The 143,382-nt window shown below is 41.6% G+C and overlaps 3 protein-coding genes and 2 long non-coding RNA genes across 10 annotated transcripts; 1 reads left to right on the forward strand and 4 right to left on the reverse strand.

Annotated features, from left to right (window-relative positions):
• Positions 1–20,644: 20,644 nt before the first annotated feature.
• Positions 20,645–25,592, reverse strand: LOC137482903 (uncharacterized). Its single transcript, XR_011004261.1, has 2 exons — positions 22,774–25,592; positions 20,645–20,835 (listed from the first exon to the last, which is right to left on the reverse strand). It is a non-coding gene; the product is annotated as an uncharacterized lncRNA (long non-coding RNA).
• Positions 25,593–28,069: 2,477 nt separating this feature from the next.
• Positions 28,070–83,255, forward strand: ZNRF2 (zinc and ring finger 2). Of its 2 annotated transcripts, XM_068205789.1 has the most exons (5): positions 28,141–29,209; positions 60,902–60,997; positions 80,780–80,885; positions 81,578–81,655; positions 82,775–83,255. In XM_068205789.1, exons 1-4 carry the CDS (start codon positions 28,744–28,746, stop codon positions 81,633–81,635), a joined length of 726 nt encoding a protein of 241 aa, XP_068061890.1. In that variant the 5' UTR covers positions 28,141–28,743; the 3' UTR covers positions 81,636–81,655; positions 82,775–83,255. The 2 variants fall into 2 exon arrangements, with proteins under 2 accessions (XP_068061880.1, XP_068061890.1); XM_068205779.1 differs by lacking the exons at positions 81,578–81,655; positions 82,775–83,255 and having other exon boundaries at positions 28,070–29,209; positions 60,902–61,008; positions 80,780–80,883.
• Positions 82,773–89,472, reverse strand: LOC137483039 (uncharacterized). Its single transcript, XR_011004327.1, has 2 exons — positions 88,872–89,472; positions 82,773–88,725 (listed from the first exon to the last, which is right to left on the reverse strand). It is a non-coding gene; the product is annotated as an uncharacterized lncRNA (long non-coding RNA).
• Positions 89,473–96,545: 7,073 nt separating this feature from the next.
• Positions 96,546–116,601, reverse strand: NOD1 (nucleotide binding oligomerization domain containing 1). Of its 5 annotated transcripts, XM_068205550.1 has the most exons (12): positions 115,103–116,260; positions 113,082–113,256; positions 110,075–111,878; positions 107,934–108,017; positions 106,829–106,912; positions 105,195–105,278; positions 103,491–103,574; positions 101,351–101,434; positions 100,646–100,729; positions 98,516–98,599; positions 97,033–97,135; positions 96,546–96,996 (listed from the first exon to the last, which is right to left on the reverse strand). In XM_068205550.1, the coding sequence occupies exons 1-11, from the start codon at positions 115,316–115,318 to the stop codon at positions 97,063–97,065; spliced, it is 2,856 nt and encodes a 951-aa protein (XP_068061651.1). In that variant the 5' UTR covers positions 115,319–116,260; the 3' UTR covers positions 96,546–96,996; positions 97,033–97,062. The 5 variants fall into 5 exon arrangements, 2 of the variants coding, with proteins under 2 accessions (XP_068061651.1, XP_068061656.1); XM_068205555.1 differs by lacking the exon at positions 103,491–103,574 and having other exon boundaries at positions 115,103–116,276; XR_011004266.1 differs by lacking the exons at positions 96,546–96,996; positions 97,033–97,135 and having other exon boundaries at positions 98,534–98,599; positions 100,646–100,894; positions 115,103–116,282.
• Positions 116,602–122,614: 6,013 nt separating this feature from the next.
• On the reverse strand, positions 122,615–132,789 carry GGCT (gamma-glutamylcyclotransferase). Its single transcript, XM_068205582.1, has 4 exons — positions 132,568–132,789; positions 129,241–129,386; positions 125,997–126,132; positions 122,615–124,104 (listed from the first exon to the last, which is right to left on the reverse strand). The coding sequence occupies exons 1-4, from the start codon at positions 132,688–132,690 to the stop codon at positions 123,955–123,957; spliced, it is 555 nt and encodes a 184-aa protein (XP_068061683.1). The 5' UTR covers positions 132,691–132,789; the 3' UTR covers positions 122,615–123,954.
• Between the last annotated feature and the right edge of the window lie 10,593 nt (positions 132,790–143,382).

Genomic DNA, 143,382 nt, shown 5'->3' on the forward strand with positions numbered 1-143,382 from the left:
AGGGACTTCAGAGATGCTGGGAGAAATAGGTTAAGATACACATTAATGGAAGGTACAGGCTGTTTGAAATTTCCTTTCAGCCTGACTAAAGTATGTCCTGCCAGACTGGTACTTTGATGGACCAAGGGACAGAATTAAGGTTGTAACACTGACAATTCTAGTGTTCAGTCCATACCATTATCTCAATGTTAGGTGGGATGCTTCTGTGAAACACAGCTCTTCTGTTAGGTTTCTGTAAGGTTTTCCTTTGAAGTAGAACCACGCTCTTAGCAGAAGTTCAACATACCCAGGATTTTACCTTCTGAAGTTCCTTCTGGACCTTCAAGGAAGCTTCAAGCTGTTGAGTCAACTGGAATGTTCCTACTTCCTGAGGTATCTCTGACTTATGTCCATGATGAGAGATGGCTTCGCAGAGACTCTTGTTTTGGCACTTAAATACTGCTGATTGTAGTGCTGACAGACTGGCTCTATCATAGTGTGATGATATCCTAATTGTCTTGTGGGATTTAGAGTTTTTAAGGGCTCAGTGCTTATATCCTCTGTGGAGGTCTCTTTGGAGATCAGGTTTACCAGTATCAGGTCTCCTTTCAAGTGCAAAGTACAAAAAATGAGCTACTGTGCAGCAGTGTAAGAGAACATCTTTTCCCATTGTTTTCCCTTTGATTAAGAGAAAAAGGAATCCATGGCTGAACTTCTGTCACTTGTCAGATGTCCTTTTGGCTACCCTGCTAAACTGCACAGAACACCGTCATTTGATTTGCTTTCTCTTTTTTTTTTCCTTTTTTTTTTTCTCCTTTTTTTTTTTCAGTCATAGTGGCCTAATAGTGAGAGGAAATATTTGAACCCTGTTGTTCAGCAGATTTCTGGACGTTCTAACAAATGCTTCATGAAAAGTCATATTGATATGGTGAGGTATAATCAAGTGGTCTTAATGTCACTCTAATATTTCAGATTTCTGCAAGTCTGTTGAAAGTGTATCCTTCTGCAAACAAGCTCAGAATCCCTTCAACCAATATTACAGCTTTTTGAGTCAGTAGACACAGCTTCTAACATACATGAAATCTAAGCTTGGCTCCTACTTCTCCTTTTATTTTCTTTTTTTTTTTTTCCAAATCTCCTTATTTGTTTTCACTGCCACATTTAATGCATTGAATGTCCTGAATATCCTTAACAGAGTAAATGTGCTAAAGGTCTTGTATTCTTGAAGCATACTGTCACAAAGTGGTTTTCCTTGGAATATAAACGACACCTTCTTGTCAGTTAAATTTGTCTTCTTTACACCAATAAATATTCTAATGAGATCATTTGTGCCAAGAGCATTTTCTGTCCTCCAGTGTTAATCCCCTTGCAGGTCTCCTCAGGTCCTAGGAGTAATCAGGCCCATCATTGTTGATAATCAGTCACAGCTCCCCTGACAAACATGAGCCCTGCTGGTACTTGGTCCACAAACCAATGCCAGGCTAATGAGGCAGCATGAGCAGGGCTTTTTTTATTTGATTGAACTTCGGGAATGCAAATTCCCTTCTCACCCTCCTTAAGCAATTTGGTTTTTGACAGATGTGGCAGAGAAACTCTGGAGAGATACATCTCTCTTTAAAACAGAACTTTTACTTTATCATGAACATTTACCTAAAAGAATGCCCAGTTTTTGTGCTGCAAAGTGTAGTCATAAAAATGGACAGTCCATGCTGGGACAAGAGACCCAGTCGCACTGTACACAGAAAAGGGATTTAAGACATAAGTGCGGCATGAAGGAGCCAACCATCTGACCAGGAATTATATAGAGAGTTTCCAGCAGATGTTCATTTCCCAGAGTTAACAGAAAACCTTGGGAAGCAGAAGATTATGTAGTTAGGCCTTGAAGCCCTATTGTCTAAGAAAAAAAAAAAAAAAAAAAAAAAAAGAGCTTTTCCTACAGCTTCACTCCAGGTCCCTAACTCAGTAGGAACAGAACCCAGTTTTTATTTAGTGCAGGGCCTTATGTCTGGTATACAAATTTATACATCTTATTTTGCAAACCTACAGTCACAGAGATTAACAAAGCCCAGAGGTGACAAAAGTATGTAAATTAAACTCTTCCTCAGCAGCCACTAACTCTACTGCTTTCCAAATGAAAAGCAAAAAAAGTATATACTTGACTATGTTTATGTACAAGAAGAGGTCCTATGTCTGCAAAATGTCCATTTACATAACAGCCCTTTTTCTGAGAACTCATATAAGGAAACTACTAAAATAAATCACAAAGTAAATTAATAAGTCAGAGATCTCATTCGTATGAATCCACTTCATAAAATACGTGTATGTGTGAAATGGAAGTCAACTGGCCATAAAACAAAGCAAAAAAAACATGAGCTCACTGTGGAAGGAAGGCTATTTTTAGTCAAATTTTAAAGAAATGCATTCAATTCAAGGCTTCATATCATGCTCTATTAAATTATAAGAGTGAAAACAGGTTCTGATTTTAGAAGAGATAGCACAGCAAGACACAACGTGTCAGAAATGTAATTGTGTACTGTGTGCTGATGTTCTGCTTGTCTTCAATTTGTTGGAGCTGACCAACCAGGGACAATTATCATAGCCAGGAGAATTTTAACCCTCAAGAGTCCAATTCCACAGCTCTTATATACAGCAGCAATATTCCCCCCACCTTGTGTAATCAATAGAGAAATTATTTAAGAATTCACAGGAAGTAAATCCCCCAAAGTACAGTTTTAGTCACTGGAGAAGAGTGGGCTGGAGAAGACAGCTATCTTTGAAAATTAGGCCATAAAGATTAAACTCACAAATAATATTGGCAACTAAATATATATTGCAAATCTAACTCCAAGTGCTGGTAACACCCATCCCTGTCTTACCATGTTCCAGCAGAGTTTGACTTGTCCCTGAGACACTCATGACTTCTCTTGTGGCACAGCAACCTCTTCTAGTCCCAGTCCCACACAGTTCTTTTCATGTCATGGTTGCCAAAATCTGACATACTGGCAGCAGAGGCAAAGAAATGCATGTTTAAATAAGAAATTAAAATTATTCTGGGGTTAAAATGCTATGTCCAACACAAGGTTTGACAGCCCTGGTCATTCGAAGGAGAGAAAGGAAAGACAGGTTTTGACTTCTGTAATCCGAAATGGCCAATCTTAGGCTTCTTACAACGTGATTGGAGAAAGGCAATGCCCAACAAACGGAGGCTGCAATGCCAAATGAGGGGTTACAGTGACCAAGCTGGATGCAATCTGTGGTGATCAAGTCCAAAGTACTAATAAAATCTTATCATGTAGGAGAACATAAATTTTACCCAAATTTAGTCTTCTAGATACACAAACCTTGACACAGAGTTTATTTCTATAGCCTGTGGAGACCCGTCCACCACTGGGGGCAATTATCACATCCTAAAAAAGGAGTGTAAGCTTCGTGGGCTAAAAGGCTTTTGGAAGATACCTATCATCGACCGTTGACCAAGTGGAGGATGCCAACCCTTTCCTCCTTAGTCTCAGGACTGGTTTTCATTCAGAAGAGTACCTTTCTGACTATATTTATAATTCCAGCCTCTACCACAAAATATATGTACATGTAGAGAAAAGAGAGTTCATTGCAAAAGAGGCTTCCTTGCCCAGAGCTTTTCAAAATCACTTGAACCACTGTTTCTTCTCAAACTTCCCAGTTTTGATGAGGTCCCCAGGTACCTCTGAACTGAGGAAGGAGCAGCCTGTTCAAGACTGTTCTTCCCTACAGACTCTGAAAAAGGACTTCTACAGTGACAGAAAAGGGACTTACTGAAACCTTGAGGCCTTCTGTCTTTCTCTCGAGGTTCCTTCTGGTGCAGCATGCACAGGCAGGTGACAGGAGGTTCAGGCTACACCTTGCCATCAAAGGCTCTTCTCTGTTCTCTCCAAGGTTAATAACTGTTTGTGCCCACAAGCTGTACTGCTTTAGCCATTCCAGCACAAACACAAACAGGCATAGCTAACCTGAAAAGAACATTTAGGACATACATCTATACTGCCCTAAAAAGTACAGGAAAAATACCTAAAATTGCTTTTGAAGTTATTCCTGTGTTTCTTTTCACTGCTAAGTCAGAGAAACAATTCACTGGTTGCCTATTGACAGCAATAAGTGACTTTTCATTGGAAAATAGATGCTCCTGGTGACTTCTGAGGGTGTTGCAGAAAAGTGTTGGAAAACTAATAGGTCCTTAATATTTGTGTTCTTATGGTTATAATCATGGTGAGGAGGACCAGAGAGAGGCCCTCACTATGACAAAAAACTCAGCAACTGTTCCACATTGTTCATAAATTAGGGCATCTTGTATCTAGAAAGGAGTTGAATAATGGGCTCATTAAGCTTTAATTAATAATGCTTTGCTCCTGTACTGCAGTGGTCAGGAATGGAATGATTCTGGAAAAGTCAGCCAGAAGAGCTAGCATGTGGTTCCAAAGTACTCCTATTTACCAAGACAACTATTCTGAATACGTAACAAATCCAAAGGCAACAGGAAAAATGGGAAAAGAAGGAAAAGAACTGAGCATTTAACTTGATAAACATCTCAGGAGGCCTGCCTGAGATTAGTTTGCCATGGAATTAGTTAGCCCATAGAATACATGGGCTGCTTGGCAGTCTACTTACGTCATTCCTTGCTTTTTTTCTAGGCTTTTCCTCTTAACCCATAATATGACAGGGTCATATTTATTTGGTGTTGCCCACACAACTAAAGGTCATTTGATGGTGGGTAAAAGATAGAGAGAAAATCTCAATAAATGTCATTGGCAATTTGAGGGAGGGAATAACAAGAGTGACTCATTTTGAGAACACTGAGCTTTCTGAGCCAAGGTGTCCATTTACCTGGAGGTCTGGTGTAGCTCATCTTTGCTCCAGAGTTTTGTCTGTGGTGGGTTCTGGCTTGCAGAGGTCTGGGAAAATAAGTTGGAGGGAAAAACAAATCAGGTGGTTTTCCTCTCTTGCATCCACACTGCCAAAGGAAAAGATAAGCAAAACCTGCAAAAACTCTCAGGAGACCTGTTTCCCTTCAAATTTCTCTGTGCTTAGCACTGGTGTTTTTCTGCAAGTTGTCTGTTGCATATGAGTAGGTCATTTCATCACAAGCATGTGTTTTACAAGCCATAAAATAAAATTTTGAGCTCCCTCGAAGTTCTTGCTTGTCAAAAGCTTTGCTTTTCCTTTAAAATTGGATCACGTGCTTTGAATGCAGAGTGCCCCATGTCTGGCTTCACTACTCCATTAGACACAGAGAGGGCAGATCGAGGGACATAATGGGGCAACAGATTGGCCAGCGTGTGAGCAGGTCTGTAATTGCCTGTTCCTGGCTCCCCTGGAAACAATGGAGAAGCAGAAGCAGCTGGTGTGCAGAGGAGATGAGGCGTGGGAGCGCTGCCTGCCCAAGCACCCCTGGCCCTGCCAGTCCTGGGCTGTCCTGCCAGTCCTGGTGAGGGCAGGCCAGCTCAGAGGGCTGCTTTGGGGCTCTAGTCTGCTTCTGTCTGGCTACCGTTTGTTACCATTGCCCAGCACAGGCATCTTGCTCCAATCTGCTGCACTTCTCCATGTGCTGGTTCTGACAGGGGCAGCAATGATGCTGAGAGGGTTGGGTGCTGGACAACCTTGGAAAATTAATTTGGCCCTTAGTGTGTTACCAGAGGAAAAACAGACAGCACAGAAAGCACAGAAGTGTGGCTTAAAGAAAAAGACTTGATAAAGACATGTCTTTCTCCATGTCCCCAGCTGGATTTGCTGAGTTCATTGATTTGAATGGAGTTATTCCAGCCTACCTAGCTGAGGTTACAGCCCATTAGATGATGTACTACCATGTAAAATTCCAGTGAGTGGTACAATTTATTTTCTCATTTGTTGGTTCTGCCATCTAGCATGGCTTTCTTATATCCTTCTCCATTCACTATCCTCTGAAAATATATTTTGTGTTCTCTACAGACTATTACTTTTCCCTTGCCAAATATTAGCTTCATGACCGAACACTTCTGATTCCTTTTGAAATCACTTCACATCACTTTTTTTCCCCTGACAATACCCTCAGGTGTCTATTATGATGTTGGATTGTGTTGCCAGGTGAACTATGAGTTAAAAGAATACAGCTCCAGTTTGGCAAACATTTGTACAGCTTCACAGCTTTAATGGATCCTGGTGACTATAAATAATAAAGGGAAACTAAATAATACACTACTTTTGTAAGTCACATGTAGGTTGGCTCCATTTCCTGAGAGAAGAAGGTTTGCCTCCATTTTAGGACAGACAGATCCTGATGGCACAGGATCATCCTGTGGTGGATGAAAAGTCATGGATGTCACATACACCAGAATGACACATTTAAACGGTAAACTCTTTGTGATTGATAGAGAACATGTTCTCCTAAAAAGGCTTGTGCTCACCTGCTGAGGGGTGGGATTTGGAATTTTCCTGCAAATATTCCCACATTTAATTTCTTCTGACTGCATAGCTACAAGAGGTTGTTCTAAGCATGAAAAAGTGCTGCTGAGGTCTTCTCTCTTTGAGACACACCTGAATAAATGCAAACACAGGTACTGATTGGTACCTGTCAGCTGATGCCTAGCAAACAGGAAAGGTGGGAAGCAGAAGCATCAGGGTGAAGCCTCACAGTCCTGTTCTGACAGAAGAGTCAAGGCACAGCATAGGAGGTTACTTTGAGCCCTCAGTTCTCATTGAAGTGGGAAGTACTCACCAATTCTTGGGTGGTCCTCAGAATGTTTCAAGGCCAGGTCTTTTTTTTTTTTTTAGGACATTATGTATGGGTTGAACCACTTAGAAAGGATAAACAGCAATTTAAAAATAAATTTTAAAATTTATATATAATATTCAGGGGAGGTGACCTCTAAGAGCAAATAAAGCAGAACTTCTTCTGCCCTGGAGGGTGTCCTTTGGTTGAGTCTGTGTTTGTGAAATGATTGGAGAAAATGAGATATATTTTAAAAGACCAGGAGCAGCAAGAACCAAACACAATAGAAAATATTTAAACACAAAGTCAGGGTGGCAGAAGGGCTGTGCACAGAGAGAGAGAGCTCTTCTGCATTTCACTGCTGCTTCTTTCACATTTGCAAATACACCACTGAGAGATTAACTGAATTAAGTAAAAGCAAGGATGGAATGCAAAAACGAAACTGTGATTCCCTAATAACTGACTGGCAAGCTGGTGTACTGGACCAGTGAATGCCATGAATCATTTGCAGACCGAGATCAGAGAATAAAGGGGACATAGTCCACTTAGCTAGGCATTTGTGCAGGGCTTTGACTAACTGAAGTATTCAGAATATTGTTGTTTTTTCTTTTCTCACTTACAACTTCCTTTCACCTCTGTTCCTTCCATATTCAGCCATGTACTTGTTAGTCTACCTTGCCTAGTTCTTACTTTGTTTCAGCATGTTAATGAATGGAGAAGCTGAATTTCAGTTTGTTTCAGTTGTTTTTTACCAAGAGGAAATCACACCTAAGGATTTCTATCATATTTTGTTCCATTTCTTCCAAGTGCTAAACCTTTTATTGGGTGAAATAGAAAAAAAATCTCATATTGGGAAAAATAAGCATTGACTGGTGCTGTGCCTGATACTATTTCGTATTTTGCCTCCATCTGTAGCATCTTGTAATTGGAAGACCTATGGAACTTGCTATCAAATTATTCTGGTGTATATGGAGTTCATATCCAAACAGTCAGATATAGGCATCCCATAAACATAAATCAAATAAATCTGTAGAGCAGGAGAAATTTGTCTTATCAAGATATCCAGAGCTGTCTGAGACCTCTCCTAAAATCAAAGTGTGATGCATAGCAAACAGCTTGGAGGAAGAGTAGCAATCAATACATCAGAGACAAGAAATGGAAAACAGGGCTGTAAATTTAAGCATCCCTAATGCCACAATGCTTCTGAAGCAAGTTTGACATGCCTGTCATGCTTTTACACAAGATGCAGCTAAGTCATGCCTGAGATTTTCAAAATCCCCACTTGAATCTGCAGTTCTGTCAGAGTCTAAGCTGACCAAGGTTGCTGTTACCTCTTGACTACCTGCCCCTCTGCCCCATGACACTGCTGACTGGATTTTTCATCTCTCCCTCACACTAGCAAGAACCGTACCTAATCCTGCAGTGAGTTTCTTTTCCCCTCTGCACACCTCATGAAATGAGTTGCTCGTTTCTCCCCCTTAACTGGATCTCTGTATGATCATGAGAAGAGAAGAGAAGAGAAGAGAAGAGAAGAGAAGAGAAGAGAAGAGAAGAGAAGAGAAGAGAAGAGAAGAGAAAACAAATGGAGAGAGCATGTAATGAAAGGAGGCAGGTAACCCCACTTTAGATCATATACTAAAGTGCTGTGGAATTGCACTTTAAGAACACAACCCCACTCCCAGTCATGCATATATGTATATGTGGATGTTCCAAAAGGACTGCACATTCACTTTGCTGCATTGGCATATGTTTACTTTGATACAGGATTCTTGAAACACTGGGTCACCTTGATTCATGAGTTAACCATAGAGAACCACCATATTCTTTGGCATTTATTCTTCCATTAAAGTACAAAAATTGCTCTTATCTATCATGGTTGTTCAGGAAATATTCCTAGTAGGTCCAAACTGTGCAGTGTTTCCTTTCTTCAGTCCAAAAATAGTCTGAAATTATACTGATGAGATATAAACGCTGCCCAATTTGCTTGTTTCTATTCAGGCTTTGACTCAAAACCTTATTGACAACATTATAAATGTCAACATTTGATACATAATACATGAATACATTTTAGCAGATGGAGAGGAATAGAAATGAAGCCAAGATGCAGTTGAGGCTAGGCTTGGAATTGCTGGAAGGAGAAGGATGAAGAAAGGAGATATGCCAAGAAGGAAGCAGAGCAGAAAGAGAGAAAGGAAGATGGGAAGGAAGGGAAGAAAAATCATTCCTAGTGAGTTTCGCTGAATCAGATACTGAAAGAGTGAAGGGATAATAAACAATCCATTACCTTCTGCAGCAAAAGGTGAGGCTTTGCCTTTGTTCATTCTGTGAAGCTCTCTTTGAGACAAGCAGGAGCTGTGCTATGGACAGAAGGCAATATGCTTGTCTATACTCATACCATAGCCCATTCTCTGTGTCTTGGGGTGGAGTTTGTTCTCTTCCACAGGATGAACAGGGTACCCCCCCTTGGTCAGAGACAGCTCAGCTGAAACAGCCTGTTAACCACCAATTTTAGATTAGCAAGAGTAACCCATTGCCTAGAACCAATAGCTTATACCAATATTACAAACTGCACTAAGCTTCTGGAATGGTTCTGCCATAACTAAAAATTATGATCATTCTAGATTAAACAGATACAGAGTGCTACCATTCATCACTCAGTCTGTAAAAAAATTCAAACTATTTTAAAAGGCTAATTGCTGTGCAGCAGAAACACATGGCATAGGGATGAGCTGCCTGTGAAACAGTCGTTGCAATCTGCCAATGCTAACTATACTTTTAGGGGTTAACAAAAAGATGCCAGAGGACAAGATGAGAAGCAAGATGAAAGTAAAAGGTAAACTTATGATTTTGCATTCTGGGGACCGGGTTACCAATAACTATTATCGCTACCTGTGCATGAAACAAGCACAGAATGTGATTTTCAGAAACCCCTTTACATTTTCTAAAAAGGAGCTCTGTGAACCTTTCTTCTTTTCTTCTTTTTCCTATGTTGTTTCTGTACTAAATATTCACACTTCTTTTCTTGAAAAGACAGCTGATTTGTCTCAAAGTGTCTGCATTTAAAATATAAGTGTTATTTCTGATATTCACTATTCCCATGCTTTTCTTTCTCAAAATTTAAAAGAACAGTAACAATGCAATACTAAGAGGAAATTTCCCTAGGAAAACAAGGAATCTCTTCTATTTTAGATCCTTGGTAGCTCCCTTTTCATAGACCTGATTAGTTTGTCTGCTTTCGGTCTCAGAATTGCTTTCCAGCCTTCAGCAAGTGCAGTGCACAAGTAAAAGTCTGACAAACTTGATTTATGTTAAGAAATAATTTTTCCGTTGTCATAGAAACCACTGCCAGATGATCCAGGCATGAGTAAAAAGTAACAATGAAAAGCGAGTTGCTGGTTTCACCAATGAAATTCCCTTCTTTGTTGATGTCCCATCAGTAATTTCCTTGCCCTCTAAGGCAAAAAGGGCAAAAAGATGGTATCCAGAAGGTTGGCTGAGAGGAAAAATTTACCTAGATGGAGATTCATTGTCATGAGACCGGTACATGCCTCAGCCCAGAGGGTGTGCAGCCAGCCCAACTTCTCCTGCATAGCTGCAGCAGGGGAATGTTCTTTCCAATAGGGAGCAAAGCCAGACTAGAAATCCCTCAAGCCTGTTATAAAGACGTCCATGCCATGGTGGAAAGAAGCAGAATAATTTCCTTCTCTTATGCCATGGGTTTGCTTCCATCAGCAGGAATGAATCATATCCACATTTTAATGTTTGCACGGCTCTTGGCTCCGTGCTATGCATAACCAATTTCTGCTTCAATAAGAGGAAGCATTCACCTGGACAGCAACAAATACAAGGGAGTAAAAGCATCAATGAATGCTGAGCATCATGACATGTTCACGTAGAAGCCTCTGCACCCAGCCCAGCACTGCCTGCCCACGAGCTCTGTGACACAGCACAGGCAACTACACCCTGCCCAAGAGAAATGATCATTCATTGCCATTTTTGCACAATAAGAGCACAGGATTGTACTCTGTACTACACCACCCACCCTCCACTCAGGCTCCACCATCATTCATTGACATGTTAGGGGTGTTTATTCCCAAGATTTACAAGGGCAATGAGCACTGCTAGTACTTGCCACTACAGCTGTCAGACTGACTTGACATTATTTCCCAAGGGAAATCTGTTTCTGCATCTGCTACTGTTGGTTCAGTTTACAACAGGCTTTCAGCTAAAGGGCTGTTGCTGTGGATCCCTGGCCTCACAAAAAGGCAGAAGGACAAAAGTATTACTGCAAAAAAAAAAAAAAAATCAGAAAGCCTGCAACATTTTGTGCAGCCTTTGAGTTCCTGTAAGTAGAAAAGACAGAGGATTTCAGTCCAGAACACTCCACTGCTGAAATTAGTACTGGGAACAGTCCAAAAAGAGGAGGACATGGATAGATTGTAACTTTTTTTTGCCTCTCATGCTGAGTAGTTGCAGTATGTCAATAATTAGAAAAGAGTTTCATGAACCAATATTGCCTCTTTTTCAGCTGGTACTCTGTCCAGACAGTATTGTTTCCCCCCTATTATTTATCATTTGAAAATATCTGCCAGACAATCTCTCAAAGTCCTTTCTGAGATGAAACTTACTGGTATTAATTTTTCAAGTGTAAGAAACAGAGGCAGGTCTAGCATTGGTTCTGATTCCTGATAAAGTAGAAGCAGCTTTTAGCACTGGGTGTGCCATAGATTATGAAAAGGGAATTCTGAATTGATATTTTCCAATGTTCTCTGTAAAATGCATTCTTGTAGGCTTTCCATGCACCATTCTTTTTTTTTAATAAAGAAAAAAATACAGACTACAAGGGGCAGGAAGACAGATGAAATAAATTTGCCTGATCTTATAAGTGGATATTAATGGACATTTTTGACAGGGTTCACTGAACTTAGTTATAAGAATCTGAATAGAAAGCTTCATTTGCTCTTGGTCATTTGCTCATTGCAAATGACCATTTGCAATTTGGTCATTTGCTTCGTTTCTTGAGAGACACAAAAGTGCATGGAGGATGGAAAATAAAAAAAAATCAGTTATTGTCATGATTATTGTTGCCCGATTATAAGAAATCTGCCACTTCTCCCGTATGTGCATATGTACATGTCTCTTTTTATGTTCACTGCCTGTCCACAGCTTGTCTCACACATGCATTTCGTTATGTCTCATTATCACATTTCCTTTCCATGCTCTTTACAGTGCAAAACAAGGTGTGTATTTGGTTATGAAAATGCTAGAGGGGGTTGAGGGCAGTTTTGCATGGGACATGCTGTATTACCATGTCAATCACTGCTCCTTCTCTTTCTTAGTCTTTGCAGATGAATCCTGGATGAGCCTCAGCTAGGGTGCTTCTGGCACTGGGGAAGCTGAGATTTAGAGAGCAGGTTCGCAGCCCAGGTCCCCTGGCATGTGAGTCACACACTGTTATCAAACTTGCACTGAGGGGCCTGAAGGTCTCCTCCCACCATGCTGAACACCAAATTTAGAGCTCAGCATAATTTATAGGTTGCTGGGGGAAGATGGTCTTTCCCTGTTGAACTCTTTCACTCTCGGCTTACATATAATCCTTTTTTTTTTTTTTTTTTTTTTTTCCGGAGGGAGGGCTGTTGCCTGTTAACCAGCCTAGCTACCAAAAGGGGAGCAGGGGAAGGTTAATACAGGCTTTTGCTCCAGCATTATGCTATCCACTGGTGCTGGCTGGATATGCCATTCCTACTGTCATCCAGGCTCCTGCTGCAGTTTGTCCCCTGTGAATGTGAGTACTGATGAACCTTCTGCTGCTGCTGATGTGCTTCCCCTTTCTCTTGGATGTGAGCTGCGTGTTCAGCAGAGGATGCCATTACACATCAGGACCCAAAGTCTCTTGGAGGAAGCTTTCTTTTCTTGGAGGCAGCAGGGCATGCAGAGGGACCATAGTGAGAAAGGATGGAGCACCTACCCCACGGGAGGGGTGTAGGAATGGGTGGAGGCAGAACTGCAAAACAAAACCCATTCAACTGGAATAGCAAAGGCTGCTGAGCAACGGTGGTTGCTGTGACCTGAGCTGTGGGCATCGTGCTCAACTGCATGACCTACACTCCCCAGAAGAAAGTGATCCCTGAAAACGAGTGCTTAAGCCACCTGTGTGCTCAGAAGGCACAGCCTGGACTGCTGCATCCTGGGGCAGCTGTAGATCCAGCACATTCATCAGCTCTTGGTAGAGACTCTTATGGCGAGATGGGACAGTAGAGTGGTTGTGGAGATGTGGAAGAGGAGAATGTCTGCAGTAATAGAAGAGTAGCAGAGCAGGCAGGCTGGTGGGAGAGAAGGTGTTGCATTTGCTGGGATATGGATATAAAACGCACAGCTGCCAAATCAAACCGTTCCCCTTGTTTGTTTTTCTTTCTTTCTTTTTTTTTTAATTTTTATTTTTATTTAACGAATAACCAGTGACTTAAAGACAAAGAAAGATAATAGTATGCCTGCCTTTATATTCCAGAGCGTCCCCCTTCTCCCTGCTGTTTGGCATCGTGCCCATTTCCAGCAGGCACTTTCAGATGCAGATTTCTCTCTGAATAGGTACGGCGGGGCTCTTTGTCCTCATCTCCCCTACCTTCATTAGCGGCTCTGCTGCTGTTGGGGGCCTTGCTCAGCTATCAGAGGCTCCAGGGCCGGGCAAGGAGCAGAGCAGAAAAGGCCCCCTTCACACTGATTCATTTCCACACAAATAGAGGAACACCCCAGCTATGCAGAGGGCGGTATCTTTCTAAAACATGCGTAAATAGCACACAAAACAATGATTACACAGCGCTTAAGCACCAGTTAAAATTCATCCTGGGTAGGCTGGATAACGCATATCCATGGAGGATAAAATGGATTCGCTTTGGATCTGCAAATGGCTCATAGATGTCTCTTGAGATAGGGGCACTGCCTGGGGCATGGTGGACGTATGTGGCTAGTAACCTATTAGCAGGGCAGCAAGCCGTGACAAGAAGACTGATGAGGAGAGGAGATGATCCCCGGTGTGTCCGGTGCCCTGGTTTAGGCTAAATGTTGAAAGATGAGACATCTCTGTACGAGACATCTGCGCACGTGTGGCTCAGAGGCCAGTCATCCCACATAAACGGTGTTTGGAGCTTTGTGTCAAGCAAGAAGACTCCCAATTATCAAAATTTGCTTTGGGTAGGAAGGGAAAATGCTGGGTAACTCATGTGTTCAAGAACTGAAAACCAAACCTGGTTTTAAAGTGCTTTTGGTGAAATATAATCTGACCTCGTGCTTAGTGAAAACAGTATGTAAGAAACACTGTGAAAAGTCTATTTTATAGGAATATATTAATTCTGTAGCTTTATTGATATGTGAATAGTAACAGCATATAGAAAAAAAGTATTGACTGGTAAGAACACACTCCTGGATGAACATGAGCTGGGATGTCACACATTCAAGACAAGGAATTGTAAGGAAGAAAGAGATTGATTTCCTCAGGCCATTTGGGATATGTTCCCTCTCTGCTGGAAGTTACACACTTCTCCATCAAGACTGCTAATCTCTACATTTCCTGAAGTTACTTAAACTTACACTTCTGAAGTTGTAAATATCGGGGTCATGTTTGGGAGGAAATAAAAAGTGAAAACAGATCTGACAGCAAAGAGAGGTCAGGCCACAAATGGGGTTAATTAAAGAGCTGTCCATAGTCCAGAAACTGGGGAGCTCCTTGCCTGGGCTGTTTAATCCAGCTTTTCTGGACAGGGGCTTTCAGGAGGAAGAAGATATTGAGGCAAAGCCTATGACCCTCCAACTGCCCTTACAGGTTTGCAGAAAACAGATCAGAGTGGGAAGAACCACTCTGTGCCTTTGGGGTCAAACCCCTCATACAGCTAAAGGACGATCACAGCCAGATGTTGATAAGTTAGCATTGTCAGGAGAAATGGTGTCATCTCTCTGTGGACATCTTGTCAGTGCTGAGGGCCCAACCACTCCAGAGGGTGGTTGGACACTGGAAACAGACCCCCCGGAGCAGTGGTCATGTCCCCAGGTCTGCCAGAGATCAAGGAGTGTTTGAACAATGCTCTCAGGGACATGGTGGAATTGCTAGTGTGTCCTGTGTGGGGACAGGAGTTGGACTTGATCCTCGTGGGTCCCTTCCAACTCTGCATATTTTGTGATTCTGTGATCCCTGAGGATTCACTCAGGGCCCTAGCTGGATGCTATGCCCAAATATGACAACAAATACACACCAGCTCATCCAAGTGTTTCCTTTGCACTGCACTAGGCTGGCTTATGACCCTCAATCCCTCTGCTGTCAACAGTCACAGTGGCATCATGGGGAGTGCCATTTTGCAAGAAAACCATTTGAAGTGAAGGTTTTCCAGTCATGGCCTGAGATTCATTGGAAACAAATGACAGAACAGTTTGGGTTAGTATAAGGCTGAGAAGTGTGGGATATACCCAGAGCAGCTCTGACACCATGATAACCAAATGATAACCAAAATGCTTGTGCAGTTCTTCCACCTCTGTTTTCCTGCCCTCCTCTCTCACTAGGCACTAGGATGGAGATGGGTGATGGCAGGTGAATGCAGCCCTGCAGCGTGGCTGCACAGGCTCTGGCTGGGTCTGCTGCTCACTTGAATTAGATCTAGAGTGGAGACAGATCCTGAGGGGCTAGAGCTGAACAATGTGGCCTGGGAAAACCTGGTTCATCAATTCCAACTCTTTTCTTGCCACTATCAGAAGTTTTTCATGAAGCATTTTATAATGTCTATCTAACACCAATAGCCACACAGCAGGCTGGATTTGTAACCATATAATTACATTTTCCAAAATAATATATTCTTGCCCTCTAAAGACCTGAACAGGTAGGTAATAAGCACTTTTTTATCAAGTATTCTAGAAGGCCTTCAAAAGCACAGTCTGCTGTGGAGAAGAGGAATGAATCACCCTTTCTATAACCTCTTTGATTTATGGAGGGGAAAAAACCCTTACAATACACCATGTTTCTTTGAAAACCAGCATAAGGCAATATTGTCTACATAAATCTACTTTGTGTCTTTTCAGGTTCTCACTTTTCAAGCGTATTTGCTGGTATGTGAAACACATGTGAGCCTCTCAGTACCAGCTATGCTTTCAGATCTTTATTAACCAATAGAACTGGGAGACAGGCATATCCCCAGTCTGGGAGAGGAGGATAGGGAAAAGATCTTCTGAGCTCATGAAAAACGAAATTTGGAATCTCATTCAGGATTTCTTGCAAATGTTGATCAATTGACCTGCACCCGGGATGTGAGCCAGGCTGTAGTCTCATTAAGAGATTCCAGATTAATTATATTCCTCTCAAAGAGGCGTCTTAGTGAGATTTTTCTGCGAAGACTATTGATGTAATTTGAGTTATGTTTAATTCTGGTAAATGTAAGGGCGGGTTTTTTAGCATGTGTGTTACAGAAAGAGGTGAAGAAGTATGTCAGGCTAGTTTAACCACAACTTCAGCACCAGTCTGGTTAAATCTGTTTCTAAATCAATCTAGCTCTGCTACCTCTGTGACCAAACCACACACAGGAAGGCCTTAAAAAATGAAGTGATAAACCACCAAGGAACAGCAGTTTTTAATGAAAACAACAGGGATGATAATTAAACTTCCACCAGTGGTCTGAATTGGCAGTCAGCTCAGTTAGTGAACTAATAAAGAGACAGACCAAATCCTTTACGGCCTGCCTGTGGGACAGATCAGCCTTGACAAATGTTTCACCCTACCTCTCTAAAATGGGCTGAAACACTACTCAGGCAATAGGCAAAGCTGTTTCCATTTGGTATCCTCCTTCTTTCTCATGAGTTTTCACCTACTGTTTATTAAGGAGCTGCTCTATATAGACCTGCCCACCCCATTTGCCTCTGGACTCCCAGCTAATTCTTGTCTCATTACTTCTGTTTTGATGCCCAGAAGACTTTTTAATAAGAATTAATTTCCTATTTCAGAAAGCCCTAATATGCACCATACAGCAATATTAGCAAAACCCAGTAGGTTCTGTACCATCTGATATCTGGGATTTTGTGATTAATTGTGCAGCACTGACAGTAAATACATTTGGTTTATGTCAGCTGCTGACCAGAAAAAAAAAAATCTATTTTCCTCTAGTACAGGTCATATCTATAAATCACCAGGTGAATTCAGAGGTGGCTTCTCAGGCTGCTACAATCTCTACATGACAATGTATTTCTCTGACTTATTTTTTCAGAGATATCCTGCTGTATACGAACTCACAAGGTATTTTTTCAGAAATATTTATTGCATGTTCTGTGCTCCATGGCTCTCCTTAACAGGTGAGCATTAGTGAAATGTTTTTTTTTTTGTGACTGGCATTTGCATAACTTGGATACCATGAGTTCTCTAAAAGTTCTGTTTCCAAAGCTCTTCTTATCATAAAGATATAGTATAAAATGTATTGACCTGTGCTTATTAACATGCTTTTACTTACTGTTTGAGCTTCTTGCAATTTGTAATGTGTTTTATCCTGACAAAATGATAAAGAGGTCAGGAGTAGAAAGGGAGGAACAGAATCAGCTAGAGACTAGACTGACTTATAAATTGCCCAAATAATTAAGGCAGATAGCTGAAAAACAAGGACAAGTTTTCTTCTGACCTGTGCTGCTGCTCTTCAAGCATTGTACCCTCATTTCTTTTGTTCCTTTTCTTCTGGGAAAATATACTGTCTTTCCAGTTTTCTTCAACTTGGAAAATATCCTTCATGTAAATAATTTTTGATTTAACAACATATTTTTAATAATTTTTAGCATACTTATCCTTTAGCTCATCCTTATTCAGTTTGACTTTTTCTCTTCCCTTTCCAAGATGCCCTTCATAATAATGGAATTGCATTAACATTTCTCCTTCAGCCTCCACTGCAAATAGGGACCTGAACCAAAGCCCTGGTTTGAACACTATTAGTAGAGGCACATCAGTTCAGGTGGGTTACAGCTGTTGAAACCTGCTCTGTAATATTGTCAGAGCAAACTATCAGATCATCAAATATGATTTGAAATGAAATCTGAAGTCTGAAAGAATTCTGGAAATAACCATTTTCAGATAAAGGCAAGAAGAATTACTTCAATTATAATGAAGGAGCTAAAAAAAATCCTCCTCAGCTTCCTCAGTTCTGGGGGGTTTACTATGTATTTGTGTATTTTCTAAAGCATTCTTTTCCTCTGTTGTCCCTGTCTAACACACCACACTGCATAAGTGTCATTGTGCAGTTACATTTTTCTTTGTTGCTGAGGACAGCCAGCTTGAATTAGAAGCTGTTCATCGCCAAATTCTGAAGAATCGGGATATTAACTTGTATGTGGCAATGGATTTAAGCAGGGCTGTCCCACCCCTTCTCCCAGCCTCGCAGGGAAGGGTGTTGATGGGTCACACAGCTGCTCCTGAACTGCCACTGTTCCTGACTGACATATTTTTTGCTTTACTCTAACACGTCAAGCTGTCTGTATCCTTCTGTCAGCTCCAGGCAAGGATGCCAGCCTCTAAGATAAGGGCAGCATGATGAGGCAAGGTTGGTACTTGTGTCAGCCACCCCAGCTTGATGTACTGCTGCATGGGTCTGCACACTGCCAAAACTCTGTCATTCCTGTCTTCTGGGCAGCTACTGCTTGTAAAACCAATCTACTACTTTACAAAAGTTATTATTTCACCCCAGACTGGGGACTTGTTGAAGTCCTGAGTCACTGGGAGGCCCCATGGAGGCTTTCTCACCTGGGTTGTGGGTGTAGCCCCAGCTCAGGCTGTCTGTATGAACAGGAGTGTTCCCTTCACTTAACCCCACTCCTAAGCAGAAGGCAAAGGATCGAGTAGGGGATTTAATGGTAAGCACTGAATACTAAATTAATATCATTCAACCTAACTCACTGCCTCCCCCCAAACATTTGAAATTCAAACAGATCATGCTCTGCACAAAGCAAGCCAGTGCTCTTAGTAGGGAATGTATCTGTTATTGCCTAGTACCGCACTGAAAAAACATTGATTTCCACACACTCTGAATGTTCCTAAAGCCTTAGGAACTAATGTCAGCTGACTGTGTTTGTACTGGATGCTCAATCAGTGCACCAAATATGCTCTGCAAACTAGTCACCTTTAAAATGATAGTGTCACCTTCTTGAATGAATTACTGCCACCAGATTTCATGGGTCTCCTTTGGGTTTTCTTGGGAGAAAAAAGGGAAAGGATGAATATGAACATGACCTGATGACAGTAATGTTGAAGTGATTTAATTCCATGTTATTAATATATATTTGGAATTTTTCCCCATGTTTTTAAATTTCCTCAGGGACATTTACTGCATTCCTTTCTTGGCATTTCTTTCAGTCTTGCATTCTCTTTCCCTTTTTTCTTTCCTCTTTCCATTGTCCCCTTCCTCTCCTTTCCCTTTACCTCTTCCTGTTTCTGTTCTTTTTCCTTCTTTTTCTTTTCTACTCTAGTCTACTATACATTCTTGGCTTTACTATTCTATAGTTTTTATTTCAAGAAAATTCTAGACATGTGATACAGTTTTGCATGTTTTTGCCCCTCATAATAATTATGGGTCAATTTTCGCACCCTATAAATTTGGATGGATAAATTTGGTGCAATTCTACTGATATTATGGGAATTTTAACTGACATTGGACTCTAACCTGACATTTTAATGATTGATTTGCATGGTCTCAGCTGCAAGACAATTTGTCTTAAGCCCCCATTAAATCAGAAAATGACTGTTTCTGACTGAATATGCCAATCATTCTAGCTTATCTAGTGAGAGATGCCACATGCTTTCTCCTGCTTTAGCCTTATTTTTTGACAGCTACTTAAGCTATTTACTGTCTAATTGGGTCTGCCAATCCTCCGTGCACATCCCAACCTATCCAGCCCAGGCACAAAAGTCTGAAAACATTTCTAAAATCTGCATACTGTTGTTGATTACAAGATATGGGGGCAAAAAAAAATGCAGCCTACATGTGACAACATGCTTACTTCTGTATCATTACTTCCCAGAAAAAAAAAAAATTGCAAAAACTGACACATAAAATTATGTCTGAGCACCTGGGCTGATTCTGATTATAAGGGGAGGAAGGGTACTATGTACAGGACAAAAACCACATTTTCTTCTGGGGCTTTCACACTGGCAAGGCAGTAAGGGCTAAATCCTGCCTGTGAAGGAGGAGGAGGAGGAAAGAGTTGCTCCGCAGGCAGTACCAGGAGATGCAGCTTGCTGATGTGCCTCAGTGTGTGTCTGAAGGAACGGGATGCCCTCACACACAGCAACCGCTGGCAGGGTAGGCTCTGCTTTGCCTCCATGCAGAGAAACAAGAACTCCCCTGTGCTGGGTCCCACTGTGTAATCCTGCTCATCAACACCAGGATTCTCTCCATGAAGGATACATCTGCCAACCTCACAGCTGTGGCTTGCCAAACAGCACACCAGCATTTGGACTACAGTTTCTCTGTGGGGTTGGCAGAGCTCTGACATCCACCAGGACCTGATCCAATGCTCATGGGATTTAATGGGGAAAAAAAGTCCATTCATCTCGGTGGCTTTGGATCTGTCCTTTTGCTCGTCTCCTTTGATGATTTATACAACACTGACATGCATATTTCACTTCTGAAGCATACAGAGCACATGGTTTTAATCTCACCATTTCCCTGGTGACAGGGAAGGAGCTGTGTTGGCAGCTAAGACACTGAAAAACATTCATTATTCTGTATATTATTATTACTTTTCACTTCCCCACGGAAGGTAAAAATTACAATTTAAAAAATCACAAATATTTTGTTTTACAATCTTTGCTTGTCCACAAAGGCACAATCAAATATTGTAAAGTGCAAATTTTTGTGTGTGTGTAAAAATGATGAGAATGTTTTGTACTGAAATATTAGGTAAGAGAACATCAAGAACTAAAAACCACTGAAAAAGAAAAAAAAGCTCCTCTTCCCTAGAAACAGCTTAGAGAGGGAATCTTTCCAAAGTACCAGGAAATTTTCTTCTCAGGTTGGAAGGCGAGAACATTTCAATCTTCTAAAGTCTTTGTAACATCAAGATCACTGGGCCACTGGCAGCAGTTCTCTATTAGCTATGTTGATCTGCACCAATTCCTACAGTAGCAGTGGCTACAAAACAAACTTAAAGTAAGTCACAACTCAAGATAACTCATGACCTCAAGAGCAGTTTCAGGAGCAGTCAGAGTAGCTATGTTGTCTGTCAGACCCTGTATCCTGTGCATTTCTCCAAGGGATCCCCCCTCAGCACCCAAGTTCATGGAGACAGAGCAGCTCCTGCCCACAGAACAGACCCATGAACAGCCAGGTATTTTCATAAAGCAGGAAGGCTGCTTTGCTATAGTTTTAGATTTTTCATTCCTAACCCAACACCTTTTTCCTTCTTTGTTTCCTCACTGGCTAGTGCAATTTTTTCAGCACTAGATGTCAGTGTGGACTTGCAATACCAGACTGCTCCGTAAGTTTTCTTTAACAGAGAAAGAATTGCTATCCAGAATGAATCCAAGCCTCTCCAGCCTCATTATATGCTTTCTACAAAACAGATCTTTTTTTGCTGTTTAAACTCCACGTGGAAAGCATAGAACTGCTTTCTGTCCTTGATTGGGATTAATATGGCTGTCAAAGGACCCTATCTAGTGATCATATCATGACTGAGTGAAAGAGGAGTTACCATGAGTCCAGAGGAAAAAGCTTTGTTTAGAAAATAATAAAGAATGGTCCTGAATTGTCTTGATAATTTGTGACCTTGCTAAGAAAGCATTGCACATGTGGTCCATGGGAATGGTTAATCCTGCAACTAAGAGTACTTATCTCAAAAAGAACCTACTGACAAGACTGAGTCTTTGCTTTCCTACTTCCTAGAAAGATACTGCATCATCTGGGAGTGTTTTGCTACACTAGGCAGTTACAAGGACTATTCTAACTTGCACTTAATTTACTATTTGCCTGGCATTTTCTGAATATTGAACTGAAACCAGCTTGGGGCAGAACAACCAGCCAGGAAGTATATGTTTGCTTTCTCAAGTGATGAAATGACTGGTTTTTACCACTCTTCAGAAAACATTTTGCTTCTTTAAGAAATTTAAGTCCCTCATTCCCTATGTTGCTATGGGAAGGCTGAGGAAGATGGATGAACCCTGACTCACCTCATTTTGCAAGCAGCAATCTATAGAACAAGACACAGCTCCTCTTGCTCCTGGAGAAGTACAAACTGGGGAAAGGCAAAGCAGAGAGAGGAGGAAGTGGGTTCACAATTCTGATTTCTCATCTCTTACATTCATGGGTTTTGGCTTCTGTTGAGTGGATCTGAGCCAACACGACAGATGGAGCCTTTTACACCACCCTCATGCTTGGTTTCCAGCAGGCATGATGCACAGAAGCCGAGGCAGAAAACGTTTCTGGCAGAGCGTGGAGCTCTCTGACATCCTCCTGACCCGGTACTGCTGTAGCTGTGATCTAGGCCTTCAGAAAAATCCAGTTACATGCCTTTGTGTTCTTCACTAAGCATTAGCTAATGAAGTATTATCCTGATACATGCATTAGTGTGCCTAGCTTTTATTGTACTTTATGGTTGTTACTGTCCCTTTGACTCCTGCTGCACAAAGTCACTGTGACACGTGTGACTGCCCAAGCAGCTGTGCTTGACATTCCTATGTGTTTTTTGTTTCTCATTATTAGACTTATCAGTAACAGACTGCAAGTAGGGGGCTGTAGAATATCAATTAAAAATTCATATAAAATATTAGCAAATACTGTGCAAAAATAAGGACAATGGCATTTTTTCTTCTGGGCTCTGAGAAGTTAAGGTAATATTTGGTAGGTAATAGAAAACCTGAGAGAATACAGATTGTACTTGGCAAATCTAATGTCACGTGGCTCTACCACCTGCTCTCATTCCTACATTTTTCGCTGTTATTTTTCTGTAGTACTGCTTTCCACATACTTACCTCTTTCTGTAGATGTCTGGCACTCAAAGAATTAGTATCAATAATGAAAGATGTATCCTGTAAAAGTGCTTTGCCTGCAATCAGCTTCTGAAGACTGATTTACCTGCGTAATTCTCACTGTGTCATGACTTGAAGTGTCTGCCTTATTATTAACTATCACGAACTGCTCTAGGTAAAGCTCTCTGTTAAGCCAGCTGCCTTTTTAGGTGCGGAAGGATTTTGTGGTCCTACCCTGCACTGAAAAACAAATTAGTGTAATTCAGGGATATACCTCGAAAGACTACCATTATTTCCCCCTGCCCAAGTAAAGGGAGTTGAAGGTGATCAATTGTCCTCCCCCAACTCTCAAATGCACACTCAGCTGGCATTGCTGGGTACTGACACAAGATCTGAAAACAAGAGAGAGTAAACATGCTTCCCATCTGTTAGTTTGTCCTCCACCCCCTCTTGGAAGTCACAGAAACAGAAAAATGAGCTGGATGGCACCTTTATATATCAGCTTGTATACCCCAGACTCACATACCCACAGATGTGTGTATCATGCCTTGCCCAGATGAACACGCATTGACGTCACTTCATTAATGAAATGGTGCAGATTTCTCCAGTGCAGAATTGGGCATAGCCTAAGCAGCTATTTGTCTTCACTTGCTTCTTGAGCATGTAATAAAAATGAGGGTTGGGGGCGGGGCTGTAACTGCATGAAGGTTCAGGAAACTACACAGAGAGGTGATTAATGCAAAGCTGATAACAACAAAACCCCCACCAACAAGTAAAACTAATACAGCATATGGAAGAACCAGTTAACAGTACTGGCCTGATCACGTAGCAAAAAGGCAAATTCATATGAATAGCATTTGGTATTGCCTCTGGTTACCTACATAGGTACTCAACAGCTATGATAATACAATTGTGAGTGCAGGACAGCATAGAAATTATTTGGGTGAATACCCTTTTCTATGACAAATCTTGGACTGAAGTATATTTCTTAAAGTACTACTTTACAGCATGTGGTAATGAAGTGCACAGCACAAATTGCCATTTTGTCAAGTATGTTATTTCCAAGTATTTCTTCATGTACAAAATGGTCAATCAATAAGTCCAGTCAAAATGTCAGTTTATTTTCAAGATTAAGTTATCTTCTTTGTGAGCATCTGTTTTCTTTACAGGCAACTCTAGAGTACAAAATACAGCACATTGTTTGCAGTGTGATAGAAACTTCAGAAAAGCATAAACTTCAAACAAAAGATAGAAGGCTTTAAACAGAATTTTTATAAAGCAAGGGTGAACCTCTTTACCCTTGTGAGCATTACCACACATTTACAAAACAATTTTAGATATCAAACCTTGAGTTTGACAAGCAGCTTGGTTTTTTTATTCCATGAAGATTGATCTCAACATGTTGCAGGATTGTTTTTCATGTGTCAGTGCAAGCATGTGCCCTAATCTTCATATGATTAACATCAATATGTGCAAATAGTTATTTAATGCAAATAAAAATCTAAATCTGGATAATGGGGTCTCCTGCATCTATCAAAACTCCAGACAGCAGCTGGAGCATCACTGACACCAAAATCTATCTAAAGGGATTCCTACAATAGCTTTATGTATTGTTTGTAGTCACACTGAGAGGGATCATATATGACCTATTTCCCTCAGTGTATAGATGTGAACATAAAACAGCCTTATCTGCTGGATGGCCTACTCTAGACATAGATATAAGGCATGTGCATTTTACATGTCTTATTTCAGGGGTATAAAACAGCTCTGTTTTGCTTTCCCTATGAGCAACTAAACACATCAGAATTCTCTATTTTCAGTTATCTGTGCAGAAGTGGTGTGCAGAGCTATTTCTTTCAGACAGATGAAATACACAGTAATGTAAAAACTGCACTGACCTCTTCCAGTCACAATGTGCAGTTCTAGCCTGGTACCTGCTCACAAAATCTAGTTGGCTAAACCTTTTTAGAAGGTTTTAGAAGCCCACACTTTTTATTATAAAATTAAGCAGTATGTTACAAGGGTATCCCATTACTTTTCAAATACTTCTCCTTCAGAAAAAAAGTGTCTGGTTCTGAATAGAATGAAACTCTGGCTGGCTTTATTAGTTCAGGGTCAGATGCTTCTGTCAGTAATGAAACCTTGCTTACATCCTTGTTTCAGTGTCCCTTTAAAAGCCATCAAAGAAGGGGGCAGCAGGGGAGAGGGGAAATTATCTGTCTTCATAGCTCTCTGTCAAGCAAAATGCAGGCCCCTGTTCCATTTATCAGCACACATTTTCCAAAATGTGCAATATTATGAATTTACACCTAATTTTGTATGCTTAGGGCACACCTGTCACCTGGTATGTTCAAGGAAACCAGTCAAGAATCAAGTTCATTATTTTCATGTGCTGATAGACAAGGTGGTGCAACCAGAACTGAACAGGAGGTATGCAGCTTGTAACAAAGAACAGCGAGTATATTTGCCTGTCTAAACCAGTTTTTTCCCACTATCCTGGACAAGGAACAAGTAGTGCTTATTTAAGTATGACTACAATTCCCTAGATATGTTTCTATGGGAACAAAAGCAGCATTCACCCATATACACCTATAGAAGTTAATTTTTATATAAATATCTGCTTTTCCACTGAGTTCTTGAAATCTGTAGCAGCAAGATATTCTACTTTCTCTCTTCAATGCTTCTTCTCATCTCTGGTGACTTTCTTTTGTAACTTACAAAGTTTTTATGCAAACTACTTCTGGAGTGTAGTAATGAACAAATTGGGTGGAGGTTACAGTGCCAGATACTTGTCTCTAAAAACTAGACAGCTAATAGACATTTGTTAGAAAAAATGTTAGCTTGAAAATCTAACTGTACTGTTGCTTATATAAAGCAAATTTTCATATCTAGAAGAGTTTCTATTCATTTTTCAGAGAAGACCAGGAAGAATTGAGGGGAGAAAGCTGGCTCAGAGGCGTGGCATGCTTTTTTTCCTGAAGATGTGTGATGTGTTATTTGAGAAATGTGTCTTGTTTAGACTCACACTTGATAGTGAGATAGTGAGAGAGCAGCAAATATGTCCTAGATGCAAAACAAAAACTGAAGCCTACAAAAAAAAAAAAAAAAAAAAAAAAAAAAAAAAAAAAAAAAAGGTGGGGGGGGAAGGGAATACAGGCTGTCCTGTTGTTGTGATTTATTTTCTGTGAAATATCCTATGCTGTTAAATGTAACTTTCTGACTGTAAGACTGAGTAACTGGATGTCTTTTTTGTAGGGCTTTTTTTTCCACCATAGGCTTCATAATTTAATCCTAAATTGAATAAAATAGTATTCACAGTCAAATATGATCTGTATTTAATACCTGCTCAATTCTTAAATCCACTGTAAAAAAATACAGAAAGTGCTGTGATACTGTGTAGCAGTGTACTATTTTCAAAATGCTGTTTATTCTAGCAGCTGAACAGCTCTACTAATACTCAGTAGTGGAAATTTTAAAAACGACATAAAACTCTGAGCATGCTCCCTCTAACCCTGCTCCAATAGGGCTCAACATGCCACAGGCATTCTGTGAGCAGCAGAAATTATGAGTCATGTTTGCAACATCCTTTGCCCAAGCAGATTCCTGGAATCTAGCAGGATAGGAATTCCTATGGTAGCTTTCCTTTCTGTGGGAACATTAGAATCTCTGTCTTCTACATAACCACTTATTTTCTATCCTGTTAATGCCTCTGAGAGATTTGGCTGAAGCTGGAGAAGCATTTAAAAAGTAACCAGTGGTGGCAGAGCAGACAGCATATCCACACTGATTTTCTTTCTGCAGGGAATTGAACTAGAAAGTGCTCATGATTGATCTGCTTTGGAGTATCTACCACTGCCAGCAGAGACTGCAGCTTATAATTCACAAGTGGGGATGACATAGCTTGGGACGGCAGATTATCGACCCCAGCTGTCCGCCCAACACCCAGTACACAAAAGACTCTTCATGAGACAGCTGTGGAATCACTGCCTCTTGCTGAAACGGGCAAACACTTTACACCAGCATTCTCTAAATGGGGTTCACAGTATGCACAGAATGTGTCAGCTATCCAGAAAAGTGGTGTTGGAATGAAGAGTTATGGCTAGTACCCTCTTGTGTCACCCCCAACGATGGTACCTCTTCTTGCAGACCCAGCTGTGAGCTGCAGTGATGCCAGAATGTAATGCCACAAGCAGTTGTAAGAGACACAGCACAGGAGCAAAAGGAGGTGGAACAGAAGGCCTTTCACATCTGAGAAGGAGCATCAAAGATTGCACAGTGTAAATGGCAAAGTGTAAATGTAGTGCTCCATAATGCTTTTTATTTTAATTAAGGTTTGGATCAGTTTTATGGTATTAATTATAACATAGCTTGGATATACTGTGCCACTGTGACACAGGAAGGAATGTAGCTGGAATCTCTGCTGAGACAGTATGATGGAGAGTCCTGATGCACTGCTTCATGGTGAGTCTATTTTAGAGCAGGCAAAAATCCATAAAACAAGCAGTTTTCCTCAGATGACCGACTGTAGGGATCATGTTTATATAAATTCAATGTATGTGACAGTCTCAAACAATACACAAACCAGTTTTTTGTTTCTGAATGTTTTATCATGATCAAACTGAGCCTGCTATCCACACGGGTATATTACACACTGGGAGAAAATTTACAGCTTAGTTAATCCTCGTGTAAAAAAACGTGACTTTGAGTGAGAGACTGAGGTATACAGGATTTTCCTGTATCACCTGTGAACCAAAGATGTCAGATTTTCGTCCTTCTAGTCCTGCTTCCTGATAGTTCTGTATGTCTCCTGGTACATCCAGGTTCTCGGAGAACAGAGACTCTCAGAAAACCGTCAGGGTTGGAAGTCGGCGACCCGGGAGAGCCCCCAAATGGGGCAAGCGGCCCTTTCCCCCACTGCCCCGCCGAGCCGCGGCCCAGGCGGGCGGCCGGGAGCCGCCCCAAGCGCCGAGGTCGGGCATCCGGGCGTTTGCTGGAGCCGCAGTGGCGGAGAAGCGAGCGGCGGCGCGGCAGGAGGGCACAGGAGGGCACCGCCGCTCCGCCACCCCGGCCCTGCCCGCCCCGCCGAGCCGCCCCCGCTCCTCTCCTTCACCTGCCGGGGCTCGAACGGAGCCCGGACACGGGGGCCGCCGCCGGCCGTCTCCAAGCACGGCCGCTCGCCTTCCACCGGCGGCGGTCTGGCTCTTCTCTGCTGCCCCGGGGGGAGGGCAGCCCACGGGACACGCCGGCGGGCGAGGGGACAGCGAGTTCCCCTCGTGTGTGTGTGTGCGTGCGTGTGTCCCGCCGGCGGCCCCGTCGCGGGAACTCTCCCTCCTGCCGAGGCGAGCGGGGCCGGAGGCCACGCGGGCCTCACCTGGCGCTGTCCCGCACCTTGCGGGAGGAGCGGCCGGCGCGGGAGGCGGGGCGGGGCGGGCCCGGCCCGTTGCGCCGCCGCCGCCGCCGCCGGGGGCCGGTCTCCCGCTGGGCGCGGGGGGGGGAGAGCCGAGGCGGCGGCCCCCGCCCGCCGTAACCGCTCCCCATCCCGCCCGCTGGTGCCGCCCCCAGCATGGCGACACGGCAGAGGAGCGGCTGCGCCGGGGCGACCGCCCCCTCCCGCCTCCTCGGCACGGGCACGGCGCGCCGCGGGTGAGCGAGCGGCCTCGGCGGCGCTGCTGCCGCCGGTGCCCCGCACAGGGCTCAGCGGCGGCGGACGAGGAGGAGGATGGCGGTGGCTGTCGCGGCGGCGGCGGGCGCAGCAGTACCAGCGGCGGCGGGGCCGAGCGGCCGCGCGGCGGGAGCCAGCACCGTCCCGAGCAGCTCATGGTGGCGCCCCAGACCCGCCAGCAGTGGCCGTGCCGGGGCCGCCAGCTGAGCCGGATCCCGGCGGGCGGCTCTCCCCTCTTCACACCGACCCACCGAGCGACCCGTCCCCCTCCCCCGACGCTCCCTCTCCCCCCTCCCCGGCGCGACCCGCGCCTCGGATCGCCCCCGCCGGGGCCGGACTGCCGCCACCCTCGGGCGCCGCGGGGAAGGCGGCGGCGGCGAAGGGCACCGGGCAGCGCCCGGCGGCGGCGGGACCATGGGTGCGAAGCAGAGCAGCCCCACCGCCGCCAATGGCCGCACCCGGGCGTACTCGGGCGGGGATCTGCCTTCCTCCAGCAGCAGCAGCAGCGGCGGCGCTAACGGGACCGGCGGGCGCTCGGCAGGCGGCGGCGGGCGCTACGCGCACCTGGCGGCGGCGCCTCACGCCGCTCCCGGCGGCGCGGCGGCCGGAGGAGCGGCGGCGGCGGGGAGTGCCGCGGGGTCGGCACCCCGGAGCAGGTCCTTAGGGGGGGCCACGGCCTCTGGAGCCCGGGCGGCGCAGTCCGCCTTCAACATCCCCCACAGCAGCGGCCCCTACGGCTCGCAGGACTCGGTCAGCAGCACCCCGGAGGAGGGCGGCCGGGAGCGGCCCGCCGGGGGCGGCGGCGGCGGCGGCTCCTCCGGCGGGCCCCGGCTAGTGATCGGCTCGCTGCCCGCGCACCTCTCGCCGCACCTGTTCGGAGGTAAGGGGCACCGGCGGGGCGAGAGGGTTTCGCTGCCTCTCCCGGCGCTGCGGGGCCGGGGTTGCGGGCGGTGGGATGATGTGTGGAGGGTCTTTCCCCGGCTCCGAGGTGGTACGGGTAATGAATCATCACTCCGAGGAGAGCTGCGGCTCCTCCAGGCTGGCGTCCGGGTTTGGAGACGGGGCTCTCGGTGCGGCGTCTCCTATTGTCTGTAAGGAGAGCTGTGGAAGGGGAGGTTAAAAATGAAACGAGCCCAGCGGCAGGGAGGAAGCGGAGCTTCTCCGGCCGGCGTCTTTAGACTCTAATAGCTGTAATCAGTGCCTGTGTAAATACTCTTGCCTACTACTTACATAATTAGAATTTAATTGGATCATGTGTCTCCGCCGTTTATTCTAAAATCGGACCAAACCCCTCTTTAGGCACTGATTAATGTGTGGCTGATGCTTGTTCCTCTTTCTTAGTTCTCGGGTTCTCTGTTCAGAAAGTCGATACAGAAAAACAGAAGTTAAAGTAAGTTTCTTTGTTAATGCACCCTCTGAGAGGTGAGCAGAGCCGGATAGCTGTCCGTGCCGCTCGAGTACAGGCTTGCAGCACCGGCACCCTGTAGCCTTGCGGACGGGCACATGTGCTCTTGAGGCAGGAGGAACACTCGGCTAGACTCTAAAATAACCAGGAAGCTGAGGCCCTTTGAGAAGCACATTAAACGTGGAGCACGCTGTAGTTTTTTTGTCTGTCTTGCGCTGCCGAGATTAATTGGGCTGTAATAGGACGAGCGTTTTGCTGGTTGTATTTTTTACCTTGAAGTTGGAAATCATCTTGTTAGTTGTCAGCTGCGTTCAAAGTTGCTGGCTCCTTTAAACACTGCTCATTCTAAAGGCTGTTCGGATAGGTCAAACAATGCGCAAGTTTTATTTTTTAATGCATGTGTTCTTCAACTGACATTTTTAATACACACAAATATATTTATATATATAAGTATATACACCTATATAAACTTAATTCCCCAAAGCTTTTTTTTCGGGGGGGAAACAAGAGGCTACTGTGAAATTTCTATGTGTCTTTATTCTTATTAATCCATTTGTGAATACTATTTGTAGCAGGTTGGCTTTCTCATTTTCTGTAATTCACCCGGTTTTTAGCCACAGCAGAGCTGTCTGCAGCCTGACCCTAGCAGGGTACACGAGGTTTCTGTCACATGGCCTGCTGCCTCTGGCGTGGTGACCTCAAGACAAGACATAGCTGTTACTTCCTGTATCTAAAACTGCTTCGTCCCAGCGGTTCAACATTAACAGAAAGCTGTCAAACTCTAGTATAATAAAATAATATTTAACTCTAAGAAAGAAATAATAACTATTCTCGTAGTACCAAGCTGGTTGACAGGAGTGCTTTGTTGCAAGGATGCTCATTACACCATCAAAGTACCTTGAGGGGGAAGAAGGTGCATGTGTGTCTTCTAGTGATGAAAGGATGTGCTATCATGGAGTATTGTACAGCTCGTGCTAAGCATGAGGGGGTCCTTAGAATGTGTAGCCAATTATTGCTCAGAGGTGAAACGTTTTTTTCCCCCTCTGTGCTTAAACACTGTACTATAACTTGCTTTGGTGCTAGGAGGGAGTGGATTAAATATAAACGAAGTGATGAGGATTAATAACCTAGGAAGCTGTATTCAGATGCAGGAGGGTCTCTTCAGAATAACTCTGAATTTGATATTTTCTATGGCATGTAATCATTTTTTGATTGCTGTACTGTGTTGTATTTTGTCCTTGGAGTGATGCAAAACTTGTTGCTTTTACTGGTGCAGGAGGAGTGCCAGGAGGGGCACTGTCTTCGTTTACTCACAAATAAATAAGGACTGCTATATGTCAGGAGTATAACTGGCAAATTTCAAGACACAGTAAGATTTTTAGTGAAGAATTAAACACATTCATGGCTATCTTGTAACCACATAAGCACAGTGTGGTCTTCATCTTAGCGGGATGAATAACTGCTTAATCATAACACTACAACACCTGTGAAGAAGGCCTCACTTGAAGCATTATTCTTTCTTTCAATTTAAATATTTTGTGATGCTGATGGTACATTACTCCACATCCCACTAAGTGTTGCCATCGTTTTCCAGTTGCATGCTTTTTATTTTCTTGATTCCTTGTAATAATTACATGCTTGGAAAAAGTAGCCCAACTGGAGATCATTAATAGCATCAGCATTCTGAAAAATGACTTGAAGCATTGTTTTTGTCCTGATAGTAACTAGCTCAAGCTTGTCTAGGTGTGGTATCTGGCATTTATCTTGCGTATCTTGAGCATGCTTGAAGTCCCCTCCCTTGTTTTGTAACTTGCAAATTAGCTGAATTATTTCTTTTTATCCTGAAAACTGCCAAAATTAATTGTGAGGATTAGCATAGCAATTCTGTGAAAATTAAAAACAAAAAAAGAACAAGAATACCTTCTGTAAGTTGAACCAAATTCCAGCTCTTTATGTTTTTAGGTATACTGCTTGGCTTCGTCAGTCAGTGCCACGTGGGTGTTGCATTTGTTAAATTACTGTCATTAATTTGCCATTAGTGAATTACACTCTATTGTCACTTTTACTGAGCTGTTTTGTATGCTGAAATAATGTATAAATATTAGCCCTCTCGTGTAACATGCTTAAATCTATTCTAAACATGTTAATACACCATTTGAATGAGAATATAAAACTTATGTTAATGTATTGGCAAGTATGTTCAGTTATTGAAGCTATGTTCCTTTAGTAGGAATTGTAGTACTAACAGCCTTTCCTGACTGTGAAGGTCTTGTGTTCCCATCTGACCTCAGGCCAAGGCACTTTTATGAACAATATACAGTGGAGTAAATACTGCTGTGTAGCTTGGTGTCATCTCAGGGGGAGTTCAGTTCACTCAATAATCAGGGCCTTGGTCTCACAAAAAATATATGTGTGTTTAACTTTGTGCTGTGAGCATGCCTGAAGTAGGCTTAAGGCCTTAAGTAGAACAAGACCCAAATTCCATTAGATCTTATGGCACTCCCAGAGAGGCCAAACCTGTGCGTGACATTCAAGAGCTTTCTTGCAACACAGTGCCAAGTTCCAGCTTCCTTTGAGGTGATAACACTTATCTGGAATTTTGACCGGTAGTTTCCCTGCTCTGTCCCTCAGTGAATGGGACTTCCCCTCTCCTCCAGCCCCAAAATAAATATTCCTACCTTCTGTTATGTGTAGCAGAGTTGGCCCTGAGGACCATGGGGCCAGATTCACATTAGTTTTTCCACTGTGTTTTTAGAGATTACATATTTGTCAGCACTGCAGCAAAGCTACCTCAGTAGTTACAATGTAGCTTGTTTTTGTCAGTGATGCAATTGGTTCAGCTAAAAATGGACTTTTGGGATGGCCTTTACTTTGAATAACTGCTGATGTGTTATATCCATCACTTAAAGTGTTGACAGCTCCTTAGAATCCTCTTCATGTTTATGTTCCTGTTTCTGGGTGGTCATGACTGGGAGCATTCTTGGCAAAAACACCTAGTCTAAGTGTCCTTCTGGTGTTCAAATTTGGGATTGTTGTTGTAAGACAACAATGCCTTTAAACCCTTTTTTCTTTTGTTCTTTTTTGTCATTAATAGTCTCTTAGGGAGTAATATATAAAAATTCAGCTGAAGATAGCAGAAACTCAAACATACTGAGTTTTAAAAATTTTCACATCAGTTCTTTAAAGGTGACTGAGCAGAAACTGTACAGGTATTATACAGAATCTCAGTTTGTGTTGTATATGGCCATATACAATTTTATATGATGTTTTTACAGATAGATTTTTAAATATATAGTGTTGTCAGATACAGTTGTTAACAGCCTTCATGCCTATGTCAAGATTAGGAGTAATGATTTGGAAATAAGGTTGCATCTGTTCAACTTTATTAGGAGAAGGAAGTTTGTTACATTCTTCTTAAGCCAAATAATGATCAGACTTCTTTTATTAAGTACTTTACAGTGCAGGATTTATCACCAGCTACTGAATGTTCATAAAACAGTATGGGTAGAACCTTGTAGGTATATTATAGTAGCATCTGTTTGTGATAATAGTTAGTACAAGTAATGAATGAGTTCTTCATTAGATAAATGAATGTTTATGAAAGCCGCAGGTTATAGAGGGTGGTTGGATTGTGGGAAGATGATAACAGTAGAAGAATTATGTGAATTCTCAGAAGAGTTTTTTAGATGTCTCTCAAACTGCCTAGAAGGCCACATCTTGTTTTGTTTCCCATCAGATCTGTTTAGTTATATGATACATTTGGATGTATTTTTGAGGTTCAACTGTCTTTTAGTCACTTCCTAGCACTTCTCTTCCAGTATGACACAAGTACTATTGTTTTGAGAAATTGTGAAACTCTGAAACACTTCAGACTTAATGCTGCTCCCATTTTGCCAGCCAAAGGGGCACTCTGAGGTCTTTGCCCCCTGAACTGGGAGAAAGGTTGGGAGGTGTGCCTTGTAATGGGACTGTTGGGCTGGTGGGGGCAAGGAATAGATATGTTCAGCTATATCACTGAGTTGACTCCGAAGTGAGAGACGAGAGTCACTCTTGCAGTCTCTGAAGATATGGGGGATTTTGTGAATACGTTAGCATCCCCTTCCCCAAAACACAGATTGAAAAATCTATTGTGCTAGGAGAGCAGTCCAAGGATAAATCTATTGATAATGAGCTTTAGAAGGTCTGTTCTGACTGATGAGTTTGAGGAATCCAGTCCCTTTGCAGAGTCTCACTGTTCCGGTGTTTAGCTGGGCTGCTCTGTTCCTGTGTACATTCAGTGGGCCATATACAGTTCCTGGTTTGGCAGCAAAGGTGTAAACCCTCCTGAGTTAGGGACAAGAAAAAGTAGCAAAAAGTCTAACACCACCAGCCACCTGCTCCAGCTCAGTCAAGAGAGTGCTTATAGTCTCAAATGTTAAGTATTTGGACAAGTGAGCTAAAAGAACTACTGTTTGAGTCTTCTGATGGCACTCATGAAGTCCCTGGGAGTAATCTTTCATTTCCTTCAGTTGGAGACTGGTCCCTGTGATGATGAGTAGCTTGGGGCAGTGAAGTAAAGGCTGAGGTGAATAGGGGATCTTTGAAAGGCTTTTATTTTATTTTTTTTTTTAAGTTTTTTTTTTCTTTTTTTTTTTCTTTTCTTTGTTCCCCTCTTCCTGCTTGGTCAACAAAAGGGTTTAGGAGAAGCTAAGTAATAAAAAATGGCAGCACTGCATTTGTGGGAGAAATGTAAATAGTTAACCGTCTGAAGGAAAGGAAACAGCCTAATTGTAATGGCATATATAAATATTTCTTTTGGCTATCAAGGTAGTGATAATACCTGATTGAACCTTTGCAGTGCCAGTTCAAACAAAGGCTTTCCTCTTATTTAATGTCTTCTGGATACCTATGCAACCCTGATATTCTGGCAGTGTCTCTCCTCATGTTCTGTCATATAATTGCAGACTAGTCTCCAACAACCTCCCAAGTAATTTCTTTGTCTCATAAAGAAAGCCTTTTGTTGCTGCTAGTAATTCAAAACTATTTTTAAAACACATTGCCTATGCCTCTGTTTGGGTAGTTCTGCTCCCCTGTTCTTGCCAGCTTCTCGTGGAAAACTTCATCATTAAAATGTTCTTGAATGGCTCTTTCAGCCTTGCAGGAAACTTTTAAGTTTTGAATAAAGTTGTGAAAATTTTTGGGTAGGTTTTCCTTGCTATTTGCGTGCAACCAATTTTATGTTACTTTCAAGATTTTTCTGCAGTGTGTCTACTGCCCATTAATGGCTTAATTCGTTTCAGGAGAGGTGTATGGTCATTTCGACCAATTGTGTTCATCTACTGTGGTAATGGAGCATGTTGTTCTTGCAGATGTTTAACCTGTGAAAAGAAAGTGAGAAATCATTGAGTGCTCTGAGTTTCTATTTTGGAGCATCTTTAAGACATGCAACTTTCCAATCAAAAGAAAACAATTAGTGTAAAACCACAACTACCTGAGTAAAACCAAAAATGCGTATTTTAAGCATCTAGGAAAGTGGTTTTTGTTGTCTGTTATCTGGATAGATATTTCATAAACAACTGCCTATGTTCCCAAGACCACCTTTCCTTTGTAAATGATCATCGTGACTTTCCTGAGGATATCTCAGTGTGCATCCAGAGGCTTTTGACCTCTGTTTGGTAGGCTTCAAATTTCTGGTGCTTACAAAAATGGGAGGGTAAGCCATAGAACAAATGAGGCTGGTTCTCCCTTTCACTCAGGACATGCTTCTATTTTCTGCATGGAAATTGAATAGTATTGACCTGGAGAGATCAGGAAGGAAAATCTCATAGGGCTCGAGGTGTCTGTCTGCCTGCCAAACAGAACACATGAGAGAGTTGTGTGGGATTTGACTGTTATCACCGTTGTCTTCAGGAGCTGACCTAGCTGGGTGTTTTCTTGCTAGTCTGCTGTGTCTCAAAATCAGACCACCACAGCCTGTGCACAGTCCCCAAAGGGTGGGTGTGCTGCATACCATCAGGGATATTTTTAGTAGATTCTGTTTGCTGACTGACTTAGTGTGCTATAAATACAGAGTTCTCAACTGGCATGCACTTTCCATGTCTTCTAGTAACTTATAATAAATTCACCTAAGAATAATGGCAAGGAGAAGCAAGCTGTTACAATTTGTTTGGCTTTCCATACAAAGTGTCATTTATATAAAGCAATTATTTAGTAACATTTTAACTGTAAATGGCTTTTAAAACTAGTGGTATTCCAAAACACTTCCTAGTTGGGCTCCCATAATTAGTCCTTATGTCAGATTGATTTATACTGCATTTTCATTATGATTTTAAAAGTTGAAGGTGGAGTTTATAGATATGGGAGGTTACTTGAGCATCTGGAATATTGTCAATATTCGTAAACTACAGTTTTTTTATACCAATAAATAGTCCATAAGTGTTATTCTCTGGTAAAAAAAAATGAAGCTTAGTTAATACTCTCCTGGATTTTTTTATCCCTGAAGTATAGGTATCCCTGAAGTATACTTCAACTTCTTGAGTTGAAGTATAGTTAAGACACTTATAGGACTCCGTGCAGAAAGGGGAGGATCCCATGTCTTATTAAAATACAGATGCATTTGTCTTTGAGTGTTGACTTTGACACAGAATTGAAGGATGGGTTCTTCCTGACTTGTACTGAGTATAACCTAAATGCAGTTGTTCTGTACTGCTAAAATAACAACTGTCATAGCATACACTAACAGATGTGAAGTTTTCCATATGCAGCAAAAGCAAAATCTGCTCAGAGATGCTTTCTGCAGATTGCCTGAATGCATAAGCAGTATTTTGAGAATCTTAATTATTTTTATAATGAAATCTGGGCCAATCTGGTGATTGTCTTCCAGAAAACTTATAAACTAGATTGTCATCTTTTCAAGAAACTTAGATTGTTCCCTGGAAATCATGTTACTTTGAATCCTGATTTCCTGCAGCTATCAGAAGTTTTACTTATTGTAGAATGAAGAATAACACTTCTTTATTCTTCAGCGTGAATATGGATAAAAGTTCCAGTTTGGGGAAATAGAATCTTGCTTCTCTTAAGAAAATGCTGTGGCCCTTACCAAGTAGAGCACCATCAATTAAGCAAATGTCAGAGAGATAATGGCGGACAATCTCCAGATCATAAAGAACAATGACAATTATAAAATGTGGCTCTCTGTGGTCATTTAACTGCTTTGCTTTCACTATGAGGCAGTTCTCTTTCTTCTCGGTGTCTTTGCTGCATCAGCAAGGATGACTGAAATAGCCTAAGATGCTTGACTTGAGAATTTGCTGCCATTTTCTTGTGTGTTGTTGTCCTTTGGGAAGAATGAGTTTAAAATCACACACCTGTGTTCTGAATATTGGAAGGCATAGTTTGCATGTGTATGAGTGGCTCAGGGCTCCTATAATATCTTACACTGGATAATAATAATTCATCTTCAGAGCTGATTGTGATGAAGTTTTCTGAAAGGTGATATGGCCGGATTCAGGTGTGAAGTGCCCAAATACAGGGTTACCTGTGCAACTTTCCTTCTGATTTTTCAATGCTGTGATCTTTTCAAACTCAATTGTAAATTAGAGCTGGTTTTTTTCACTCTTTTATAGTTGTTAGAGGCAGTCAGATCAGTTTGGATAGATACTAGTTTTATTTTTATATTGGAAGTATTGCTCAATGAATGGCAAATAGATTGGTTGCCTGAGTACAAAGCAGAGCAAAGATAACCTGTTTTTAATCAAACCTCTAGCAATCTATTACAAATTACAATTCCAAAATAATAAAACATAATTGTAAAACTATTTATATATATTTTAAAGTGCTGTGTAAAGAAGTAAAATACTGGGTTTGCCCATGCAGTAGTGCCATAAAGCTGTTGCTGGCTGAAGAGAAATGATCTACTAAAACAGCGCATGAATGAAACCAGCATGAAATTCACATATGGAAAAGGGCTGCATGCTATGAAAGAAACATCCTTTGAATATCTAATTCAGCTGTCCTAACATTTGCATACTAGATATCTAATAATAAGATGCCAGATGACAAGTGTAGAAGCATTGCCTTGCTTTTTAAGGACTGAAATACAGTTAAAATGAATTCAAGAGTAATGCATGTTTGCTATAGCTTGGCTGTTAGATTAGTTTATATCCCAATGTGTCATATCTACAAATTTGTGTGTTTTGTAAGTGATAACATTTTCAAAGACATGTGCTACTAAGCTTCTTCATAACCATGGATGTGAAAAAAAGTGTTGAAAATATTATTGAAATAAAATACAGTACTGAAATAGCTTCTGCTTTGGAGGAAATACAGATGCCATTGCTAGAATAATAAACTGTACCAAAATAAACTGGTTTTCATGCACTTGATAAGATTGAGATCCAGTGACAGCATAAAACTAGGGAGTGGAGGAAATGTTCCTTGGAAATACGGGACTAGTTTTGCTGCAAACAAAGGGATAAGAAGGCTAATGCAAATAATGTGTTTTACATAGTGCAAGGGTGGGAATGGATGACGTGTTCAGCCCAGGTTATTCTCTTTGTGTCTCCGCTTGGCCTCTCCAGTCATAAAGCACACAGTTGTCTTCAGCTGATGAAGTCAGAGGAAATTAATTTGATGAAATTCAAATGATGAACACATTTGGAGCTGGAGGGCAAAAGTTCCTCCTAGTGGGCTGGACTGGTACATGTGATTTCTCTAGAGGTGTGCAGGCAACCAACCTTTTACATACATTTAATGATTGCACATTTTGCTTTAAAGCTTTGTTTAGAAGAAATGTTTAAAAGCATAGTAAGCGTGAATGATGTAATTTTTTGACATTAAACTGTTTAATGTGTTGGGGGAATCCATTAATTTGTGAAAAGTGAGCTCTCTGAAGAGAGCTTGGACTGACAGCAGTGTTGAGATTGTTCCTACCCACACAGATTTATGTGGTCATGGAATCTGAGGTCATGGAGTGGTTGTCAAAAGCATTCTAATTTTTAAATTCTAGCCATTGTGGATTCCCTTTTAGGGATTGGCTAGCCAATGAGCAAGTTGCAGAGAAAGACTGCCATGTTACAACAAATATAAGGCAAGGCGTACTTAGCATTGATAAAACTATTCAGAGTATAATTTTTGCCAGGAGTTGTAAGAAATAGCAGAAATTAATGTTCATTATTCTAAAAGCAAGGACCACAACAAAGGTCCTTGAAATCTTTTGCTCTGATGCTCAAATAAACAAGTTAAAAGGGCAAATATTTAACAAGTTTTTAAAAGAATTATTTAGCCAGTGGTCAAAACTACAGCTTGCCGATACTCTTGTATTTTCAAAAGTGCTGTAAAATACTGGTTATAAGACGCACCTCTAGGGACTCCTGTTTTTCATCATTGTTCTATCATGCATTTGCACTATCTCTTGGCTGTTAAATAGCTGTGTCCCATGACAGCCTAAAAGTTTGTTAGCTGTAGCATGCAAGCATTCTTTGAAATATGTTTTAAAATAAACGTTTGTATTCAACATGTTGCTGACCCAGCACTATTCACAAAGATACAGAATTTAAATGAGTGGAAAATGTAAGCACCCCAGGAAATGCTAACCTCAAAAGAAATCATCTGGCAAGGATGCCAGACTTGTAAGCAAGAGAGAAGGAAAGGTCTGTATGGAATGGTGGTGTTCGTTGCATTCTTACTTAGAGGGAATTGGGATGCAGGATATGAGTACTGATACAATTGTTTTCTAATCTCTTAAACTATGGTCCTGTGACACTAAAGCTCTGTGTCACTTATTGAGAGCCTCTCCTTTCTTCTTCCTTTTTCCTGCCCTTTTGCTGTTTTCTGTGTGGATGAGTCATCTTACTTGCAACACCTTTATTAGTAACTGTAGTGCTATTGAAAACAAAAATAAATATGCAGAAATACTGACTTAGGTGGATCTTAAAAATACTCACATTTAAAAAGGAGATCAGTGTTTAAGTTTAGGACTTGTTTCTTTGTTTTTCTTAAAAGACATAATTTAAGGTATTATATGTAATTTAGATTTTAACTTTAATATCCTAGTTTTATTTTGCAATTGTATATCAGTACTATTATTGGAGGAATAACACTGAAGAGAAACCTATTGAAATAGATAATTAGTTCTGTATCAAAGAGAAGAGGCCATTTTGATTAAATTATTTATTTTAGGGTATCTATTCATATCTATTTTCTAGGATTCAAATTTTTCTAACTTATATTTCCCAAAACTTGAAAATTGTGATGTAAATTTTGCTTTTTGTTGGCAGTGTTTTGAAGCACATATGAGTTAAAACTGATTAAACTTGCTCCCTCAAAGAGCTAACCATGTAAATAGGCTGTACATCTAGCACAAGGCACTATAGCCTGGAATTTAAATGTCAGCATATTAAATTCTAATCCTATTGGTTTTCTGTTTATGCCTTAAGGATTTGTAAATTTATGAAATTACACACTTGTGATTTGATTTCAGACATGTGAAATTTCAGATAGAAATAGGAAAGGAAGAAAAGCCTCAAGATAGGACCTTATTTTTCTTTTATTTTCCCTCCTGGAGTTTCTCTCTGACATAATAAGCCTCATGCTCCTTCAGGCAATGATGATAAATGTACTAGGTACAATGTATTTAAGCTATTGCTACAGCTAAAACACTTTGAGGACAGTTTTACTCCACTCAGTGAGTCTTGCTCCTGCAGAATTTCTTGTTTGCTCACAAATCTACCTTGAAGGGCATAATCCCATTTGTCAGGAATTGTCATCTATGACTGACAAGGATTTCTTCCTCTGCTGAAGGGGAAGGAGCTCTTTCTGCAGTCTCAGTATTCATGCTTTTAAATTGTTAGATCTGTAGGCCTCCGCAGAAACTCATAAATTGTAAGTAAATTTTAATGGTGCTTTCCTAACCCTGGAAGTCAGTGAATACTATGGCAATTGAACCCTCTAACTGAGGATTACAAATATCACCACAAGTACTTGTACACAGAGAGGGAAGTATAGAGGAAAGATACTTTGCCAGCTATTTCAGTCAGCTATTGTTGTAAGCCATACTTAAACATTGCTTTTTCCTTTCTCACAGAGTGTTTTGGAAAATAATTCATTATTTTAAAATTTTCATTATTATATTTAGGTTATGCATACAATGACTTTTCTCCGAAAACTTTTTGAAAAAGGGCTTGTAAGAACAGATTTAATTCTAATGAGTGATGTGTGGGCAAAAGTCTCTCTGATGTTCATAGTACATGAAGAGTCCTTGGGGTTCCTACCAGCACTGGAATATGGGATCAGCTGGGTTTAGTCCATTCCGAGCAGATGATGTTTATTCTTTCTTAATTTCTTAGTGGAAAACCCTCTAATTTCTCTGGTATTTTATTTTTACAACTAATTTTACCATTGGAAAAATTCCTAATAAGCAAATTACTCATACTGTTTTGCAACTGATTTCCCATTTTGAATGCAGAAATTTGCAATTGATGCATTTTTTTTTAAACAGGTAGTTCTTTTCTCATTACAATCATGAAGGGCTCTTTTTTTCCTTTCTAATTGCACTTGGCTCTTGCTAGCTTTTAGCTACAATTTCAATGATGCATATAGCCTTGAAATGTAGCTGAAAGGACATTTACTGCACTTAGTACCTCTCGATTTTTATAGCCTCTTACTTTGAATTAGGCTTGTAGAAAGCTCTAATTTGCTACATGTGTCTGACACATAAGGACCAGGGTGGTAATGAAGAAGACAACATTTAACAATAAAGTAACTGTCTTTAAAAACATAGGTTGTTTGTTTCTGTCAGTGGCTGCCTGCCTAGTGAGATTTGGGAGGATAGATTGATAAGAGAGTTCATTGAAATCAGGCTTGTGTATAGAGTTGTCTGGTGTTACTGTTGGTGTTACCTAGTAAACTTGAAACTGCTTCTTGTATAAACAAGAGAGCCAGCAGCAATTATTCTTTAAAACTAGAAGCAGCTGTTTGGGCTGTAAAAAACTGTTTCCATAACACAGACCAAAGTACCATTGTGACTGTTTATACAAATTGGCACTCGTGCTGTATAAATAGAGGAGAATTTCAGGGTTTTTCTTACAGTTGCATGTACCTCATCATCATGGTACACAAACGGAAGTTTTTCTCTTTGTGCCTTTAAGCCATGAATCTCGGCTTAAGGTTGAGAGTAAAAACGTAAAGGGCTTGATCCTGGCCTGGCTGCAGAAGACAGACCTCATGTATTAATATATTCGTGTCATTCTTGTGGTATTTGGCTAACTGCACTTAATATCAGGATTAACAAAAGGCTGGCAATCAAGGATAAATTGTTTGGGGTTAGTAGCCGCTCTGTGGAGGCCAGGGAGAGCAGAAGCCGGCGTTCCTGGCGAGTCCCTCCCCGGGCAGAACCTGTTCAGCACCCGCGCCCTGGACAGCTCAGGCGGAGCCTCGTCCCCGCCGGCCGCTCCCCCAGGTGCTCCGGCCCTGGGGGCTTCTCCAGCCCGCAGGTGAAGCACAGCACAGGAACTGTACGTGCCACTCCAGCCCAAAGCTGCCGGGCTGGACCCCTTCATCCTATTGAAAAGACCGAGAATTCGTGATAGACCCTCATTTGCCCCAGTGCCCCGTGGTGCAGAAAGCAGCTTTGACAGCCTCCAGTGTACCCCCAGGTACACTTCCCTGGAAGGCTCTTAGTCATTCTTTACAAGTTTGACTCACAGGTCAGCTGTTATTTTCCTCCTCTCCCTTCCTCCTCTCCCTTCCTCCTCTCCCTTCCTCCTCTCCCTTCCTCCTCTCCCTTCCTCCTCTCCCTTCCTCCTCTCCCTTCCTCCTCTCCCTTCCTCCTCTCCCTTCCTCCTCTCCCTTCTTTTTCTTCCTTCCTCCTCTCCCTTCCTCCTCTCCCTTCTTTTTCTTCCTTTCTTTTCCTCCCTTCCTCCCTTCCTCTTTTTCTTCTGTTCTTTCTGTCTTCCTTTTTCTTTCTGTCTTCCTTTTTCTTTCTGTCTTCCTTTTTCTTTCTGTCTTCCTTTTTCTTTCTGTCTTCCATTCTTTCTGTCACCCTTTCGCCCTTTCTTTTTCTCCCTTTCTTGCTTCCTTTCTTGCTTCCTTTCTTGCTTCCTTTCTTGCTTCCTTTCTTGCTTCCTTTCTTGCTTCCTTTCTTGCTTCCTTCCTTGCTTCCTTCCTTGCTTCCTTCCTTGCTTCCTTCCTTGCTTCCTTCCTTGCTTCCTTCCTTGCTTCCTTCCTTGCTTCCTTCCTTGCTTCCTTCCTTGCTTCCTTCCTTGCTTCCTTCCTTGCTTCCTTCCTTGCTTCCTTCCTTGCTTCCTTCCTTGCTTCCTTCCTTGCTTCCTTCCTTGCTTCCTTCCTTGCTTCCTTCCTTGCTTCCTTCCTTGCTTCCTTCCTTGCTTCCTTCCTTGCTTCCTTCCTTGCTTCCTTCCTTGCTTCCTTCCTTGCTTCCTTCCTTGCTTCCTTCCTTGCTTCCTTCCTTGCTTCCTTCCTTGCTTCCTTCCTTGCTTCCTTCCTTGCTTCCTTCCTTGCTTCCTTCCTTGCTTCCTTCCTTGCTTCCTTCCTTGCTTCCTTCCTTGCTTCCTTTCTTGCTTCCTTTCTTGCTTCCTTCCGAACTTCCTTCCGAACTTCCTTCCGAACTTCCTTCCGAACTTCCTTCCGAACTTCCTTCCGAACTTCCTTCCGAACTTCCTTCCGAACTTCCTTCCGAACTTCCTTCATTTTTCTTCCTTTTTCTTTCTTGCTTCCTTTCTTTCTGTCTTCCTTTCTTTGTCTTTCTTTCTTGCTCTCTCTCTCTTTCTTTCTCTCTCTTTCTCCTTCTTTCTTTCTCTCTCTTTCTCCTTCTTTCTTTCTCTCTCTTTCTCCTTCTTTCTCTCTCCTCGCTCTTCCTCTCGCTCTTCCTCTCGCTCTTCCTCTCGCTCTTCCTCTCTCGCTCTTCCTCTCTCGCTCTTCCTCTCTCGCTCTTCCTCTCTCGCTCTTCCTCTCTCGCTCTTCCTCTCTCGCTCTTCCTCTCTCGCTCTTCCTCTCTCGCTCTTCCTCTCTCGCTCTTCCTCTCTCGCTCTTCCTCTCTCGCTCTTCCTCTCTCGCTCTTCCTCTCTCGCTCTTCCTCTCTCGCTCTTCCTCTCTCGCTCTTCCTCTCTCGCTCTTCCTTTCTCGCTCTTCCATCCTTCCTTCCTTTCCAGAAGTTTATCTACTTGTTCACTTTTATCTTAGAAAATAAGTTTCTTGTCACACCTTTCCAAAACATTGGTAAATCATCAGCTTCCTTGTTCTTAGTTTCACCTCTGTTGTTTGTTTTTCACGTCGTTTAAGGACTTTCTGGACCTAGTTCTCATCTTCTGCTGAAAGTTTTAGGATTGTGGTTTCAACTGGACTTCCCTGCTTGGTTCCTCACAGTATGTGGAAGTAGAAAAGAAAAGGCAAATTATGCAGATCCTTGCTGTTCTCACACTGTTTGATGCTCTGCGACACCAATGTTTTAAAAAGAGAGAATTAAAGTATTTGACCTTAAATGTTTAAAAACCTGGAGAAACCTCTTTGAGTTTCTCAGAGTTAGTATTTGAGTTAGTATTAGAAAGATGCCCTGAGCATTAGGAGGCTCACTGAAAGATTAACCTTTAGAAATAATATTAGTTTTTCTTGACAAGAAGATAAAATCTACAAGGTGGTATTCTGAAATATTTACTTCTGAAAAGGGATAGGTTTGTATCCAGTAATGCTGAGGTAACAAGACAAGATCAATCTTGTGTTTGGAAGAAAAAGAACAAAACGTGAATAATTAATTTCACTTAATGGCTTTCACAGCCAAGATGGAAAACACAGTAATACTTTGATTCCTATGTGAAAACAAGTTTTGTAAATACTTTAGTGACCTTTTTTCTTTTTTTTCTTTCTTTTTACGACCCTGCAGCAGGGAGCTGTGTGGTCTGAATATTTTTTTTATTATTGTTAAGTGCAGTTTATTTAAGAGAGTATGTGCTTTTGTCCCCTACTTGCTGTCATCTTTTTAGCAGTGTCTTGCAGGATTTGCCTTTGGGGTGGAAATCTTAAGTAAAATTGAATTCCTTTTTATGCTGAAGACTTTTTGGTATGCTACTATATAATTACAGCAGGTTCTATAAGAACATTGGCAGCTTTATTCAGATTGCTACTAAACAAATAAAAAAGGAACTCACATGCATTTATTGTACTCCCTACTGGAAGAGATAAAATGAATTTCAGGAAGAAAAGAAAATAAACTGGTTTTGTTATTTCAATTGTTGGAGTGTATTTTCTAAATGAAAAATATAAACCCATCACTAAACAAAATTAATACTATAGTTTTCTTAGTGTCTTGGAAAAGATGTGTTTCCAAATCACTTGTCCCTAAGTTATAGGTAACTTTGCTTTGTTTAGGTTGGGTTAAGGTTAGGTTGTTTAGGTTGGACCCCTGCCATGTATCTGGGAACTGTGGCAAGTTGTTGCATGATTTCCAGGGCTGCATTCTACCTTTCAATGTTATTTTTTCCCCCTCCTCTCAATCCTGCTTCATTTGAGACATGATATATAACATAATTTTATTTATAAGTCCTGGGGTTTTATTGAAGTCACATTCTGGATTTTATTTCCCTGGTATTCTGATTTCTTAGGTTTGGTATAAGAACAGTTTTTTCCCTGAATAGTTACAGAAGCATACAGAGATTGGACAGTGCATGAAATGCTATTTATATTTGCTTGGTTGGGGATGGAACCCACCATGTACATTTACATTAAATAAATTTCAAACCTTTTTTAGCAGATTAGCCTGTGCAAGACAAGACAAGAGCTAGTAGATCTATAAGGGTTTTTCTTTCCTTGATTAATATTCAGTTTCTTTCTGTAAAACTGTCCCTGAGGGAATAGGAGTTGATAATGCAAGTTGTCATAACTGGCACTTTAGAAGATGTTCCTGTATCTTTTGTTGAATTGGTTGTGTACAAGCCATTTGTCTATGAAAAATAAGGCAGCTTTGTAGCTGTCCATATTAATACATTTGAGCTCAGGATTTTTGTCTAAATTGGTTTTAAAGACTCTGATTTGTGTACGCATGTTCTTGCCAGAATGCTAATAGATTAGAATACTGTATTATTCTTTTAATATTTGGAATGGATTCCAGAAGGCTTGCTGCTTTATTTTGTGGATAACACTGCCCTCAACTTCATGACAAACCAGGATAGGCCAAGAACAACAATAAGGTACTACAGGAGTTATAATCCCTCCTGTGTTGTGGGTTAGTAACACAGTGAATTGACACACATTTTGGTTTTTTTTGAGCCTAGATCACCTGTTTTTTCACTGTATGGCTCTAGAGTAACTAGGTGACAGTATAACAAGATCAGTCTGTCTCAAGATTTAGTGCAACCCATATGAATTGTATTGCAGGTAGACACCTGGTAAAAGAATTTTTATTTTTCTTCTGGAAGTTATTGTGTAGATGTTCAGTGCTGTGAACATCCTTCCTTAATTAAGATTTTCATTTGCAATGTTGTTTTGAATATCTCTGATATCAATACATATTGTCCTATTTACACAATAGTGAAGTAGAACAATTTTCTTGGTTTTGACTTCTACCCAAAAATGTATTCTCATGTATAAAATAATTCTATTTCCATATATATGACATAACCCTTCCAACTGCATCAATGTTTTCCTCCTAGGCCAGTTTCTGGACAATTCTGTGTTTTAACTAAGCACCAGTTTTATAACAGGAGAAGAATTTCAGTCCATCCTACTATGTTCTGGGCAAAGTACCTTACAGAGTGTACCAGGCTGAAGTCTTCTCTTCACAGAACAAGTTCAGCATTCACTCATTTTGCAAAGTGGAGCTGAAAAAACTCCCTGAAGGATTAGAGAGATGTTAGTTTTCTGTGGCATGCCCGCTGCCCTGCAGAGATACCTTCCACATCAGAAACTGCTGTTGTTGGTTGCAGGATTAATAGAAAAAGTGGTACAATGTCTGCTCAGTTCTGGAAAGAAGAGACATAATTTTAATGTTTTAAATGGCGTTTGCACTGCCCAAAGCCAGGAATCATATGGAGTATTGCTTCATTTCAAGGGAAAATTCCAATAAAAATAGGTTTCTCTTAGTGGCAGATCTTAGTTTACTGATCTCTTGATTTGATACAACTTCTGTAAAGGACAGGTATGGCAAGACCTCCTCTAGAGAGAAGAGGTGCTTTTGTGGTGACTGGCAGGAATGCCAGCTTCCCTTAGGAGCTTTTATTAAGTGTTCCCAAAAATGGTAGTTAAAGGCAAGTTTTAAAAAAAGTTACTTGATAAACCCACAAAGCCTGGAGGCAGAGACTGTCCTTTACATGCCTATGACTTACTTCTCAGAAGTCTTAAATATAGATAGAATTTGCTATGGAAGAACTGGAACAAGTCTGTCTTTTCACCAGAGCTCATAACTTACACCTGGCTTAATCTCACTATTCTGTGTGTGGCTGTACTGTGAAATTTATCACAGCTGCTCTTACACTCACCTGTGTGTAGTGGACTTACTTACCTTCTGAGTGCTTCTTCCACAATGAAAGGAGTAGATTTAAACTTGTGTCCATGTGGGAAACAGCTGTTTTGACCTCTCCTAAAATCCAGAATAAGAAAGCCTTTTAGAAAACTGGTAACAGTTTAAGTGTGAGAGATTAATACTTCAAGACTATAATGGGGATTTTATTTCATAAGACATTGAAAGTATATCTCCTGTCTACTTAAACAGAAGTATTTTTGAGGTACTAATGCTCCTCTTTGATAAAGGAGAAGATTGAATTTGAAAAAGAAAAGTGCCTATAAATTATGTTAAGTGTTAGAATTAACAATGTGACAATTCAGTGCCTGAATGCTCAACAGGGTGAAATCTTTCTTGCTTGGGCAATGGTTTGATTAAGTAAAAGTGCCTTTTGAGAACTATTGTGTCCTTCACAGACTATTTTGGAAAGTTACAATTTCAACCTAGAATGAAAGGCTACTATGGGAAAACAGATACAAATCTGTGTTTCTAATTATTTTGACATTGGGGTAGTAGTTGTCCTAAGTAGTCTGCCTCAGGGCTTTAGATGTCTAATGTGTGAGAGGCACTAAAAATAATTTATGAGTGCCTCTCTGAAGAGAATTAAATCCCAGGTGTTGGGTTATTTGATGTGTATTTTGGAAGGGTTTTTTTTTCTGCAATTAGTTGTTTGCTGGTAAAGTATGTGTACAGCACATTTTGGGCACATCTTTCATTAGCTTGTCTCTTCTAGCATGGGGGGTGTTTTAGCTGTTTGTTTGGAGTTATGTCATGGAAGAGTTTCTTTGGATGCCCCTTATTGGTCTTTGCCCTCTAGCTTCTGTTTGATCTTCTCAGTCTCCAAGTTGGCTAATACAGCAGAGAAGGAAGGTAAAGGGATGAATGTGTAAATAAGTTGGGTGGATTGCAGGCTCAAACTTAGGCATTTTTTATGCTGCCATCAAGAACTGTTCTAAAGAGCTTTTTAGTTCTTTCAAAACATGATTTTTTTTCTAATGAGCATTTTATTATTTATGTTTAAACTACACAGTCACTGGAGTTAGGGACCTGTGGTAGAGCCTTGCTAACTCATTAGGTAAGATGCTGGTTAAGTAGGCAGTGCTACACAAAAAGGCAGAGTAGATTTATTTATGTCACTGATTTACTTTTTTCTCTGACCCTTGTCTCAATGTCATTGTGGGCAAATAGGCATTTTTATATAAGGTGACAGCCAGAGACTTAGGAAACTTGTTTGACTTTCTGTGTAAGGTAGGGCTAGTTTCTTGCTGCCTTTCTCAAGTATGTAATGGAGACATTGCTCCCATTGTAACCATTGCTTGTTCTTGTCTATTTTGGAGTGCAAGCTCTTTGGAGGAGGGACTAATACATATATGTGAACAAACATATTTTTACCATTGGCATTCCCTGATTCTGATCTAATACGGACACTCTTGAAACAGGAATACTGACTGCTCCTTAGTTAGGATTGCTCCATAGTTGCTTGCAAAAAAAAAAAACCCAAAACAACAAAACAAAACCCACAAACATCAACAACCTTTCTTATTAAAGTGTAATTCATTACCATGTTGCAGTTTCACGCTATCTCAGTTTTCAAACTCAAGACAGTGTCTCCTTTTTTTTTTTTTTTTTAATGAGTATTGCTTATGTCTATCAAAGGACAGGCCATGATTTTCTTTGAACAGTGAGGAAAAAAACCATCCCTCTTAAGTAGGTGTAGGTTCTTTTACCTTCAGTAGCCTTATGGATGAGTAAAGCAATGAAAACATATAACACCCTATGTGAAAGGTGTAATTAGATAACTAAAAAGATTTGAGTTACTGTGTGGTTTTTACAAGCTGTTGAAAAGTCAAACTGTCATTCAATCTATTTTTTTCCAACTGCAGAGCCCTGTTAAAATTCATTTAGAGTCTGTGCTCTGTGTGTGTATGCATGCATATGTGCATCTTATTAGCATGATCTGGTTAATGTAAACAAGATGTTTCTCTTCTACACGCAGATGTTTAAAATGGGTAATTAATCAACTTTCTCAACAGTTTGACTGATAGACCAATGCAGCAGTTGTAAGCAGCAAAAAAAAAGAGGAAATGCTCAATAGCATTCACTACCAGGGATATTTAAAATATGAGTGATATAGAAAATATGAACAGTTTGTTCAAATGGTGTTGTCTTAGCCATGAAGAAGCAAGAATTGCATTTTCTGCCTTAGTTACTGTGGTAGCAGTGGTGTAACATATCATTTGAAAGTTTGGTTGGTTTGGGATTTATGGATGTTGTTAAAGATATTGCAGAATATGTTATGGGTGCTGTGTACTCTTAGAGGTGAAAGACTAAATATAGACAAATCTCTTACTGATATGTTTAAAGCATGAAACTCAATACCTTCACTTTTTACTGACAATAAATAGTTTGGGGGGTATATCTTTTTTACTTCATTTCTGTCTTTTTCTGAACTATTAATGCATTTTCTTTACTGTTCCTCTTATTAGGCATTTTGGATGCTTTCTTCATAATGGTATATTCCCAAATGCTCTTAAAAGGTTCTGTCTTAGACATAAGAACTTTTGGAAAACTAGCGGTTGCATTACATAGATGTGTGTTATTGAAACTTCAGCAACACATTTTCCCAAAACACGTTTTCCCAAAATTTGTATGCTGCTCATGTTAAACACTTAAATTATGTTAATGCGGAGGAATTTAATGGTCTCATTCCAGTGTACACTTCTGAAATTAACATGTTTTGTAACCAACCCTTGGACATCTCTATATTTTGTAATATTATCTTTAATTACCTTAAACGTCTGGCTTTTTATGATCCAACACCCTAGTCTGGCCAATAGTCCATACATTAAGGTAAATATTCTCCAAGTTGGAAGAATAGATGGGTCAATGTAGAGTGAACTTCTCTTAGCTAAATTTTCCATTTATAAACAAAAGGCTGTTATGATAAGCAGAGACTGTCCATGCTTTTAAATAAAGAGTCAATCCTTAAAGAAAATTCCTTTGTTTTGAGAATGAATGGTATTTTTAAGCAGACTTTTCTAAAACGTTCTATTCTTATTCATGAGCCATATTCCTACTCTGGAAAAAAATCAAGCCAAACGAACAAAAACCACAAATAACCATCCGCAAAACCCCCAAACAACCTCCCCCCAACAAATTCAAATAACCAGCCAACCAGCCCTACTTATTAAATTCTCACCAATTTCAAGTGAATGAAAGTAAATGAGTGCATTGGTTAGATATTTCCCTGCTGAATTGATCAGTTATGAAATCTATGGAGGACTGCTTTGTGGAGAGATAAAGGGGGAAAATACAGAGTATAATAATACAGGAAAATCTGCTATTGTGCTTAAGTAATAAAAATCATTGTTGTGTGATAAAAAAATAGATGAAAAGCACAAGAAAATAAGTATGCTTTGAAACATTTGTTTTTGACTTTTTTGAAACTGTAATAGGTAAAATTTTCCTGTTATACTGAGTAATAAATGTAATAATAAGTACTTTTGGTATATAATTTAATGTTGCTGTCAAAAAATGAATCATTATTCTCTAGAATTAACACATAAACTTCTGGGGACATCCCACAAATAACTTAACATTTTACTTACATATATTCTTCCCAGATGTAATCTTTTTATTTTGTACTCTGACTTTCTCGTCATTGATTCATTTTCCCCTTTTTTTTTTGTTTTTGTCACTGCTACCTCTATTTCTGCAGGAACAAGTAGGTTATTGGTAAGTATTTCGACCAAATCAGACTTTACAAAGTTTTGCCTTAGTGAGGACAATTTTTTTTTTTTTTTTTTTTTACCCTCACTTACTTTGGTAAAAACTTTGTAGACAACAGACTAATTGTCTGTAAATGCTGTGCTTTGTCAGGTCTCCATTATCGCCTTGTTTGTGTAGTAGAATAATAGTTCTCAGATTTTCCAAGAGACTGTCTTCTGCATGCTTTCAAGCAGCATCATTATCTGTGCTGTCTTCTAAGATGCTGCCTTCTCCTGGGGCTTGCTCCTTTGTTCCTGTCTGCTGCGTTACAAGTGCAGTGTTTACTTTGTCTCTCCCATTTCTTTTTTCGTGAGACCTCGTATGCATTTCGGCCAGTTTGCTCAGAAGACTTCTCTTCGTCCAACAAGATGCTCTGTTTCACGTGTTCAGTTTAGTCATCCTTGTCAACCATTATTCAGCCATTTTTGCATCATACCTCTTCCCTTTTAGCTATCATTAAATATATTCTCAGCATGGTATAGCCACCCTCTCCTCTCTTGTTATTGTGCTTCATGTAATTTTGATCAGATTTGTTGCTCTGTACAGCACTAGTTTTGAAGGTATTTACACCTGTGCATTTTGAAAACCTAGGGCTTGATTCTGCTCATCTTGGAGCAGCTCTTCCTACACTCTCTTTTCAATGATGTGATTTCTAATGGAAAATTTTCTTTAACCCTGGTATGTTTTTGAATGTAGTGACTTTATTGACAATGTGAAGTAGGGCAGGGGAGTGTAGACAAACTGGTTCCCTGCACTTAAAAATTTGTAGTTGTCCTGCCAAATTACTCAGTTGCTCAAGAAGTGCCTTCTGACAACAGAACACAGTTGTCCTGTCTGTCTTCCTCCACTTATATTGTGAAATTATGAGTGGAAAGACCTTTTTTGGGTGTTTGAGAAAAATGTTGCTCCAGACAGTAAGAGAAAATTGAGGGAGTAGCAAAATTCAAGAAGAAAGAAAGAAACAAATGTATGGGCTCAGGAGAGACTGGGAACGAGAGAGAATTATTCCTCTTTGAACTGAGGTTGGTGAGTTAGGAAGAAAAAAGCAATGGGCATATGAGGTATCTCTGAAGTAAGAGTTTTCAAGCATTTCATTTGCTTAAAAGTTTTCAGAATTCCAAGCTGGCCTGCAGTGAGTTATTTGTCGTCATAACCGAGCTAGTTAGGCAGGTTGATCTCGTCTGCTGAGTGTAAATAAAATACATTTGTGCCCTGAACCACTGACTGTGCTTTCTGGCTACTTGCATTCTGAAGAAGGCAGTCAGTTGGGCTCAAAAATGTGTCCACCCTGGCTGAACTTCATATTCAGACAACATCTCAGCTCTACAAGGTTTCACCTGAGTGGCAAGTGGCTCCACTTGTGTACAAAAGCCTCTGAAATGGTGATAGGGTTAGTTTCTTCCCATACTCCTTATGTTACCCTGCTGGTAAGGCTAGAGGGGGACCTTGCCCTTGTCTCTGCTTGCCAAAGATCTGATGATGGAGAGACATGAGAGAGAAGAAAAGTGTCTTTCCTTTCTTGTCCTTGAGTCAGATTTTTGGAAGCGAGTCATCACACCTACATGAAAAAGAGAAGTGTGTTTCCTTAGGTTCTCTCCCCTTCCCCCTCCCTTGGGAAAATACAATGGAAGTGAAAGATACTCTCTGGGCAAAGTCTCATTGTTAAGGGGAGTTTTTGGTTGCTAGTTGAAAATGTGCTTCTCAAGCATTGTAAGCCAAAAGCTAAAATCTTCTGGGTTTAGGGTGTGGGTGGAGCGTTTTTTATATGAAAACTGAGGCTTGCTCCCAACCGAAGTTTATATTCACACTTGTCAGTCTTCAGCAACTTCAGATCCATTGAGAAACTTGTGGAGTGGATCTGTGATGGGAAGGGTGTGACGTGTCTGAAATGCAAGTAATGAAGTAGTAAGTTAAAGAGTGAATTAATGGCTTACAAGTCACTTGAAGAACTGTTCCTGTTTATGTGCTTGTCAGTTTGAAAGTGTAGGTACTCTAGGACTTTGGATGACAGAGACTTGAGCAGTCTCTCATTTAGCTTGACTACAGATCCCGATGGATGATGGGACTGAGGGGATAACTGACCCTGCAAAACAGGTGGAGCTAAAAAGGTCTTTCCTTCTCCCTTTGGTGCTTGCATTGATCTGAAATGTCACTCTTAAAAGGCTGTTCCTCTAATAACAGCTGCTCTTATTGTCCTATTTAAAGTTAATATCAGTCTTTCCACAGGTCTTTCCTGCCTGTAATTTCATCTTCTGGTTTGCAAGATATATTAAAATCGGGCTTTTTTTTCTCTCTTAATGGTTGTGTTCATTCAGTTTCTAAAACTGTGCAGCTGTCAATTATAATCATCATCACATGATACTTTTACATTGATATTAGACACCTGAAGTTGTGTAGTTGATAAAGGCTTTGTTTATGAGTCAGAAAAGCCTGTTCAATTTCTCTTCTTCATGCTGTACTGCATTATTTTTCAGTGATTGCTACTGAAGATCTAACTTTCCTACTTACCAAGATGAAGGGAGCTGAAGAAGTTATGTAACAAGTTTCTGTCTTTCATAAGGTTTTGCTTAGGAGCTGAAGTATTATCCAAACATATATTTTCTAATTATTCTGTGGACTCCTTAACTAAAATAGTTCAGGTTTTTTATCCCCCACTTTACATATCCCCCCTTTTCCTCTGAGTTGTGTGGGACATTTAAATCAGAAAATACAAGAGAAAATCCCTTGTTTCCCTCAAGGAATTCACAAGTTTGTTTACTTCAGTATTATGGCACAAAAGTGGGGAAGAAAACCCCACTAGATTATGAACCTGAAATCAGTAAGTGCTTATTTGTTTTTACTGTGGCTCCTTTTTCTAAAAAAGACAGAGCCTAGAATGTTTGTACTGTGTTCCTTATTTCTGTTTGATTTCATATTCGGTCCCAAAGTGAAGGGAGCATTTCTTTATTTCTTTTCATCTCCAGAAGTCTTTCCAGGTGGTGCTGTGTTCTCCTGGCTTAGACAATTGACAACAGAAGGAAGGATGAAAGGTAGAGAACTAGATGTGATTTTTCATTGAGACATTTTCTTCCTTAACAAAAGACTTATGTCCATGAAATGGCAAACTTTCTCTGAGTAGCCATTGGTGTTGCCAGCTACAGCACCTAGAAATTTTCCTGTAGAAGGTTCCCTGGGAATTGGTAATGCTCTTTTTTTCTTTCGCTTTCTAACAGAAAGACTTTAAAAAAATGTTAGTTTTTTGTTCTTGAATTTAGTGTGAAATAATTTTCATATTCTCATTGATGGCTAAAGTAAACTTGCCAGGCAAGATGTTAGCTTGTGTAAAAACTATATGCTTTAGTGTACAAAGCTTTGTGGGTTTGAGCTTGCAGAATTACTCATTCTCTTTTTCCATTTCAGCTGTCTGAGGAGAAGAGAGAATTCTGTGACCATATAACTCTGATAGACCATGTGGCCTTTACTGGACAGCTTTTCTTATTTTTTTTTTAACCTTCAAGTTTTACAAATTAGTTTACAGAGGAAGGGAGTAATTTAATTTTATCTTGACCAGGACTGTTACTTCACTGAGAAGCTGAATTATTTCCATTTATTTTTCTGCTGTTCTTAAAACTTTACTTCATAGTCTCTACACAATTGAACAGAAAATGAAGAAGTGAAAGAAACGAGGCATTATGCTTTGACTTTAAAATATTTATGCTATTTTGATGTATATTATTATAAGCCAACTTAGAGAATTTGGTCTAGGTGAAAAAGTAGGTGGATGCTGAAGTACTTGGGGAAAAAATTCCTACAGCTCCTTTAGGAAAGCAATTAAAATCAAATATCACAATGGTCTGCTTTGGGTTCTTTTTCAGTCATCTTCTTTTTTGGAGGCTGGGCACTTGAAAAAACCAAATAAAATGCTAAACTTATAAGCACTATGGAGGGCAAAATTTGCATTCATAATTTTTTTAACAAGTTAAAGAGTGCCAATAATGGATTAAAAAGAGACAGATAAGATTTAATAAATGTGAGCAGAAATATAACACTAAAAATGGACCTGGCTAGCAACAGTTCTGCTGAAGATTTAGGGGTTGTTGTAAGACATAGGAGAAATAAGCCAATCACCTGTTGGTTTGTTTAAAATGTACCTGCCTATATATACACCCATAAAAGAGATATTGCTGTGTATAGATGGATCTATATATACTAACACCTAGTGTATTGGAACACTGTAATAGATAAGTATTAATTTCTGCTCAGGACTTGTGAAGTCTTAGCCTGAAATCTCTGCCCAGTTCTTGGCAATGCACCATGGTAAGATTGGAGAGAGGCCAGAGGACAAGAAGAGCAATAAAAGATTTAGACATCAGGAAAGGTGTGAGGAAAGGTCAGTGTACCCTGTTTGTTTTCAGACTAGGGGAAAAAGATAAAGGGTGCACACTTCCCAGTGTCTACATGTGTTTTATTCTGAGCAGAGTTACTGACTGTTCTCCATGTCTACTGAACACATAAGAAGTAACCAACTTTTTTTTGTGTTGCATTGTTTCCTTTTTAGTATCATTATACAGACTTTCTTTGTGTGATAGTGATTTTGCATACCACCCTCATACCATCAAATTTACAGGGTGCTGTGTTTCTAGATTGTCTGTACTTCTTTTTGATGTACCAAAGAACATGTGTGAATATGTAAGTAACATTTGTCAGGCTTCTTATTCTCAAATATACCTTAGAAAAAGTGTGTGGATGCAAGGATTTCTCTTACGACTTCTTTAAATGCAAAACAAGGTAGATTTATCCATCTTATTTGAAAACACAAGGATACAAAGACTTAAAATAGTAATATGCTGCGTACTTTAAAAGAGCAGCTGCTCCCATTCTACTTTTAGTTTGGCAGTGTTCCAGTTGATGTTTTCTGCTGAAAAGTTACTCTGATCAGGCTGATTCAGTCTTTTGTGTTGATGCAGGTTTTATTTGTGCTTATTTCTTTCTACAACTGTTTAATATTGACTGAAAGGATCATCTACTCTTCTGTGCAAGTCTAACATGTTTCTTTATGTGCAATTCTGTGACACTCTGCACTGTGTTCTCTGGGAGCTCTTAGCAGGTTTTTTTTTTACACCACAAAGTAGATATTCCAGACTCAGTGCCCGCATGATTTTGTAAAAATCTTAGTAGTCTGGGAGTTTGTTTTTCATTGGATGTTTATGTTTGCTCTGCTGTGCCCTGAAGTGCAAGTTAAGCAGTCTGATGCTTGCAAAGCAAGGCAAACACAGCAAGGCATCACTATGAGGTTGAAATTGGTGCTGATAGAATGAGTGGCCACCTATCAACCTGTCCCTGTGGGTAGGTCCCAAGTCTGCCAGAGAGGAAAAGTGTGAGTTTGGTAGATGGATGTGAGAGAACATGGGATTTCTTGGCCAACTGGAGGTTCACTTGCAAAAGATGGCAGAGCTTGAAGAAAGCGATACAGTCAAGAGCAAATGAGACATAATTCACCTCTAAGTCCTGATACTTAAGCAGGTTTAATTATTTCAGATTTTCTGTGTCACCTTGGGATTTTCTAGTAGCTGTACTGCAACTTTCTGTTCTGTCTCCATTTCTTGTAATTGTAACTTTTTTCTCAGGATTTTGGTTTTGTTTTAAGTAATGTGTTACTTTCAGTATTGTAGTCAGGGTTGTGAAACTAGATGATGGGAGCTTGTAAGAATTTGGCTCCCTGCCCTCCTAAGGATGCAGTTGTAGAAGTGCTTGGTTTTGGTGCTCAATTCTTTAGGGCTGTACTTCTGTATGTAGGGAATGGGATGAGAGGTGGTCCTTCAGTCGATTTAGGGTGTGTCACAGCCTGAGTTCTCTACTATGGGAGAAGGAAGGACTTTACAGTGATGTGCTGACAGTGACAATGCTAATACAAAGATGATAGTTGTCATCTGGGACAAAAATAAGGGATGCTGTGAAATCAACACCTTCCTAAGAGCTGGATTTTTACCTAGAACTGTATATTATCTGTTGTGTTCCCCTTGTAAAGAGAGTGAGAAAGTAGTTGATTGAGTTTCATAAGTTTTTGGAAGACTCTTCATGTGATGCTGCCTCATCTGATAACTGCTTCCACTTTTTTTGTCCAAATGTCTGTGAATTATCTACAAAACCCAGTAAAACAAGTCATGTAGAGAGCAAGTTATTTCTGACCTGTTGCTGATTGTTAAAGTTATGTGAAATTCTCTTTAAGTTATTGGAATTGTTCCTTGAGAAGATGGTAAAAACAAACATAGGCTATAAATGTTGTTAGCCTGCTGGGCAGGGGTACAATAGAGTCTTTGTTCCTACCCAGTACTTAATTGTAAACTGGGTCATGAAACTATTGCCTTCTGATTTGAGGAAAGGTAGGAAAATATGAGCTTTTTAAAGGACCTTCAACTGGCTTGTGGACAGTGTAGATTGTTTGCTTATTTATATTTTTCAAATACAATTAGAATAAAGTAAGTATTTTGTCTATAGTCAAAATAATTGCTCTTTAGGGTTACTAAAAAGAGTTGGAAATGGTAATTTCCTTCACACTAAACTTGCGCTATGCATCTCTTGGGGAAGATGGCTAAATCCAGGAGCTGGATTGCAGTGGAACATTGTGAAGGAATGAGAAATCGGATTCCACTTGTATTTAAAGAATGATTCAGCAAGTGTTGTGAGCCCAAGGCTCTTCTTCTGCTACTATGCTAGTCTCTGGCATACAGCTGATTGTGGTCACTGGAAAAACATATTTTCCACAAACACACTTTTTACTTCTGCCAGCTGAGTTGTTCCTTAAATCTTTGTTAAGTGTGATGTCCTCTGTTCTTTGGGTTCTTCAGTTCTGCACACTGAGTAAAGCTACAGCAGTCAGGTATCCCAGACCTGCTGTGTCAGGAGGATGTTTGTAGGTATTTAACTATTTCCTTCACCTCTCCCCTGACACAGGACAAGCCACAAAATGTATTGTTAAAATATTTATTATATTTCTAGAACACAGATTATTTACTAGATTTAAGGTAGGTGCATAGTGGTAAAAGCATATTCATCTGAACACTCTAGGTGGATAACCTGAAAGATTTTTCACAGCTGTCTATCTTCAAGCATGGTTTTAAGTAAAAGCAGTATTATTATTAAATTATCATTATTATTCACTCAAGTGCTCCCCAATATTTTATTTGGATTAAAATATTTCCTCCAAGGATTCCTGGGATATGGACCCTCCCTGTCTCTCCCAATTACATGTGCTCATGACTCTAGGGAATAAGCTAGAAGAGTTCTGTCCAGAAAGCAGAGAGAGAACTTGCTAATGACTGTCTCAGTGTTAACTAGACATGAACATAAAAGTTAACTTGCTGTAATGTAAACACCCCCTTCTGTCACAGCAGGACTCGGTCTGAAGCATATAAGGAAGTTACAGACTTTTTCACATCAAACTGTGTTGTCAATTATGCCTTATAGAAGCATATTAATGAGAATAATGCATGTGTCTTAAGTCTAGTCAAAACCTAGTAATCAGCAGCAGTAGGGTGATAAAGATTGAAAGAAAATTTACCCTGAGTCAGTTTTTGAAGAAACCTGTAACAGAACGGTAATGGGTGGTGTGTTTGGGTGTTTGGAGGACTGAGATACTAATTTTGATTTTAGTCATGTTCAGGTGTAGCCTGCTGTCTTGGTTTAGGGCAAATTTGGGAGAAAACCTCTAAAGGGGTTCCTCTAGAAAGCAGATTCAAGCGGCCCCTCCCCCAACTGGTTCAGGAAAATATTTCCTTGGAGAAAAGTGGAAAAAACCTGTTTATTAGCAGGCAAAGCATTCACCAGCACAAAAAATGAATACTAAACAACAAAACCTCTCACTGCTCTGAAGAGGTGATAAATTCAGAAAGTCCTCTTTGTGGGCTGTAGCTCGGCTCACTCAGTCTGTTATCAGTCCCTCCGGCGCTGGAATGCAGCTCCTGAGCCTGGTGGGCCACAGGTGTGAGCGAGCTTCTGGCATTTTTCTGGGTTCTTCAGTGTAGAGCAGGTTTGAACAGTTCCAAGAAAAAGAAAAACCACAGTCTAGGGAACTTCTCTGCCTCAGCTATCTAAAAGCAAAGGAGAGTTCTCTCTTGCTATCCATTCTGCAGACAACACAGTCCAGGAGCAGGAATGTGCAGGAGTGAGTACAGTTCTGGAAACAAACTCCACACTTCTTCTCCCTCTTTGCTCTCAGAACCAGTCTTAAAGGTGCAAAACTTATTTCTGGGCTAAACAGATGAATGGGTATACAATTCAGCATCATAAAGTCACCCCAGGACACCTGTGTGAAGGAGGCTACACAGTGGCTGAAAGGTCACTGATAAAGCTTTCGACAAGTAAATTAATGCTTCCAGCTAGTTTTTTCCAAAAGACATATTTGGCTGTGCTATGCTTATTGATCTGTTGTTTGTAAAAATGTGGGTTGGGGAAGGAGTAATAAAATCAAGGAGAGAAGAGCAATGTTTAAAGTGAAATGTAAGGTTGACACAATGAAGAAATAGATATGACTAAAATTGGAAGAAGCAGAACTGTACTTTATCTCAGGAAGTGGTTTCCAGCGCATGTTCAGCTGCTGCCCTGAGTTCCTTATGGTTGTTACTACCTCTTTGACTTGCTTCCTATGAGCTGCCCATAAGAAATGCATCATTTTCTTGATAAAGGAAGTGCAGTACTTGTTTCAATTGCTATTGTTTCGGGTTAGTTGCTTGATCTACATCTGGATAATAATTAACAGTAAAGATGAAAATTCTCAGGCATCAGTTATTTGAAAGTGCAGCATCAAGTTGCTTGTCATCCTTGACTGACTCGGTTTATTGTGGACTCCCAAGGTTAGAAGTATAAAAGCAAGAGGCAACAAACTAAAACATGTGGGAGCAGGCCCAGATTGGAATGCTGGTGGAAGGTGCAGTGACCTTTTATACAGGCCTGCATCATTACTCTTCACAGCATCAGAGAAAAAGTCGTGCCTTTGTGCTGAGGGTGGATGTAGATTAGATATTTTTGCTGAATGTTGTCCTGTTGGACAATCTGCCTGTAGGTGAACTCGTTAAGGACTACTATGCATCAAGATCCCTGTTGGGTTTTTTTTGTCTCTCACTTGTGTTAATTATTCAGCAGATCAAAATCAGTCAGGCTCTTCTGTGGATTGTAAAAGTTGTCCAGCTAATCTTGTCCTTTAACTGGAAGGTTGCTGTCTTTGGCAATGACATAAATTAAGGTATTAAGCACTTTTGTCATAGGCTGTTATGCAGTTGCATCACAATCCGGACTGTCTTAATTATTCTTTACCCCTTGTTGCCTGAGGCGGTGACCTCAAAAGCTAAACAAGGTCGTGTTTGGCTAGGATGAGAGCAGTACATTTCAGTGCTACAGGAAGTATTAGTGATTCAATAGGTGAGGCAACACCCCTGAGTTAATATTTTCCCAGGGCCCCAGACTGGTAAAAGATGCTGCAGCTTGTATGACAAGATGTAAAACCAAGATCCTTGGTTAAAGTTTCAGTACAATTCCTGGTAAAAATGAACATGTTAATTCAGGATTACTGCACAAGTTCAAATTCTAATGGCTCTGCCCTCTACACATTTGTAATTTCTGTTTTAGTAAAGTCATATTATCCTCTTGCTCCTGCCCTAAACTGTTTTTAAGTTGTTGAGAAAGTTTATGTTCCAGAGGTGCTGACAATGTTTGCAATTGTCAACAGAATGGTTTCCAGAAACAATGGTCCATTTTGAGATCTTTTGAAAGAACAAAATGAAAGATTTATGAAAGAAATGTCAGGTCAAAACTGAATAGCCTCCAGGATTTCTTTTTTCTTTATTTTTATATGTGCAGAATAGCTTTTTGGTTTGAATATATATATATTTGCTACATGGTTGAGTGTGCTCACACTTACATATTTTTATTTTCCATAGGATTCAAGTGCCCTGTATGTTCAAAATTTGTATCTTCTGACGAAATGGATTTACATCTTGTGATGTGTTTGACAAAACCAAGGATAACCTACAATGGTAAGAAAGAAGTAAGCTGATAATTACTTATTCATTTTAAACATCAGTGTGATAATAATCCTTTACTTAATAAGATATTCTGGTAACTAGTTTGGTGGACTCATAAATTACAGGTTTGTTTTTTTTTTTTTGCTTGTAGATTGTTTTCTAATTACTTCCTAAGAACTTGCTCTTTATATACTGCATGGCAATATAGTTTGGTCTGTGTCCTGCAAACATAAAATTACTCTTATTTGAATGTGTTTATTTCATTTTTTGACCACTGTGTGTTTATTGTCCAGTTGAGATGTGTGTCGTTTACACATCCTTTCATCTAATGACATCAAGCAGTGAGGGTGGGTCGATCGAGTCTCCTGGGGACTTTATTAAGGACTGTTAGTTGACATGCTGTGCATTTGCACATTATTCAAGAAAAATACACTTTCTGGGAGGAACTAAAGAACTTCTCCTTTTTCACTTGATTCCATATGTGATACTTCATAAAGACTGGTTATATGTTTTTGTTATTTTAATCAAACTGGCCAATATTAAATGAATCACCTGTAGCAGCACTGTTTTTTCCCCCAGCTACTAAGCTCTCCTTCTAGGCAAGCTTTAATGCAAGGCAAACAGGACTTGTGCCACTGGGATCAAACCTTTCTATCACAATATATATCTATTCTATATATGACACTCAGTTCTATGGCAAGCACAAAAAAAAAGGTTTGTGGAAACAAGAAATTAGAAAGTCTTACTGAAATTTTAGTGCCTGCTTTGGCAGAAAATCTTACAGTGCATCTTCAATGAGATTATTGTTCACCAGTCATCAGATGTCAGAATAGAATGCAGTTAGAAAGAAATTGCTAAGGGGAGCGGGAGCTGGACTTTTTTGCAGGTGAAGAGCAAGAAGCTGAAAGTTGTTGTTCACAAGTTACATCAGGGAAAAATCTGATTCAGTGTTAAGTAGAAATGTGACATAATGAGGGGGAGGTCAAGGCACTCGAAGAGGTTGTGCAACCGCCTTCCTTGAACAATTTAGTCTAACTTGGTCATGGTTTGAGTGAGGGGCTGGACCAGAAGACCACCAGAGGTCCCTTCCAACATAAGTATTTACTACATAAATAACCTGCAGTGTCATGGGCCCTTTGACCCTTCAGGCACTTTGCTGTTAGGGTATTCTACTCTGGACCGTTTTATTGAAACAAGTCTTAAAGAATGGTTGGGCCCATCTTATTTTTTGGATAGCATAATGCTATCCAATACTACTGGCTCATAATTGCAAAAATAATTTAAAATCATATGCTTAGAGTTGTGTAATCCATTTGAAAGCACAGTACTTAGGAAGAGTAAATATTTATTTTTTCTTCCTGGTGTTACCACACATATATTTGAGAAGGTTGACTTCATCTAGTAAAGAGGGCTTTTTTTCTCTTTATTTTTCCTTCTTAAATTCAGGTCTGAGCATTTTCCAAGATAAGGGAAACTGTGTACTGAGGGATGTTGGACGTTGGAGAGAAGAGAAGCACACTAGTCACCCCAGTCAAGGCAGGAAAATGCACTTGGGATCAGTTAGGGTGGAGCAGAAGGAGGCAGACTGACAGAGAGCAAGCTCTGGCAGTAATCCGTCTGATAGGGTGTGCTCAAATTTGACTGACTTTTCCCCTGCTGCTTCCTACATGTACATATGAGTGCACTCAGCTGACTAAGATTTTGTTTGAAGATATGGCAATTACATAATGTAACCTCTCAGTATCATTTATGATGTTTGAATCACAGTGGTGCCATATGCAGACTCCTTTTTCCTTTTTGCATTGTTTCAGCTTACACAGTGCTGGTTGGAGCTCTTTTGGGCCATCTTGTTACCTTTACACAGTTTTTTTTAAGTCAACAAAGCAGAAGTAAAACCTGTGAGTGGCAGCTGAAGCCACTGGATAATCTGCAGCATGACAAAAGCGGTTGTGGGCAGTGCAATATGAGTTAACAGCAGCATGTCATCTCTTGGTTTAGGAGTGTGTCTGCTGTACCGTGAGCCTCAGAAACTGATTCTAGGAAATGGTTATGTAAGTGTGAAATAAGGAAACTATCAAATTAGGTAGGCTGGTTTGAGAGAGATACTTAGAAGTATGGTCTCATTTTCATAAACACTTCAGAGAAGTGTGCATTGATCCTTGTAGCTCTAGTTGGTTAGCTCCTGGAGTCACGGACTAGATCTTAAATTATAGCCTGTAGCTGGCTATTTAAATTACTGCAGCATGAAGAATTTGAGAATATGGCTACTGAGTTGTGTAGTGCTCAGTTGTGGTCCCTTTAATGAGGCTATTGAAAAAAATTAATAGATTGGTAACTTAATGCTGCCATGACTTCAGGCCCAGGCCTGCATATGAATGTCTATATGCATGCATTTCTTTCTTGCCTATTTTGCTGTTTGTCATCATGAGATAGTGATGAATCGACCTTTTAGCCATAGGCCAAAGGCATCTCAAGTTTTGTTTGAGAGAAGAAAAGATGCTGCTGTCAACTTTTGATACCTGCTTCCAAAATGGAAGGCATCTCTTTATGCTTTACTTTCTCATTGCTGTCTTGGCCTCATGCCATATATAGTAGAATAGAGCCAACCAAGCATCATTTGCTCGTGTTGGTCACTGATATTTCCCAGTCCTATTATCACTAGAAGGGAAAATATTTTTTTTCTTCATTTTTTTCTCCTCACCTTCTTTTGTCTCTGAGTTTTGTGTTGCAAGTAGTTGAAGGGAGCCTTAGACTTTGCAGGTGCAGAAATATGTAGAGATTGAGCAGTTGGATTGAACTGTGCTTATGTCTAGTTCTGTTCTAGATATCTTTCCTCATGGTACTGTAAATGTATTAGTTGTTCATTCTAAGAAACACCAGGGAGCAAATAGTATGTATTTTGTCATTCTGAGAAGACAAACCTTTCTTTTTAAATATGAGTCTGAGGCATACAGTCTCCCCCAGAAAAGTGGGGGAGACTGCTTGGCTGTGATTTGAAGTTTAAATAAATTAATGAGTCCTCCTGGCCAATCTCTAATTGCTTTCTGAGCTACCTTTGTGCATTGAATTTGGCAGTTGAAAGGGTCAGTGAACTGCAAACTCGGGCAGCTGTCTGATTTACATGTGTTTTCTGAAAGAGTGGTCACAAAATTGTTTCAGCTCTATGCTGGAAATTGTGCTGATTTTCATATAAATATATCAGTACATTTTATTAGCCTTATTCTTTCAAAATCATGTGACTTGCCTGCAACAGAGATCTCATTGCTGTCTCAATTAGGCATTTTAAAAGAGCTCTTTCTTTTTTTCTGTGGAACTTTGTTCCACATTCCTTAAACTACTTGTGATATTCACACATGAACAAATATCTAGGCATTTTTATACAAAAGCTGGTTAAATGAATGGTATTGTGCAAAAAGCATCATGCTGTTTGGTGATGTTGTCTTTAAAAACCTTTACTAGTAATTAGCAAATGCTGTTACTTGCTGAGTTGTTGAGGAGCCAGAGTAGGTCCCATGCACTGGTTAACCACAGGTTGCCAAAAGCCAGTTTTTGAAGAAAGTGGGTTACTTGCTAGTTGACAGGTTTTTTTTTTTTTTTTTAAAAAAGACTGCTAAAATATTGTGTAGCCATCCTTTGAGCTTTTCCAGAGTGTTAAATGAGGCCCCTTGCACCATCTTGTTCAAATTTGTCATGGTGACAAGCATCGAGCCCACTTAGAGATTGCTCTGTGAACGGTGTTGCTTAAATTGTAGCCCTGTGTTTTGGTCAGGTACGGGCATTTATGTGAATTTCCTCAGTGCTTTGGAAGCCACTTACCTTAAACTCCTTGCTGATGATTACAGGTGCCTGGTAAAGTTTAGATTTTGAATATAATTATTGCTTATTTTGTGTTGTTGCAATATTGATTCAGCTTTTTTCACTGGAAGATGTTTTATAAAAAATTGAGGAGACACAGGAGAGACTTGTAGCTTTAGATGCTTTGCAACAAACATACCCAATAACTTCTGATGAAATCCTGCACTTGGTTCTGAAATAATTCTGGTTTTCATTTTTAAATTCTGTTGTTTGTTTCTCAGCACACTTTGTAAGACTCCATTAGTTTTATTATTATCAGAGGGCCCCTCAGAGGACAGGGATAGCAGCCTGGCACCTGGCCAGATGGGGCAGCCAGTGACCCTGGAGGGCTGGGGAGAGCCAGTCAGCTCACCAGACTGGTTGGCTGGCCTGGCGAGCCAGCCTGTCCTCTTTCAAAAGTTTTGATTGAATTAGCACATTCCTGTGGAATATTTTGGGTTTCATCAAGTCAGCACTTTCTGGTGGAATGGTGTTCTACTGGAAACTTTCTAAGCCGATCTCCTCCAAGCTGCTCGCTCAGGGCTGGTTTTGCTTTGACATCAGTGCTGCTCTTGCTCAGACTACTCTGCATTTAATTCACATGTGGCAGTGGGTCTGACTGTTGGCCAGCATATTTACTCAGGTTCATTTTAAGGGGAAAAACCTTCACTAGTGTAATTCAGAGAGGAACAATGTTGAGATATCCAGTGCATGAACTGCTGAAGGTTTTTTTCCTTACTTAAAGTAAGGACTTGGTAATTTTTTTATTTAAGTTACAATAAGTGAATTTTTAGACCTATCATATTAAAAACAGCAGGAGATCAGACAACACAGATAGCAGGGATTACAGATATGATTTTATATTAAGAGTGTATCCAGTTTCTTTGAAATGGAGAATTACTATGTGGATAACTGTTATAGACAAAATATTAAAAAATAAGGTATGTGTACCAGAAGGAAAAACAGGAGTGGAACTCATTGTGCTCTTCTTGTCTGGCAATGTACTTTGTGTTCTGGGGTGTTTGCATCACCAGGCACAAATAGTGGAATGTTCCCATGCCGTCTAACCAAATTCACAGGATCACAGGATATTCTGAGTTGGAAGGCACACACGAGGATTGTTGAGTCCAATTCCTAAGTGCATAAAACACACAGGGATAGAACCCACAACCTTGGTGTTATTAGCACCATCTTCTGACCACCTGAGCTGATCTCAAATTGACTTGGACCACAACAGTGCAATTGATTCAGATGAGCAAGGATGCAAAGCAGGGTTTTGTTTTGATTTAAACACACTGGTTTTTGTTCTAAATTGGTTTGAGGTGTTGCATCAACTTTTGTCTTGAGAGGAAAGCATTTCTTGCTGGTACTGCCATATGCTGAGGCCTGCATGTGAGCAAGTGTCAGAGTCTTGAGCTGGAGTCTGTGTAAGCAGTAATCCTTCTGTAGGAGTTGTCAGCATTGAAATTATGGCCATAACATGCATTTTGATCGAGAGCAGAGACTTAAATACTGGCATGAGTCACCTAAAAGATTAAATAAAAATATTTTTGAAACATTCTTTGTGAATGGGGCTGACCTAACTTTTAATAACACGAGTTACAACCTTTGTTGATTGCTGCCCATTTCAGCGTCTTTGGGGCAAGATACTTATGCCAGAACTTGTTGAGTTCATATTGCACAGTAGAAGGAAAGAAAAACAGGGCACCTTAACCTAATGTTTGAAGCACCAAAATGCCTGATTCTGGTAGTTTTGCCCACTGCAGCAACTTGATTTGCTTGGTCACTTCTGTGCACCAAGGAAGAGTATTCAGCAGGGCTGACGCTCTCAACTGTTTTGACTGATGGACGCAAAACTTCAGGAATGAAAAGAATTATTAACTTCAAGTTAATTTCTCTGCCAGAGTTCCTGAGATCATAGGAAGATCATAGGAAGATCATAGGAAGATCATAGGAAGATCATAGGAAGATTTGCAAGGTGAAAGACCTTGCAAAAGGGCATCTTGCCAGTCTGCCTGGAAAAGCTTGAGCCTTCTTCTTTGTCCTCATCCTTTAATAGGACTAGACTTCTAGCAGAGCAGTACTAAATAATGCTAAGGCAGATCAGTTCTTATATTCCACTTTATCCAAGGTGTAAAATTCTCCATAGAATTTCTTGATACTGTAATTTTAAAAGTTTAACAAGATACCTGGCTAAAAGTTTCTGGTTTTTTATTCTGCCCTAGGTGGTTCTGTGCTCTGTCCTCAGGGCTGCTGGGGAGGCAGAAGAGCATACTTTAAAAGGTAGTTTAACAGAACACATAAAAGACACTTCTCCTCTGCTTGCAGTTAAAATAGTAGTATTTACTCTTTTTTTTTTGATCTTGTGTTCTCATGAACATTCTTTAGAGTATGTAGGAGGTTCATTCAGATTCCCTAATGCTTTAAAACTGTTTTCTTCAGTAGTTCCTGAAAATATAAATAACTATTGAACTTCGAGATTTTGCTTAATGCGGTGACAGTAGAACATCATTATAGTAAATAAAATTTTCCTCTCAGACATTTGCATAGATGTTCTTCTGTGAATTAATAAAATACTGGCCCAGACTTCTCATAACTTGTCTTGCAAATCACTGTTAAATTTGAGGAAGGAAATGCTATTTTAGTAAGAGAAATTGTGTTTAAAGTAATGTTTGATTAAAATATATCGACTGGTTTGTACTTTCTCCCTTTAAGAATTGTTGATAATGTTTGAAGAGCAAACTTTTACTGATGTTCACCAGTCTAGGCCAAAGATACCTACTTGTCCAAACCAGACTGCCAAGAAGAGCAGTGGCAAACGTAATTTCTTCCTCCCTTTGTTCAGTAAAGCTGTATTTCCTTCCTGCCATCCCAAACCTCTCCTTCAACCGTTTTTGGTACCTCACAGAAGAGCATCACTGCAAAAGCAGCCTGTTACATTTCAAGTTTGTTGGGATGGGAGGTCGTTCATCTTGAAGAGTAATGCTGATAAATGTCACTAAATAAGACCACACTGTAGTTCAACTTGTGCAACCTGTGTCTGCCTCCTAAAGGGAGAAGGTAGGACCTGCTTCAGTGACCCCATTTCAGCCTCAGTCACTGGATGAACTGGGTCAGTCTCTTACAGTGTGGAGTTGCAGCACTTTTAGAAGCTTCAGTCTCTTATCTTTCCTCCACACCCACAAACTGTCAGCCCTTTGCTACGGAGCCAGAAAAGTAAGCTGTGTGTTTGTATTGGTGTGGCTGTGAAGAAAGCTCATCAAATGGGAACACAGTGTAACTGACAGGGAAGTACTTTGAATGTCTGGAGCAGCAATTCCCAGAACTGCAGACTGTCCCATTTATCTCTGCAAGATATACTCACGGAGATGTAGTGGTGGTGGTTGAAGTATCAATATTGCTTATTGCTTTACTTTTCATGCAAGGGAAATGTGGGATATAGATTTGTAAAGAAGCTATAACAGCTCACTTTCATGGTTCAGATTGGAAATGCTCAGTAGATGATGCTGGATTTTCTTTCTACTATAATGAACTGAAGTTAACATACTTGGATCCTGCTGAGAAGGACACACGGCAGAGATCACACCTATTAATAGCTTAAATTTTTCTATGATTTGTTATGCATGTGACTTACTCTTTTAACAAACCTTTGGGGAGAAGTATTTTCTGCATACTTTCCCTTCAGCCAGGCCTAAATCTTTTAGACTGAACTTCTTCTGACAAAGCCATGGCAAAATAGCTTCAATGTCACCTCATACTTAATTCAGTTCTTGAGAGCAGGACAACATTTTTTTCTCAATGCACTGGAATTGCCTTTATTTAAATGCATACCTGTGCCATGGGAACATTTTGTATGCAGCACTGGATAAATACAGTAAAGCTTTTGACAGCTATAGAAGAAGCCTGCTTGTTTCTGAAAGAAGCAGAGAAAATGGGACCATTCATGTGCTGAATAGCTCAAGTTATTTCTTTTACTTATATGCCACTCCTTAACCTCAGATACCGCTGTTGCCTTGCTGTCGCACTGACAGCGCTGCTGAGGTCAAATGACAATTCTTGTCCTAGAAAATGACAGCTACACCTGTGAACCAGTGCCGCAAGGAACGTCTGCGGGTGACACGAGGAGGGGACCCGATACCTGCGCTGCTGCGCGTAGTTGTGCCTCTCTTACATAATGGCAGTGCAGGGCTGCCTGCAGCAGAGAGCCCGGGGACAGCTCTGTCCCTCGCCGCGCTGTGACTCCACATCATGTGATGCGGGCAGACAGGAGCTACCTTCCATGCCTTGCACTTAATCAGTCTTAGCTCGGAGAGGTCATTCAGAGGATGTCATAAATCGCGTCTGCAACTGCTGCAGTCTTGTGACTGCTGGGAACTTAGCTCCAGGGGAAATAATGTTCCTAGTTTTGCTAGTTTTCTGTGGTAATTCTGCAGTCTTTAAATCCGATACCTCTAAAACCTTAAGATTTTACTCATTTGCTAGCAGCAGTCTACCCTTCTTTTTTTGTTTCTTAGTTGCCCTGTGGAGACAAAACCTTGAAAATATCCCTTTTCTAATCCTAGGAAATGGATTTCATTTGCTGGATTGTGAGATAATATTATATATTGAAATAGTATTATGAAATAGTACTACTTGAAATCATTAGGTCTTAAAAAATAAATACCAGAGTACATCTCACTGAGATTGAGTGATCTGTGTAGGAATTTCATGGTATTTCTTTCCCTAAATTTCTCACTGTTTTGCAGGAACTAATACAGATTATTTGCAGATCAGGACTTTCTCCCTTTTTTTTTTTTTTTTTTTTTTTCTCTAAAGAAGTATAAAAGAATAAGAGCTATTCCCTCTGGCTCAGAAACTGCCCTAAGGGCAGATCAATTTGAAACTACTGCCTGCAATGTAATTTGTAATTTTTTTTTTTCTTCAGATTAAAATCTTGCTTTAAAACCTGCTGCCCTTTGATTACTTAAATAGTCCTATGCTTCTGAGCTTAAGACTCAGCCCTTCAATGCACAAAAGAAGTCAGTCCAGCTTTTGTAGGGATTCCAGTGATAAAACAAGCCAAACCCTTCAGAGGCTAGCTGGGTGAAAATACTGCCAGTGTGATAGAGTACTCTCACTTCTAAACTGGAGATTCTTATCACTGCTTACATAGGGGAGAGATTACCAGTTTCTAGTATTTTTAACAAAATCCAGTGATTTTGGAACAGGATGTAAAACATGTACTGACATAGGTGCAAAATACTGGACTTGCCTATTCTGTCCTCCCTGGGGGAACCTCTTTGCTCCCCAAAGTTTGTGTAACTTTGTCTCACGTGGCTACAGATTTGCTCAGATACAGAAATAACCCCAAGTTCTAACACACAGCTGAAACATGAGAAACTTCACTGGTGTTTAGTGCTGAATTATATTAACACTCATTAAACCCTGTTAAAACTTCCTAATAAAAACATCAACTTCCATTTTAACCCTACACTAACAGCTATCTGTAATTCGAAGCCTTATCAGATTTTCATCATTTTGGCCATGTTCCTCATGCCCTTCCTCCTTGTGTGAAGCTTAATTAGGTACTATTCCTGTGTATTATTAGGTATTTGATAGTCCCTGTGTAGCTAAGGAAGAATGTAGTATTCTCTGTTAATTTTTAGCCCATAAATAATGTTTATTTGTTTGGAATGAAGATGTGGAGAAAGGAATAGTTTGGTTAACACTTACTTTTTTTCTTCTCCCAGTTCCAAGGAAGTCTGTTTTAATCTATGGCTTTATTAGCTGAAATTATGTCATAATGGTGTTCAATAGTTTTGGTAGCCTCTTAATTGAAAAAAACAAGGAGAAACATAGAACTTTAATACTGCTGTAGAAATACACTGCCAGATTATGGGCATGTAACTTGGAACAAATACTGGAGAAGTGTCTTTGAGGACATTTGGTTTTTTAAACACATCTTCCATGTTAACCTTTTTGTGTTATTGTTCATGAATGATCATGTTTGCTGAGTACTGTTGGAATTGTGTTTGTTTTTTATTTCACTTAGTCAATTTAAAATTCAAATGAAGGTTTATTGATGTTTTTTTTTCATCCTCTTGCAATTTAATACCTACATATTCAGTATCTCACTGGGATAGTAATAACCCGTAGGTACCAGTTAGCACCAGAAATACTATATCTCTATGCTTGCTGCAATAAATTATAATACTGGATAATGGGCTAGTGTAGAGTAGAAAAACTGAGATAACTTTGAAAACTCTGACTCAATATCTGATGTTAATCAGAACCTTTGCATTCAGACATGTTTTGCATTCCAGCTATATCACAAGGATAATTGCATTTAAAATAGGAATATCTTGTAAAAAGCAGTCTGTCTGCTGCAAACAGAAAAGACAGACAAGTTAAAATTATGCAATGATTTATATCCTTGTCCTGTGTATGCATGTTAACACCAGACATTGTGTTAATCTGGAGAAGGCTGATCTGGAGCCTGCAAGGAAAAGTGCCTTCTAGGCCTAGCACCTGGCACTGGGGTTAATAAGCCAGACTTCATGCACACTGGGTTTTGGCACCAGTGTTTTCATTGTGTGTTGCTTGGTAATGCATCCTATCTTCCCTAAGAATAGTGTCTTAGTCACACACACCTGCTTTTTCTCCTCCCCTCCTGTTTTACCTTAGGCTCATAGTTTCATCTTTCATGCCATCTCCCTGTGCACTCATTTTGCATCAGATCAAACCAAACTCCTCTACTTGCAATGAGTCAGTTACTTGGCCAATGTTAAAAGACTGGAAAAAAGATTTGGCAAAACTCATTGTGCTTAGGGCACCTGTAGGAAGCCTGGAATAGGAACTTGAAAAAGGACAAAGTGAACAAAACATGAAATCAAATCCTTCATCCAACTTCAAAACAAGTCACCATTAAAGTAACCCATATTGCCCAGACTAATAGGATAGATAACTTCATCTGAGCTGCTTCTCTTCATTCCCTCTCTCTGCCTCTGTTGTTCACAGACACTTACTGCCCTACCCTTTCCTTCTGTGAAGCTTTCAAATGTGCTTGTTTTGTCTGCCCTCTGTCATGTGAGAGTTCTCACACAATTTCATTAGGTCAGCGTGTCCCCATCACACTCATTGTTCATTGCAGACCATGAAGATTGAAACATCTTATTTGAAAATCTTTGCAATGCAATTTCTCTGGCTCTGGCTATACTTTCAGTGATGTTGAACGGTTGAAGACTTGCTTATTGGAAGACTCTTCTCTTCAATCTTCTCAGTCTTCTGTTGCATTGGGCATAAAATAAATTTAGTCACTTAAAAAAGCTGACAAAGCAAAAGGGATTTCCTAAACTCAGTGGGGATCTTTTTGAATGGCCACATCAACATCCTGCACTTGTGAGCTCTTATCCAAGTTAGATCTTACCTTCAGCTTGGTCAGGCAGTCATCTTCTGTTGTTTCCTCTGCCACATCCGTGCTCTGCCTTACCTGCCATGTTTTTAAGAACGTTGTTGGTGATAGCATCCAGTCTTGATTTGGAAAAGTTGCTAATTTTTACAGACTTACAGCATCTGAGTGAAGTCTTCCTTTTGACTGTAAAGTTATGGGAAAAGACCTGTTTCTGCAATGTAATTGGAAGGAATTCTTCACCCTTCCCCTGACCTCAGCGGTAGCTTTTCTTCATGAAATCATTAACTCAGATACCCAAGTGATTTACTACCAAAAGAAGCTTTTATAGATAAATATTCTTGGGGTTATATGCCTTGGTGGAGTTGGGGTTTTTTGTTGTTTTGGTTAGTTGGTTGAGTGGTTGGTGGTTTTTTTTTTTGGGTTTTTTTTTTGTGTGTTTGGGTTTGTTTGTATGGTTTTGGGTTTTGGTGTTTTTTACCTTTGGTAAAGAAGTTATCCTATGCAAGGCAAGCTGTAATTCAGGTCTCTCATTTTTCTTGAGTGTACCCTGCATGGTAACCCTGCCCGTGTCTTAAGTGGAAACTGTACAGTTCACCTGCCTTTGAACTGGATTTCTGGACTGCTGTTCCAAGTTTTCAATCGACTTAAGCTTATTGTTCATCTATCATAGCAGTTTCTTAGTGTTGGTATGGATTGGTGGGTATGCATAAGCAGCACTTAAATATTTTGCTTTGTTTTACTCCTGAACAAAAAGAAGTGATAAAAGATCTGCATGTGTGGATCCCACACTTCTATTCTTCCTTGCCTGCTTCTGTAAGTTTCCTTCATCCCAGCTCTATCTTCAGCTCCCTGTAAGAAACTATCCTCTCTAAATGCAGCAGACTCTGGCAGCAATACAGTCTGGTTGCTTCTGGCCATTTACTCAACCACTCCTCCTTTTGTAACATACTTGTGGTGCAAGATCCTTTTTGATGGTAAACTCAGCCTTGAGAAGTGTAAATCATTCTTCCCTGATGGAGCCAAGGAGGATGTATTCCCCAAGTGATCCTTTCTTAACACTGTTTCCTAAGGTATCTTGTTTTGCTGCAGTTTTGTTTCTTGTGGGTTTGCCCCTTTACATGCTGCTTTTAACTCCTGACATTCAAGATTAACACACGATAACCTGAGAGGTCATGTAATACTGATGAAAAACCAAGAAAACAGCCTGAAGGCAGCTTCCTTATTCCATGTGCTGCAATGAGCAGCTTTGTTTCAGGCAACATGTGCTAGGGTACACCATTCATGGTGAGATTTCACACGGGGAACGAGTTTGCTATGGATGCATCCAAGACTTTTTCACCCAATCACCTTCTGAGAAGACAATATTTAGAAGTACTGTCTCGCAGAAGCCATGTTTCTGACAGGAGCGGCGTAAGCCTCGGGACAAAATAGAAGTTTTGAAGAGTCTTGAAGGAAGACTCTTCAAGATCAAGGTATCCTCTTGAGTCATTCAAAAAACAAATATATGTCAGTTCACTTGAAGTGGGGACTTGGTACAAGATGAGTAAGGCTGGCAAAATCCTTTACATCACGTTCTGGAGGACAAGACTGTTTATTTGTGGCTCATTTATGAACAGGTGCAGCTCTTTGGCGCATACCTAGACTAAAATTTGACAACTTAAAGACATGGGACTTACAAATATGGTGAATGGAACTTACCTTTAGTTGTCAGTGCAACAGGAGAAAGTTATTTAGCTATTTTGAGATTATTTAATGTCCAAAGGCATCTTAAACTGCAAGCAGACTGATTAAACAAATGTTGGAAAGACTTAAGCAGAAGTTTTAGAGTCAATTAGATAATTGTATTGAGAGCAAATCTTGAATTACTGTGGAAAGGCATAGTCACTAGCAATAAATCTCAAGATGGGAGGAAAAGACATTTCATGGCCAGTTGGGCTAATAGAATTTTTCTGTTATGAATACCTATTTCACCCTAACACTTTCTGTCAGCAGTATAAATACGGACTGAGAAAGCTGGTACACTCATAACAATAGCACAGGAATGGCTGTGGATGTGGATGCTTGGAAGTGAGGACCTTTATTTCTATGACTACAGACCTTTTTTGCAAAGTGTAGTTTTTCACTGGAAGCCCTGAGGTGCAAACTTGACTTGACTGCAAGCAAGATACCTTAATTGGACATTGTATCAAACCTGTGTTATTTACACTTGAGATTTAATTTCTGGGTTTTTTTCAGAACCATAAATTGTATTAGCACCCTGTAACATATAGCTCCAGCTGGGATTCCCTTGTGGTCACTGAAGCTAAATCTCTTCTGCTTTCTATATTAATTAGCTATCTGGATACAATTCTCTTTAGTTAAACTATGACTACACAACACAGACTTTTGTTACTCCTGCTCACTTGAATATATTTCTATCACTACTGTTTCAGTTTTTATCTTTATCTCACCAGAAGTATTTTTTTCTACCATAGTCTCTTTAGTTATCTGTCTGAACAGGAAGTATCTAACTATTTCTCAGAATTTACTAAGCTCAGAATGTCCCACAAAAATTTAAATTCAGTTTTTCAAATGTGGGTTAGCTAAGAAACAATGAAACTTCTGCAGCCATCTCCTTCCATCTCAGCCTGGTGTTGCTACACAAGTATTGCCACTTAGGCCTAATTCTGCCAATATTTTTCTTGTGTGACTTTCCCTTTGTTTTGCAAGCTCCCTCCCCTTTACTTTTGTGTTTTAAGAAGAGGGAGCACCAAGGACAGTAGACAATGTGTGTGCAGGAAGTCTTTCATTACAGATATCTGTTTACACATAACTATCTCAGTCCTGGACCAACACTGAGCAACGTGAGAGGGATGGGGAAGACAAGGATAACTCTTGGACTTGGAGTAGGAAATTGTGATGGGCTGCTGTGTTGCAAGGGCTGAAGAGTGAGATGCCGAAAAACATCCACGCCTCCCAACTGAGCAATTAATCAAGTACTTTGTCAGTATTTGATGAAGTGTTACATTTGTTGTAGCTTGTTGGCTTGCTTTGGAGAGGTTTCATTTTTGTCTCTTGTGGCTGGGAAGGTATTTGTGGCTTGCTTGAGTTCTAGATAATACCACATGAGTTATGCAGTGGTGTTTGGGGTGATTGTATGCTAAAAAAGTTACCACCTGTGCTTGTTTGATTAGCACAAGGATATTGGGTTTTTTCAGCAGCATAAAAGGGAATTTGGATTTAAGTTATTCACATGCTCAACTTTGTGGTGTTGTGAATCCTGAAAACTGCTTAGCTGTGGTACAAGTTAAAATACTGGATGTTAAATATCTTCCCTTTTACATCTGATCGAGAGGAGGTGGCTTATACTAGAGCAAAAAAAAAGGTTTTTTGTTAGGAACTCACTGCTTCTTCACTACCCTGCTGAGCGTAGTGAAGTTACACTTCTGGCTGTGTAGGCACAATCTTCATAGGTGAGCTTAGCTAATGGCTTCAGCTCTGTCTTGCTCAATCTGCAGACTGACCCTGTAGCTGTGAAAGCTAAGTGGCAAAATAAGCATCTGCTGTGACAACTGAATGATGTTCCTCCTGTTGGGAGCTCTGAGCACTTAAGAATCCTCTCTCCTTCAGAGTGTCTTTCTGCCTCAACTTTTGAGCAGCAGTGGATGGCTGACCTGGTCATCCAAGAATGATCCCTGGAGAATCAAGAGTGTTCTTCTTGTGGCAGCCAGAATACTGAAAACCAGCTGTAATGTCAAAGAAACTGCTGGCTTTCCTAGTGCTTAGGATGGACTGGGAAAGACAGGTTTTGCTTGCAGTCAGTACCAGTCTGCAAAGACAATCACTGAGCTACATGAGAGAACCATTTCCTGTGCATGATGGTTTTCCTTCCATTCTAGTGTCTACTTCTCCCAAGGACATTAACCCCATATAAGGCTGTCCATATTATTTGTATCAGATAGTTAAAAATACTTGTCTCTTCCTCCTTCCTCCAGTGCCTGCTTTGCAGCAGAAAATTAAATGAGATGATGGAGGGCAGGAGGAGTGATAGAAAATACAGCTCCAGAGAGAACACATTTTAGGGAAAATGAGTGTGAAGAGGAGGAAAGCATAGTAAGAAACAGCCAGAAAGAAATGGAGAGGGAGAAAAACAGATGTGACAGAAGCCATAAAGATTTAGTAAATGAAGTCAGTAACATTTAATAAGTGTGTAATCACATACACACATACTTCCTGCCGAATAGTAAGGTACCGGTGGAAACATGTAGGTCCTCCTGGACTCCTTGTGATATCAGCAAAGGTGATAGCAGTAAAAATGTAGAGTAAATTCTGCAATATGGATGAATTCACGCTCTACATGTGAACAGATATATTGATTTCTAGAGTTCTACATTGTCCATTTAAAACCAAGCAGAGACAGTCTCTAGTACTTTATTAAGACATTTTTTAGTCATCAGTTCAAAATTAAATGACAAATACAATGTATTTGTTAATGTAACAAATACATGGTAATATGTACTATTTAATAAATTTTGTCAATGTTTTTAAATGGCTGTTGTTTTACCAATTTTAGTGCCAATACTGTCCAAAAGGTATGTTTCAATTAAGCTTCAGTTGTGTTCCCAAAAGGGTTGACCATTGTGGTGTCCTTCACTAGTAAGCTAGTTGGGATGGCAGCTTCCATGGATATTTAAGGTTTTAAATTTTAGAAAAAATACAGACATTTTTGAAAAGTTGTCATACTGAATTGGGTCAAAGCGTTTCTAACCTGGTGTTCTGTTTCCAGTGAATGCCCAGAGAGAAGTAAAATAATGCAGCTGTGAAGTGATAGCTCCCAAAATATATTGACATCTCCATGATTTGTGACTTCAAGTTTCTTGAGCCTAGGACTATATCTGCGTGTGTTTTAAAAGGAAAAACAAAAAGCATCAGCACAGATTTTAATTACCTTATCCAGAAGGTATGCCGTGCATATGCTTTTGCAATCCTCAGTTTAAAGACACTTTAATCACAGATATTGCCTATAATCCTAATCATGGCTGAGTTAGTGGCTTTTGTAATTATTTAGATGTATTTTCAAAAGTTCTAAAAAAGTTTTTAATTGGTAAAGTATGTGCCAAATTACCAGAATGTCTGTTTTTTAATCCTCTACTACTTATTTTGCTATAAATGCAGAAATGCTGTAGAATTTATTTTCCAGTAAAGATAAAAGCAGAAGTCTAGGAGGAAAAATTACTGACAACCCAAAGTTTAAACAGTAGTAACCAGGGATAGAGGCGAAGAGGAAGAAGTATTTGAGCAGACTCAGGAGTGAAATTCTGTGCTCTTTTGCAAGATTTTATCTCTGACACTAGTCTTTGGCTAGTGAGTACTTGCTCAAGTTGCTGGGAAGGTGGAGGAGTGTTTACCTCCTGTTAGGGGTAGTGCACTTGGATGTGGGGGTGTGGTGTTAGTGTATGTACCCATATGTGGGCGAAATGGAAAAGTGTGGCTTATTTCCTCTTCCCACCTCCATTTAGGTAATACACTGATATAAATGTTTTGATCATAACATTGATGAAGTTTTAAGCTGCTTTACTCCTTTTGTTTTTTGTGTTTTGTTGTTGATTTGGGTTTTTTTAAAGGGAAAAATGTTAAAATAAAATGTATCTGCTGAATCACTCTGCTGCAGGAAAAGATGAAAACAAAACCTCTTCAGACTGCAGTGGTTCTGTGCAAAATTATATACAGATTTTTCTGTAACAGATATGTTTAAAAGTCATTGTTAAATGGCCCTTAAACTGACTTCCATCTGATACAGGCCAGTGTTGGTGTAGGAGAGTGCTGTATAAAACAAGTACAAAACAAATTCTGACCAGATCCAGGTCTAACTGGATTTTTCACTCCTTTTTCTTTGTCTGAGATTGATGATCCGAATCACCTAAAATGGTCAAAAGGTAGTCAGATCCAAGGGGTAATAAGTCTGTGAAGGATTGGTTTTGCTGTCATCGCTCTACGTGCGTAATTAGTTATAAGCTTAATTATATGTGTTTGGAGTATGTTAACGTCCAAGTTACACATGGGCATTTGCAGTAGTTGTGTTTTTTTGCACTCATACCTTCACTGTTTATGCACAAGAGCATTAGGTAGGATTCATGAGGTTTACACAAGTAGGGAATGCTAATTCCTCATTATTCCAGAGGAAAAGGAGCATTGAGACCTGTTAACATAACTTCTTCTGCAGGGATGGCAGAACAGCACTGTGTTTCTGAGGTCTGGTCTGTGCCAGCCATCATTCACACCAGCTCCCTCTGGCATGATTGGGCAAAGCCCAGTGTGTGCCTGGTGCCTCATCCCAGTTGGAAAGCCTGGGGTGAAGCCAGGGAGGGCAGCAAGCTGTTTGCCAGGGACTTGTGCAGTAGGGCCAGTACTGGCAAGAGGGGAGAGTACAGGAATACTGGAGGGAAAATAAAAGGAGTGTCAGACACGCCAGAGCTGGTGGGAGGTACAAATGTTTGAACTGGCATCATGCCCTAATGTTAGCCAAAAGGTGCAGAACGTTGTTAAATTGCTCAGTGGGAGTTCAGACCCAAGCATTGTGCAGTCTAGGGAGTGCAGGATAAGCCCGGCAAGTACAATAGAGAACGATGGGAAAGCTGTTCACAGGAATGCTTTCTTTTATAAATTGTGTTTTTATCGGACAGCTTTTCAATTTCTCTTATCAAAGCTTGACTAAATGCTTCCCTCTTGAGAATGCTTGAGGGAGTGAGACTGGGATTTAATTCACTAGAGGTATCTTTGTCCCATTTTGGTTTGGGTAGCAGCTGCTGATCTGATAAAGGGACTCTGTGGAAAAAGTTACTTTTATTAAGTATGGTCTGTATGTATGATACATGCTTGAATTATTAATAGTGCTGCTTCCTACAACCTAACTGTGAGACGAAAACTGCTCACAGCAGTTCTTGTAAAGTTGTGCAAAGAGGTGGTCTAGGAAGATGAAGTCTGACAGCATCAAAGATTGATATCTCTCTAGCCAGACAATGTCCAGAGAGTATTTGCCTCCTGGTCAGATATTAGAATACCTTTGTATTAAAAAGACCCCAAACAACCAAATACCAAAATCCAACCTCAAGGAAGTATTTATCCTTAGCACCCTCTTCTGGGCAAGCTGACAGATAAGAGTTCTTAAAATATTTTCTACTGTTTTAAATTACCTTGTCTCCCTAGTATCTCTAATGTTTTGAGAAGCTTACAGTTTCTGATTGAACAACAAGAGTTTACTGTGCATAAAATACATTTTAAATTTTTTCTTGTTGTGGTGGATGTATATTGTTTATATTTTTGTTTTGAATATTTTTCTTTATAATAGTTTGCTTAATGCTAGACATTTTTCACACCTCCATGAAGGTGCTACACACGTGGCATTATACAGGATTTTTAGCATAACCAATGAATGTAGAGGAAGACTGAAATAAGCACTGCTTTAGAAACCCAAGCATCTGCAAAACAGCTGTCATTTAATGGAAACAATGTAGACCTAATTTCCTTTTACTTTCTTGCTGCCATGGCAGCTTTCTAGTTGTCTGTCATTCTCTGTGTTTGGAATGCCAGTGGTGATGGAGCCACAGGAGAGAACAGCATAGAGCTGCTGGTTTCTCAGTCATAGCTGCAAAAGGTGCTCTCCATAAGCAATCACTCGTGGTGCCTTTTGGCAATGAAGGGGAAGTTTTTCCATGAAACCGTGGAAACTTGAACACATGGACTTACTTTGCCAAGTGTGCACCTTTCTGATCTGCCAGTCTGATTACTACATAGTCTCTTGTTGGGAGTGCCCTGTGGAGTGTGAGGTTGTGTCTTAACAGGGACTTCTAATCTGCATCTGGCAAACAGGGCTTTATGTGATCTTCTGTTTTGCTTCGTGCTAAGACTGAATTCTGCATTCCAATTCTGGCTAAGAGAAATATCCAAGAGAGAAGGTTTTTATTAAAAATAATGTTTTCCCAGAAACTTCTTAGTGGAAGCCAACTCTTTTACATTCCTAGTAATTTACTTTTTCTTCCTTTGTTCTTGGACTTGGTAATTCTGCAAAAAATTCAGTGTCTTCAGGACTCATTGGAGCTATACAGCAATGATTTTTCCTTCATGGAAATCTCACACTCCTACAGTTGGCAGTTTCATACTTTACACTGAGAAAAAGGTGGATGGGATGTAGAACATGCTAGTGTGGTGAGAAGAAGTTGAAGGAGTGAAATTTGAGTTACCAGCAAGGCTGGTGAAAGAAAGTCAGATGTATAGAAGAGAGATGAGTAGGAGAGTAGAAAAATCAAATGACAGGCTAAGTGTTAAGAAGCTAGGAAGAACTTTATCTAGTTATTTACCTACAGTGCCTTGTCAGAGAAATGTTATGTTCAGGCTTGAACTTAACTTGCATGTTGAAGACTGAGCATGGGTTCTCATCATGAATCTTCAGTCAGTTGGTGTGTCACTGATCCTTACCTTTCTGCAGGACAAAAAATACCTTCTTCAATAGATGTCCTTGATGTACTGAATAAGGAACGTTTTGCTTGTAGTACTCTGATTCTTAACCATTTCACTTTGTGCTCTTTCCTCAGAGGATGTGCTGAGTAAAGACACTGGGGAGTGTGCAATATGCCTGGAAGAGCTGCAGCAAGGAGATACTATAGCACGGCTGCCTTGCCTCTGCATATATCATAAAGGGCAAGTATTCCTTAGGATGGATATAAAATTTCAGAAGGTTGCATTTATAGGCTAACTTTTCTTAAGGGGTGCTTAAAGAAGTGCTTAAACTTAGTTGCTTTTTGCATTTAAAAATAACAAACAGCAGTAGCAGCCTTAAAGATGTTTTTTAAATAACATCTTCCTGCATCTCTACCAAATGTATTGGAAGGTAATTTTCCCTGCTACAAGCTTCTCGTTCTTGGAAAATCACCTGAATGGGGAAGGAATGTGTATTATGGCTGAGGAGCTTAGGTTGTGCGGGCTTAAGTTTTGTCAAATGCTAATAGAGTTGTGCAGGGAGAGGGAGGAATGTTTTTTTAACCTGTTTCATATTTCTTTTTCATAAGTGTCTGTACTTTACAGAAAGTAAAATCTCAGTGAATGATATAAGCAAGATGATAATGTTAGTAGTGAATTAACCTGTGTATAAAATCTGTAATTTGTAAAATGCTTCCTTAGAAAATGTTAACACTTAAGAAATTTAGGTTTTCAACAATGTTTAATACTCAAATATTACTGTGGTTTGGGGTTATTAATTTTTCCAGTGATGTGTGTATATGCATATACTTCTAGTCATTGAAATGAAGAAACCAATTTGTATTCATATCCTACTGCTAAATATTACTGGTATTCATGTCAATTGTTCTCATATTTTGTCTTGTATCCAACAGTTGCATAGATGAATGGTTTGAAGTAAATAGATCTTGCCCTGAACATCCATCAGATTAAGACAAGATTCATATTTTTAGGTAATGTTTATTTATGTTCCAACAATAAATATCTTGATTACCTGAAATAACTGTACTATTTCTTTTTAATTGTGAATTTACTACTGTGTCTCAGAACTACAATATTAATCAGTAAGGATTGATGTATATTGCAATACAGGCAGAAGGTTTCTGCATCCTTACATGGCATGACCTTTCCAATTTTAGTACTGGAAAGTGGTCAGTGTCAAGAAACCTTTAGCATTAACTTTCTAAGAGTATTTTTCCATAGAAATGAAACAAAATTAAAATAATACAGTTGTGTAATTTTGGATTGTTCGTTGAGTACTGGCATGTATTTCTGACAAGGCTTTTGGAATCATATGAAAAGGTTGAAGCTAGGTATTTTCAAAACTACCATAATGTTAATGCATTTCAGAATGTTTAAAGCATATAAATAAATAAAAAATGTTGATATGTTTCTATCCATCTCATCTCACAGAAGTTCACACTTTTTCAGTTTATGTTTTGTGTTAATGATTGCAGAGCTGCAATCTGTGTTAAAAGTTTAAAGGATAGTTTTATTCTTTAGTTGACTAACTCAGAAACTTTATCTTACATTAAACAATTGCCCCTAAGCATTGCAAAGCACACCAAAAATCATAATTCTTAGAGAAATAGAGATATCTGAAATTCTGTCTGGTAGCTGAGAGTTTGGTTTTGTTGTTCTGAGAGAAATTAAAAAAAAATCTGCAGTATTCATGACTAGTATTTATTTGTGCATTTGTTTCACGTTGCTTCATGTGTCTGTGCTGTAGGGGGTAGTAAAGAAAACCTCAAGGAAGATATCCTGCTACTGAGATAATTGTTTTAATCTCAGGGCAGTGTTAGCCAAAATTAATAAACAAGCACATTTCCTATATTGCTCTCAGTCTCTGGTTGTGGCAGAAGGCTGCGTGCTGTTCGTGAACACCTCTGTCTCTGTGCATGCTCATGGCTGTCCAGCCTCATGTTAAATTCTAGTTGCTTTTTCCACAGCAGGGATGGTGATAACTGGGGGCTTAGAAAAAAAGGGGAAGGAAAACTCAGTGGTTTTGCTCATGCTGTTTAAATGGTTTCTGTACTGAAATAATGGTATTTTGTCCTCTGCTTTTCCAACAGCTGCTTCCACTGATCAGAAAACATAGGAGATGTGAGTTTCCCTTGCTGAACACAGCGTGCCTGGCTTGAGACTTAGATCTTTGTGGCTGAAAAAGGCAAAGATGGACAGTGACATGGAGAAAGCACTGCAGACACCATTACTTGACAGTAGTGCTCGGTATACCAAACACTCTGCAAAGGACACACAGGGATTTTGAAAATGCTGCACATCCTGTAACAATCGACTCCCCAGAGACATTACTGACACTGTTTGTATTGAAGGCCAAAGTTCCAAATTTCAGCCTCACTTCTGGTTCTGTGAAGAAGCGAGTTATTGGACATGTTTCCTACTGCCTCCAGTGGAAGTGGAGACGTTCGATACGTGCTATCTGAGACCCTTGCAGAGGGACGGCCCCAGATTGGAGTGGGAACGTTTTCACCTTCTCATTGGCTGAAGAACAGTAAATGGCAAACTAAATAAAATCTAACAGTGTGACCTTAATTTACTGAATTCACACCCTGTTTTACGTTCTTCACTTTTTTCCAAGAACAGAAAACATAACCCACTCTGTGTAGGAATACTGTATTTCAAAGTTTTTTAACTAAACCTTTGTCACAATGCAGTCCAAAGAGTAAAACCAAGACAGGTAACTAATTTATATTGATCAAGCTATAGAGATTGTTGAAATCTGCACATTGTATTGCTATTTAAGTAACTAAAACGTCTCTTTTACTGCTCATGAGTCAAAACGACAGAAAGAAATGCAGCAAAGCAAAATCTTACAGCTATGCAACTTTTTTTAAAATAGGAAAAAGAAAGAATTACCAGTTTTAAGTGCTGCCAGTTAAGGTAATTTGTTTAACGGGTATTTTTTTAAAGATGTTTCAGGTAATTATTTTATTGTACTACTCTCATCTCCAGGCTGCCTCCTGAGGTGTAAATGAATAACTGCATGTGTGGGCACAGGGAGAAGTTTTTATAGGCATGGGTGAGATAACATCAAGGTGGGATTTGTGTTTATTTTTCGAACATGCGCAAGTTCGTGTTTCCTTGTTTAAATGTTTTTTTTTTTTTTTTTGGTCGCAGGATCTGTAGTACATTGCATCTAAACCCTTGATGTCTTCGTGTGGAGACCAGCATTTGACAGTGTGGGCTTTTGTTTAGTTTGGGTTTTTTCTTTCTTTCTTTTTTTTTAATTCATCTGCATTTGTTTAATTTAGTATTATTTTACTGTATTATATAGGTATACCAGAGCTCCACAAAACACAGGATGTCTCTGGGTGGGTACACCGAGTAAAACTGTGGATATGTATTAGTTCCCACAAAGTATCACAGTTAAAATAATTTTTTTTTTTTAAAGACAATGAACTGGAACAGATATCAGGGTTTAGAAACATACTTTTTTTATATTGAGAATTAATTGTAGCAGTTTCTGAATTTCACAACACAGGGAAGAGTTTATGAATATTTATTAGCAACAGTATTCTTAGTGAGTTTCAATAGTTAAAATAAGTTGCACAACAATTCAGACTTTTTTCTTGTACCTAAATAATTCTGGTTGGATTTTTTTTTGTTAGTTTGTTTTGTTTAAGTACACATTTCTGTCTGTTGCTGCTGTGATTTATATCAAAAAGGGCAAAGAATAGGAGGAACTGCTGCTATCTGAAGAAGTGCAGTTCATGCTCCTAAACTCTCCCATCTTGCTTGAAGAGCAGTTCTTCCCTGGATAACATTTTCTCATGAATGTTGCTCTGTAAAATGCCTTTGTTACGCTGCAAATCTAAAGGAGTCCAAACTAGATAATCGTTGTAATTGCCAGTGCAGTTTCTATACTTTTGGGCTTGCATCACTGGTTTCAGCTGAACCTGTAAGCTATGGAGCCCTGTTGAGTTCTCTTTTCAGTGGGAGCAGAATCATTTTGTCAAATGTTCGATTCTGTAGTCACATCAAATGTACAGTCATTCCCTGTACAGAGTCCTTTTTCAACAGGAATATTTGTGTTGCCTTGTATTATCTTGGGGGAGGGAGGGAGGGAGGGGATGAGGAATTACAGCACCTGTGATACTCAAATAGTGATGTTGCCTGCAGGCCCATTTTCCCAATGTTTTAAACTCCTGATATCTTCTGAAAGTAAACTTTTCCATTTGCATTGATTTAATGTGTACTGTTGGCTTCCTGCCTGCAGAAACTCACCTGCAGTCATGTAAAGGGGGTAGGTCAGTGTTTTGATGTCCTGTGCTCTGAGGTCATAGATAGTCTTTGGCTTGAGGGTTAAGTACGTGAATACAAGAAACATAAATCTGTGTGCAACTTGAGCTCAGATTTGGTAGTTCATACTTCTAGTTCACTTACAGTTTCCTCAGAATCCTTCATTTTCTGTATTCCAGTGGAAGTAACTGATTTAAAGACCCAGCAGTTAGGACTATTGTCCCATGTTAGGAGCAGTGTTGGAAAAGCAGGACACTAGCCATTGCACTTGTTGCATCCCGCCGCTGGTGATGCTTTTGCAGGAAAGAGTCCATCGCTGCTTCCATCAGCACAGTAGAGCAGCAATTCCCTGGATTATTTGAGGAACTGATACAAGGTCAACTTTAGTTTGATGTTCTTGGTATCCATAAATCTCTTCTGAAAGACTGTAGGAGGTTTTCTTGTATCGAAACCTGTAACACAGACCAAGCCTGGAATGACCGAAGCATGAGAGTGATGCTTGGGTTTGAAAACACCAGTGGAAACTCACCTAGGTAAGCTTTCTGTCACCATCAGCTGGTGATGACCATGCTGTAGGCACAGCTCTAGTCATAGACAACACCTTCATTTTGAAAATGTCCACACAAGGGTGTCGACTCATTGTGCTTCAGAAGGGAAAAATAAACACCAAACAAGTCCTGTGTCTCAAACAAGGAACACCACACTTATCCACAAGAAGCAATAACTTCAATTTTGGTGCGATATGCTTCTTCGCCTGTAAATATCTTGAGATTGCCAATTCTGTGCTGTTTCAGAGTATTTTCTGTCATCTGGCCTATATCTTCCCTAAGTATGTAAGGGTGTGAAATAATTCCCATACTCAGGTCTGCCATAAACATGCTGCTTGCCAGCAGGGGAAGAGTAGAGTTGACACTGTCTTGAAATGTGTGATTTTTCTGAATTTGTAACATACCCATGTCTCTTCAATAGCAAGTTGTGTTTTAAAGTTCATAGTGGAGGTGGCTGTGAGTTGGATTGTATATAACCATACCCCATACAATAACAAGAGAGTCAAGACTGCTGTCAGCACAGGGCACGCTTTGTCCTGGCTCTTACAAGTCAGTATATCTATAATAATGCTTCCCTTTGGAAGGAGGTAGCTCATTTTCTTTGTGTGTACATTCAGCAATGAGTTGAGTGGGATGTAAAAGCAAAAATACGAAGCACACCACAAATTACTGGTATTTTATTTCTGGGAGGGATAAAGCCAAAAACAGATGGTCTTATTTGTAGTTAGGTTAGCTGTCATAATCACGGGTAAGTGTAATGGGGTATTTTGGAATGGAAAACGTAGGCAATGTACAAAAATGTGGGTGGATACTTTTGACCTTGTTTTTTTCCCTGCTTCCCCCCTTATGATGAAAAGGGGGATTATGACTAAATCTCAAGATTTATACATTTATCCTACTTCTTAATTTTAGGAGCACTGGGTTTTTAATTAAGCCTTGCTGAAAGGCTGGAGAGCTGGTAAAACAGACTCCCAGGAAACTGAAATCTCAGCAAATATGGGAAAGATAATTTTTATTCAGAAATATGTATCTTTGCTGTTTCTGGAGGGATATGTCTAATATGTGAGATGTGCTTAAGAACGCTTTTAGTACGCTGCCTTTTTTCTGTGAGGGCTTTTAGAAACTTGCTCCATTTCTTCCGTGTTCCACCAAAAGCAAGGAATTTGGCACTTGAATGTTACTATTCTCTCTTTGTAAGTGGTTGGATAACATGTTGGTTTTGATATAGGCAGTGATCTTTCTGAGTTTCTTGTGGCTTTTAGCCACTTTCCTGTATTGAAAAAGAGTATTTGTGTGCAAATTTGGTACTAATTCTGCTGTGCAGTTGGGATTTTCCTGCTGAGAGACTACCACATGCCTGGGAGTGCAGGAGTGCTACTATGGGATCTTCCAGTTCACCTTTGCTAGTGGAGGATTATCTCTTTTTTTTGATGAGTGCAATATTTGATTATTCACTTTCCACCCTTCCAAGCTTAAAGGTCATTTTAGTATCAATTTCTTCTCCACCTAGCTGAAGACAAGATATATGTTAGGCTATATTCCCATATGAATAGGCTTTCCATTGGCATCAGCAAAAGTGATGTAAGAGGTTGTAACTGTAAGAGAAGGTTTCTTGTGGGTTTCCTACAATCCAGACAAATGTGGTTTTTTTCATGCAGCTCCTACCACTTAACTTTTTGCCATTCAAAACACACTGCGTGAGAAAGTCACAACAGAACTATGTCCAGGATTTTTTTCCTGAATGAAAAATCTGATGTTTCTGTTTCTCCACATAAGTAACCTGCTTCTAAAATCAAGTTGGAGATGGTTTAGCCTCTTGGGGATTAAAAAAACCAACCCAGTCCATCCTCTCACATTACATTTGGTTATCTTACTCCACAATTATAGGCTGGCTTTCCAAGCTGCTTGTGTTCTGTAAAGTCATGTCTCAAGTAGTACCTCAGAGCTGATGATGGAATAAGCTGTAAAATGAACTCACTGTGGGGCATTATTAGTTGTTGAAGACTTGCTCAGGTAAACCACCGTAGGAATATCCTGCACCTGAAAAAGGCTGGACATGGTTCTGTCTTGGATCTAATAAGTTGCCAGTGTACAAGAAGTAGAAGGCAGCCAGCCCACTCACTGATCTTCCTGGCAGCTTTTAATCTATGCGTGTTTGTTTGAGAGACTTTTGCCCTTGGGTGTGCTTTGGCAAAGATTTTGCAGCGATAAATAGGATTTACTTGATTTTGGCAGAGTTTCAAGTGTAAGTAACCCGATGTTGCAAGAACATAATCTGTTGCTGAATCCTGTTCCTCTTGTTTTCCCTCAAATCTGTCCCTTTTAATTCTGATATATTTCATAGTAAACACTTCTCAACACGACTGGTCACAAGCTCTCAAGGTGTGAAATTCTAAGAGGAAGAGACATCAAAGCTTGATTCTATGCTCTTGTATATATTGAGATGAAGCTGGAATATTTGTTACCGTAAAGTGAAGAATTCTCCCCTAGCTGATATTGCCAAAGCACTATAACTTTGAAGGAAGAATGGAGGTGGCTTAGCTGTAGAGAGGATGCTTTAGTGAACTACATAAAAACTACTTGTAAACAAAATTTAAGAGCTGCAGTGTGGCACTGAATGAGTGGTGATCCAGTGTTAACCTTTATCCCTTAATTACAAATCTCATTCTCGCTCTTCCCACCCTTTGGCAGATGCGTGCTGGTAGGGAGCAGAGTGTGTACTCCCTTTTTTAACATGCCTCTTCCTACAGAGCTAACTTTACCCACAGTGAGTTAGAGGGAAGTCCATGCTAGCTTCTGAAATGCCACCTGTATGTGCAGTGGTAATGGACAAGATACCTTCCTTCATTATCCGGAGCAGAAATCGGAATGTAATTTGCAATGTCTAATGTAAATGTAAAATATATTTGTTTGTTTTGTTGTTTTGTTTTTTTTTTTAATTGAGCAGTATGATTGCAAGTTGACTTAAGTTGTTCTAAGGTACTCTTTTCAGTGGTTTGCCAGTACATAATCATGAATGAAAATATTTTTTTATTGATTTTTAGGTTGTATGTTTAACATTCCATTCATGTAAAATATGTACAAATATATGTAATAAATCTTTTGAAGCACAGTTTTCCTCACACTTCCAGGTGATTTTTTTTTTTTTTTTAAGTATTGGTGAAAGAAGCAGTGCTGTGGGACAGGACTTCTGTATGTCTGTGCTGCAGTCTGAGCTGGAGCAGAGGAAGGAAAAGCAGTGCATGGTTTAGAGTCACAGCCAGAAAAGCAGCTTGGCATCTCACCTGTCTGCAGTCTTGCAGGTGGGAGTGCAACCCTCTGGGCCAGCCTCTGGCCCCTCTGAGTCCCTCGCAGTCTTCACCTGTCCCACAAGCAGTGGTGTGACAGGCATGTATCCCTCTGGCCAGGGAAGGTCTCAGCAGAGGAGCTGATGTAGCTGCTCTTTTGTGGGGGTGGCTGGAGGTGAGATGGCTCTGGCTAATGCATCCTCTGCAAATCTTCTACAGACATGATGGCCTTCAAGGATAGCATAAGTTAGAGCTGCCAGGTCAGGAGGTAGGGAAACTCATGGGTGGTTTCCAAAGGAAAAAAAACGGAATATGGGACAAAGATGGTAGCAAACAGTCCTTTCTCATCACCTGCAGTCTGGGAACCTCCATCAGAGGATCAAGGTAACTTAATCACTGCTCTTTCCTTCAGTTTCCTTAAACCCAAATACCACTTTAGCTTCCTTCCAAAACATTTCAGGGTTGCCTCTTTAAAACTGATTCCCTGACAGCATACCTGTGGCTGGGCAGTGCGTGGATTTCTTTGTCCCTGATGGTTACCAGCACTCTGGTCTGTCCCTAAACAGCTGGAAGGAGGCTATAACAGGCTCCGGCAGAGACATGTTGCTGGACGAGAGAATTTCTGCCCAGAGCCACTGAGGGTGTTAAATTGTTCTCCAGTGGAGCATCCTGACAAGAGCACTGTGATGCGGACTGCCTGGAAATTTCTCCTGAGGCAGTGGCTGCAGCTCTGCAAGTCAGGTCACCTGCAGCAGGTAGTTGTACATGTGAGAGACCTGGCTGGCTGTGTTACCTCTCCAAACCTTCCTGCCTGGCCTGGCAGCAGCTGGGGAGCTGTAGCCCCTGTTCTGAATGTAAAGTGAGACAAGGACAGGAGCACAGATGAGCCGCGTGGTTTCGGATAGTGTATGGGCTAAGTCTGCTGCGGGGAAAGTGTGATTTTACACCTCTCCCCCTACACCAGTTGGGAGTGGAGCTGTGGGTACTGTGAGTAAAACCAAGTGGATTTCAACAAGGTTATGTGGAGGATGTGGGGGAAAATGAAAGGAGTTCACTCTCCAGGCAGGAGATATTTCTTGGGTGCTGTTCCCAGCCAGGGGGACTTGTGCAGGCTGGTAATACCTGCTGATGGAATGTGATGCACAGATTTATGGCACAGGTTCCCCCACAGCTGTGTGTCCATCCTTGCTTGCTCCACTTTTGAGATAAGCCTTTTGGTGTGGCTGGGGTTAGCTGAACCCATTGCTAAAGCACAGTGACAATTGGACCATCACAATTCTCTCTGTGGGAGATGATAGTTCTAATGCATCAATTATTCAAGTCTGCACTCAGAAACAGTTGGATGTAATAACTGAGGAACACGTTCCTATCATTTGTTGGAGTAACTTTCTTTCCACCACCCCTCCCCACTTCCCCAGCCGCTCCTCCCAGTTGCCTTCTGGAAAGCCTGAATTCCTTAACTGCTGGTCATTTCTGTGTTTTCCTCCTCAGTCTTGAGCTGTGTTATGGAAACAATCAATAACTAGTTAGAGCAGAGTTTGGCTTTCCATCAGAAAAATCTGTTGGAAATCATTCCAGTTCAGTAGGTACAGGATTTCATGTGTGAAATTTAAATTAGTGGCATCTGTCGGTATCACATCCTACCTTCCTCCCTATGGTTGGGACATGGGATGTGCCACCTCTGCCCCAAGTTGCTTGTCCTGTAGGGTGAACTGGGATGCTGTGCTGGCCTCAGCATGTTCCTGGGAACTGTCAGCAATAGATGGTGATGTTGTACATGTACGTGTGTGTCTGGCCCTGCTACCACAAGCTGTTATTTGGTACAGCCAGTGGTCCATGTCCACTTCTGGATACTGTGTTGTTTTTAGCAGAAAGAGGGGATCAACACACACCCTTCAGCAAAGAGAGCAGAAAGGTGGGAAGAGTCCCTGCAGCAGCAGGAGCTAAACAGGGAAATTCCTCCCCTGGCTTTTGAGCGCTCTGTTCTGTATGGTCTCCTCCTCTTTCTGAGGCTACGACACCTGAGCGATGTCTGTGCCTGGGGGGGGGTGCAGGCTGGAGCCTGCTGGTGTCTGCAAACAACCCCCAGCATGTTTGTTCACTAGAGGAGGCCCCCAGCTCCATCCCATCCTGCAGGGAGAGGGCTGCTGCTGGTGTCCAAAAAAGCAAAACAAGCAGAGCACACTGCCTGTGAGGTGCTGTGCAGCTCATTCCTGCTCTCTCCTTGCCAGCCAGCCACGGGGAAACAAGGAGCCTCAGCAAAAGCTAAGTGAGATGGAGTTTTCCAGCCCTCATGTAATAAAGCATCTGTTTTCTGAGGGGAATGAGATCAGGGATGCATGGTGGCAGGGAGGAGGGTTTGACATAAATAAATAATTGCATAAAGCCCATCCTCAGCTGACGCAAGATGACTCACTCCTCGTGAAGGCAAGAGCGTAGAGGAGGCAGGTCTGAGGCGCCGGGACACGGCCTCAGCTGAGCCCGCTGGAAATGGCAGGTGCTTTGTGCCTCCGCATTTGGCCCGTTGTCTTCGGAGTCATGTTTTGTGTCGAGCCTCTGCCCTACTTTCCTTTCTTCCTGTTTACAGATCGCTTTGTTTGAACATGCGTTTACATTTTAACAAAACCTCCCCCCTCCCTTCCTCCTAGTTGTTTCTTTAAGCCGGCTTCAAGCAGAAGGAAGAGGAAGCGGCCAGGCCTCTCCCCGGGCCCCATCGGGCTCTGTCACCGAGCGGAATGAGCGCAGCGGGGCTGCTCCCTCCCCGCCTGGCAGCGGCCTCTTCTCTCCCGCTGCCTTCCCCTGCGGACCCGGGTGACTTCTCAAGGGAGCAACTTTCCTCCTCACAAGTCACCCGGGCCGGGATTAACGTCTGCTAACCTCAGGATTAAAGTGTCTGGCAGGTAATGGGAGCATGAAAGCTTGACAGCTTCATTTGCTCCCGTCTGTGAGGTCCAAGTCTCCCGGCTTGCGAGGCTTTAGCAGCTAATTGAGTTGCTGCCTTCAGTGTGTGAGGGGAATCCCCAGACGGGAGAGGCTGGGAATAATTCAGTTGTTGGCAAGGGGTTTGCTGCAGCTGGAGCTCTGGCTCCCTGAGGAGCAAGGGGGACACTTCTGCACCAGGGCTGGTTTGCTGTCGGGCGCAGCCGCCCGCTGCAGTGATGGAAGCGGCCCTTCAGCCGTGTCTCCAGCAGCCACCTCCTGAGCCAGCTGCCTGCGTGGGGGCCGGGATGGGCAAGCGTGGCACCTTTCTGAGACCTGCACTGCACAATCGGCAGCCTCCTGGGGCTGTTGGGAGCCCCCTGCCAGCAGCCCTGGTGCCAGCAGCCCCTGCAGGCCAGCGTGTGGCAGGAATTTATGTACTGCCACCCTAAAGGGTTGCTTGAGCCCTGCAGGTGCTGACCTCGAGTGGGTGAGGTGGCATCAGCACTGCCCGAAACCTGCTGTTTTCCAGTGCATCTCCCAGAGACTCCCTGTCTGCCTAAGGCACAGGACATTTCCTGCTTTCCCACTACAAAGCAAAGACTGTAGTTTTTGCCCCTGGCTGAGTAAGCCCAGTTTTTATTCCTTAACCCACCTGCTGTGACCTCTCACGCCTTGATGCTCCTGAAGCTGAAGCTGCTGTTTTCTCTGAAACATCATCCCTGTTTTCACATCCCACTGTGTACCTGAGGGCAGCTATTTCAAACGTCTGCAGCTTGTGCCATCAGCTCTCATTTACTTCTGGAGTGGAGAATGAATACTGGCTGACCTCAGCCCTGTTGAGATTCACAGGGGATTTGATCAGCTGTTTCCCAGGATGGAAGAGGAACTCCCATAGCGTCTGTGGCACTCCCTGCATCCTCTCACCCTCCCACTCTGGCAAGTGAGGAAGGTCTTGCCCCTGTAGATCCGCTGTGTTTTCAGAAGGCTGACCTATCCCACAGAGAAACTGAGAGCCTCCAGCAAGCAAGGAGAAACCTCCTCCTGTGAGTAAATTTGGAGTCTCTGAGTGCAGCTGGCAGGTCCCAGCCTGGCCTCCATTTTCACCTAGCACAATCCTGCTGTTTCCTTTCTACCTACTAAAGCAGCATTTGAGGCCTTTGTGTACAGCTGCAGCTTTTTCGTGCCGAGATTACTCATTCCATCAGTTGAAAACTGAGTGGTTTCTGCAGTGACCTCTCCTTCCTCATGGCAAACCCATCCCTCGCTGCTGTTCACCTGGCTCTGATGCAGCCTGACTGCAGCCGTTTGTACAGCTCTGCAGTGGGCTCCTGTTTTTGTCTGCTGACACAAGGTAAGGGAGCAGAATGAAGCTACAGAAAAGCAGGCATGGGTGTTGGTGGTGGCAAACAGTAGGTGTGTATAAAGCATCACAGACTGGATCCTGACTTGGCCCAACATAGCTGTGAGAAAGCTAACATCTCTTCATGAAAACAGAAGCCTGTAACAGCACAAAACCTGTTTCCCTGCAAAAGAATTCTACAGATTAGGACTATTTTCTGGCACCTGTTTCAACAATCCCAACTGTCTCCACTTTAATAATGAAAATAGTATCTCACAAACAACCCTTTCTTGCATGTAGACACCTTGTCCAAGACTGACCAATTACCACAGGGTAACAGCTTGTTACTGACCAACAGGAGATGGACATGGGAGGTTTTATAAAACTCTATATAAAGGGATGTTAAAAAAAAAAAAGCTTTAGCTTTTGTCTCCTGAAAAGTGTGTCTCATCTCTCTGAAACGAGGTCAACAGCAACAGGTGTCTTGCTGTATTTTCAGCATCAGTACTGCTCCCTCGGCATGGAACAGTGGGATTGGGATCCTGCGCTGGCTGTGGTTGAAGAGCAAAGACTTCATGGCCTTGCACCACCCTGCAAGTCATAAACTGTGCTCTGGCACCTGGAGACACATGTGACACCAAGTGAGCCACACCAGGCTCAGAAAAACACCCTTTCCTGAGGACCTGGCAGTGTTTGACTGGAGCAGGACTGCACTGTGTCACAGCAGGGCTTACTTGAGGGCTGCAGTGTCATCTGGCACCAGTAAACACACACAGCTTGCACCAGCCAAATACAAGTGGTGACGCCTCAAGCCAGCAAGTCTTTGCCCCAGCAGCAGGAGGTGGAAATGCAAAGAGCTCCTGCCGTCAGTGTGGCAGGAGGACTACAGGGGTGCAGCATGGCTGCAGCACATCCCTGAGGCACCACTGTGCTTTCCCTCGCTACCCCTAATTGGATTGGCACCTGCTGCTGGAAGGGCCCCTCATGGGCAGTGGCAGCTGTGAAAGGCCTTCTCCAGCTGTGGCAGCTCCTCTCTCCTGTCTGCAGCCAGAATTAGTTGGAGTGTCACTGTCCCATCCTGATGAAGCCAAGCTCTGCTCAACAGGGCTTCAGCAAAGCCCGAGCACTTGCAGGCAGCTTGTTCTTTAAAAAGCTGTTTATTATCACAGTGGACAAACGGAAAAACATGACGCAGTGTACAGAGAAGGCTTCAGCAAATTACAAACAAGTCTGAAAAAAGTTACAGTTGTCTCTGAGTAAACAAGGCTCTCCCTGCAAGCTGCAGAAGTGTTGCTCCAATGCCCCTTACAAACAGGCTGGTAAGACGAGGAAGAGCTTCAGCCAGAAATGCTGTGCAGATAAACAAGGAATGTCTGGCTGTTCCCAGAGCAGCAACCAGTTTGCCCAGCATGACTCCTGTAGTTGTGATGTGCTTCGTGAAGCAGACCCCCTGCTCTGGGTGAGTTGGGAGTGGGATGCTGCCCCTTGGTTCTGTCAAACCAGAGTGAGCTGTGCTCAGACCTTCAGCCCAGTCCAAACAAACATTTGCTGCCCAAAAATCACCTCTGGAAGGAGTGGCTGTGACTGGCTCTGTCTCTGGCACGGTAATCTTGTTCAGTGCCAAACTCTGTCCTACATGGAGCTGGGCTTGATTCCTGCCACCACTTACCCTGAGGCTGCATTTAGCTGCTGCAGACCTGTACATGCTGCTGTCCCTGAAAACACCCCCTGGATGCCCAGCTCGTAACAGCCAGGTATGGAACAAGATTTGCAACAGGGCTGAGCTTGTCACTACAAACAATGCCAAAGGCTGCTCTAGCCCAAAAAAGGGGCAGATGTGACTGCACTGGAAAGTTTGGGGGAAGCTATTTTAGTCAATTTGTGAAACAAGGACAGGAACTGTAGGTTTAAACGTATTTTCTACCTGGTAAATGAGCAAATAATTCTGTGATTAGAGCAAAGTAGAAGCACACTTCCTCAAACACAGGCAAATTACACCTCTGGTGAAGGACCTTCCTTGCACCAGTATCTTCTCCCTTCCATCACAGTAGGCTGGCAAAACACACTTTGACAAGATGCATGAGTCTCTGATTTGTTAAAGTCACTGAGAAGTCTTTGAAGGCTTTGCTTTGGCAGTTGTTTTGGCAATTGAAATCCAGCTCATCTGTAACTGTGTGCCCTTTTGCTTCAGTAAACAAATGGCTCAGGTGCAGAAATCATTCAAGTTAGCTGAGTTCCCTCTAGCATGGTTGAAAAACCTCATCTGTCTCCCTGTGAAAAATCAGTGTTGATACCACAGACACAGAGGAAAAGCCACTGAAAAATAACGAAGTTGGTTTTCTTCCCTTTTTTTCCTTTATAACTGCAGGTTTTGTGAGAAGCCCAGTGAATGTTTGAAAATGTGTTAAGGAGCTGAAGGGAGTAGAAAGGTTTGCTACCACATAGGAAATGGAGAAGCTCTGACCTACAAAGCAAGCATTTTCTTTGCTTCGTGGGGCAGGATTTGGGAGATGGGGTGGTGAGGGTTCATTAGTTTGGCATTTTAACTGGAGATTCTTTTTCCAACCTACCAAGATTTTGTGGGTTAGTCAGCAAATGGAGAATTGTTTCTCAAAGTTTGGGGAGGGGGGATGGTAACATGGGAGAAGGAAGGAAAATGGCTCACACTTTTCCATTTTAGGTTTATAAACTCAAACTCTACCCCCTACACTGTGAGGTAGAGTTTGAGTTTATAAAGCTCCCACAAAAAATAATCAAATACCCCACTCCTTTGCTAACTGTTTTCTTTTAAAGCCTCTAAAGTTACACTCCTTAAACAAAAATCATTTGGGGGAGGATAATGGATAATGTTTTCCTGCTGGTCCTTATTATTACAACTACCCCTTGCCTTGCTCTGTCCACTGATTCAAGCAAAGACTAAAAGCTTTCCAAGCCAATCTCAATCCTCCTGTGTGCTTGCCTGTTGCTGGGAGAGGGAGTTCTACTTGACGCAGTTGATTTTCAATCGTCCTTTCTCCCCACTGATGCTGGGCAACGTGGTATTGGTGTAATGCCACCAGCACGGAGCCTAGGCCAGGAGCCAAGGCAATGAACAGCCTGCTAATTAATTGTTCACATTTCTCTCCAGACCCCCTCCCCAGAACAAACACTGTGGAAACAGGAGGCAGCTGTTTCTATGCAGCCCTCTGGAAATTTGAAGCAGAAGTGGTTTACTGCCCGTGTTATGGTTTTACAGTGATGGCAGTAAGGGCTTCTGGTTGCGTGAAAGAAAACAGATTGGCTTTGATATGGGAAAAAAAAAAAGATTGCTGAAAGTAATCTGAGCCTGATGCATCCATTTCTACCCATCCAAAAAAACCCAACAACAAAAAAAAGCAGTGTCTATGATGCTGCCTGTAGTAAGTGGAGAAATAGCGACCTAATTTCTAGGCAGGAAGAAGGGATTCATGTTCAAAACACACACACCAAGCAACTACTGTAGATACTGTTTCTGGTAAAGCTGTGTATATATTCATTTTCAGTTCTGAGGCAGGTAATACTCAGAGCTGGTGGAGTTTGTGCATCTTGCACCCTTTCTTGCACATGTACACTTGTGTGTCTTTATTTACGTGTATAAATAAGTTAAGAGATTATTTACATCACTGTACAGAACAGATCTAAACTCAGTTATCAAAATGCATACACCTGCCAGTGGATCTAGCCTGTTAACACTTTGCATTTCATCTTCAAAGCACCCAACAAACATTAATTATTTACCCAGGCAACTTCCCACTCACCAAAAGGATTAAAAATAACATGCAGAGTAAGGTATGGAGCTGAGGGAGTGCAGTGTGTTCATAAAAAGGCAGCTTATTGTATATCTCTCTCCTGCCACGAGCACTGTAGATTGATGCCTTTATAAACTCTGCAGTCCAAGTGTAGGAGTAACCCTTTATAAACTCTGCAGTCCAAGTGTAGGAGTAACCCTTGTTAACACCAACTTGGCAAAATAGGGAAGTCCTCATTCAAAAGCAGATGATCCGCTCTTCATTTTCAAAAGCTTTGGCCTCTTCTTGGCTTATCAGGTTCCCATTCAAGCTGGAGAAGTACAACAAAAGGGGTGTGAGCGCAAGTAAGGTAGTGACTGTTGCCCATCTTCTATGTGCACCATCTTTGATGCAGAGGTTTGCAATGCCACGTGGGCTGCACGCTTCTCACCTGGGAATGGGTGTTATGCTGGATACAGCAGTGCTGTTCCCACTGCACATCCAAGGAACAAGGCTTTTCCCTCAGAAACAAAACCTGAAGACACACCTGAACTTGGCATTGGAAACCCAGCTGTTTGCAATTCAGCAAGCAGCACAGAGTTGACAAAGGCTCTTACTGTGCACTGGGCTGGTTTAAAGATATTTAAAGTCTCCAGACAACATGGGAAGAAAATTCTGTGAAGTACTCAGGCATTATAAATGTGAAATGACCGATAGCAAAATTTTCAATTCTGGCTATGTAAAGATAATCTAAATTGATACTTACACCCCTGAAAATGAGCAGCCTAGTTAAGCGCTGTTCTCAGAAATGTTGAAATCCATTAAAGCATGCAGATTTATGAAATTACTTGGGTTAATGAAAGCCTCTGAACATTCAGGCCAGAATCAAAAGACAGATTTCAGTCTGAAGATTCAGAATGATCTGAGGGGGAGTTGATGCCTCTTCTGCAGTCGAAAGCTGACAGTGGCTTTTGGAAAAACTACCTCTTCCACATCTCCAGGGAACACACTAGTCAGACAGTGAGTCATTGTCTTTCTAAGCAAGAATTCAGTGTCCTTTCACTAAAACAAATATATATATATAAAAATAAATTTCATGTTCAATAATAAAGCAGCAGTGCTAAAACCAGCTCAGTTCTATTGACTCCTGAGCGCTCTGAGGTGAGGGAAGGAATGTGGTATTTGGCTTCCTGCCTTAAATGTATATATGTGACTATGTGATGCCCACCTAATCTAAAACAAACAAATCCTAAAAAGTTAATCTCCCTGTAGCTTAGCACTTTCAGTATGTTTGGAGCACCGCCCAAAAAAGTCCGAGCACAAATTCTGAGAACCAGACTAGTAATACTGATTAAAGATAACCATCTCCTGCTCGTTTGGCATTTAGGTCCTGAAAAGCAGTTGTTTAAAAATAAAAACAACAAGCAAAACTTGGTCTGTAAATTCAGGCCCTGATTCTGCAAACACACACGTTCTGAAAATCAGTGGTACAAAGAGATGTGAACCAAGAAAACCGCCTGACATTCATAACACACAAGAAAATGTTTCAATGGCAGTGGCTTTTTACCTGTTTGAAATCCACAGCTGGAACTACAACCCCTGCCTTGCATAAACTTGCTCTGAATTTTTTAGGTTGGGAAGTAGTAAGGCCAATAGGGTTTTAAAGGGAAAGGAAGTTTACAAAGTGACCCTTTGAGAAAGGGACCTTTACCAGATTTCTTGAATAGTTGTGTTCTCCTTGAGAGCTTCGCTGAGGCACTTCACCCCTTTGGCTGTAATTTGATTCTGGATAAGCCTAAAAAAAAAGGCATTTCATGTCAATCTAACATGCAAACTAATTTGCAGCACATGCACATCCTATGCTCAGCTTGACATCAAGGAGCAAAGCTGTCTTTGCTCCTTGCACAAGAAAATTACTGTGATTTTATCTGTGAGAATGGTACACAGTATTGGTCAAATGCCCCACATGCACTTTCAGAAACAGAGCTCAGAGTATTAATCTTTTCCTTTTACTCTTGCATGTAGTCCCATTCTGGAGATACTGAGCAATTTTAATTACACAGCTGACAAATTTCCACTATGTTCACTAGCGGTATGGGATTGTGGTATTTAGACTGAGACAGACAAACCTCTCAGCTCTGCTTTCTTACTAAGAAGACTGTGAGACATTTTTAAGTGATGTACAGAAAATTCTGACTACAGACCCTGTGTAGACCTAGAGTTTTAGCAGTTATGATCTAGAAGCTGCCAAATCCTCCAGTCTTGTTTATCAGACCAACAAGATCTTTGAAAAATAAAGCACTGGTTTTGACTCTGATATGAGCAGGTGCAAGTCCTAGTGAAGCCAACTTACCAGCTACAAATTATGTCTCATCTGAGCTTAGGGAAGGAAAAAAAAAACATACGTAAGATCCTCAAGTAGTGTAACTGATGAAGCAGTAGGTAACTCTTACTAACCACTGTAGACCATCCCACTAGCTAAAGATGAACAGAGGCCACTCATCAGCATGAGTATAAAAATACTCATCAGCCTAGCTTAATTCAATACTCACCTTTCAGTCTACCATGGTGAGCCCCACAGCTGTACCATTCCATGTGACTGGTTGCATGAATCCCTCAGGATTCAGGATGAGGCTGAAAATTGGAGTGTATTGAACAATCTCTTAGGGAGGGAGGGAAGGAGGCATTCCATTAAAGGAGTTTTTGCACTTGGTATATGAATCAAAATGCAAAGGGATCCAGTAGAATCTTTCAGCTACTGGAAAAAGACTTTAACTCGGCCTCAGGTTCAACTATCTATATAGGTCACCACCTTTTGGAGGTATCCACTGGTGCAATCAACAAAACAGGATATCAATTTGTCCACTGGCAGACACCCTTGGACAACACTGAGCCATGACAAAGACACTTATCTTGATTACTATGCCTGCTTTGGCTGGGCTAAGTTTTATGATGAATTCAACCCAAACTTCTCAGTGAATTATATCTGCAGCTGTGCACAAAGAAACCAAGCACTTCCCCCATTGTTTTTTTCATTTTCAGGGTGATGGGCACCACAGCTTCTGCTGCTTTCAAAAGAGGCTACGAGTACTTGGCACCCATGACAGCCAGCATGCTTCCTAAGGGGCTGGAACTAGGATTAATACAGGGAGTGTGCTAGAGTGTGGTCAGCCAAGTCTTTGGAAAGCATACAAAGGGACTCCATGTCTGATGTTCCCTTGGATCACTTGAAATGAATGGATGGCTATTTTTTTTTACAGCTCGCATCTGCCCAACCCTATCCATTTGCAACCTCTAGATTAGAAAAGCCAGTGCTTCGTTTTCTTAGAAGTGTAAGAAGTCTTACTGTGATTGCTAGAAATAATTCCTGGTTTCCTGGGTATTGATGTCTTGGAGATGAGTGTCTTGCATCAGTTTATTGCTAGCCCAAAAAGAAAGCATAGGGCAAATGCGACACATATCTAATTGTGTCATGCAGGTTCTTGGTTGAAGAGTTACTTTCATAGCATGATGATAAACAAAAAGAATTGTAATAACCTTATTCTATTCTAGCTGTTTGCTTGGGGTTTTGGTTTTCTTTTTTTTGAAACTTTTGATTTTGAGGCCGGTACTGTTCCCCTAATGAGAGATGAAATCAATCATTAGTTTGAAAGTTACCATGAACAGTTTGAACTTTTCCCTGTATGGAAGCAGGTTCCAAATGCTAGACAACAGCTTTATTAACTTCCTGTTAGAACTGTCTACAAGCAGTCAGCTGCATCCAGACCTACACAGACTTGGAAGGTGCAGCTTTAATGTCGTGACTGCCAAAGAGCCTGTGCCACTGTGGAATGTAACTCACCATAAATGCACCAGTTTCTTGTTGACCTTTAGCATCTCTGCAAAACTCATTGCTGCCTCATCATCCAGCTCGTTTTTAGTCAACCTAAGTGGGAGAGAAAATGTTCACTTAGGATGTTGACATTATTTTTCAGCCCCCTGTTTTTGCAGCTTGTCTGTGACTTAGCTTTAGACAGCCAATGGGGGATGTGTTGTTCCTGCCCTGAGCAATTTGTAAAGGCTGGACACAAAGAGATATTGAAGAGAAGCCCTGGAGGTAAAAGAGACAAGAGTATCAGATCTTTATTTCTCTGAGCAATGTTCTAGTGACACTTTCTCATGATGCTTTAGTGTCTAAAAGGTGAATGAGGTGTAATGGGAAAAGGTACAGACAACACTGTACAGGTGCAAAAACTGACGACAAAGAACTTGACTTCAGATGATGGAAAGCAGAGAAGATGGGGAAAGCAAGTTGGAGGGAGAAGAACGAGGCATGACACTGGGTCACTGGAATGTATCCCAAAGGACATGTGCTGCTGATCCATTACCCATGCCCACATTCTTCCAAAGGGATATCTTATAGCTTGCTGATAGGGAAGGCATAGGGGATGAGGGCAGGGAGAGAAGGAGGAGGGAGAGTAGGAAGGGCAATGGGATTGGAGGACATAAACCAGCATTTTGCTCTGGAAAAGGAAGCAGAGGAGAAAGAGACCACACTGTCAATTACCAGAATATCCTCACGGAGTTGTTATGCTGCATGGCTTCAGCAATACTTTTGCCTCCCTCTGTTGTGATGCCATTGAATGCAAGACTGTGAAATAAAGATACAAATGTCTAAGAAGCAGCACCACTTGGCTCTCCCACTGCCAAATACAAGGGAATATCCTGGATGATCTACTTCCCAGATGTACAGCTCAGCATTTTGTGTGTTTCAAAGGCTCACATACTTCACAAACCAGTGAGCCCTTACAACTTATACAAGTGAGAGCGGTTCACAGTCTGCAGCCCAAGTGCAGGTCTTTCATACAGTCCAAAAGGTTTGCTATCAGTGAGTTGTGCTCTTGGGGCCGACAGGAGAGTTGCACCCAGCAATTTTGAGAGTTGAGGCTCTGAACAAGGACAAAGAGTTGTGCTTAGCAGTACACAGGTTTTTACATGCATTTGTCATCCCTGTACGAACTGGGCACTTTGTCTGTTAAGTCCTTCAGGCATCCAAATACTTCATTCTTCCAAATACACCACCTTCTGCTGTGTATGGAGAGATGAGCTTGTAAATGCTTTCCATTACAAACCACAAACATTTCTTAGTCTGCCCTTCATTCTTTGAATAGACATTGGCAAAATCATCCAGTTAAAGTTATGCTCTGGGCTTTTGGAGTTCAAAAAGCATCTCCCTCCTCAAAATAATGCAAGGCCTCAAAAAATATAGAAAGGGGAATCAAGTAGAGCAATGGCACAAGTATGTATTGGCATGAGTCCCTCCTAGCTTCAGCTTAAACTCGATATTCTCAGTCTGTCATGCCTGGGCCTAAAAATGGCAAATAAAGTAAACTGATGTAGTAGGGATTACCTTCCCTTGGTCTTCACATAAAGCTACCACAGGTGCTTACTATGAATTCTAATCATGGAGCAAGATTAGCCAGTGGGAGATAAGAAATGAAGCCAAGAGCAAGTACACTGCAGAGCAGAGGATTCACCTTGCACAAGTGCCAGCAAACCCAAGCTCGAGACAGCGCAGTTACTCCTCTTTATTTCTGCAAACACATTCATCAGCATATTTGCTCTTGTCTGAGAATCCCTGAGCTCTGATTCAAGTTCAAAATGTTTTCTTTCAAGGCTGATGCATCTGGATGGATTGTGCAATTATGGGAAGATGGCTATTTCAGATGGCTTTTAAGTTTAAATATATCTAGGTCACTGCACCTGTTTAGCTTTTAATTTTTAAGCTTGACTACCCGCTTGCAGAAAAGAGGACAAGGCACCAGCTCTGAAATCCCTGGATCTGAAGTGGCAGCAATAAACTCTCCAGAGATCCCCAAACTCCCAGAGTATTTCTGAAGAAACTAGTGCCATGTGCCACCTTGTGGGGAAACTAAGGAGCCTTGCCTGCTCCCTCACCGTGGAGGCCAGTGGAACTGGGAGACAAATAGAAAGGGTCACCATGAACCCAGTGCTCCAGCTGTGTGGAGGGACTCCAAAACATCTTTAAATCTTTAAATCCCTAGCCAGCATTTGAAAGTTTAGTAGGGAATGGACTGTTTAACACACTGGTTTCTGCTGTGCTTCCAACCTCACCTGTGTTATGGCTTCCAGAAGGCTGGTTTGAAATCCATCCCTGACCTCCAGTGAGGATGACATTTCACTAGCACTGAATGTGTGGTGGTGTAGCTCCACTGGAGCACAAGATGAGCCCAAATGTAAGAATGTCCCAGCCCCTCATATTATGGCCTAAAACTTACTTTGGTAAGAGCCACTGCACTCTCTCAACAGAAACTGTTAATACTGAGCTCACTGGGAACCCGATTCTGACAGCTGGTGCCTCCTCCTGCTATTGCTCCCAGATCAAAATGGCACCCACTGACCATGTGCCTCCACAAACGCCAGGACTCTGTGCAGCATGAGGGGAGGAGGTGCACATGGAGGAAAGGATGCCTGTCATGTGGTATTTTTAACTTGCCTAAAGGCTGCACAGGCCTTTTTGACAGAGTCTGGCCTCTCATTTGCGCCAGGGACCTCTTGGCTGCACAGCAAAGGCTGCAATACCAGATGGCATTCCAAGCCAACCCTTGGTGGGAAGAGTCATTGCTTCACAGCAGGATGGAAAAGCCACCACTAGACCGAGCTTCCTGGCTCTGCCGGTGTTTTACCTCACGTTTGTTAACCTGGGGTGGTTCCTCAGGGCCTCTGCAAATGCCTTTGCTCCTTCATCTCCAACTTGATTACCCCACATCCTAGTGAAGAGAGGAGAACATGCGATATCAGTTGTGCTGCCCTACTGACTCTTGGCAATGCATTCTCCCTGTTTCTCTCCCCTCCCCTCCTTCCTGATTACTTCACAGTCTTTCAGGCTTGTGAGGAACCTGGCAGGTACCCTCCCCACTGAGGCAGGAATGTTCCACTGCCTGCACATTGCACCAGTAACCTCTGCTGACTCACCAGCACCCTCAGGCCACAGCACAGAGGCAGCTCTAGGAGATAGCCTGCTGCAGCAGGAATGCTTTCAGGATCACCTTGCTGCACACTGGTAAGAAATAGTATTTCCAATGGCAAAACAACCCTTGATTACACAAGAGGTATTTTGTGAGAGAAGGTAACATGGTATAAGCTGGAGAGATTTGATCAGAAACGAGGAGTACCTGTTCAAATCCCTTCTATGCAGACTAACCACTTTGAAAATTCATCCTGTTTTATGAAGTTTGAAAACACCTCTGCTGAGGTCTATGTTGTTGGGTTTTTACAGGGATCCTGGCTTGTTGACTCAGAGCCACACTCAGCTTATGGGTAATTAGTTGGCAGCTCTTTTAAAATCAGTTGAGCTCTGTGGTATCTAAACACACAGGCTTCCAGTAAGTTCCCCAGAATTTCCTTGTCCTTCAGAGCCAGCACAGTTTGCTATTTAAACATTTCTGTCCAAGCTATCCTAAGTCCATTTGGAGTGATCATCTCCTCCACAGGGAGAAAATAGGAGTCCTTCACTGAAATTACAGCAAGTAGAGCACAGCAGACACAGCTATATGGAAGTGTGCGGGTTGCTCATTGTATTTGTGAAATGTTGTAGAACAACAAAATTAAAGGCCAAAAATCTGATTGTACAAATCCAACTTCCATGTTTCATGGCTACTGTGATTTTCACAATGGCCAAGCAGAGGTTTTAATTCCATGTATTCAAGTACTGAATTTTAAGAAATGTGTTCTCCTGTACAGTGAAAAGAGAAACTGAGATTTGCCACAAGGGAAAAAAAAAAAAATCAAACCTAGCACCTTTCCTGAGAAACAGGGCAGGAACTAAAGGTTTGGAGTACATTCAGACCTTTCTCCAATAACAGCACTTTGCAGTTAGGCAAAGTTAGCCTAAGAGAAAAGGACTATATGAATTCCCTTTTATTCTCCCAGCTCACAACTTCATCAGGATGTGATGCAGAAGGTTTGACAGGTTTAATAATGACACTCAATAACTAGATGCAGTGCCAATTGTCATAAAACCATACAGACTTAAAAATAACCAAGTATCTCTAGAGGAGTTGTGCTGCAATAAAGAAAGTGGCTAGCTCTACATCCTGTCCTCTTGTTTGTTTGTTTCTCCTTCAAGGTTCTGTCAGAACAGTGAAAAAGAAAAAAACAGATGCCAAAATTCAAACCAAACATTGTGTGAATGAAGAACAACAAAGCAGCCCTCCTTTTCCATGGAAAATGTGGCTATGCTTCTATACTCATTTGTTCTAATGCTGCTGTTGAGGAGGGAAGGAATAGAAGGAGGAAAGAAGATAAGCATGAAAAAAAGAATCCTAAGGGATTTACAGGTGCCTGGCCAAGATTAAGCCCTAACTTCTGCTCTTTAGCACTCAACTTACCCAATTTCAAACATTGTCCTGCTCTTCTGGATGGCCTGGGCAAGGCACTTCCCTCCTTCGCTCGTTATTTTATTTGCTCCTATTCTGCACAAAGTACAGAAATTGATGAGGTGCATCACTTACAACAGTGCAGCTATCAGTACACCAGTTCAGAAAGCCACATGAGTATTTAAGGCTAATTAACTCTGGAGGTTACCTGCAGTTATCAAAGATTAACCCAGAGTGAAAAAAATACTGCAAGCACTTGACCTTTGACCAAAAGACACAATTTTATGTTGTCTTTTGCATATTTTGCATGTCAGCCCTCCAAATCAGAAGTACTGCAGTAGAGTCTTGGGTTTGGTGCTCAGTATGTTAGAAATGAGCTTTAGGAACTCGGGGCAAGGACCCCAGCCTTGTTTTTAACATAATTCATACTATCAGCAATTGCTACAGAGCTCATGAATTACATGCAGCGTGTTTCATGATGCCACAGGGAACAGAATATTTCTTGACTGTGTGTTTCCAGAGGAGACTGCAGCTGATAGGCACAGACTGCAAGAATTTCAAGTCCTTCTGTTGTAAGCACAGGCTTTAGGCAGTGGCATAGGTCAGTGCAGCAGTCAGTCACCGGCTGGCATTTTACACAAGGCCTTTTCTGTTTTTGGCCTACGTGGATATCAAATGGGTGGAGTTCAAGGGAGAGATAATTGCATATAGATTGATTTAAAGAACAGACCAAACCCCCAACCCTCCCCCACAACCCCCAAGCCACTACATTTACATAAAACTGTCTTGTTTGGCTGACTTTGGGCACATGAATGTGCACTCTATCTCAAAATAATCTCTAGGGTTACTATGTAGCCTGAAAGCAACCATCTTTCAACAGGCTTTTTTTTGTGAAAGCTACACTAAATAAGCAAAGCAGTGTCAAAGCAGTGAAAGAACTAAGTGCTCCTGGGTTTCAAAATTCTGCAAAAATTTCAAGTAGGAAGGATATGGCCAGAGCAGGGTTTCAGACCAAGTCAGTGGTAGAACAAGGACTAGAACCCAAGAGTCCCTGGCTGCCTGTTCCTATATTCCCTTCAAAAGCTGACATTGCCACAGTTACCTCTGGTTTCTGCTGTGGTCACAATTAAACCATTGGTTAATGATCTACCTTTACGTCCAACCAATGTGCACGGCCAGACACTCTTATCTGGGGAAGTTCCAGGAACTAAAGGGAACAACTCACCAACAGAATTTGGGGGATTCCAAAGTTGAGGTATGACACCAGCACAGCCTGACCCCAGTGGCCCATAAAAGATCAGACACTAAAAAGCTTGGTACTAAATCCAAGGGAATTTGCCTGCTGGAAGTAACTGCAAGGTCCATACACAACTGAAGCCTTGCTCAGGTGCTCAGACTGGATTTAGGCAAAGAACAGGTCTCATGCACTCCTTTAACTCACTACTGTATTCCAGAAAAGACTGTGGATTCAAGAGTTTCACCTACTGCCATCCACTGCTAGACTACTGCAAAACAAATATACAGCTGCAACCTAAATTATATTTTATTTCAAATACAATTTTTGTCTTTATTTCTACTCCTCCTCCCCTTTCAAGCTGCTTAACCTTAATTAGGACAGTGTAGAAAGGAAAAAAAATCCAACATACTTAACATATTCCAGGCTTGAACACTCTTCAATTAATTTTGCAACATATTTGGCTCCAACATCAGTGATTTGGTTGTTGTATAAGCTTAAAGAAAAATCACATTGGTAAAAATAGGTTATTACTGCCGTTAAATATTTACAGCTTGAATGTTTTATGATGCAAACATAGCATCTATCTTTTCTGTGCAGCTTTGTACATATTCACAGTTGCTTGTATTTCTATTTTGATATATAATTCATATTGTGATGGGTTAGATATAAAATATAAGGAGACCAGACTGCAAATCATGAATATTTATATAATTTTTAAAATAAATGGTCTCCACAAGCAAACAAAGCTTCCCTTTATTCCTGTGCTAGTACAGAAATAATATTGCCAGAAGATAAGTCAAAAGACAAAACACCATAATGTACTTTTGGTCTTTTAAAAGTCATAAAATCCCCTTGCAAATATTACTTAAGAGCAGATACCTGAGGAGTTGTACTTACATTAGGTCACTGGAGGAAAAACAATTCTTAGTATTCAGGTTCACCTTTCAAAAAGTCATTTTTATGTAGCTACTTAACCAAAAGCAGGAAGTCAGAGCTAATGTGCCTTGCCTTCCAGCTTCAACTTCATTAAGAACTAATTAGCCTCTTGAAAGAAATTGGTATCATGAACACCACACTTGAGACTGCATTTTCCTGACAGCAGTCTCTACCAAGCTGTATCTGCTTTGCATAGTTGAAATAAATCAGTTTACAGTGGAGAAAACAGCAGGCTATAACTACACATGTGCTCTTGCTTGCAGTCTATCCCTTCCACAGCAGAAGACTTTCAGTATAAAAATTAGCATGCTCACTTCAGTAACCTGACAGTGGTCCACACTGTGCCACAGAAGGGTTTGATGCCAGCAGGAGGCTGTGAGGGAGTGTGATGTGAGAGGAAGCTATGGTCCTTGTCCCAGTGAACTGTCACAGAATCATTTCTGACACAAAAAGCTGCTTTGCTTAAATGAGGAGGTAACTGTAGTTTCCACCTCACCTCTGCCATGTCAGTACTGATAGCACTAGAGTTTTATTTTCTAGTATCACTGCTGAGTGTTTTGTCCCAGCTGGGTACGTACCCCAAGAAAGACACAATTTGGTACTTGGAGAGTTCTTCATACAAGATCCTTACGCCGTGATCTGTGACCTGATTTACACTGAGCCTGGAAAGAAGAGAATGAAAAGTCTGAATCAATACATATGAGAAATGTTCATAACCTGTGAGTTAACAAATTCCTGGAGGCCTATGCATTTTTCCCTGATATTTTAACAGGTCCTTATGCCACATATTAAAAGCTCTTAAGGGAAATGTGAGCTCACATTCATGTGGCTCACTCCAAAACTGATAAAAATCAGAAAGCCCCAGATCTCCTAGGTAATGCTCTGGAAGCTGTCCATAGAACTGAGAACAATAAAATGTAGGAAGTCAGACTCCAGCTAAACATTTCACCCTCCTCCTGTGCTTACTGTGATTCCAGGAAGAAAGTTTGCTTAACACCCTAGCAAAAGCAAGCTGTCCAAACTACTAGTCTTGCAATCTTCTCTCCGAGTACTTAGTGAAAGCCAGGCATATTGAAAGTCACAACACATTCAGGCTTCACCAAATAAAGGTTGTGAAAAGCCCTGGCCAGAAAACAGAACTGTGCTCCCATGGGTGTGCTAGATGTTTCTAATTTTATTGTCCCAGCCAGACACGAAACAAATCAATATCAGTCATTCATAGAATAAAAATGCTTCTTCTCACAGTTGTTTTGGGGTGGGTTTTTTGTTGTTGTTGTTGTTGTTGTTTTGGGATTTTTTTTCCTAACTTCTCAAGATCTTTCACCTTCACTAAATGGACAGGTTCAAGTGAAGCATTCCAATTGCCATCAACCACATTTTCTGGGCAAAGCTGTCCCTATGAAAACATTTTGACCACATTTAGTTTGCACACAAACTCAGTAGCTGAAGATTTCCTGCTGAGAGTCCTTTATCACCAACAGCCTCCCTAGCCTTTGCTAGTTAGCAACCTGGTCCCTTTGGAATGCACCAGCACACAGGAGAGATCAGCCAATTTCTACAGATCAGGACAGCCTGCTTCTTTGAAAGGGATAGTTAAGTTGTTGGAAACAACATTTCCTGACCTGAAGAAATTGCTCATTAGAAATAAAAGTTCCAACATCTGAAGATCCATAAAGGGATCCTAAAAGGGCAACCTAAAAGACTGTTTTGGTGCTGGGGATGGTGTTAGGATCACACTGTGTATGGCATGATCACATGAGCGGCACAAAGACTGAAAGGCTGGCCTTTTCTTCTTTGTTTTGTCTTATGTACATATGCATTTTCCCAAGGAGTTTCCTTATTGCTTTCTCCTGGGAAGTCAGTCAATTTGCAAATAACTGGGGAAAAAACCAAGAGTCACTGGCTTTGATTTATTTCTAGGGGAAAACAAGGCAAGCCACAGCCAAACAGGAGGAAGAAAACAATTGTTAAAAAAATTCTCATGAGGCTGAAGGAGCTTTAATAAAGATATATATGAAGTTCCCGATTTTCTGCACCTAAATGTTTGGACAAATAAGATATAGCTACATGGTACAAGCTCAAAGGGCTGGAGGTGAAACAATCTGGCCTATGATGTTAGAGGTGGAGTTAGTTCTCCCTGTTCACACCAAGCCATGTCCTCCCTTCACATCACCTCAGTGAAACACCACATCTGAAGGCGTAAACTACATGCTTTCATGGATGTACATGATAGTTTTTGTCCTATGAAAGCCAGACATTTTGACAGGATGCAAAAGCAAGAAATTCAGAGCTTCTGATCAAGGGTTATTGTGAGTAGGAGATCCTCCCTTACCCCTTATGACCAAGGGCAGAGATGGCCTCAGGCAATCTTCAGATAATGGAGGATGCCCTTATGTTTCCTTTTTCTCTTTAGCACCTTCTCTCATAAAAGTCCTCTTCTGAGAAAAACAATTTGAGATGGAGCTAACTAAACCTACAGATTTAAACAGTCTGTGCTTCTAAGGATTTCTTTCCACCCTTTCCATTTTGGTTTCCAAATTCACAGCTTCTCTCTGCTCCTGTGACTAAATGAACAAAGATTTCTGAAGATCTGAAACATTAATTTCCAGCAGCACTAATCCTCCTCTTTCTCCACTTGCGAGATCAATTCCTTCAGCCCACCAGTTTGTGGAATAAATGAAGAATATGCAAGGACCTGCTTACATACAAAGACTCCTACCTGATCACTGCAAGCTTGCTGAAACAAGGTTGCAGCTGTTTTATTCCATAGTCATTGATGTTGTTGTTGTCCAAATCCAGAGCCAGGTGCTTTTGGAAGTGGTGCAGAACAAAGGAAATGGCGCTGCAGTCAGCAGAGCAGGCGTTGCAGTAGGCCAGCTTGATGTAGTTGGCGTGCATGCGGCGGGCTGCCATCCTCCCCACCTTCTCACTCTGAGTCTCGTACAGGCACCTCAGCATCCACACAAAGTTGGGCTGCATCTGCACCTGATTGTAGCTTTTAAGCCTGGACCGAGTGTAGCCTTTCAGGTGGGATTTCATGCTCTCCCCAAGGTATGTGATGAGTGTTTTTCTCTTTCTCTTAATGACCGCGGGCGAAACTAAATGTCTGAAGAGCTTCTGCCTGGGTCCAGAAAGTAGGCCACAAAGAAACATGTTGGTAAAATTAAAGTGTTCTTTATTTTGGAAAGGATCCTCCCCTGCTAGTTGTTTCTTCAACCAGGGGATACGAAGGCAAGTAGGCTGGGCAGTCTCCAGGGAAGAACATTCATTGAAAAACTCAAGTAACTCCTTCGTACCCACCTTCTCCTCCATAACTAAGAACAAAGCTGTGAAAAAAGACTGAAGGGTTATGTGCAAGAACTCATAAGTGGCCTCACTGTCACAGCCACTGTAACCTTTAACTGTCCTGAGAAAGCCCAATTGCAAATCTTCTTCAGAGATGTTTGCTGAGAAGACTTCCCCCTGCTCAAAGATAAAGGAAGAGTTCTCCATCCCTTTGTATGCCATTTTACCCAAAGCTAGAAGACTTTCCTTTCTTGATTTGAACATCTCTGCTTGGCTCCTGATATTGCTCTTCAGCAAACTTGTTTTCACAGATCGGTTCAGGTGGACTTCAATCATGAGCAAAAACACATCTGTTAATGTAACAGAACTGTCTGGAAGCTCGTGGCTGTCAAACATGGAGTGGAAGTGCTCAAAGCATTTAAAGATAATCCAGCAAAATAAAGGCACTGAACACAAACTGCAGAGATTTGGGTTAGCTTCCAACTGGTTTGATACCAGTGCTCGTCGCTGCTCATCTTTGAAAAACATAGCTGTGTATTCCTTCAGGTTATTCCTGGAGAAACCACGGAGCAACACTTTCTTCCTAATGATGTTTTTTTGGATCTCAGTTCCTGTCCTGGCGGTAAGAATTTTCTTGGACCCCTTAAGAAGCTTTCCTCTGAGAAGGCTTACGAGCAGTGCCAGGGGGTGGATGGGTTCATTGGGTGAGCATATCTCAGGTACGCTGCTGAGATCAAAATTGGAATAGATCTCATCAAAGCCATCAAAAGTGAAAAGAACTGTATGAGGGAACTGCAAGATGTGATGGAACACTTCTGTGGGGTCCTGGTCTGGGTAGCAATTATATTTGAAGAGCAGGTCTTTCAAACATATGGCTTCATCTTCCTTGAAAGAGCTAAACATCCTACATCGAAAACGGAAGAAAAACTTGGCCCCTATGTCCAATTCCTTCCTGGCCCAAAGGCTTTGTATCTTTTGCAGCAAGATGGATTTTCCAATTCCTGCATCACCGTAGACATAAACAGTCTCTCCATCTTCATTAATTAGCCCAACTGCATCATCAAAAAGGGCTTCTAATTGACCCACCTGGCCAAGACTCTCATTGGTAAAATTGACCAGCTCCATAATACTGTTGGAGTAGATTTCTTCAAGCAGCATCTCCTCCTTCTGAGCGTACAACATAAAAAACTTGGAGTCCCGTCCCAGTTCATGTCTGAGTTTCTGGCAATACCTGCTAACTAAAAAGACAGTGAACTGTTATTGAAGAGACTATTATTTAAAAGCCTATGTATACAATGACCCACCTCTCTGGGAACTCAGAGGGGGTAATAATCAAAAGTAATTCTAATGTTGAAAGGGTTCTTTGACAGATTAATTCTATTTGTGCTGCCATCATCACCCACTTGGGAAATTCAGGTGCTAAAGAAAGGTCACATGTGAGCCACCGCTTCCTGAAAGCCAATACTGATGTTGCATTGGTTTAAGGGGCTGCTATCCTTCAGCTGAGACTCAAAGCCAAGCCCCTGACCCTTTGTTAAAGGCTGCTTAACTCTCTGCAAAGGCTTGTTGGAGTTGTTGGTCACTGATTTCACTGTACTTATATTCCAACTGCAGTTCTATCAGGTAGGTGGTTATTCTTTCCTACCTTCTTTAGTCATTTATGTTATTGCAAATAGAAGCCATGCATTTTAGAAACCTAGTACCAGGCACCTCAAAAGATTTTTTTAAGATGACAAAAAAAAAAGAAGAGAATCTCAGTTATTGCACAACGTTGGCCTGTGGTTTTTTTCAACAGAAATTTTGCTTCAGATGGGGACAAAGTAATTCTTATATTTATGTAGTATGGAAAAACCTCTCCAGAGGAAATAATTTCTGCAATATTTATACTCTGCTTTTTAGGTTTGCTAAAAACGATCATTCAGGATGACAGTAATTCTGGTTGGAAGGGACTTCAGAAGGTCTAGTCCTACCTCCGGCTGAGAACGGGATCACTTCTGACATCACATGAGATTACTCAGGGCTTTGTCTAGTTGGACCTTGAAAACTCCCATGGAGACTGCACAGCCTCCCTGGGCAACCTGCCTCATTGCTTGACTGTTCTCATCATGAAATACTGGCTAGTCCAGGGCCAACACACGACAGTGTTGCTAATAAATTGCAGTAGAGGCCTAGAAAATACTACAGCTGGCAGGTGGTTCTGCCATTGTGTTACATACCCACAAACAAATGCAGAAACAGCCTGAGTTTAACAAAACAGGATGTAATTTATCAACATCATCCTTGTGTTATACAGGGGATATAATTTGGCTACCACTGCTAGCAGGCACATAGTTATTTTCCCTGGCTGTGCTTTCCAAACCTCTTACTCTTCTGTCACTTGGTTGGAGCTTCCTACATAGCAGGGTAGTTCTAAGGGAAGGGATAGAGATGCATGACCTTACCTGGATCTGTATTTACCACAGGTTTACTACAAATATTCTCTGAAGGCTTGTAACCTATTTCATCCAGCCAAGGCTGAAGCTCATAGTAAGCATCAGTGACTTTCTGCAGGACGTAGACGAAATATTCCGAAATTTCTTCTCCCTTGCTTTGAACCAGGTCTAGAATTTTGCGAACCTGAAGAAACACCACAGGAAAGATCATTAATACACAGCATTTTATCACTTAAATAATAATACTTGTTAATACTTGTAGTACTTGTTAACTGCTTTAGGATCCTTTCTGGACTGGAGCAGGGGACCAGAATCAAAACTGGTGCTTCAAAAAGGTGAAATCAAAATCCAGCTCTGAATTGGAACCACCACAAAACTCAACTGCCGTTTGTGTTTGGATGCTGTGAGAGAGTTGGTTCTGCAATTTAAGGTCTGAACTTGTAGCTCAATCACACTAACCAGAAACAAAATGGATAAATACCACTCCTCAACAGGGAACCCAAAGGATTTCCTCAGCTTGGCTAGATAGTGTACTTTAAATCCTGTGCTGCTTAAAATGAAAATAGAGGTGGTTTCTCAGTGCCCTAAACTCACCCTCTGTTTTTAAATACTCTAGTCACATTTGGATTTACCTCAGGATACAGCCAGGTCCAGAGCAGGATAGGCTGAATCCTTCCCTGGATCTTCATGCTGAGCCAAAACCCTTCAACTTTTCCTTCCAACACAGCAACTCAATTCTCGAGGCTCTCTCTGTACAATGGCCCTTCTGCCTGCACTTATTACCAAAACTAACGGCTACCAGGCAGTGGCTGGAGCAGTTCAGCACAAAGTGTCACCTCTACGGGCAAAGCAGAGGGTGATCTCTGTGCACCAGTACAAAGCAGTCCTAGTATAAAACCCTCTGCAAGACAGAGCAGTCATCTGGAGACACATTTTGAATGTTGGGATCCCCTTGCTAGAAATGAATGAAGAATGTGGTTCTAAACCAGACAAAGGGTTTCCAGAGACTGTGGTCTCTTGTGAGCTTAAATCAGGGTGATGTACACACAGCACAGCAAACATATGGAGCATTTTTTTTGACAATTTTTATGCTCTAAAAAGCAATTTTATGCCTTCCAGAGAAGCTCCCACAGAGTCCACTTACACTACTGTGGCCTGCTCTCTGTCTCTGCTTAGACTCCTGATGCATGGCCTCCCCCTCAGCCTTGGTACAACAACCATGCATATTATTCTGAACAATAAGAAATTGAGATAATCATACAGCGTGCATTTATTCAGCTTTGACCCTATACACAGTGCGAGCACTGTGTTACCATTTCAACATGCCAGCAAGAATGATTATTTTATGAAAATCTGCACTGTTGGTGAAGTCCAAGGTCTTTGAATTTTTTATGGTTTGCCTGCCCCTAACTGACAGGGTTCTGAAGCTGCCTGATTGGTTGGTCTGGGAAAAAATCTCCTCAGCTGTTTCAAGTTATGATGCAAAGACCAACTGTGTAAACTGTAATTTTCTCCTAACGAAAGGAAATAATTCTTGCTACTGATGTCCAAAGATGAATTAAAACCCCAAATATGCCAGGATACATCAATTTTCCACAGAAACATTTACAACGTCCATAGGTCTTTAAAGAGAAAGGAAGGTGTTCATACAGACAACAAACAATCATTGACTTCTAAAACAACATTTCGTTTCTGTCTCTCCTAAAGCAGGATGATCTATCCCACAGCATCCTAAAGCAGATTTTCCTTGCTATACTCTAACAACCATGTGGCCACCTCTTTATCAGAGGACAAAGCTGCAGCTGGGAGGGACAGAACAGCAATTATCACCCTGCTAAATTCTTACAGCTGCCAACGGGCATAACCAGCAGTGCCAGTCGTGCTGGAAAGGGATGTGCTGGAGACACTCAGCCACGGAGAACAGAGTGGGAAAACTCCAAAACAAGAAAGATTAGAAAACACACTAGATGTAAAATTGTCAGATGAACTCTTAACCAAAAGCTTCACTGGCTAGAGAAAAAAAATGATACCTTATCTGCTTGAGTAGGAAACTGGACAACGATCTCTGCATCTTCAGTGGAGAAGTAGTCATTCTTAATCAAGTTATCAATCAAACACTGCGTGTTTCGGATCCTACCGACCAGAAGCTCTCGGTGAACCTTCAGCAAAGCAGTGAAGGACTGAGGGCTTGCTACTGGAGGTTTGTTCACAGAAATGTCCACATTAGCACAAAGTTGGCCTTCCATAGTTGAGATACCAAGAAGCTGCTCCACCAAGCCTCATCTTTGAAAAACTGTCCGTTTGTAGTGACAGGTCAGCTTGGATTTAACTTCAGGCAAACAAGAAATCTGTCCTTCACATCACCGAGCCTGGAAAAAATAATTGCACAGAACCTCAGTTTAAACCTTATTCTATGCATATACATCCTTCAATTAGACATCACAGAATACTCCCAAACTCTGTGTAGTATCATGGGCAACTTCTTAATAATGTTTCTTCCTTGGGTACTTCCATTTATTTATTCAGGTTTTGAAAAATAAAATATCTACAACAGGCAGTCTACCTCCTGTACCAATATTTTACTCCAGCTTGCCTCAAACACCACCACTGGCATCTGCCTTATTAATTGCCTGTTCCTAATGCATAATTTAGTATTTTTTATTAGCTTTTCATGTTTCAGTAGACAAAGCAGGGCATCTGTCCAAACATAATCTGGACAAGGAAATAAACTGAATAAAATTATACTTCATAGCAATTAATTTTGTAGGAGGAAATAATTTATAGCAGCAATTCACTCTGCTTTTTCGTTGTTACAACAAGAGACTGTATGAAGTGCTGCAAATATAATAACTGTTCGTGAAAGCAAGACCTTCTCAACTCTGAGGCAGTTTTAGCTATACTAGGGAAAAGAGTTTAGCTTCTAAGGACACAAGGTTCATCAATACCAGGAGGGAGGTTATTTTGAAACCATACTCTTTATCATGAATGCCCTCTCCTTGTCTGCAAATATATACACAGTGTATATACCCTTGTTCTCCAAATCACCTCTTGGGAGCTCTTTTTAGATGTCCATTTATTCCTATTTTTCTCTACAAGGCATAAAGCAGGAGGAATCAGGATCAGACTGCTCTCTACTGTATTACTATAGCAGGGCTTCTTGTAATTTTAGCCAATGTGCCCACCATATTGTAGGCATGAAGTTATACTGAAATTACAATTCAACAGTAAGTTCATTTACGTACTATTTAGGTACAAACTTGCACATACAATTTCCCATGCAGGAAGCTAATTTTTTGCCAAGATCACAACTGAATCACCTTCACACAGACAGCAAGAATCTGCATGATCAACACAAATGACTGACAACACCCAGTAACAATTAAACCATACTGTTGTTTCATCAGGTCAAGGAATATCTGGAAGAATGGTCTTAGATTCTGATTACAGTCATATTAACAAAACTGAAAGACAAAACCCTTCAACAATTCTGTAAGTACGCCAACTCTGCTGCTACAAAATTCTCACAATTTCCCAAGACATTTGCAGTGATGGTAAACTTTCTCAAATGCTCCCCAGCATTCCCCTGTCAAGCTATAACTGAGCCCTGCCAGCTCACAGGAGCTGCTACTGGAATAATCTGCTACAGCTCCAGACCTGCTACTGGAACAATCTCGCTTCTATGGGTTTTCTACATCAGAAGCTGCTGTCTGCATCAGTGAAGCTTCTCTTGCTTGATGCTCTTGTCTTTCTCTTGCTTAAGAAAGACAGTTTATGCTACTGCATATTAGTGATACTAATTATCTACACTCAAACTAGCTGGGCAAATCAGCTTAGCCCCTCGGATTTCCCAACAGGTCCCAACTTATGGTTACTGACCTGCATGGATGCAGATAACTACCTTAAGAGTTGGGCTCTCCAAGGGCTGAGACCTGGCAAATCCCCAGCACAACTTCTCCGGGTCACAGCCAACTCCCAAAATGACAAAACTGTTTCCAACAAACGGAATGTAACCAAGTGATCTTAATTTCTTACCACACCAGTAAATGACTGCATCTACTCAGACAAATCAAGCTTTCATTACCCCATTCAGATGACCCACCCAAGGAAGTGTCTGATTTCTGAGTCACTCAGCTTTCCAGAACCCACACTGGCACATCTCTTTGTTCAAGAAAGCTTATTCTGTAAATGAAGACCGAGCATGTCGAAAACTTCATTTAGCTTTAAACTGTTGTAGGTTTTAGTTAAAGAGATAGCATAATCTTAAAACATGAAATTAAAATATTAACCTTATTTTTTCAAGATACTGCATCCACCCAACATTCCTTGATTGCTTTGGCTATTCTAGGACCACATTATTCTAATGCATTTTCTTTCTTCCTAATTTTTAAGAACTGAGACAAACCTTTGGAAAACCATAAGAATGAACCAACATGGTGTCAAGTGTACAAAGCAAATAGAAGTATTTTCTTCACTGTTTCAGTTCCATTTACAAAGAGCATAAGAAAATAAAGAAGAAATACAGCAGCAAGACAGAACATGAAAAACATGGAATGACCAGAAGGTCTCAAAGATGTCTGTCCTGCATCTGACTATGTCCAAGTCAGTACAAATCATGTTTGCTACTGGAAGGGGTGTGCATACAAATGCTGCAGGACAGAGCATGTTCCCTTTCACACAGGGTGATCTGCAGGAGAATGGAGAAACAAGAAACCAAGCAAAAAGGAATATGAAGTGAGGCTAAACATCAGGGAGAAAAGGAGAAAGAACAAAAATGCCAAGCAGGGAAGTCAGGACTGGGAATATGAATTCTTTGCATTATGACATACTCAGTGATATTTTCAATGAAAATACTAAATATAATGCAAAATCCCACACCATCCAGTACTGGAGTACTTAGTACTTTTTATCAGTCCTTTTTAATAAGAAAAAATGGAAATTTCCACTATTCACAGACTAAGAAAATCCATACTAGATGAAGAGCTGAACACTTCAAATAGTGCTGGAACAGAAAGACTTCCTGCTACATGTATTCATAGCAAAATGTATCAGCTGTATGAAGAAACTTGACATGTATTATTCTGTTTCACTAGAGCTTTCTTTGTGTTGTTGGGGGTATTTGTGCTGTGGGGTTTTTTTTTTTGGTGGTGTTTTTAAAAACATGAGGCCAGTGTGTGACATGAGGTCTCCAGCTTATCTGCATCCCATCACCTTTCTTTCTGCAAAGAGCCCCAACTTCCACAGTGCTTCAATATGAGTTTTTCAGTGAGGGAACACAAGGTTGCTAAGTCTCTTGTGGAAGTATCTGTCAGTTTTACAATGCTAGGTTACACATCTGGTATGTTTAAAGGTAAATGCTTACACAGCTTATAAATAGGCATTTAAAGCACTTCCTTACTAGAGTGCATACAGTGTTCTTTGCCTTATCTTGAGCCCTCCAGATGCTGGATTCAATTCCAGTGCAATTCGTGTGATTGATGTTGCATCAGTCATGGGGATGCTGCTAGAAAAGACAGAGACATACGTTAATATGAGATACCTCAGTGTACTGCCTTCCATTTCTGAAAGGGCTAAAGTGAATAAATCATTTTTCTGAAAGACACCTTAAGGCTCTTACATGTTACAGTCAAAACAGATCACCTGTTCTAACAGCAACAGCTTGTGAACACATCTATTTGGAGAAATTAGCAAGAAAAAGGGAAAGACCTGCAAGCTTGACAGAGGAGCTGAAACAGCAGAACACCTAAGGAGGAATGGAGACAGACAAGACAGATTGACACCTGAACAAAGCAGGAGTCCGGTATGAGGAGACAACAGGAGAAACACGGAGAAAAGCTTCCTATCTGGGAAGAGAATGGACTTCTTGTTCCTAAGAGGAAAAAGAGTTTCCTCTTGTTCCTAAGAGGAAAAAGAAAAAAATCCCAATTACTTACTAAAGAGGCTGCCAATGATGTTGGAGAGGAAATACAGTTAGCCATTTTGAGGACAGCAAAGTCCATCAGGTGAAGAAGGCAGGAAACAAGACTAGAAGGAATTAAAAATAACCCAAGAGCTGGATACTTACCCACGCACTTGGCTGCAAAAGCCAAGAAGAAAGGGAAGACAGGGTCTTGGCCAAATGAAATGCTGATGGGGATTGAAGCGATATGAGAAGCAACAGCAAGTGTGGCAATCAATGCTATCATAAACCTGTGCCACTGAGAATAAAAAGAGGAAGCAAGATGGGGATCAGGCCAGGAATAAGGAGGGAAATGAAACAGGGAAATGAAATTTGTTATAGTAAGAGGTACAGTAAAACCATCGTACTTCCAGCAAGGTTTAGTACAATCCATGTCAATACGCTGCAGTGGCGCCAACGCCTTCTGCACGAAGGCACTGGCGCTCTATCTCGTGTTTCCTCTGAGTTCCCTCTTCTCTCAGCATTGTGCAAGCATATGTACATTTCTACTTTTCTTGGCCCTGCCCTCCTCACATCCTCTTTTTACTAAGATCTCCTAGCTCTTCTAACAAAACTGGGATGCCTGTTCCACTTCCAGTGCTGCAAGACCCTTGGCAGCAAAGAATGTGCTGGTTTATTGCAACAAGGTCTTGTCAAAGGTAACTGCTGTAGATAAAGGGGCTGAAGGATCTTACAGAACAGCTAAAAAACATTTCAACTTCTGGGTCAACTAGGGAATTGAGACTGTGTAGAATGACGCAGCAAAGGCAATACAAGGAGTGACTTAATTAACAACTGTCCCTTAAAGCAACTAATTTGATACCAATCTGGAATATTTCTGAAGAGCTGAAAACTCAGTCAATACTACTTCTGCAGTCTTGCTGTTCTGACAAGAACTGTTCCTCTCAACTGCCTGTGAAATAAAGTCCTCTGCTATTACCTAGTTACCTGCAGCCACTAGCTGGATTATCTTCAGGATTTACACAGCACCTAACAGCCAACACTGACAGGACAACAGTGAAGCACAGAAACCTGAGTGCCAGCCCAGGGCTAGTGAAGTTCCCACTAACACAGCCTTCTGTCTGTAGCGTTCGCAAGACGATCACTCTTCCAGAGGTGGCTGTATGAAAACAATGCTCCATTTCACATGAAATAGAGCCCTATGCCCTTCGTGTCTTCAAGTCAGATTTGTTTCCTGAAAAAAGCTATTTTACAGTGCCAGTTACTCACTACAGAGTCATTACAGCAAGAGGAGAACTGGAAATTTTGGTATGCTTGGTAATCTGGACTGTCAGGCCAGCATAAATTCTACTTTTTGCTATCATTGGGAGAGACAGAAAAGGGATTGATTTTCCACATCTTATGCATGCAACAGCAGTCTTTGACTATAATAAGTGAATAAAGACCTATTTCCACACAGCAGCTCCACACATTTAAAAGAACTTCAGCTATTTTACTTAGTTCAAGAACAGTAAAAAACACGCAGAGATCAGAGGCAAATGGGCACATGTGCTACACAACAAGTCTGCCTGTTTGATGAGAAGCAATGCAATGTATTCCCAAAGGTACTAAAAAATAGCCCTTTATTATTATAGGAAAAATGGTGCACTGGTAGAGCTTGTACAGAGTCCCCATGCAGATCTTAAATCATTCTGTTTGTGTGAATTAAAGCACACTCATCACGCCCCACTTCACAATCTCTAACTATCATCAGTGATGCTACACATGTCAATAAATGCCCAGGGAGCCATATGTTAACATCATGTTCTTGTAAATCCATTACAACTCGTGCTCTTGCATCGCTCTGGGGTCCCAGAGATCAGCATCTTTCAGTGGTTTTTCTTCCCTCCCTTCTCTCCCTCCCTTTTGACTGCTTCATAAGCTTTTGTAAGCATCCCTAGTTATTTGAAGAGCAACAGATATAAAAGAATACAGAAGAAATTATTTCTGCCTCCATCTGGTAAAATGACAAGCTTTTCTTTAAAAGGCACAGGCTTTGACAGAAATATTCACATCCCTCACAGGTTTTTTTCCTACATATCTTAACATATTCCTTTGTATAGAAATATAACTTTAGATATAGTGTTTGGATGCATTAAGAAGCCCCTGTCAGGAAGACTTTATGTGGCTTCCTTGTAACTTCTTCCCGGTGGGAAAAGATCAATAAATAATAAGGAGCCACTACTAGAAAGCAAAGAAACTTTCTCCAACCAGAGAAATTTTGGGGATTTTTTTTTTTTTTTTGTGTGTTAAGAGACAGAGGAGGAAGGGGCAATTCACTGTTGTCTATAAACATGGAACTGCTTTTCTACTGTCATTTACTATTTTCACATTCAACCAGCAGTGAATCCTACACGGAAAGCTGCAGCTGATGGAATCGCGGAACTGATGGAATCAGGGCCAGGCCACGGGGCACCATCCTGCCCTGCGAACCGCTCCCGCCTCCTTCTCTTCCAGCTTCCTTCGCGGTAGGTGGGCAAAGCACCGGGCCCAAGCGAGCGCCGCGCGACTCCGCGCCTGGACCGGGATCTCCGCTGCGGCTTTCGCGGAAGCAAATGGCTCGCTGTACCCCGCCACGGCCGCTCACGGGGCAGCGGGGCGGCCGCCGGGACACGAGGGGAGCGATGCATCGCTCCCACCTCCTCGGTCCCCGGGACCTCGCCACCCTTCCCCAGCAGCCCTCAGGAACACCACATCCTCGCCGGCATCTGGAGCACCATTTACGCCGGGCAGCGCTGCTGTGTTTCGTACGACGGCGCGGTCTCCGCGCTGCCCCCGGAGCTGCGGGCGCTGCTGCCCGTCCCCGCTCCCCACTCCCCGTCAGACAGCGGCGGCCGCCGGGCGGGAGGGACCTTCCTGAGGAAATACGAAGGAGCCCCGAAGTTTCCAGCTCAGGAGAGGCGCAGGCCCTTCCCCTCCCACCTTTCAAGCCTTTCCCGCGGTACCAAAGAAACTCTGCTTTACAGAAAGCAGACACTCGCACCCGGCAGCCCTGTCCCCCGGCAGCCCGCCTGCTCCCCGGCCCGTCCCCGCCACTCACCGCGGCGCCGAAGGACGGAGGCCAGGGGAGGGGCCCACGGGCGCTTTCCTCACCCCCTCCCGCCCCACACACGGTCTCTCCTCCCCGGCGGGAAGCGGCTCCTCCCCGCGCAGGAATGGCACAAGGCTTTCCCTTCAGCAGCATAGCATTGCCCTCCGCACCCACCCCTCCTCCCCCGAGAGGTGCCAGGGGTCCCCTGGCAGCGAGCATTTCCCTCGATCAAGCTCCCCCCGCGCAAGGATACTGCCAGAGGAGTACTTCATGCATAGTTTCGTGCTCCCTCCTGACTTTATATCCATTAAAAAAACCCACAAACAGCCAATGGAGGCTTCAGCTGCATTCCCACATCAGCTTTTATTTACACCAGCAACGCACTCTGCACAGGGAGGTCGTGGAGTCTCCCTCTCCAGAGACATTCCAAACCCACCTGGACGTGTTCCTGTGTCACCTGTTCGAGGTGACCCTGCCTTGACAGGATGTTGGACTGGATGATCTCCAGAGGTCCCGTCCAACCTTAACAATCTGTGATATTCTTGAGGGGTGCACACTGAACAGGCATGGCAGAGGTTTAGTAATCACAATTTTATTTACTCAAACTAGACAGTGCTAATATGGAAAGTACCATGTTTTACATAAGTCATGGTGTCCAACTCTGGAAACAGACATATTACATCAGGACAGCAGCTACACATACTTGGCAGAAGTTTATAGATAACATTTTATACAGAGAAGACATGGTCAGTCTGTTATTTTAGTATCTGCTTTTCTAAGCAGTCACACAGTGACATCAATTATATCTTACACCTCTCTGTACATCAAGAGAAAAAAATACACTGTGAAGAAGATAAGCCAAATCTCAGTGATTTGACATCTTCCAGGTTGTCAATTTTCCCTCATCCCCCATAGACTAACTGCAGAAGTTGCAAAGTACCATGAAAATAAATTCTCTATATGCTACAAAAGCTTCCAGTTTTGCATTGGATTGTCAAACTGTGGGAAGAAAAAACAAAAAAAAAAAGATACTAGAGGCCAAGTCTGTTAATTTAGGGTTTAATATAGAAAAAAACCCACAGTATAAATGTGCTAGGGCTCAAAGGAGACTTTCTGATTTCACTAGACCAAGGCCTAGATAGGCAAACAAACCATTCAAAAAGGTAATTAAAAAAACCCTTGGAAATATCAAACTAAAATGATTTATTTAAAAATCTCTTGGTTATAGCTAAACAGTTCACCTATGACTTTCACTAGACATTGAAAGGAAGGAAGCTATGATGGTTTGAATGAGATGCTTTGCTGAATGTTGTCTTCAGGCCCAGGCTGCCTTTTGGACTTATGCTTTAAAACATGGAAGCAGTTAAAAAAATGCTACCTTTTTTTTTTTTATTAACTATAAAACAGGAACAGGACCTGTTAACAGCACCTTCTCTTAAACCATTAAGAGAAGTAGCAGAGAAAAAGATTTAGCCTTAGAGGTTTGAGTTTACTTTGCATCTAACAAATGTAGTCATGTATACATATAACTTGTACAGATGACCTGATCCTGCAGCCCTTATTCCTCAGAAGGCAACAGGTGCCAAAACTCATGAAGACGGCCTTTTTCTTTCAAAAAGGTCAGTAAACTGGACATGAAGCACAGATTTACATGCAGCACTGCATGACAATTACAGAAAAATAATTCCTAAATCTGCAATGTACTTGCAGCATGTACTTCAGCATGTACTCAAGCTATACATACAAAAAGAAGTTACCAATGTCAGTGTGTCTTCAAGACTGCAAGTTATTTCTAATGGCTTACTGTAGATGCACAGCAAACTCAACTTTTCTTGATAAATAAAGAAACTGCTGATCAGCACAGTGAAGAGACGTATCTAAATCAAGGTGAATGGCCAAGCAAATGCAGAGGCATTCTATGCAGAATTTATTTTCTCTGCTTTAATAGCAGCTTCAATCTCTTCCATGATTGGCACTGGTCCTGCATAATTATTAGTTTCAATAGCTTCTAATTTCTCCTGATAATCAGTTGGCAAGCCATTCTGTTTTGCACCCATGCAGATAACCTATAATTAAAACGGAAAAAAAAAAGCCTTCAGTAATAGAAAGGACAGACTCCTCCAAAGAATCACTTGAGTAGGAGAAACCATTTAAGTTACCCAGAGAATTTATCTCAAATAGTGCTATTTGTACCTAAAGTTAGCCAAAGGCTTCTGGGAGACTACTGAAGACCAGAACAGCATGAACAAAATTACTCTGAAAAGGCTTTTAACTACCCCTGAGATTCTGATGTGTTACTGAAGTGCACAAGACTCTCTAATTAAGCTGTTACTCAGTTATTCTGTTCTTTCTTCCAGACAGGATGATAATTTCAGTAATATATGCTGCTTCTCACTCAGGTGTGACATTAAATTTGGCCGAAATTTTAAAAAGTAGTTATTTTTAAAACTAAGCTGTACAACAACAAGTACCTAGACGGGGTGCAGGAATAACAGATGCTTAACTCAGTGAAAAAGCACAGATTCCTTAGTTTGTTAATGCTGCTTTCCTTCCATACATGAAATAAACTTAAATATTGGTGCAGAAGAAAAGATGTGACAGTGAGAGAAGAAGAGGAAGTTGTAGGAACACAGCTTGAAGGAGACACCAGCAAGCTTGCATATAGAAATGAACATTATAAATATGCTTTTGTGCATTCAACAGCATGCATTTCAAGGATGAGGTGTCTGGAAAGAATGAATTTTGCCACAAAAAGTACATAACAGGAGATGGATGTAGTTCAATCACTGTTTGCTAATGCAGTATTCTTTTAAGTTTTTAGCTCTCCTGCCTGGTTAATTAAAAAAAAAAAAAAAAAAAAAAAAGCTGGGGGCACAGGAGAAGAACAGAACTAACAACTGCTCCTGACAGGACCAGGAGGGAATTATAAAGTTGCCAATAGCGGAGGTCTGCACTTTCAGCATACCAATGAGAGCTGACACACAGCAGCAGACTATGTACTAACTCCCTGAAAAGCCCTAAAGATCTGCCTTGCCACAAGGTGAGTTGGCAGGGAAGTGGTTTGTGGAAAAGCAGAGCTTGCTTTCTAAGCAAGCCCTCTCTTCAGCACTCCCACAGCAGCTGGCCTTAGCTGTGCTCCTGGAAGTCATTCATAGGAGCAAGTTCCTCAGTTTGGAGAAGGCGGCACACTTGGGATTTCACAGGCTCACTCCTGGTTTCTGCACTTCAGGTAGGAAAAGCCAGCTGCAGTGATGTCTGTGTAGCAGTACTAAAGCTGCACTACTCAAACACACAGCCACACCACCCCAGCCTGGGCCTGCACAGATCTCACAGGCTAAGCAGGTCAGGCCTGCTGCGTGACTGGATCACGTGTCTCTACAGAGTCAGTGTTGCAGAACAGTGTTGAAACACTTCTGCCTCACCAGCCATCAAGGGGGAACCCTGCAGTGCTCTGCAATGCTGCTGGAGCCCTGTGATGTACTGGTGATGTGTCTGTAAAAGGTGACAGCTGCACCCTGTCGTGATAGCAAGTACTTCCCAAGACAGCAAGGATAATCCACGTCCTGGAAACTACAAGCCAGGTGCTATCTTTTCCCCACAGAAGCTTCCCTCTGTCCTTTCAGTGGAGTACTTAATTTTTCAAACAGAGAATTGCCACATATATGTGAACAGCATCCTCCAGAAATCCTTGTGCCAATCACAGCTAATTCACAAGTTAAATAGGGGCTTCCTGTAAAGTATAACTAAACCAAAAACCCCCAGCTGATTTAATAGGCCTGTAAGAGCTAGCAATCTCCTGTGAGCATCATTACAGCAGTACATTGCACAAGAACTGTTATACCTTTACCGCAGTCATGCCTTCCATCCACTGTAATCAAAGTACTTATTAAATAGCACAGAAGTACTGCATTATAAACTTCTGTACACTCTTCCATAAGTGAAGTGCTGCAACACCTACCTTTTTATACTGTGGAGAAGGGGGACCAGAGACATAGTCCTTCATCTGGTAGCTTCGACAGGTCAGTACCTTTCCTGCTTGTGTGTGTACATTAACTTCTATTGGGACATAAATGCCATCCTCAACTCCCTCTTGCCTGTAGAAGACATATATTCCTATCATCTCAATTAACCAATCCATCTTTCAAACCAACTATGCAATTAAACATATGGATTATTATAACAGAATTCAAGGCAGGCCACTGGTCTGTGCTTTAATATACTTAAACAAAAACAAATTAAGCAAAACATATTTCAGAGCTTTTTGTGCCAACTTGTTTCATATAAGAAAATATGTTTTTAGAGAAGAAGCAGCATTCACTTTTATCATTTCAGGTCTGTAAGAGATGATGACTTGTGATTAACCTGAAAAGTCAGAAAGAGAATACTCCTACACTAATTACTGTGGAAGACAGGTAGTCTGAAAGAGAAACACAAGCAAGATTATCAGAATTAAGGAGACAGACACATGTTCCTTAGCTGCCCCTCAGATAAAGAAACAATTGCAAAGTTTTATCTTGTCCATTGTGTTACATTTTAATAAGGGGAAACTTGCACAACTTGTGCGATGCACTTTCCAATGAATTATCCAAGACACCTTTTAACTTGCACAAGACATACAGAGCAGTAATGAGCTAGGTCAGGGCAACAAAACTATTTTTTTTTTTTTAATTAGCAAAATTATGCTTCAAAAAACAAAGACTCAAAACCAAGGCTACTTACTGTTCTCCACCACTGGCATTTAGCCACCAATAAAAAATCTGAGGAAACAGTAAGAAGTAAACAAGAAGCTTAAGCAATACAAGAGACTTTATAGCACAATTAACTTTAGATATACTTACGCTACGAGTCATAACATGGTTTTAATCCTGCTTGTCCAATATAAACTTGACAACTCATCTTTTTCTCAGAGACTTGCTACCATTTCAAGTTCTTTAATGTACATAATGTGGGCCATGTTAGCCAAGTAACTATGTTAAATGCAAGTACAGACTGGAAGCTAACTACAGATTCAAGGCCAGCAGACTACAAAATAAGTAATGCGGTTGTGTGAGAGCAAGAAAACTGTTCAGTAACATCCACTGCTAGAATCTATGAGGCAAAGTCATTATTTAGTCTGTAACTAACAGATTTGTGAAGTACAGAGGACAAAAACCCCACAGAAGTGACTGAGACAGCAAAAAACATTAATTTGAAGCCACAGAGTTCTGCCATCTAAGCAAAAGGTTCCCCTCCCATATTTATTTTCTATGTATTACATTGTTTTGTTAGTATTTCAGCTAATTACATGCAGCCTCAATTACACATTCCCTCCTCTGCTTTTGGATAACAACGCAGAGACTACCCAGATTCGGAGGGGCAAAAAAAAAAAGAAAAGGTGGGCATTTTCTTTTTGGATACATGGTAATTTCAGGAAATAACTTGGTGGAGAACCTACAAATATATCAGCTTGCATGCAGCCAAAGGATCCCAAGACCTTCAGCAGAAGCATCTGCAAGCTCATTTGAGTGGGTTAGGAGCAATTCTTAGAAGAGCACTGTTGACCATGATTATAAAAGCCAAGAACACACCCAATTTCCAGTCTGCCTCCATGGCATCAATGAGGCAACTGGGAAAAAGTAATCTCTATTGCTAGTGTCCATGCTGCAGATTTTGGTGGTGTTACAGCACTCAAGTCTCTAGTACCTTAGCAAGCATTGAAATTTATCCCATCAAACAAGTTCCAGGGATCTGCAATCTTACACTATGTCTACTGTAAACAATGTGTAAACATTTATAGAAGTCAAAATACAAAATACTGTTCCCATGGAGGGGAAACACAAAAGCAGATGCTGTCAGACAGGATCATCATACTTAGGTAGTTTATGCTTCAGGAAAGCATGGTAAATCAGGAGTTTGAAGTAAAGGTCAGCAGAAGGGGGTCAGGATGCTTAAGTGCTACAGTAAGCAAGAGCAGAGGAACTCAGGAGATAATAAAGCAGGGACATGTGAAGCTGTCCCCAAGCACAAGCATGCCAACTAGATGCCCATGCCCTCTTGCTTGAGGATAACACTCCCAGCCAGGACAAGAGTGCTCAAGAGTGGCCATTATCATAAGGTGCTAACACAACTTGGGCAACAGTTTCTGTTGTATTTCAGGTTCACCATAGGCAGCAAAAAGCATATTGGAACCAAGCTTCACTGCCAGGATTTTAAGGACATGTTTACACACTGGAATTGCAGCAGTACCAGAGGCAGGAGAACAGTATTGAGGTAGTGCTTTCACTGGGTTTATTATGTCCTGCTCCCTTGTTTTTACTAGCCCAGATTTCTACTGGAATTGTCAGTGATTAACTGCTCTGAACAAACAATCCTTGTGTACCAGAAGCACCGTGCTGTGCAGGCACATCTCAAAAGCTGCAACAAAGCACATGGCAGCAGGCACAGTTTTGGAGATTACATTCTAATCCCTGTCTTAGACCCTGCAAGAAGTCATGCTATTCCTTGCTTTGTTCAACCAGGTGGTCTTTTAGACTTCAGCCTGGGAGCGACTTGCTCGGGGTTCCTTGAACGTCTCTTAATTACCAGGCACAGGTAGAACATTCTACACCATGCATTGTAAAGATGTAGGGAGGCCCTCCCATTCAAAGGGGGAAACTTTAACACCCCAGCTCTCTGCTTGGATGTTCCTCAAGCTCACAAAAGTTTACATCCTTAAAAGAGATGACATGTCAAATAACTTCCTCAAAAGATCCCTTTGCCTGTATTAGAGCACTCTCTTCTGCAGTCTTGTACTTATCTCTTCCTTTTCTGCTACAACTGGAGTCTACAGATGTATACAGACAGACATTGATGTCAATCTCAAAGGAAATTCTCCCTAAAGTAACGGGAAAAACACCATAGGACAAATACAGATTTTAGAAATTTAAAAGAGACAGAAAATTGGGAAGACAGTTTGAAAAAAATTGAAGGAGCATGACTTCAAATGAAGGTCCACAGATTCTTAAAATGCCCCTAAAAGTAGCTTTAGCTTGAAAACAAAGCTATTTTCATCACAGAACTGTCAGAAGTCAATACACATCCTGTGAAATAGAATTCACATATTAAAATCAAAAGCATCTTCTTGATTCCAACGCCATAGCTTCCACACAGCTCTTTACCAAAAATTAACTAATTTTCAATTGCTCTCTAAAGTAGTAGAAGACAGAGAAAGTTAAGTCACCTACTTATCCAGCGAACTTAGATTGCAAGCGTTCATTTTCCACACTATTCCCCACACTTCGTCCCCGGGGCTCTGAGCAATGGTAGCTGTACCTCCATGCCAGACAGAACTTGTCCTGCCTTGATGATGGCCAAACTCGAGCTTAAAATCCTGCAAATGAAAGCAATGCAGACAATCAACTTCCCCTTGAAATTAGGGCTGTTGGCTATTCTTGACATGAAAGAGGCAGCCAAAGGACAGTAGTACATGTAGCCAGTTGGAGACAAAGAAGGAAGAACAGACAGGTGCCACCTACCTGGTGCCAAATCCTTTGAAGGTTTTTGTGATAAGACTTAAATGCTACTATGCAGGATCCAGGAAAATAGTAAAGGTAGAGAAGTCTACAAGATGGTGAGCTTTGGGTCCTGTCCTCATGCACTAATAAGACTACCCAATTATAAAACACCATCCCTTGTATTTTACAATGTCTTGTGCTATCTCACCACTCATCTGGAACATTCTTGGGTATTTTTAAGTCAAGGTATATGTCTCCTTCAGTGAACTTATTCAGGTTTTTACAAGTAGAAACATTCTTTTAGGAAACAAATACCACTTTTTCGTACAAGTTTATCAAATATTAGTATACATGAAAAAGAGAATAATGGGTTATTGAGTGGTATCAATGTAATTTTTCACCTGACTCAATACACTCAGTATCCTCTCCTACTTATTAACCAATTTGAGAATCCTTCCCTAGCAGTACAGAAGGGAACCACCTCCTCCCCACCAAAATCCAAACCAAGCTTTAAGGAAGACTACCTGCTTAACAACAACAAAAATAAAACCCAAACCTATGCAGCCCCACAGCTTTGTGTATTTCTTACAACCACCCTCTAGAACCTGTGATTTTGATTTGAAACATACACATGTACACATTAATATTCCCTCTGAGACACATCACTCTCTTGTGATATGTCCTAATAGATATGGGAAAAAGGTAGCAAAAAATAAAGCACTTGGAGGCACACACAGAGAGCACCTATCAATTTGTGTGTGTGTGTGTGTGTGTGTGTGTGTGTGTGTGTGTGTGCGTAAGTGACAGCAGCCTGGCAAAGCCACACTGTTTACTCTAGCAACAGAGTAATCTTCCTGCCCCATAAAATGCCCCTTAATTAATCAATTTCACTAGAAAAGGCTTACTTAGATGCACCAAGTTATCTGCACAAAAGTCCAGCAAAAGACCAGTCCAGTCACAGACTGAAGTTACAGATGAAAACAAGTAATTGCAGGGCAGCTCCAAGGAAATCCTGGATAGAAACAAGTACTCTCACTTCAGTCTCATTAAAAAAAAAAAAAAGAGGGGGGGGAAACCCTACCAAATTTTACTTTATTCCTCCAGTTACATTTTCTTGGACCTGATCTGCACTGAACAGCTGCAAGGAGCTGTATAAAATCATCAGGCACCACCTAAAAAAAGCAACAGAGATCGCACAGAAACAGCACAGTTCACTCTGGTTCTGGAAGCAGAAAACTCTAAGTTACACCATGTGTGTAGCTTACATGTGTGGGAAAAAACACAGTAGATACATTTTTTGGGTCAATAAATTGGTCTTTGGTCCTTCTAAGTACCAGTGTAATGCCCTTTCTGTGCTTGTTACACATCCCATTTCTTAACAGCTTTTTGCTGAAATTAACAAAGCTTTAAAAGTTAAAATTAGAGGGAAGTTTAGCTAAAGTTTAACTGAAGTTTTTACTTTAGTTTAGGATCCAAAGCACTCTGTTTACAGGCCGTTTCTCCTTTTTTAAAGCCCAAGTGGCACTATCACAGAGCAATTAATAGGAATCAGCTCCAACCTTCCTACAGTCCCTCACTCCCTAGGATCAGTGATTTTCCAGCTGGAAGCAAGAGAGTGAAGCCACCCGGTGTCGGTCGGCAGGGAACATAGCAATCGGTCAAAGGCCAGCTAGAGAAGGCAGCCAACCTGCAGTGAGGCAAGAGGTGCTTACTGACTAACCTGGAAATCGACCTGAAGAAGCTTGCTTTTATTCAAAGATAAGCACACACTACTAGTGATTTTCTCCCTGCCTTCAAGGTCTGATCCTGCAAGGTGCTGGGCTCTCAACACGTTCAGTGGAGGGGTAGCTGTAAGTTCCTCATGCTTTACAGGAGCAGGCCTCAGCTGCCAGGTTGATAAGTCCCAAGAGACACCAAGTATCTGATTATGGGGAGTTTATTAATGACAAGTTTTTGGAACTTCTTCACATACTCTAACATAGATCATTTCCTGCCAGTTACCCCAAGAGAACCTTCAAGTCATCTGTAAGTGGTGTCAATCGATGCTCTGCTCCTCCAAGCATCCTTCCAGTTGCACAGATCAACAGCTTCCTTCCAGTTGTACATCAACAGCTTTAATGACCACAAGCTCGTGTTTCCAAGCCTACACTAAAGCCAAGCTGATACAATGGTATTTACCAAACCTGGCAGGGAGAGAACTGCCCTGTACGGTGTATGAAGGTGTCAGCTGCAGCTGTGCAGAGCTGGGTGAAAGCTCCCATCTGCCCATCACACAGCACAGGGAGAGCTTCTCACCTGTACCAGGGACACCTCCCACTAGTCTGGTTTGCTCAAAGCCCCATCCAACCTGGTCTTGAACATTACCTGCGATGGGGCATCCACAACTTCTCTGGGCAACCTGCTCCAATGCCTCACCACCCGCACAGTAAAGAATTACTTCCTGCTACTTTACATTTCCAAGTCCATAGTGCTTTACACACGGGCCATGGGTCATGGCTGGCAGCCTGGAAGGTTAAGTCGTGACAGATAACCCTGCAGCAGTGGGACTGCCACAAGCATTCCTTCTGCTGCGGGCAGCCCCGGCAGCAGGCCCTGGGTCAAGAAGCACAGGATAGCCAGGGCTGGAAGGGACCTCCCGAGATCATCTGTCCAACCCCTCCTGCCAAGGCAGCGTCACCTCAAGCAGGTGATACAGACACGCGCCTAGGAGGGTTTGGAATGTCTCCAGAGAGGGAGACTCCAGAACCTCCCTGGGCAGCCTGTTCGGTCTTCTGCCTCCCTCGACCTAAAGTTACTCCTCATGCTGAGGTGAAACTTCTTCCGTTTTAGTTTACGTCCATCGCTCCTTGTCCCGTCACTGCGCACCAGGGTACAGAACCCGGCACCATCATCTCGACGAGGACCCCCCGCCTGATCCGTGCTGGAACCGCCCCCGTGGGAGGGACGGACGGGCTGCAGCACCGGACTGCTGGCAGCCGTGGGGACGCTCGGGCTCCCTGCAGGAATGCCGGGCTCCCTCAGCCCCGCCGCGGCCCCGCCCGCCGCCCCCTTACGCACCTGCAGGCGCGCCAGGGCGCAGAGCGCGGCCGAGGGGTTGCGGAGCAGCAGCCGCTCCCGCAGCAGATTGCTGCCGTACGCGTAGTACAGGAACCAGCAGCCGCTCTCGCCGCCCGGCTCCATCGGCCCGGCCCGGCCCGGCCCGGCCCGGCCCGGTACGGCACGGCTCGGCACGACCCGGCGCGGCCCTGCCGCTGCTTTAACGCCGCTTTCCCGCCCCGCCTTCCCCGCTGCTTCCGCCGCCGCGCGGGAGCCGGCGCGGAGCGGGGCCGTGACGCAGAGCGGCGGCAGCGCCCGGGGACGGCCGCAGGCGGGCTCCCGGCCGGGCCGTGACGCGGCCAGCAGCGATCCGCCCCTCCGTCCGTCCGTCCGTCCGTCCATCCATCCATCCATCCATCCATCCAGCCGGGAGCCGGGAGCGGCGCTGAGCCGGAGCCCCCGCGGCTCTAAGGGCTGCGGGGCTGAGGGGCACAAGCCGTGAGCTCGTTCATCTCCTCGTTCAGTCTCCTCGTTCATCTGCCTCAGCTTGTAACATTGAAGTCTCGGTTTGAACAGCATGGAAATGAACCCAAGTTGTAGGAGGAAACTTTCACCTTTTTTTGTTAGTTTCTGTTTCTGCTTTTGTTTTGGGGTGTTTTTCTTTTTGTGGTTTTTTGTTTTTTTTTCTTTTTTTGTTTGTTTTCTTTTGTTTTGTTTTGTTTTTGTAGAATATCGACGGTTCCAATAATTTAAAAAGTGTTACGAAAAGCTGGTTGACTCTCTTTTAGAAGAATGTCATTTTGATACAAAAGAGTATTGCTAAATTGCTACGTGCTTCAGTATAATCCCTATGTAAGATTTTCCTGTTTAGAAGGAAAGGTCCACCTCCGCTCGCAAGGAGCAGCTCAGAGAAAGCCTGATCAGGTAGCACAGCACGCACTAAGGCCCGGAAACCCTGCCTGCTCCAGCATCTCAGCTGCTTCCTGCGGGGCATCCTCTCTGGGGAGGAATAGGCTGTCAGTGCGCAGGGCCTGCAGCCCCTGGAACCGAAAAGAACATCCTGGCCACCTCTGAGGTAAACAGTGACGATTTGTAAATACTTTCCATGAGATGCAAAGTAGAGCAACTTTTCCCAGCTGGGAACGCTCAGAGCTGAGTAAGATGGGAATGTGCAAAGGTAAAAGGTGAAAAGATGCTGGTGTGTGGGCAGGCAGAACTGCACAACCATGCATGGAGGCACTTCTTCTCCCTCCCTGACAAAAGCAATGCTGGAATGGGACAGGAGGAGCCCTTACTGCTGGCTGCAGAAGCAATACGTACGTATGTATAGCACAGTCGAGGAAGGCTGTAATTAGCAATAGTGTGACTGTTAATGGTGAGATACCACTCATTAATGCAGGTAAAGCAGCCCTCAGTGCAAGTTGGCTTCCTGAGCAGAGGCAGCTGCTGCAGGATTTAGCACAGGATCCCTGGCAGCACAGTGCCTGGCCTCTCTGGGCACATCCCCATCCTGCAATATAGAAGGAAAGCAGCTCCTTCCTTCAATGATGTGTTCAGTACTCCATTTGAGTCCCTGCTTTGGTTTTCCCAACACAGGTATTGGGAAGACAGATTTATAATGAAACACATAAAGTGATATAAATTATTCTGAGCCTTCCTGACTAGTACCTTTCTATTTTTAGGAATTATTTTTCATATGTAGGAACCAATTATTGTAAAGTGAGAGGGATTACACAGGTCATAGGGATATATAGCAAAACTCCCGCACTCCTTACAACAACCAGTAGCCGAGCTTGTCTTTTGAAAACCTGCTTCTGGTATATATTTTTAGTCCCTTTTCCCTAAGGATGTGCAAACTCCATGGAGAAGTGTCTCTCTCTCATCTTCTGCCAGCTTCTGGACTGTTGCCTAATTTCAACCAGAAAGCAATGGGTTTCAAAAATATCTATGTTTCTGCTGATCTCAAGGAGAGTCAAGAGGATGGCTGTGAGACAGCCGGGATCCCAAGAAGGAAGCTTCCAGAGGGGCCTGTAAAGCCTAAGGGACTAAGCCTGCTGGTGAGCAGGTTTTCCAGCCTAGGTGCTTGCTGCGCTACACATTCGGGCTTTATATGAGATGTCCCTTGTGAGCTGAGGTGGACGTTCCTTTCTAAACAGAAAAAACTTTGATAGAGGTGGCAGTGAAGCATGTAACAATTGTAACTCTTTAATCTAAAAATGACTTTCTAAAAAAACCCCAACCAGCCATTTGTAACACTTTTTAAGTTATTGAAACTTTTGACATTCTACTCAAAAAAAGCCATTCTTTTTATCAACACTCAGAGTTTCAACAACACTTGTGATGATTTTTCATTCAAAAAGCATGTAGATGTTGAACAAGGTGAAGTTTTTCTCCTAAAGCTTTTGTTCCTTTCCATGCTGTTAAAATCAAGACTTCAATGTTATGAGGTAAGTCAGATGATTGACATATGAGGAGACTGAGCCCCTGGTCTCGTGGCTGGGTTTGTACACCGGAAAACCTCTGTTAGCAAAGGCAGCTAGAAAAATTACCCTCAAATTTATGGAAAGATAATCAGTGTAAAACACTGCCACTTGCAATTCCAAGTATTCCATCCTTCAAAAAGTCCTTTTCAAATTAAAATCTTTTGAGGTTTCCATTTTCTGCAGTCTGTACTGAATGCCAAGCCTATTGTCTTACCAAGAAACATGAGCCAATACTTCTAGGAGCGTGGTTTTGGTATGCATGGTGTCTAGACATAACATGATGCTAACTCGTGCTATTTGAACTACCTAGGTAAACCTTAGATCTATGGGGATTATTTTTCTGAAACTGATTAAATCAATTTGCACTTCTGAAATCCATTTCTTCCCAGCTGGCCAGTCTGATGGCAAGGCAGCATGGGAGGGAAGTGAATTTGCTCTGGAGTGAAAGCTCTGCAAGTCTTTCTGCTGATGTATGTCCAAATCATGACCAAATGGCTGTATGTGCATAGGGAAATACTTGGGCACTATGTGCAGACCTAGCTTGGAAACCAAAAAACAGGGAGGAGGACCTTTCCTGTAGGAATTTGAGTAGAAACCTGACAGGCTTTGGTGGTGCTACCAGATTTCACACTTCTGCTGCTTTATGACCTTTTCAGGTGAAAACTAACTCTCCGAGAGAGGAGTGTGTAGGAGTGTGTTAAAGTCAGTTCTAGGTGCGCTGCAGAGCAGCTGACATGAGACCTGTGTTAACCTGTTTGAAGCCCCAAACAATTTGGAAGCATTGTTTCCCCTTGCATGTCGCTACAAAACCTGCACAGAGTAAGCAGTCAGGGGTACGCCTCCCGTTCGGGACCTTCCCAAACATGGGTGAAAGCTCTGGATATCCACAGCTATTTGTGCATTGTCTGTGGAGGAGATCAACAGGGTTATTTATGCAAAGAAAGCGGGAATTAGTTTCCATCAGGTTTTTTGCCTAGATGCAATATATTCCTGAGCATATCCTACGGAGGTTTTGGGCGGGAGAAAAAGGAAATTAGGAAAAAATAAGGAATTAGGGGAAAAAATGAGATGCAGTGGGGTAAGTTAGGCCTCCTGAAATGTCTGCCAGTCACTCAACATGCCTCCCCATCACTCCCTTTACACCCCATGGTTGTCACAGCATGAGCTATAATTGATATTGAAGAATGAAAAGAGAACCTGGAGTAATAATAAGGACAACTGATGCAAATGAACTGCGTGTGCAGTCCTCCCCACAGCTTTTCACTCCTCTCTGAGGAGCTCTAGTAGGATGTGCTCTGCAATTAGTATTTCATCGAAATGATAGCTTTTTGCTGTGAGATGGTTACAGCTGGTGGTATCTTCTTAATATAGTATGCAAGGTCTGGGGGTCTGCAGAGATTTCATGTACATGCAAATGAATGCAAATGATTTTACAAGGTGTCATGATGTTGATGTGCTTGTTCCTTCCCTACAATATGGGGACCATGCTGTCCTGCAGAAGCCTCTTTCCCTTCCCTGCTTGACAGAATAGCCACTAACCCATGTGTATTCTGGCTTGGCCCTACTGACAACCAGGAGGAATATCCATCATTCATGTTGCAATTCTGTTCGCACATGTTTCCACAAATAGTGCAGTCATTTAGGAGAGGAACTATTAAAACACCTGGGTCTGTGCATGTATCCGCTTTTTTTTTTTTTTTTTTTTTTTTTTTTTTTTTTTTTGTGGTTCTGCCCAATGCCAATGTGAGTTTTGGGCCCATCCTGGGGCAGTCCTCAGCTCTCCCTGGCTGCTGCACACTCGGTGTGGATCTGAGATGTCACCGTGTGGTCAGTGCCATCTGAGGTCTACAGGTACTTGCATGTGTGACTTCAGCAACTGGTTAATAAATCTTTCCAAATACATCTTGTTTCAAAGGAAAAATGCTGTGTTGTACTGCAGAGACTGTATGTGGCATGCAGTGTTTTTATCTTGTGTATGAATGTACAGTGGGAACAACTTAATAGTGGGAACAAGGAAAATCCCTGTGTGTCAGAAAAGAGGTTGACCCTGATCATCTTTGTGGACATACATTCCAAATCTGTCTTTTTTTCCTAGGACCTAGTGTTTAACTTCCCTCATTGTAAAGCTCTTCTGAATGATAGCAGTTCTCTATTGATACAACACAAATGGTTACAGGAGATTTTCTCAATCTCTTGATAATGAAATCTCTTAGTTTGCTGTGTCAAGAGGATTTGTCAGTGTGATGTTTCTGTATCCTGTTGTCTCAGGGTGCATTATCTTCTCCCACCATAGAAGTGATTGCTCCTTCAAGAGGAGCAGTTCACATTGCCATCTGCCTCTGCCAGGGACTTGTTTCTCACCAAATACCAAACAGGTTTTCTCTCAAGTCTGTCAAGTACTTGAGCCTTTTTTTCCATGAAAGTTATGACTATCAAATTCAGACCAGCAGATGAAAAGGCTGTATCCTGCTGTTTTTTGGCAACTTTGCTATTTAGTGTTATTTTTACAATGTGCTTCTGGTTTTGGTATTTTAAATTATCTTTAATACTTAGTGTTATTTACAGGTTAATGTTAATTTGCTTTATTCCCATCCTTTTACCTTCTGTAGGTTGAGGGCACTCTTGTTTATTTCTCCATTTATTCTCTTCCAACACAGAGAAATTATCAAATAAAGCCAGTTCCAGATGGTGTTTTCCAGTTCTACATTAACCCTATGGCTTTACAGTTGAACCCTGCAGTGTTTTTCACACAAAGTTGGTACTTCTCCTTTTGTACTGCCATGTCCGTAATCATTTCTGTGCTGCAAACCTTCAGCCCGCAGACGACATCACATGGCTCCAGTCACGATGCCTGAATGTGTCTCATAGCCACATCCTTTCCCAGAAGCAACATCACTGGACTTCTTGAACTCTGAGGGCAACTATGAGATGTTGGGATGGAGAAAAGGCAGTAGTATTTCTCTGTTTGTATGAGCAGTGCTAGAACAGTTGCAGGAGCATGTGACATGGATGTCAAAACAGGCCCTGGTTGTACTGTTCCTCCTAGTTCTGCACAGACCTCACAAAACACAGTACAGATCCCCACTGAGTGATTCTGGGCAGAAATGTAACAATTACTGGTAAATCCAATTCAGTCTTTCCGCTGGGCTGGTGGCCCGTGTGGATGCTTTTGTTGTGGAATAAAGGCAGCACTGTTTTTTCATTTGTTTTAAACTCATTTTAGCATGACATAAGCTAAACCAGAAAAATCCCTGTGTCTCAGAAAAAGAGGTTGACCCTGAGCATTGTATTGGTGGGACAACAGCAGTTTGAGCTCACGCTGTGGCTTGCCATTGCTCTGCTCCTCTGTGTAAGCTGATCTTTGAACTGGTGACAAGACCTGGTCCAGCTCAGTTGCACAGAACTTGTCTGGGGTTAGGGGGTTGGCAGTATTTTCCTCCCTTCCTCACTTGTTGGAGAAAGTCCAGAGAAGGACCACTAAGATGATTAGAGGAACAGAGCACCTCTTGTATGAGAAAATGCTAAAAGAATTGGGATTGTTCAGCCTGGAGATGAGAATAGTCTGGGGTCACCTTATTGTGTTCTTCAAGTACCTGAAGAGTGTTGACAAGACCAATGAAGAGAAACTTTACATCAAGGACATGTAGTGACAGGACAAGGGGGATTTGGGTTAGAGTTAGGTTTGGATTAGAAATTAGTAAGAAATTCTTTACTGCCAGGGTGGTGAGGCACTGGAGAGGTTGCTTAGAGAAGTTGTGGATGCCCCATCCCTGGGATTGTTCAGTGCCAGGTTGGATGGGGCTTGGAGCAACCTGGTGTAGAGGAAGGTGTCCCTGCTTATGGCAGGGGATTGGAACTAGAGGATCTTTTAGGTCTTGTCCAACCCAAACCATGCTATGATTCGATGATGACAATGATGCAAAGCAAAACCAAGAGGAAAAGAGAGCAGCAAGCTCTGTATCTCTGGAGATGTTGGGGCAAGAATATCAATGCTCCTCTGCCATATATGGGCACATCTCAAGGAGAAACAAAGAGTAAATCCTTTATCTCTCAAAGCTGTTTTTCTTTTCATCTTGCACTTCTACATTGTTGCCTTTTAATGACTCTATTCTTAGCACTTGTTCCCAGTGATGGAGCACTTTGCCTACCACCTCTCTCCCCTAATTTTGCTCTTTCTTCCACAACCTCTGCCCTTGCATCAAGGATGCAACCCTTGGAGTAGAACAGGAGAAAAAACTTGCTGGTGGGAAGGGTGCTGGCACTTTGTTGTTTTCTTTACCAGAAGAACCTTCTGGGATACATCTGAGATAAATCATGTACCGTTTCTGTTACCTTGAGTGTCTTTCATGTTAAAAAAGCCATCCTCAGGCTGTACCTGCAGGTCCCACGTTTCATTAAAATGATAGCAGTGTTCACATAAAGTCACCTTTTCTCTGGCAGTGCCAGACAGGTGGATATCCCTCTCTGAGTGCAGTTATGGTGCTTGGGAAGGTGACCCTGGCACAAAGGAAAGCCAGCCCTGGCAGCTTCTGTACTGTGGCAGTTGCTGTATAATTGCCTCATCTTTGCTGTTATAATTTCTTTGCAGAACAACAGCTACGGAGAGATGGATTTTGTTTCATGCAGTCCCAGGCCTTGTAGTCTGTTTTCCTAAGGAAGTGCAGCTCATGGTGTCACATATGTGCCCACACCAGTGTGTGCATCCTTCACTGCCCATCCTGGTGACTGCTGAACACATTGGGCAACTCCTACCAAGCCTGCAGACAGGTACTGATCTCTGAGTTGTTGTGTTCCTGTGAATTCTAGGAAAGGTCCAGCTGGGGAAAAAATAAGTCTCAAGCAGGGAGAGGCAGCAGTTTGAGTAAGCTGCTCTTAGACAGCCAAGACACTGCCCAGGAGAGAGAGAGGGGCCTTGCTACATAAAAACTTCCAATAGGACTTGGTTTGTCGGAAGTAAAGAGACAGACAATCCATCAGAATCTGATTTCTAATGAAGCACTCACCCTTCAGTCATACAAAAACCACTCAGCCACAAGATCTGAATTCAATGGAAACAGGTTGTCTTAGGTTCAGTGCTTTGTATGGGCTTGTTTTTCTGTTCATCTCTCAGAAAGAGTTCTTCTGCACCAAAAATTCAGCTTGCCAGACAAGTTAACAATGTCAGGAGCAGCCTTGGCAGAAGTTCTGCCTCAGAGCACATCTATTATTCACAGGGTTTGCAGAGTGCAGGGATATACAGAAGTCATGTCCCGTCGAGGCACAGAATGTCTCAATGACAGACAGAAGGAGAATAACAATATTTTCTTCCAAGGCACATGTGGCCCTGAGCATCTCTAGGGATGTGCATTTGGTAGCTGATTGGAAACAGACTTTTTTTTTTTTTTTTTTTTTTCCTGTCTGCATAGAAAGCCCTGATTTTTTTTTTTTTTTTTAAGAAGCCAGGAAAAAAAATTAAAACATGTTTTCAGCAAGCTAGGACAGGTCCTCATTCCTTCCTTTCCACTCACAGGAGCATTATGAGTGGGCAGGGAGGCTTGTGCAGTGGGTGTGTTGCAAAAACTGTTGTGAATTGGCACTACTTGAATGACAAGGGGTGTTGGAAAATAATGAGTTACAGGACTAATTGCAGCCAGCGGTTGTGACTGATCTAGTTAATCACGACTGCTTTATACCAAGTGCTACTCTGTCATTTTCACTCTACCAAGCACTCAAAAAAAAATAGTAATAAAAAAATCCGTCTGGCTAGTGCGAGGGCGATGTGACCACCAGGTGCCACTCTCGCTCCACGGGGAATACGGAGAGACTCTTAAGGCTGGGCACCGTTGGCAGGAAAAGCCAAATCGGGCAGCCATCACTCATTGTGTCAGTCTCTGGATTTTCCTACCGGCTGTACGTAGCTGGGACAGCAGCTTCTCTCCATCCTCCAGGAAGGAGGATGCTGGAAAACCGTGAGTACCACTAAATCTGGTCTACATTTGTTTGCCAGCAGCGCTTTTGCACCAGGAGGCAGGAATGGAGATGGAAAGCTGAAAAGCTGTTGCTTGAGAAGGCTGCAGCCTCTTTGACCATCTCCTTATTTTGCCTTACATAGGAGAAGTTGGTGCTTCCTCCAGCCCACATCCTGATGAACACCCTCTTATTTAGCACAGAACAAAGATTTTGTAGCTGCTTGGAGTGCAAGAGCTGCCCCTTCAGTTTTGTCCATGGATTTCAAGCCTGAGGTTTCCACCATGCAGACTTCCTGGTTTTGCCCATCTTGTGGGCACAATTTTCTGTGTCCTAGGGAACAGGGTCCTGGCATTTCCTGGTCCTCATGTTCACTCCTGAATGAAATCAATCCCTCCTGGAGCCACAGCCACTGCCAGTCTCTTGGGCTCCAAGTACACTGGTTTTCATGGAGAGAAGCAAATATTCCTACCTGCTTGCTGCTATGAGAGTTGTCCCAAAGGCTAACTGGTGTTACCAGTGCCTTCAGGGGACAGCCTGTGATGGTGTGCCATAAGCAACAACATTTTTCAAGATGAAAAGGGTAGGGAAGCACAGTTTGCACTTTCACTCTTGATTTTTCTGTTTTGGTGATCAGAGCTGATGTTTGAGTGCAGCAGTGTTTGAGAAGCAAACACTGAGAGCTCTTAGGGTCAGATGGGCACCAACTGTACTTCTGATGTAACCCCAGTTCACTTCAATAAGTTCTGTTTTGCCTTCTGCTTGTCTTGCTTCTATCTTTCTGCAGGTCTCCATTCTGTCCTGCCGTTAAATGACTCATTAGACTTGTTTTCTGAGGTAGCCTGTAACATCCCGATTCACTTCTCTAATCAGATCTCTTTCCATTTGAGTTCCCCATGGGCTAAACAAGCCTGACATTGCCCTTCTTGTCTACTGGTTTATCCTTTATGTGTTTACCTTTTCTCTTCCTAGTTCATGAATAAAGATGTTAAATACAAGGTCATTGGGGGCTGCTGATTTCCAAACCCAGGAGCCAGTGATATTTCAAGATCAATTTCATTATGTGATTATGTTTCCCTTGCTGAGTTTTCTCAGGGAAATCATTTGTCACAGAACAGCAGGCTCCAGCTTCCTGTAACCCTCTTAAATCAATTTCATAATATCACAGAAACCTTATTTTAATATCTTCCATTGTAATTGTTTAATTGTTTACTTGAAGGAGCCTTCCTGGTGTATTTAGTAGCAATCGGATTTTTAAAATAGATTACTATTTTTAAGCAAAAGAGCTAAAAACGCCACCCCCCATCAGCAAAGAAACATCCAAACAAATCCAGGTTTTCTGGGAAAATGATGAACTGAAAAATCTTTTGAAAACTGTCAGTCTCATGTTGATGCTGGCCAGCTCTTTGGGGTCCTTCAGGTAGTGAGTGAGGTACCTCATTTAGGGTTAATAGGAGTTTACAATATTTTGCAGGGTGAAAAGTGGAGAATGCAATGCCCTTGTTTGAATCTAGGGTGGTTATCCCCATGGAGACTTTTGCAAGCATATTTTCATGTTCTTGTTCTGATGTGCTGCTGGAGAAAACTGGATCAACTGATCTACAGAATCCTTAAAAATATTTTAATCTGCTGTCTTATGTTTTACACACATATCCTACAGAACCTGTGCTTCTGTTAGAACAGGGTGATGTGTTTGTTGAGCTCAAAGTGGTATTTCCTAGGGAAAAAAAGAATCATAGTCTCAAGAAATCCAAGTCATTGGCTTGGGATCCTGCATCATATCTGATGTGAAGGATTCATGTCAGGGTAGGAAAAGAGCAAGTATGCTGTCACGGTTTGACACTGGCGCAATGCCAGCGCCCCCATGAAAATACACCTTCCCAAATAATTGCTGTGAGATGTGATCAGGAACAGAACAGAGCAGGCCCAAGCTTAGAAATAAAGGAGAAAGACTTTATTAAGCTACTACTACTGTAATAAAAGACACACAGAATTTGGAATGAAAACCTTCCAAAACACTCTTCCTCCCCCCACCCAATTTCCACCAAAACACAGTGAGACACCACCTGAGATTCCTGATCTAGTTGCCACCCTTCAGATAATCAATACTCAGTCCCTCAAGGGAGAGAGAAGTTTCTCTTGCACCATAGACCCCCCAGGAAACACAGTTGCCACCTTCTGTGTTTCCATGTCACACATGGCAACTGCCTGGAGAAAAAATCTGCCAGTGTGACACTCTCCTTTCCATGTCACAGTGCTCTCACCACCGTGCATGGACAGACTGCTCATAGGGCTCCTTTAAGGATGCTTTGCCAAGGACCAAAAGAAACAACAGTTCAGCTTCTCATTTTGGGACCACAGTCCCCCCCCCATTTTCTTCCTTCCCTGGGGCCGAAGGTCTCAAGAA

Source organism: Anomalospiza imberbis, chromosome 1 (genome assembly GCF_031753505.1).
Source record: "Anomalospiza imberbis isolate Cuckoo-Finch-1a 21T00152 chromosome 1, ASM3175350v1, whole genome shotgun sequence".
NCBI classification, from domain to species: Eukaryota; Metazoa; Chordata; class Aves; order Passeriformes; family Viduidae; genus Anomalospiza; species Anomalospiza imberbis.

What these genes read in the sequence shown, in the direction of transcription:
- ZNRF2 (XM_068205789.1), top strand. Translation starts at nt 28,744, where the DNA reads ATGGGTGCGAAGCAGAGCAGCCCCACCGCCGCCAATGGCCGCACCCGG. An exon ending in ACCAAGGATAACCTACAATG is followed by an intron (nt 60,998 to 80,779) that starts GTAAGAAAGAAG and finishes CTCTTTCCTCAG; the next exon opens with AGGATGTGCTGAGTAAAGAC. An exon ending in CTCTGCATATATCATAAAGG is followed by an intron (nt 80,886 to 81,577) that starts GCAAGTATTCCT and finishes TGTATCCAACAG; the next exon opens with TTGCATAGATGAATGGTTTG.
- NOD1 (XM_068205550.1), bottom strand. Translation starts at nt 115,318, where the DNA reads ATGGAAGGCCAACTTTGTGCTAATGTGGACATTTCTGTGAACAAACCT. An exon ending in TGTGGTAAATACAGATCCAG is followed by an intron (nt 111,879 to 113,081) that starts GTAAGGTCATGC and finishes CTGTCTTTTTAG; the next exon opens with TTAGCAGGTATTGCCAGAAA. An exon ending in AACTCCGTGAGGATATTCTG is followed by an intron (nt 100,730 to 101,350) that starts GTAATTGACAGT and finishes TCTCCCACTTAG; the next exon opens with GTTGACTAAAAACGAGCTGG.
- GGCT (XM_068205582.1), bottom strand. Translation starts at nt 132,690, where the DNA reads ATGGAGCCGGGCGGCGAGAGCGGCTGCTGGTTCCTGTACTACGCGTAC. An exon ending in AATCTAAGTTCGCTGGATAA is followed by an intron (nt 126,133 to 129,240) that starts GTAGGTGACTTA and finishes TGTCTTCTACAG; the next exon opens with GCAAGAGGGAGTTGAGGATG. An exon ending in CTTCTCCACAGTATAAAAAG is followed by an intron (nt 124,105 to 125,996) that starts GTAGGTGTTGCA and finishes TTTTAATTATAG; the next exon opens with GTTATCTGCATGGGTGCAAA.